At 30.2% G+C, this 144,179-nt stretch overlaps 3 protein-coding genes across 4 annotated transcripts in view; 1 reads left to right on the top strand and 2 right to left on the bottom strand.

Moving 5' to 3' along the window:
- Nucleotides 1–4,089, bottom strand: part of LOC123302191 (microtubule-associated serine/threonine-protein kinase 2) — a 27,173-nt gene extending 23,084 nt beyond the window's left edge. For both annotated transcript variants that reach the window (XM_044885023.1, XM_044885024.1), the window contains exons 1-3: nucleotides 3,326–4,089; nucleotides 2,324–2,394; nucleotides 70–404 (exon numbers count right to left, since the gene is read on the bottom strand). In XM_044885023.1, the coding sequence (XP_044740958.1) occupies nucleotides 70–404; nucleotides 2,324–2,394; nucleotides 3,326–4,085 (1,166 nt within the window). In that variant the 5' untranslated portion in view covers nucleotides 4,086–4,089. The remainder of the gene's footprint in view (nucleotides 1–69; nucleotides 405–2,323; nucleotides 2,395–3,325) is intronic.
- Nucleotides 4,090–49,346: 45,257 nt separating this feature from the next.
- On the bottom strand, nucleotides 49,347–134,738 carry LOC123302208 (xaa-Pro dipeptidase). Its single transcript, XM_044885049.1, has 10 exons — nucleotides 134,544–134,738; nucleotides 65,929–66,115; nucleotides 64,499–64,690; nucleotides 64,380–64,427; nucleotides 64,253–64,314; nucleotides 63,124–63,168; nucleotides 54,568–54,837; nucleotides 53,173–53,422; nucleotides 51,828–52,177; nucleotides 49,347–49,500 (listed from the first exon to the last, which is right to left on the bottom strand). Exons 1-10 carry the CDS (start codon nucleotides 134,573–134,575, stop codon nucleotides 49,452–49,454), a joined length of 1,485 nt encoding a protein of 494 aa, XP_044740984.1. The 5' UTR covers nucleotides 134,576–134,738; the 3' UTR covers nucleotides 49,347–49,451.
- LOC123302229 (bolA-like protein 3) lies at nucleotides 132,374–132,928 on the top strand. The gene is made up of 2 exons (XM_044885073.1): nucleotides 132,374–132,503; nucleotides 132,584–132,928. Exons 1-2 carry the CDS (start codon nucleotides 132,435–132,437, stop codon nucleotides 132,872–132,874), a joined length of 360 nt encoding a protein of 119 aa, XP_044741008.1. The 5' UTR covers nucleotides 132,374–132,434; the 3' UTR covers nucleotides 132,875–132,928.
- Nucleotides 134,739–144,179: the final 9,441 nt, after the last annotated feature.

Below are 144,179 nucleotides of genomic sequence, written 5' to 3'. Positions count from 1 at the left end.
GTGAACCTACAAAATACAACACATTCGTCCCAACACTAATCGACAGTAAACAAAATAAGTTTCACTTACCGTTTAAAAGATGGCACTAATATCATATTTGGTGAATATGTTCTAGCTGGTGGTGAATCAACTGGTGAGCCACTTGATACAGGTGAATGTGATCGATACGCATGACTATGATGGTAATGACTACCATGCTGCTGATGATGGTAATGATGATAATTCTGTTGTTGTTGTTGTTGAATTAAATTATTGTTATTGTTATTATGATGTTGCTGTTGCATTGCGGTATAGTTGGTGTTATTTGTTGTTGGACTTGCGTTTGATACGTAGCTTAAACGATGCTGGGTGGACATTGTACGGCTATTACGACGTGATACGTTATTTAAATCAATTCCTTGTTGCTACACAACCCAAAACACTAACATTAATATTCACATAAAAGAGCCTAAGTAGGCGAGCGGTCTAAAGCGGTAGACTTTAACCGTTTGTCTACTTAGAATTAGGTTGCGGGTTCGAATTCAGGCAGCGGCAGTATGACCATTTATAACTAATGGGGCGGTAGAATTGATCACATTGTCGTCGCTTGGATAAAAATGAAGTAACCGACTCCACCCACATCATAAATCTAATTGTATTAATGGATATAGTTTAATAAGTAAAGATTAATAAATAATGATGTGGGTGGCCTCTGTTATAGGCATATATATATCAGAGAAATGTAGATTAAACCCCATTATTAATATTCGCATTAGTTTTATGATAACAGTCAAACCTGGTTATATGATATGGCAACCGTTCTTCTCAAGTTTAAAAATTATCCAATGACCGTCATTAAGGATGTAATTGATTTTTTTGTTGGACTAAGTCTAAATCAATTCTGAAAATTTTAAGAGGGGTTGCTCGATTACTTAAATAAATAAATGACTTCAAAAGTAGGTATATTTAACATTGGTTTTATAGTAAAACGGTAAATGGATGATGTTTTCATAGATTTCTCCAAAAATAGTCGGTGGAAATTTAAAAAAGAAAACCCATTGTGCCCGACTAATTAAGGATGTATGAGCACAGTAGTAGAGGCAAAATTTAAAAAAAAATTTATTTTTTCAATTTTGATGAATTATGTTATAACTTGACAGTATAAGATGAAAAGTAAGAATACAATTTTTTTTGTATCTGGAGTAATTTTCATAATATCGAAAATTGAAAATTTCTTTTAAATTATTTAGCTTTTGATATTTCGATAACCAAGACAGATATCGAAAAATTGTATTCTTATTTTTCGCCTACATTCATGAAGCTATGACAAAATACATTATCAAAGTTGAAAATAAGATACAAATAATTTCAATATTAAGTTTAAAATTTCCTTGGCGCTCGTACTACCTTAAGTGGTGCAAATGATGCAATGAATAATAATAGATAATAGGGGTGGCGCAAATGGGTTTCTATGCTCTCCTTAATTACCACCTGTCACCCGAAGGCGAGGGTAAAAAGTACTATTTTAAACAGATAAAGCTATAGGATTCTGTCGAGACCAAACGCCGCACAGAAAGTCCACATCTTCCAAACCGATATTGCTTCCAGGATTGATATGTGCGAAGTTTCAGACTCAAATATTCTATACCTGACACCCAGCAGTATTCTGTAGGTGAAAATAACATATATGGAGGTTTCATCGTCCTCCATACAGGCTCTAGAAGTGGTATTATCGGAGATCCTCAAGTTATGAAGATGGGAGTTCAATCAAAAATATCCTGCCAAGAGTCCCACCGCCTTTCTCAACTGTGTTCTAGTGAATTTTAACCGAGCACAGTAAAATGACCTATGTGTGGTTATGTACAGCTTGGCCTGTCGCATGCTCTGCGCAAAGTACCGGGAATTACGGAACATCTTGCTATGGGAATGACAGGTTCATATGAAATGGATGTGTGAGACGAATCCCCCGGGTACCAACGAGTCCACTACTTCGTTCCCTTTGTGACCCGGTACCTAAATCAGTCTGATTGTGTTCTTCAGTGCCAGGCATTACAGTCCCTCGAAGCATTCATAGACTATCCTCGACTGAAATGTTGACGTCTCAAGGGCCCAAAGTGTGGCCTGACCAGCTGAGAAAATGTTAATATGAGCCCCATTACAACCTATCGTGTTACAGATCTGGGAACCTCTAAATAGAGCAAAAACTCATGTCTAAAACTCATTTTTTTAGAATATTCTAAAAAAAAAACTAGTTTTCCCTACTTCTATCCCAATAACACGTATTTTTGTGCTTACTTAAGTCATATTTAACCAGATTTAACTGTATTAAATATTAGAAAATTACCATATTGGCTGATAAAGATGGCGCGGATTTACCAAGTGCTGATTTTCTTAAACGTACTAAATTTGAGAAATCTGTAATATAAAAATAATAGATATTAGTAAATAATCAGACTTAAAACACAAATATGGATTTACTTATTTGATTAAGTGACAATTTCCCGAGGTATTTTTCCCATGACCTTTTTAAAAAATTTATTTACGACAATATTATCTCGTAATCACTTAGCGTACGTAGATCATTTGTTTATAAACAGTTTACTTCGAAAATATCTATTTTACAAAACTTTTCCTGAACTGTCACCAAATTAGTAAAGAGTAACAGACACAATAAGAGTAATTACGATTAGCTAATTCATACTGATGATGACTACATGGTAGTCGAAATACGTATTTATATAGTGAAAAAAGTGAAAACAAACAATTTACTGAATTAATTGTTGAAATACCCTGTATAAAAAGTGTTTAATATCAGTGCTTACATTATTTTTTTATAAGTTAGAAGAGTTTAAAAAGTCAACACAATTATGACAGCCTTTCGGCAACCGTTTATTTGGTTTTCGAAAATTACGAAAGTATTTTCTAGGATTTTATTTGTTTTTCGAGAATGTTACATAAGTCCACTAGATAAAGCTATCTGCAAATGTTCAACTACCTATCTTTTATAGTTTAGGAAAAAATGAATATCATAGTTTTGTCCTAATTTGCGCCCTCTCGGGTAAACAGTGATATTTACAAATAAATGTTTCAAACAAAAGTTGTTTATTTTTTTAAAAGGAGCATTTTTTACATTTAAACTTTTGTTCTATCTGTTACGGTTTACAAGATATATCCTACGGACCCAAGACCCAATTAACTTATGTATCCCATTTACGAAGGCAGACAGACGGACGAAACTTAATGCCGAAACCTTCCTTCTTTTTAGTTTTTTTTGGACTTTGAATAATATATCCATGAAATCGCTTTTTTCAGTTATTTTGAGCGGCTTTTTCAATCTGCTACTAACCTGGTATTGGAATTGGTATTGTTTGATGTTGATTCGGCTGTTGAGATAACGGCTGATTAATTTGTTCATTTGATGATGTGATTGATTCACGTTCAATTGATTCATTTGATTTGTTACTTGTTACTAATGTTACAACATTTGATGAGAGCGCTCCACCACTGGTTGATGTTGTAGTGGTTGCTGTTATATTATTATTATTATTTTTACTTGTTGCGGTTGAACCAAGACTAGTAGTATGTGTTGACATGTACGTGCAACTAGCAGGTTTACTAGTTGCAGTACCACCACTTATACTAGTTGTAATACTACTTGTACCAGTTGATGTATTTATATAACTAGTTGCAGTACTCCTTGTACTACTACTAGTTGCTGTATTAATATTACTAGTTGTAATATTAATATTACCAGTTGTAGTACTACTCATACTAGTTACAGTACTCTTTGCACTATTTATATTACTTGTTGCAGTACTTCTTGTACTAGTTGTAGTATTAATATTACTAGATGTACAACTCGTACCAGTTGCAGTATTCCTTGTACTAGTTGCTGTATTAATATTACTAGTTGTAGAAGGTTTACTAGTTGGACTAGTTATAACTGTATCGTTACTACCAGTACTAGTTGTACTACTACTGCTGCTCGTAGTACTTTTCCGTTGTTTTGTTTTCATTGTTGTGGATGTGATTGTTGGGGTATTTGTTGATGTTGTTGTTGTGCATGGTGGTATCACTTTATTTTTCGTATCTTTTGTATCTGCCATTTGAATATAAAATTTTTTATTCCTTTTATTTCACTGTAAAATATAAATAAAAACAAATGAAAACCAATCAATTGATTGAGTTAATTTTTAAAATACCCTGTATAAAAAGAGTTGAATGTCAGTGTTTGCATTATTTTTAATAAATTAGAAAAGTTTAAAAAAACCATCACAATTATAGGGGCCTTTCCCCCGTCACTTGCTTTGTTTTCGAAAGTAAATTTTAGAATTTTTATACCATGTATATATGAGTATATCAAGGTATACAAAGTTTAGTTCCAAGTTTGTAAAGCTTAACAATATTGATGCTATGCTATGCTATGCTATCGTTTCAGCTGAAGAAACGACATCTATGTAATAATAATTGAAGTTGTACAGTTAACTATTAACTAAGTGATTCTAATCTTTGCTAACTTCTTATTACTGTTCATAGACGGCGTTTGATACAAAATTTGAAGAAAAAAAACTAATTATAAAGTTATTTTCATATTCTTCGTAATTTAAAGTGACTAAAAATCAATAATTATATAAGATTTAATTCGGCATAATTTCAGTTACCCAACGGGATAACGCTAACACTGAGTGGTCAACACTCGCCACTATACTCAATAGCGCTTAGTTCACTTCATGTGTATCTGTATCGAAGCAAATGTTGAGCGTCATCACTGTCTTGTCCAGGAATGTAAAGAGGTGTGTGAAACCCCAGCTCTAGGGGACGTAAACCGATCGACTTATACACATACCATGCTTAATATGTTAGTTTTAAAAATTATCTAACAAATTTTCATAATAAGCCTAAAAAATATAGGCACAAATATTGTTTTGGCACACATTACAGATTAGACATTATTGAGGAAGTTCTATTTAATGAATTGGAATTGCTATCTCTTTTATTTATTACAATAATTTAACGTACTGTTTCCTAATTTTTCAACAACTTTACGTGTATATTTAACACTTCCTTAACGTCTTCTCCAAAGTTGAAAATAATAAATAAAAACAATCAACCATGAACCAAAATATATTGACTTTGGCCATAATAAGTATCAAATCGAAAGTAGATTTCAAAACAGATGATATCATTAAAAGGTTGTCAACAATTGACTTAGTTAATTGTTGAAATACCACGTTTAGACAATGTTGATTACGCAATCGTTTGTTCTTTTACGTCATGTAAGTAAAGAAAGATAGCCACACACACATAACTGATATTACCATAAAATACATATTATTTAATTTGCAATTAATTTCCACCCTCATGGATAAACAGTGATGTTTACGAAAAAATGTTTCAAACAAAATTTGTTTATTTTTTCATAGGGAAATTTTTTTACATTTAAACTTTTGCTTTATCCCTAACGGTTTGTAAGATGGGCCCGTAGATGGTTCCTACGGATCCAAGACCCAATTGACCTATGTTGCTCATTTCCGAACTTAGCCTCATTTTTTACGTCCTGAGCACGCTATAAATATTTCAGCTTGATATCTTTTTTTTCGTTTTTGAGTTATCGTGTTGATAGACGAACAACGCACGGACAGACAACCGAAAATGGACTAATTAGGTGATTATATGAACACCTGTACCAATAATTTGTAACATCAATATTTTTAAGCGTTACAAACTTGGGACTAAACTTAGTATACCTTGATATATTTCATATATACATGGTATAAAAATATATAAAGAAAGCGGAACATGAAAAATTAAGTTTCAGTCCTATATATAACAATAACACTAAAATATTTCATGTTTGAAAGCCTCAATAATCATTTAAAAAGTTATTTATTTTTAATTTTAGATCTATCAATATTTTTCACAAATAATGTAAAAATATTTCACATTTGTTAATCTCGATATTAAAATAAAAATCTTTTCAATTATTTTACAATTTAAACTTATCGAGATTCGATTGTTTATTATAAATAATAAAAACCTGAAAATATTAAAAACATTTGTCAGCTGTTTATTAAAAATATCACCCAAATATCTACTTATCTAGACCATTATTCACCTTAAAATATGTAAATATCATAATGCACTGAATTCCGAACTGTCATATTCTAATAACTTGTATATATTTAGATCAATCAAAATATTTTTAACATGGTTGTTGTAATAAACATAAATAATAAACGTTTATAAATTAATAAATACATACTGATTAAAAAAAAGTAATTTTTTTAATTACTATTGATGATTAATAATAATAACACATAACACACAAAACACCTTTAGATACATATTTTGATTCGAACTATAGAGTTGACTTTGATTACAAGTAGGTACATATATTTTTATTATATAAAATAAAATCAATTATTTTTTAATTTTGTTTTATTTTATGTAATAATTATAAATACTTGTAATTAAGTGGTCACAAAATGATCACTGTTTATTATTAATACGAACATGATAAATTCATAAGATTTGTTTCAAAATTTTGGTATTTCAATAACAAAACTTATGTGATGTATATGCTCTATACATAAAAAAAAGGCTTTCAAACACAAATCATATCACACTCATCGTATATAAATTGTGTTATTCATTCTGTGCTGAGCTACCACTGCTTTGAATGTACACTGTACATATACAGCACACACTCATAGGTTTTTATTTTATACAGTTGGTAATTCGTTCATCGTGATATTTTTATACCATGTATATATGAAATATATCAAGGTATACTAAGTTTAGTCCCAAGTTTGTAACGCTTAAAAATATTGATGCTATGAACAAAATTTTGGTATAGATGTTCATAAAATCACCTAATTATTTATTTGTCATCACGATAACTCAAAAACGAAAAGAGTTATCAAGCTGAAATTTGAATAGCGTGCTTAGGACGTAAAAAGTGAGGTCGAGTTCGTAAATGAGTAACATAGGTCAATTGGGTCTTGGGTCCGTAAATCGTTGGAGATAGAACAAAAGTTTTAATGTAAAAAATGTTCCTTATGTACCTACGAGGGCGCAAATTAGGTGCAAATTGTTTAGTATGTATTATATGGGAATATCAATTATGAATGTGTGGCTATCTAAGAGAGGATATCTTTCTTTACGTACGTGACGTCAAAAAACAGATAATTGCGTTATCAAAACTGTCTATACATGGTAATTCAACAGTTAACTCGTTCAATTGTTATGTTTTCACTTATTATTACACATTTGTGTGTATTGTAGGCTACATATGGAAAACTTTTTTATTAAAAATTTCGAAGGAAAGTGGTGAAAAAAATCAGAAGTTATGAAATTAAATTAATATTAGGAGAGCATGTTTAAAAAATAGTTTCATTTGGAATATTTTTACAGTTACTGATTCACTTCTTAATGATATCCTCAGTATTTGGAAAACATCTATAAAAACAGTTACATTCGAATCATGTTAGCCTGATACATTTATTATTTAACTCATTTAAATGATATAAGATAAATTTATTTTTCTTTCAAATTATTTATTATTTCTTGTCTAGCCTGTTTCTTCCTAAGTGGTACAATTTTAGTCCGCGAGTATATTTTTCGCCAGAAGCCAACATGATAAAAATGAATTTGATAAAGGATAGAATCAAATTTTAACATAGAAATTTTGGGTGTTGCAAAATCTAGTAGTAATGCTGCGACATATATCGAATTAAAGGAGCAACGCAAAAAGACATAATCTGCCTACAGAGATCCGTCAATTACCATATAAGGGTACTTGGGAGTGGAAAATACCTGCAAAAAAAATATGCAGCTAGCCGAAGTGGTTGGTTTGCTGACCAACTAACGAAAATCGAGCTGAGTGATGATAGCAGCAAATTTGTCGTCAAAAATAAATTAAAGAAGTATTCGCGGCTCAGGTCCGCCGTAAGCGGGCGTCACGCAACGAGAGATCTGTCGCTGACATATATTCATAAGCAGAGTCATAATACTTACAGGTTACAACATACGGAGAAATGTTTATTACATGCTATTAATATTTTATTTTGTATCATATAACTAGTACCATCTATTAGCATTCATCACAATCAAGTAGTAAATATTATGATACTTATTTACTCGAACCACGGTTCAAATAGCGTTCGTTGAAAACCGAAGAACGCCGTAACAAATACCAATGGTCATGAGTTATAAGAGATTACCGACATTATGGATTCCCATAGTTATTATAGTTTCAACTGGTATTTGGTAGCACCTCAGTACCTGCCGAATCAAAGGTTTTTAGCCGCAAGATTTTAGTAAAGAAAGATATATAGAAAGTCGTTATACAATCAAATCATAATTGTTTTATCGTTAAATTATAGAACATGAGACCAAGCATTAAATTCCTTAAAAAACAAGTGAAAACAAACAATTGAATGAGTTAATTGTTGAAATACCATGCATAAATAGTGTTGATTACTCTATCACATTGCACATACATATACAATTTATATAATTCATACTATACAATTTACGCATAATTTGCGCCCTCGCGGGTAAACAGTGATGTTTACGAAAAAATGTTTCAAACAAAAGTTGTTTATTTTTATATAAGGGACATTTTTTACATTTAAACTTTTGTTCTATCTCTAACGGTTTACAAGATGAGTCCTACTGACCCATAGGTCAGGACCCAATTGACATATGTTGCTCATTTACGAATTCGACCTCACTTTTTGCGGCCTGAGTACGCTGTAAAAATTTCAGCTTTTTATCTTTTTTCGTTTTTGAGTTATCGTGCCCATAGACGGACGGACGGACAACCGGAAATGGACTAACTAGGTGATTTTATGAACACCTATACCAAAATTTTGTTGGTAGCATCAATATTTTTAAGCGTTACAAACTTGGGACTAAACTTAGTATACCTTGCATATTACATATATGCATGGTATAAAAATATATTTGAAGAGTTAGATGCTTTTGCGGATGTATTTGGCTTTTTTTACAAATAGATTATTTAGTTATTCTAATGATGAATTAACGAAGCATTGTAAAGATTTGACAATGAAGCTTCAAGATAGTTCGAGTAGTGAAATTACATTTTGCAGAAAATCAGTTGGACCCACAAATTATTTTAGATTATCTTTTCATGATTTAATTTTAACATTTCCAAACACCATTGTTAGAATAAGAATATTACTAACATTGCGGATTTCAGACGGAAAGATTTAGTAACTTAGCTCTAGTTTCAATTGAACATAAAATATTAGATCGTTTGGATACTCGAAATTGTCGTTGGTCCAAAAGTGAATCGAACCGTGCTTTTGGCTGCCGCTTTTATGGCTTCCTCCACTTACAAAGTTAGTAAGGCCCATGTGGACTACTATTGGTGTCGGTTTTTTGTGTGGAGTTTCTGACGCAGCCAGAATAAACAATTTAATATCTCGTCCAGGTCCGTATTTATTGTGGACCCCAGTAGTCGATCTCTAAGCGGATGAACTCTCCTTCCAGAGGGGTTGATGTTGTAGGTGTTGTGTTGACCGGTCCTTATATAGAATACTAAATTATCAGCAAATATCGTGGGCTACATTTTATTTATTTATCTTTTAATAAGGGTTCTTTTAAGAAGATGCTAAATTTATAAAGCATACAGCTGTATTTACGTCTATTTTTAATGTTTAAATTAAATGGATAACAGAATGCCGCCCAAATTTCAAAACGCTGTAAATAAAAAAATTTATTAACAAATGCATATTAAAATTTCTTAACTTAACATTCGCTTTACATATGTAGAAAAAAAATGTGTAAAAGTTTAAAAATGTAGCAAAAGTTTTAAGAGAGATTTTTGGTGCAATTCATAATATTTCATTACTTAACCTAAAACCTAAAAATTTAACAGTTATTTAGTATTCAACCCCAATACATATAAATTTTCGTATTAAAGACTAATTATTGATATATATTATTAAAATATTAATACAATCAATCGATTTTAGAAATTGCATACATTTAAATTTTTATTTGATTGTCACGTTTAGGGAATCCCCTAAATTAATTGTCATATTTTTAAGTTACTTTAACATAAAATAAACTACTTTTGAAAATAAGAAATAAAATGTGTTTTGAAACAAATTTCTCTAAAGAATAATTAATAATAATGGCAAGTAGTGATAATTATGAAAACATAATTTTATCAAAAAAAGCTACTTAATTAAGCTCCGTATAGTTAGCAGGTAAAATTGTTATTTTTCACTCAAACTATTTCCATTCATTTGGGAATCGTTTGGGAGGATTTGGGAATATAATTTTAGAATTTGGGAATTATTAGTTTTCCTGTAATTAATGATTCTTTTTTCAGCGTATAGTTAGCAGGTAGGAAATTAAATCCACTTAATTTTTATGTTATTCGAAAGGAAATCATTTGGGAATTACGATAAACACGGTTTCAGAGTTTGGGAATGTATAATTAATTAATTACACCTATTTTTTAGTTAATTGATAGGTTATGTTAATTAACGGTACATTAATTGTTATATAGCAGTATGGCGCCAATATTCAAATATTACTGAATAATTTATTTTATAATTTATGTAAATGTTAATTTTTATTTTGCCTTAAAACTGTCCTTATTCAATTGGAAATCGTTTGGGAAGATTTAGGAATATATTTTTATTATTTAGGACTGATTAGTTTTCATTTAATTAATTAGTTCTTCAAAGCGTATACTTAGAAGATAAAAAATTAAATTTTCACCATTTTTACGTTATTTGATAATAATTTACATGGAGACTAATCTAATTAATTTGGGAATCATATTAATCACGGTTTCATCATTTGGGAAAGTATAATTAATTTATTAAATTTTTTATGGTTATATGAATGGCGGCAATATTCAAATGCTACTTCATTGACAATAATTTTGTTTTTTTAATTTATGTAAATGTTAACCTTTATTTTTCATTAAAACTATTCTTATTCAATTGGGAATCGTTTGGGAAGATTTAGGAATATAATTTTATTATTTAGGACTGATTAGTTTTCATGTAATTAATTAGTTTTTCAAAGCGTATACTTAGAAGGTAAAAAATTAAATTTTCACCATTTTTACGTTATTTGATAATAATTTAGATGGACACTAATCTAATTAATTTGGGAATCATAGTAATCACGGTTTCATCATTTGGGAAATTATAATTAATTTATTAATTACATTTATTTTTTAGTTGATTTTTTTGTGGTTATATTAATGGCGGCAATATTCAAATGTTACTTCATTGACAATAATTTTGTATTTTTAATTTATGTAAATGTTAAGCTTTATTTTTCATTAAAACTATTCTTATTCAATTGGAAATCGTTTGGGAAGATTTAGGAATATAATTTTATTATTTAGGACTGATTTTTTTTCATGTAATTAATAGTTTTTCAAAGCGTATACTTAGAAGGTAAAAAATTAAATTTTTTTTAATTTAAATAAAAATTCCCAAATGATGAAACCGTGTTTAATGTAATTCCCAAATAAATTAGATTAGTCTCCATGTAAATTATTATCAAATAACGTAAAAATGGTGAAAATTTAATTTTTAACCTTCTAAGTATACGCTTTGAAAAACTAATTAATTACATGAAAACTAATCAGTCCTAAATAATAAAATTATGTTCCTAAATCTTCCCAAACGATTCCCAATTGAATAAGAACAGTTTTAAGGCAAAATAAAACTTAACATTTACATAAATTATAAAATAAATTATTCAGTAATATTTGAATATTGGCGCCATACTGCTATATAACAATTAATGTACGGTTAATTAACATAACCTATCAATTAACTAAAAAATAGGTGTAATTAATTAATTATACATTCCCAAACTCTGAAACCGTGTTTATCGTAATTCCCAAATGATTTCCTTTCGAATAACATAAAAATTAAGTGGATTTAATTTCCTACCTGCTAACTATACGCTGAAAAAAGAATCATTAATTACAGGAAAACTAATAATTCCCAAATTCTAAAATTATATTCCCAAATCCTCCCAAACGATTCCCAAATGAATGGAAATAGTTTGAGTGAAAAATAACAATTTTACCTGCTAACTATACGGAACTACTTAATTACTTGATCACCAGTCAGTGTTCCCAACTCTCAAAAATTTTTCTCCTTAAAGCTTCAACCAAAAACTCCTAAAATCCCTACAATTACTGCGAGATTCCCCTAAAAAAAAAACATTATTATAAAAAAATATTATTAATAAAATAAACAAATATTATTACATTAATTAAATAATCATTTATAAATAATTAATCAATAATCAAATACCAAATTGAATTATTTAAAATATATAATTATTCGTTTGATTTTTTAATCTAAAAAAAGTGAATATTCGAAGTTGAAAAAAAAATTCTTAAAAATATAACACCCCTAAAAAAATCCCATTAGACTTTTTTAATCCCTAAATTTGGGGAAAAAACCCCTAAGGTGGTAACCCTGTCACCAGTAAACACGTGTAACATTCCGTTTTTTGATTTAAAATTCGGCACTGCACATTTAACTGCCATAATTACAACTCAACCAAAACCTACAAATAAAAAAATACACACTAAAAAATAATTTTTGTGATTTTACTGCTTTGAGATATTTAAATGAATTGGCCAAGTTTTAAGCTGTAATTCAATATAAAATAAAATGGATGGTAATAATTTTTTTAATTATGATTATTTATATAATATTTATTTTAATGATAATAAAAAAATAATAATAAATGAAAATTTTGTTTAGAATTGAGAGTCAAAGAAGAAGTTATTGAGAATGACGAAAATGAACGAATTAAAATCCAACAAGCATTGCACACAGAATTAATAATCAAGGAAGAAAATGATGATGATAGCCAACAAGAAAATGATTCTTGTAATGAGGAAACATTATTTGAAATGAATTCAGAAAATGATGGATTCTGTGACAACGTTATTGAAAATGAACGAATTAAAATCGAACAAGAATTTTCTGACAAAATTAATGAAAATGAAAGAGTTGAACAAGAGCTACATCCAGAATTAAACTATGAAAATTATGATGAAATGTTTAATGAAACTGAAACCGCTTCAAATAATCAACAAGTGTTCAACGAAAATTATTTTTGTGAAATTTGTGATAAAACATTTGAAACTAAAATTAAATTGTGTAAACATAAACAAATACATAATGTGTGTGATCGTTGTAATAAACAATTTAACAAAAAAGTAAATTTAATTCGACATAAACGCATTCATACAAGACAAAAAACACTACTATGCGATGTTCGTAAAAAAACATTTAGCTATCGGAGCAGTTTAGTTGAAAATAAACGATTACGCACTAGAAAAAGATCTGTTTCATGTGATGTTTCTAATAAAAAGTTTACCCGGAAATCTAAGTTAGTTGAACGTAAACAATTACGTACTAGAAAAAGTTCTGTATCATGTGATGTTTCTAATAAAAAGTTTACCCAGAAATCTCATTTAGTTCAACATAAACGAATACACACTGGAGAAAAGGCTTTTTCATGTGATAATTGTAATAAAAAGTTTAACTGGAAATCTAATTTAGTTCAACATAAACGAATACATAATGGAGAAAAGGCTTTTTCATGTGATAATTGTGACAAAAAGTTTACCAGGAAATTTAGTTTAGTTCAACATAAACGAATACATTCTGGAGAAAAGGCTTTTTCATGTGATGCATGTAATAAAAAGTTTGCCTGGAAATTTAATTTAGTTAGACATAAACGAATACATACTGGAGAAAAGGTCTTTTCATGTGATAATTGTAATAAGAAGTTTATCCGTAAATCTAACTTAGTTAAGCATGTTTGTAATAAAGCATACAAACTTAAAAAGAGTTTAATAAAGCATAGACTTGTAAACTTAGGTCCACCGTACGCATGTGAAGACTGTGACAGAGTTCTTCCCAATAAACAAAAATTAAATAATCATAAACATAAAAATATTATTATTTTAATAAACAAATAAATAATTATTAAAAATTAAGAAACAAGTCTTTTATTTTACAAAATCTTTTATTTACAGAGTTGCTACCTCTCCGACGATTCCCGATATCAACATAAATCCTAAAAAGTTCAGTAGACTGTAACTAAAGAGATATTTTGATTATTTGTAGATTGACATTGTGTATGAAAATACGCTATTTATGAATATACTACAACTACTCTAAAACATTAAAAAAATTGTTGCCTCTAGAATGCAAAATTGCCAGCAAATATCTTAGGTTACATTTTATTTTCGAACAATATGACTCGAGAACGGCTGTACTGATTTTCATGATTTTCGATTTTTTATATTTGTCTCCCCTGGTGGAAAAAATATTTGAAGAAAAATAAGAAATTCTGAAAAAGTCTTAGGAACTTTGAATTTCTCAACGTTTTCGGACTAGTCTAATTCAGAGTTATTCAGAGTTCTTAATACTTTTTTTAAGTTTCTAAGACTTTTTCATAGTTTCCTAAGACTTATTAAGACTTATTCTTTTTTCAAATATTTTTTCCACCAGGGAAGCGCTTTAGCCAATTTGGTCATACGAGCTCTAGACATAGAGTGTAAATTTTACATTTTACATTAATTGAAATGTTAAGGAAGGAAATAGGAAATAATTTTATTTTCTCGTGTCAAGCAGAAGTTGAATCAGAGTATTTAACATCTTTAACACCTCCTTAAGACAAGTATCAACTTTTCTTAAACCCACCAAAAAAAAATGTTTATTTTTTTATAAGGGTCATTTTTTCCATTTAAACTTTTGTTCTATTTCTAACAGTTTCAATTGACTCAATTGACCTACGTTGCTAATTTACGATCTCAAATTCACTTTTTACGTCCTGAGCAAGCTATAAAAATTTCAGCTTGATTTATCTTTCTCTTGAATTTTTTAAGTTATCGTGATCACCAACGAACAGACGGACGAACGGGCCACCGGAAATTGACTATCTAGGTGATTTTATGAACACCTTTATCAAAATTTTGTTCGGATTATCAATATTTCTAAGCGTTAAAACTTTGGGATTAGTATTAGTATACCTTAATAAATATATCATATACACAAGCTATGATAACATAAGCGGGAGGTTTCAATAGTTAAACTTTTTACTTATTAGTATAAGGAATTCAAAACATCCAGAAAATTCTGAATCCCTTCACTTTAACTGAGTTCCGTCATATTTTACTTTTAATGACTAATTGCATTCGACTATCGGTATGGGAGCGGAGGGTAATGCCGTACACCTAACTTTAAACGTGTATTTCTTCGAACCTACTTAATAGAATACAATGCATTATGTATCAAGCCATCATAAATTTAGTCTAGTTTTATATAAATAATCCATAATTGACAGTGTCCAATATGACAGTGTCAAAATCAAATTATTCTATAAAGTTATTTGTACGGAATTACCCGAGACTTGCGTCTTTCCGTACTTTGTTCGTCTAACTTCGTACATAATTTTAAGACCCTAAAAAGTCTGAAAAAAGGTATTTGTTCACAAATAAAAAAAGAATTTTAATTAACTGTGGGTAATCTTTTATTTATTCACAAAATACACAGATATGTATAATCGTCCGCAGAATTTGCGCCACTACACAAAACATGTGCCCATTTTCTTTATTCTTCTTACCATAATTCTTTATCCTTACCAAATTCATTACATATTACACACAATTCGTTAACTCCTGATTGCCCTTCGTCATAAAATTGGCCATCGGTTTCTTCATCATCGTCACATAATAACTTTAAATCAACATCTTCAGACGATGAAGTTGAATAATTTTTAGTTGGATGGAAAGTGAGAATTATTGAGTGCTGCTTAGATCTTTTATCTTGCCATTTCTCTTGCTTTGTCTTACTGTCTGGTAATGGAGAAATAACCCCGAAAGATATTTGTGTAGAATATTTCCGCATTTGAATGAATGCCTGATGAACTAAGTTGCAGGTTATCTGGATGAATCACTACTTTTTCTGGAGACACGAGTTCTTGTGATATTTCTGATTCTAAATTTACGACTTCTACTGGTGGAATGACTTCATGTGATATCTCTGATTCTACATTTACTGCTTCTTATGGAGAAATAATTTCATGTAATGGTTCATTGCGGGTAATACCGTACAGTGTACAGAAATTCCCGAAACCAAATTGAAATTTCAAGAATGAGTATTTACCTAAAAAAAAATCAATAAAGGAATTCTTTGATCATAATCTTAATATAAAGATATTTATAGTCCGAAATATAATAATTTCATTATAAAATTTAATAAAAATAGGTACTTACATCTTATTTTTTGATGTTTAAAAGTTGTAAAAACGAGCGCCAAATCACATAACATCTATTTATACCAAAATGATTATTGATTACCCTTAATAGCACAGTAACTTAAGAGGAGGCTACACTAACAATACTGCGCTAATGATTGAAACCAAGCAAACGCACGCAGCTCAATTCCTTCAGCATAAACCATATAAACAGTGATGTACGGAATTAGCCGCTTTACGGTATTAGCCTCCGCTCCCCTATATGATTACCAACACATATTCATTATTAATTTTTGATTAAATTTGTGCGCCCCATTATAAAAACAGGGCTTTTCCAAAAATTACGACATTAATGAAAGCTTGTATTTCATCAACGTACATTAAATAAAAAAATTAATAACAAAATCATAAATAATTCATTATTTATTTATCCAAATGATTTCAACATACTGCCATTGAGAGTTTGTATACTAAAGATAATTTTTACTATTTAACTTAAATTAATTTGTATAATGTTAGAAAAACGTTCATCAAAACTGTGGAAAATTAATTTTTGAATACAAATTCAATTCTAAATTTAATTAACAATCAAGTTTTCAATTTAAAAAAAAAATTTTTAAACAAACCTGAATATAAGACTTTGCATTATATGGAATATTTAAACCATTTTAACTTATATTTGCATTTTTTCAACAACAAAAAATATGAATAGAAGTTATAAGATATTATTAAGAAGTTATAAAATTATAAATAGAAGTTAGAAATCGAATCTAGATCAAAATAGTTTTAACTTTTCCTCAAATTTTTACATTTTACGTGGTGTCAACATACTGCCGGCGAGAGTTTGTATATAAAGGATAATTTATATGGATTAACTTAAATTAAATAGTATGATGTTAGAAAAACGTTCAACAAAACTGTGGAAAATTAATTTTTTAACTCAAATTCATTTCTAAATTTAACATACAAACAAATTTTCAATTTAAAAAAATATATTTTTAAACAAACCTGAATATAAAACTATGTATTACATGTATTTGTTTGTTTTTGTTTTTCAAAAAAAATAATAAATAGAAGTTAATGTAATCGAATCAAGATTAAAATAATAATAACTTCACAATCAATTTTCAGATTTTACCTTTCAGAGTATGTAGATTTCAAAAATGTAAAAAAAAATTTGTCGGCCGCACTGTGTAGTAAGGTTTCCAGAGCTTTTCTCTGAAACTATTAGAGATACAAAAAAAATTGAATATTTATTATTAATTTATAGTGCCCTAAACGGGGTAAATAATAATACCTACTAATAAGAGCAGTACCACAAATGTTTCCGTAGGGGCTTAATCAAAGGATCCTCTGTGCCCAATATTAAGAGGATAAAAGATGTGTACGAAACTTTTTATAATCACACCCCCCCCCCTCCCGTTTACCTCGATAACATTAACAGGAAAAATAAGAAATTAGGCACAATATACCAATAACTTGAACCTATCGATAACGCTTTATCTCTTAAAGTTAGGGAACAAATTTTTGTACTTTAGAAATCACGTAACTTTAAATGAGCGCAAGTTGGGGTGTTAAATTGAGGCATTACTGTACAAAAGTTCAGCAGGCTGCTTTTCGTTCATTAAAATTTGTTTTAGAAAAACTTTTGGTCTCAAAAGTCTAAGATAATATTTAAACAAGTGAAAACAAACAATTGACTAAGTTAATTGTTAAAATAACATGAATAGACAGTGATGATTACACCGCCACGTTACACATACATACATGTCACACATACATAACTGATAAACCCATATAATACCTACATACTATACAATATGCGGTAAAAGGTAAAATTAATATATGTTGACATCAGTATCGTAGCTGAAATTTGTACGGTTTTTATATGTATTGAAATCGGTCTAAAATGGAGGCAGCCAGAACAAATTTTACGCGATATTAAAAGCAATGAAGCTCGGGCTTCATTAATCGATAATGACTTTTTGCTAAAGCCCCTTCGAATAGAAATTCGCTTCACCTTTTGTAAATTAAATTAAATTCTTAAATAAGAACTAATCGCATGTATTGAAGAATAAAAAAAGCCTCTAACATTATTGCCATTTTGATACTGGGTGGTAAATATTTACTGAGTTAGTTTATCACTTAGTTCGAGCGCCAAGGCAAGTGAAATTATTATTATACCTTATTTTAGCAGTTAGCTTATGTCTCCACTACCGTGCTCATACATTCTTAATTAGTCGGGAACAACGGGTTTTTTTTTCAATAATTTATTAAGGTTTTTAACTTTTTTTAATTGTCACCGACCTAGTTTTGGAGAAATCTATGAAAATATATCATCCATTTACCGTTTTACCAAAAGATCAATGTTAAATATGCCTACTTTTGAAGTCATTTATTTGTATAATGTGAGACAGACAAATAGAAAACAATTATACAATCATAACAGTAATCATGTAATTTTTGTTGGACTACCGGCCCTCACCTTTCACAAGTCATCAAAGTGTTTTCATGTTTCAAAATTTCGATAGGGTTGGCCTACTGTACACAAGTCCCCACATTGGATTATTCACAATATTATGAATTAACAGGTTTTTTTTATGTTATTATATTAAGCTAAATTATGTACATATGTTTTATACATAAAAATATGGCTAGCAATCAAAGAAGATGTAAAAATCCACCAAATAATTTTTGTTCGGAGTGCGGATGTTATGTAGTGACAAATCTAATAATAATTACGAAAGTGGTAAAAGCAGCTTGATGTTCCTATTTTGGATTTAGGATTGGATATCTTGAAAAGTCGCGGACATCTCAAATGTGTTGTATTTCTTGTTACATAGGACTTTCGAAAGCCTCGAAGTGTATGAAATGTAAACAAATGAAAATGCTTTTTGCAGGTCCTATGTTGTGGCGAGAGCCTTCCGATCATGTAAATGATTGATATGTTTATATGATAAGTGTCTCCGTATACTCGAGAAGAATCAGTATAAACTAAAATATCCAAAGACATCAGGATCGCGACCGATATAATGTTTCTCAAAATCCATTTTGTACACTCTTATTTAAAATTTTTTCTTCATAATCTTGGTGCGGTTAGTGATGAACAATGGAGAGAGGATCATTCATCTAGATGTGCAAACAATAGAAATAAGATTCCAAGCGCGGTGGAATCCAGCTATGAGAGCATATTTATGTTGGTTCCTCAAAAACGCAAGATTCAACGCACAAAAATCAAAAGAAAGTCACTAATCAAATAAGACCTGTTTCTCTTAGTTCAAAATACTCTTTAATAGTGAAAGATTTAAAATTAATGCCATTATGTTAAAATTTGTTATACTTTTAAATTATATAAATTATTAAATTTAGACCTGTTATAATAAATTTATTTTCAGTTTCTAGTTATATCAGGCAATTGTAATCCAAAAGGAATAAAATTTTGTCAAGCAAGGGAAAAATTGTTCTCTTGTCTAATTCAAAAAATATTTTATTTATTTTAAATACTTAGACTGGATATTTGTTAGGATTGATCGATCACCGTGGACTCCAAAACCCACAGATACTATGTGTAATGATCATTTTATAGCAAAAAAAATCGGCAAATGAAAATGACAATTGGATTAACATTGTCTGCTTTGAGTGTCCTGTTTATTATTCACAGAACAATTGTGTCGAAAATTTTTCATAAAACATTACACATCGGGGATTAATCTTTTTTTATTTGAAGTTTGTGATAAAACATTTACAAACAGAAACGAATTCATATAATGGAGAAAAACCATTTTCATGTGAATTTTTTTAAAAGGTATTTACTTTGAAACGATATTTAATTGAACATAATCGAACCCATACTGGAGAATTCAAACGTTTTTACTGTGAAATTTGTGATAAAACATTTATCAATAAAATCATTTTTATTCGACATAAACCCTGGTGAAAAAAATATTTGAAGAAAGAATAAGTCTTAGTAAGTCTTAAAAACTCTTAAAAAGTTTTAGAAACTTTAAATTTATAACCCAAGATTTTGATTTTTCTGGATTTTTTGAATTCTTTATACTATATTAATAAGTAAAATTAAGTTTACCAGTTGAAACCTTCCCTAAATGTTTTAATGTCCTCTGTATATGATATATTTATCAAGGTAAACTAATTTTAATCCCAAGTTTGCAACGTCTAGAAATATTGATGATACGAACAAAATTTTGGTAAAGGTGTTCATAAAATCACCTAATTAGTCAATTTTCGGTTGACCGTCCGTCAACCGGAATTCAAAAACGAAAGGAGATATCAAGCTGAAATTATTATAGCGTGCTCAGGGCATAAAAAGTAAGTTTGAGTTCGCAAATTAGCAACACCCTGGTGGAATAAATATTTGAAGAAAGAATAAGAAATTCTGAAAAAGTCTTAGGAACTTTGAATTTCTCAACGTTTTCGGACTAGTCTAATTCAGAGTTATTCAGAGTTCTTAATACTTTTTTTAAGTTTCTTAGACTTTTTCATAGTTTCCTAAGACTTATTAAGACTTATTCTTTTTTCAAATATTTTTTCCACCAGGGAAGCGCTTTAGCCAATTTGGTCATACGAGCTCTAGGCATAGAGTGTAAATAGGAAATAATTTTATTTTCTAGTGTCAAGCAGAAGTTGAATCAGAGTATTTAACATCTTTAACACCTCCTTAAGACAAGTATTTTTCTTAAACCCACCAAAAAAAAAAATGTTTATTTTTTTATAAGGGTCATTTTTTCCATTTAAACTTTTGTTCTATTTCTAACAGTTTCAATTGACTCAATTGACCTACGTTGCTAATTTACGATCTCAAATTCACTTTTTACGTCCTGAGCAAGCTATAAAAATTTCAGCTTGATTTATCTTTCTCTTGAATTTTTTAAGTTATCGTGATCACCAACGAACAGACGGACGAACGGGCCACCGGAAATTGACTATCTAGGTGATTTTATGAACACCTTTATCAAAATTTTGTTCGGATTATCAATATTTCTAAGCTTTAAAACTTTGGGATTAGTATTAGTATACCTTAATAAATATATCATATACACAAGCTATGATAACATAAGCGGGAGGTTTCAATAGTTAAACTTTTTACTTATTAGTATAAGGAATTCAAAACATCCAGAAAATTCTGAATCCCTTCACTTTAACTGAGTTCTGTCATATTTTACTTTTAATGACTAACTGCATTCGACTATCGGCAGGTAATATTGAAAAATTTCCATTAATTCCTTATAATTTGTCATCCTAACATTGTCAACAATATTTTTCCTTTGAAATTTTGCCGCCCTAGTCGGTATGTTAAAAAAATCCAAACAAATCAAAACAAAAATATAAACAAGCTAAATCCCCAAATATACTTTTTTGGTCCATTTTGTTATATATTTACAGAATATTGCAATTTTGGACAAGCGGGGTGAATTATCCCAGGAGGGGGGGATATATCGAAATTCTGACTTCGGAATAGTGATCAGCGACCCCGGAAATCTACTCTAATACGTTTCTGGCCCATTTTGTGGCATATTTTATTGGGGGTTTTAAAGCACGATATAAAAATTTCAGCTTGATATCTTTTTTCGTTTTTTAGTTATCATGATTACGATCAGATAAACGGACATACAAACGGAAATGGACTAATTAGCTGATTTTATGAACACCTATACCAAAATTTTGTTCATAGCATCAATATTTTTAATCGTTACAAACTTGGGACTAAATTAGTATACCATGTATATTTCATATATACGTGGTATAACAAACTTGGGACTAAAATTAGTATACTTTTGTATATTTCATATACATGGTATAAAAACTGGCCCGATATGAAGAATTTGTATGAGGTACATACAAATTCTTCATTCGTATACATATTTTATATGTCTATAGGTACATATGTTTCTTGAATTGCAAGAATATAACAAGTATTAGCCTATGACTGTTGTATTCTTTTGAATATGTAAAAGCCGCTTATTTTTTGTAAATAATATTGAAATCTCCCTAGTCCCTGTTCGTCAAAAAAAAAAATTATTATTTAATTTTAGAGTGTTTTGAAGTAGAATAGTGAAAAGAAAGTGAGTGAAATAACATCAAGGTATGTATTTTCCTGTTTTTTATGGCAAATTTTTTATAGGTAGCATAATAAAGCGGTAATTTTCGTTTGATTTGCTTAGTTTTTACATTGAAAACTTTAAGTGAAGAAAATTGGATAATTTTTTAATAAAATGATTTAATATTCGAATTCAGAGCATACATACATGAATTTTTGATTTCCAATGAAACATACAAATTCTACGAAAAAATTTAAAAAAAAAATGGCTTCGTAATAAATGATTCTATATATCACTTTAGGCTTCGATTACTCTAAATTAAGCCGAAACTCTGACTGTATGAATAAATATGATCATTTTTATACCATGCATATATGTAATATGCAAGGTATACTAAGTTTAGTCCCATGTTTGTAACGCTTAAAAATATTGATACTTCGCACAAAATTTTGGTATACCTAGGCGTTCATAAAATTACCTAATTAGTCCATTTCCGGCTGTCTGTCCGTCTGCCCGTCTGTCTGTCAACACGATTACTCAAAAACGAAAAGAGATATAAAATGAAATTTTTACAGCGTACTCAAGTTCGCTTCGTAAATGAGCATCATAGGTCAATTGGGTCTTGGGTCCGTAGGACCCATCTTGTAATTCGTTAGAAATAGAACAAAAGTTTAAATGTAAAAAATGTTTCTTATAAAAAGCATGTTTGATACATTTTTTTATAAACATCACTGTTTACCCGTGAGGGCGAAAATTAGGCGTAAATTGTATAGTATGTATTATATAGAAATATCAGTTATATTAGTGATGTATGTGTGACATGTTTGTATATGTAATGTCATAGAGTAATCAATATTGTCAATGCATGGTATTTCAACAGTTAACTCAGTCAATTGTTTGTTTTCACTTGTTATAGCTAATATTAATAACCATGAAAGTACATGAATAATATTAATCGAAAAATTGTTACCCGATGAAATGTGACACCCAAAAAGCGTCGTGAATTCATCTCCGTCCCGCCCAAGGAGACTTTAAAAGAGGAGAGTTAATTTTTGGTCTTGAGGGAAATTTTATAATATGTACTATACTTGATTATCAGTTATGTATGTGTCACATGTTTGTATGTGTAATGTGATAAAGAAATGAAAACTGACTATGCATGGTATTTCAACAATTAACTCAGTCAATTGTTTGTTTTCACTTGTTAATACCAATTTTTTTACTGGCGACGGAATATTGTTAAATATAGTATAATAAAGCGGAAATTAAGAAAATTTTCGTTTGATTTGCTTGGTTTTCTCATTCAAGACTTAAAATAAAAATTGGATAATTTTTTAATAAAATAATAAAATATTCTAATACCAGAGCATATAAATTACATGTATTATGGATTTCCAATAATATCCATTTATCTCTTTTTCGAACCTTTCCCGCTGAGTTTGACCTGTACCTAACGAATTTTTTGGTTAAAACGCTTAGAATATTATATCTATATTTCATTTAATGTTTAATTACAAATATTCAACACACAGATACCGTTAAGGAGTGTATAATGTACGCTTTACGTTACAACTTTTTGAATCGAATTTTCTTAAAAACCGTTTCTTACCAAACAAGTAATTGTATGTTTTTTTGTACGAAATTTCCCGAAATATACAAATTTGCTAACTGCTATTTTTTCGATGACAGTGATCGTTAACGAAATGTTCGTAAAAAATTGTATTTTATGACTTTTGATCCCGGGCAACTTTTGTAGCAGCATAGGGATCGATGGGGACTTTTGGAATTTTATCTAGAACCACAAATAGATTTATGCAAATCCATCTTTCCGGGAATTTTTCCGAAGTATTTTTTTCACTCTGCATATAGGGGAGACCGGGTACAATCGTAACATTTTGTACTTTCACCTTGGTTGCTGGTTAGGTATTAGTATTTTAATGAAATTATTATATCCATATATATATTTCGTGCATGCTCTTATTAGTATCTTCATTTCCCTTATAATTATATATTTTGTATGAATCACATAGACAAAAAAAAATTCCGCTAACTTGGTCGAAAGTAACACGAAAGTTATAGGACTAACGGGTTTGAAATAAATATGCTATGATATAATAAATCCACAAATGACTTATTAGAAAAGTTTATATGAGCAAGAAAAATACACATTTACATTAAAAAATTATATATTTTATGAAAAGAAATGAATATATATTAACTCCTCGAAAGAAATTTTCTTACTTTATGTAATGAGATCTATTATTATGTGACAATCATAAATTCTAATCAAATTTTTTAATATCAGTCTTAAGTAATATTTTACTTGTGTATTTGTGTAAACACTTGTGTAAGTAAAATGTTACTTGTGTTCCCACAGAGCTATGTTACTTTTGTACTCTACCACATTTTTGGTAAAACAATAAAGATTACCTTAAAACGGATGGTGGTAGACAGAAACGAATTAAAACACTGTATACAATCAATGTAATCAAGAAATAATATGCAAACACTCAGATTTATATCAGGCTATTAATACGATGCAAATATAAAATAAGTAGGCTAAGAATTCTAGTTTTAATTTGTAAAATCACATATTGTCCTCTTACAAAACTTGACAGCACGGGGCGTGTGGGGCTATCATTTGACGGCAGTGAAGCGGTTTTTCGACTGTTAGATAAACCTACAGAGCATTTGTTACTTTCGACCCGTCGTTACTTTTGTACCCGGTGTCCTATGCTATGCAATATATGGAGTATATTACACCTGGGCATAGATAGGTCTCACATTACCATTTTCGAGGGGCAACATTTTCTAGTATGTAAAGCAGTAAAAGGGTGGCTTTTACGAGTGTTTTTTTTCCATTTTCAAGGGGGTAACGATAAAAAAACTAAATTCTATAGAGTGACTCCATTAATTTGAATCCTACATCAAACGCAAAAAACCTCATCTTTCTAGCTGGATAGTATAGCTTGGGGGTGTTTTTCCCATTTTGGAGAGGGTAATGATGAAAAATTTTATTATTGCATTTGCAGCAATTTAGAATGCAAACTTTTGCATTTTTTCCGATATAAGTAAATCAACTCTAAAAACTTATGACCAGTGCTGTCATAGATAATTTTAAAATGTATCTAGATACAGATACGGATACATTTTTTAAAAATGTATCTAGATATAGATACAGATATATTTTTTAAAAATGTATCTAGATACTGCTTTATCTAGTTAAATAATTATTTTTATAATTTACATTTTTTTGTTTATTCTTTATTCTTTTATTCTTTACACTGGAGAGTATAGCTTGGGGGTGCTTTTTCCCATTTTGGAGAGGGCAATGATGAAAAATTTTAAGATTTTCGAATGATTCTATTCTTTTGCAGTAATTTAGAATGAAAACTTTTGCATTTTTCCCGATATAAGTAAATCAACTCTAAAAAGTTATGACCAGTGCTGTCATAGATACTTTGAAAATGTATCTAGATATAGATACAGATACCTTTTTTTTTAATGTATCTAGATACTGCTGTATCTAGATACTGAATATTCAGATACATTTAAAGATACTTTTTAAATTTGGAAAATTAAAAACTGTTTTCAGTTAAATAATTATTTTTATTCTTTACATTTATTTAATTCATTTACACATATTTTTTTATAAATTATTGCACTTTGCAATTAAAATAAATTAAAATTAATTCAAAGATTCAGAATGTAATTGCTACATTCAATAATGATTATTGAGATAAGAAACGTACCTGAGAATTTTCGTAATACATCGTAACACAAGTATTTATTTTAACTACATGATAACTTTTGCCCCATACATGGGATAAAATATTTTACAACCGTTGAGCATAATTTACAGATTTGAAAAAAATTTATTTTTTCTTAAATTTTGAGTTGAATATTATAATAACCCGATAATTTGAAGTTTAAAAATAAAGTTAATTCAATAGATTTTCAAAATTTCCCCTACATGGCACATAAAATATCATTGTTTGCGATTTCTCGTCATTTAAAATGATAAATGAAAGTCCCATATTTAGGACAAAAGCTATCAAGTGATGTAAAAACGATGTAAAAGTGGCTGATTAACATGAGGCTAACCAACTATTATGCTTTAAAAATAACAAAGTTTCGAAGATTTGCTCTGATAAGGAATTTCTTCGCGTTAAAATTGTCAAATTGATATTCATTATTAATTTGAAAGTGAAACACAAATTATTTTAATAATAATTAAAAAAATTGTTTCTGTATCTGAAGTTCATTTATAGATACAAGATACATTTAAAATGTATCTAGATACAGATATAGATACTTAAAAAATAATAGTATATAGATATAGATACAAGATACTGTGTCTAGGTTCGTTACAGCAGTGCTTATTACTAATATTAAAATTGTTTTATCCATAGAGAATCGACGAATCGAAGAAAAATGACAATAGATGCATCAAAAATTAGAGACAGTATTGAATTACTAAGGGCTGGAAGGGCTATATCTGTTTCGAGTATAGAGTCCGAAGAAGAATTTTGCCATGAACTTGGTCCCACGGGCTATCAACCGCAATCGGCAGTCGATGCAATTAGATACATGCGTTCTTTAAAAAAATGTAATGAACGACATACGAATATTCAATGTAAATATTGCCAATTTTCAGACTATGATGAAAATATAGTCTCAAGACACGAAACAAAGGAGCACAATATTTTAACATGGTTTCCCTGCATCGAATGTGGAACAACATTCACAAACCAGTAAGTTTTCTGATGTGCTGGAACTTAGCAGGGTTATTTTCGAATTAAAAAAAAGAACAATTGTGCTACAATGTGCTAGAGTTGTGCCACAATGTGCCGTCCAGAAAATTGGAAAACTCAGAAAAATAGAGAAATGGCGCCAAAAATTAAATTTTTCGTCAGAAGGGTGATTTTGTATTTTCGGAAAAAAATTATTGGATAAAATTTTTCTAGGGTTGCGCTGCAATGTGCCGTCGAGAAAAGTGAAAAATTCGGAAAAATACAGAAATGGCAGCCAAAAATAGTTTTTATGTCAGCAGGGAGATTTCATTTTTTCGAAAAAAAAAATTGGATAAAATTGTGCTAGGGTTGTGCTACAATGTGCCGTCGAGGAAATTGGAAAATTCAGAAAAATACAGAAATGGCAGCCAAAAATTAAATTTTTTTGCGGAAGTAAGCAGGGTGATTTTCGAATTGAATAAAATCAAAAATTGTGCTAAAATGTGCTAAAGTCTTGCTGCAATGTGACGTCAAGAAAATTGGAAAATTCGAAAAAATACAGGAATGGGAGCCAAAAAAAAAATTTAGCTTTAGCAAAGTGATTTCGTTTTTTCGAAAAAATAAAAGTTTGGTAATATTGTGCTCTGGTTTTGCTATAATGTGCCTTTTAAAAAATTTAATTACTTTGAAAATTGCTAAAGTTATAAGCGAAAATTTATTTTGCTTAAATGCATTGTATTGTCAAATTATGTATTTATTGACACAGGCATTTGTTATATTAGCGTAAAATTACAAAGTTACTAGCACAATATTACCAAACTTTTATTTTTTCGAAAAAACGAAATCACTTTGCTAATGCAAAATTTGTTTTTGGCTACCCTTTCTGTATTTTTCCGAATTGTCCAATTTTCTCAACGGCACATTGTAGCACAACTTTAGAACATTATAAAACAACTTTTGATTTTTTTAAATTCGAAAATCACCCTGCTAATTTCCGCCAAAAAAATTTAATTTTTGGCTGCCATTTCTGTATTTTTCCGAATTTTCCAATTTTCTCGACGGCACATTGCAGTACAACAACCCTACCACAATTTTACACAATATTTTTTTTCCGAAAATACAAAATCACCCTGCTGACGAAAAATTTAATTTTTGGCCGCCATTTCTCTATTTTTCTGAATTTTTCAATTTTCTCGACGGCACATTGTAGCACAATTTTTCTTTTTTTTAAATTCGAAAATCACCCTGCTAAGTTCCAACACATAGTTTTCTGTTTAATTTTTAGTAGGTAATCAATTAATTAACTAAACCCTAATAAAGTAGCCCGATTCACAAGTAGGAAATTTCTGATTAAATCAATCGGAATGAATAGAAAATTCAGTTTCTTATTAATTCAGATGGAACCTCATTCAAAATTTTGAATCAGAATAAATAATGTTGAATAAAAAAGATTCCTAATTCATTTCGACTGAACCATTCAAATTTTGTTAATCGGATTTTTTATTAAGGAAACTAACCGTGACCACATTTTGTCAATTGATTCTTCTTCAGAAAAACTTATAGAATAGGTACTATTCCAAATGTTACCAGAAACCCTATTGGTCCCTTTTTGTATATCCACCCTCTTCCATACAAACAATCAAATGTCATTTTTTTGAAGCAAATAAAGCTACCTGATGTTTTTTTGGATAATTATACGTCAAAATGGCTCCTAAAGATTTCTTCCTAAAGTTCACCGTTTTTTGAGTTATTAACAGTTTAATGTTTGGAAAAAATCCACAGGAAAGGTTATTTAAAAAAGCTGAAAATTAATGTAAATAAATTAAATTTTTGAACTTTTCAAAATTCTAAAACCATCTTTGCACATCTTTTATAAAGTTCTGAAGAGTAATTATATATTTTTCGATTCTAAAACCTCAATTTTTTTAATTGTTTAACTGTTATAAGTTATTATTAATTCTTAAAAGTGTTATAATATAATAAACTAGCTGTGAACTACCCGCTTTGCTTGGCAACATCCCCACTTGCACCCCTCCCTCCACATTTCCTTGCGTGGGATAACAGTTTTGTAATGTACACGTCATGCTCTTTTATTTGATACCCCACTTAGGTATATTTGTAAATATTCGATAATTCCTTCCCTCTTTCTCGCTTCACCTTTCTACCCTCCGAAGGTTAAAAGTAGACAAAAACAATATATCTTTGAAGCTGGTTGTATATCGTGTCAATATTTGAGCTTAATCGATGCACAACTTTTTTAGTTTTTGAAGCATATCCCTTTCAACCCCTATTTCAACCCCTTACTCTACTATAATATGGATGTATTATACATAAAAACCTTCCTCTTGAATCACTCTATCTATTAAAAAAAACCTCATCAAAATCCGTTTCGTAGTTTCAAAGATTTAAGCGTACATAGGGACATAGGGACAGAAAAAGCGACTTTGTTTTATAATATGTAGTGATGATTAATAAATTAGAACACCTAGTTTATTTTTTACTTTATTATATTATAAATATAATAAAGTATTGCGATCGAAAAAAAAATCGATATCGGAGTTAATTTTTTACTTTATTATATTATAAATATAATAAAGTATTGCGATCGAAAAAAAAAAATCGATATCGGAGTTTCAACGGAAATACACGTTTTGAGGGTCCCTGATTCCAAAAAAGTGTGTTTTTTTTTTAATGTTGAGTCCATCGATATGTCGGTATGTTGGTGTGTCTGTCCTGTAACATGTGCGACGCCCTTATTATATTATACAACATTTTATGTTATAGGTACTCTTTTAGTACAATAAACGAACCTAGAATTTTTGTATTCCTTTGAAAAAATTGTTTGCTGGGTGTATCAACTTGCGTTTTCTTGCATTGGCTTCAGAAAATTATCTTAAAATAGTCTACAGATGGTTTAAACTGGAACTTTTATCTGGGTTTATATCTTTAAGTAAATCACATAGAATAAAATAACTTTTAAAAGATTTTAAAAAGGTCAAATCGCTAAAGTGACTTGAAATTTAAGAAATTTTTATTAATTAACTTTTTCAGGCACCTCCCCACCCCCTTTTGGGGATCTGAATGACTCTCAAAATGAAAAAGACCATTTTTTTGGCAAATTAAGACTTTTAATGACGTATAAGGGAGTTTTTGGGGTCGCTGATCTCGAATTTTCAGTTAAAATGATTAATTTGTCACCCCTCCCCTCTTTTAGCTTACAAAAGTGGGCTCTCGAAGTAATAATTACCATTTTTTTGCAAATTAGAACTTTTAATGACGTATAAAAGGACTTTTGGCTCCTCTCCCTCTTTTAGCTTACATAGGTGAAAACCCCCGAAATAAAAATTACTATTTTTTAGCAAATTAAGACTTTTAATGACGTTTAAAGGAGTTTTTGGGGTCGCTGATGATGAATTTTTTTAATTTTGGGGGTCCACTTATGTAAGCTTATAGGGGGAGGGGGTTGAAAATTGAATCAATTTGATCATAAATTCAAGATCAGCAATTTTAAAAACCCATTTACTTGCCTTAAAAAAATTGATAATTTTAATTTGGGGGACTGCTTATGTGGGCTAAAATGGGGGAAGGTCTTAATTTGCAAAAAAGTAGTCTTTTTCATTTTGAGAGTTTTTAAGAACCTTTCCTTAAACACCCTTCACCCCAATGGCTCGGAGGTTAAAACTAAAAAATCCGGTTTAAACCATATAGACTTTTTTTAGGATAATTTTCTGAAGCCAACGCTAAAAACCGCAAGTCAATACACCCAGCAAACCATGTTTTCGTTGGTTTCAAAGTTCGTTTATTATAATATTTAAGTATATTTTTTCAGTCTAATTTATGTGCGTTTTACATCCATACTAGGCAAGGATACCGCGACAGTAAAACTGGTTATTATAGGGATTTCAAAATTTCGCATATGAATCAATACTATTTAACCATAGATGCGATATGGACTAGGTGTGTCGGGGTTTATCCTGGCACAAATATTTTTTATAAATTTTTTAATAATCACAAGTATTTTGCACTTTCATGGAAATTAATTTGTATGAGACCATATTATTACAAATTTCATTCATTTTCAGGATAATTTGGTGTGACACCTCTTATCGTGGCAGAAAAGTCAAACCGATTTTTAATATATAAATTATATCCATTTATGCCCTTATGGCAGAATTACTAATTTTTATTCTACTTTCGAAACATCTACCAGTTTGTAATATAATTCCAACCCTCGAGAATCGTAAAAATGGAGTGTATTTAAATTGTTTTCGAACCAATTGCTTACTATACTAAATGGCCTGTTTTTAATTTTCGACCTACAATATAGTCTAATGTAAAATGCAATGAAACAGTGATCGACAAATTCTAATTCCACTTATTGCAATAATACAACTCCAGTAGATATGTACTTTTTACCTGGAAAGTAAATTTTTACAGGCTATTTGGGATACTCTAGAATGTCTATCCTAAGTTTTCGACCTCATAGACTATGTGCTAACTTGAGGCAAGGCTAAAAACATAAAAATTTTCGGATGTCTTCCAGTTTTGCGCTAATATCTCCTTACTTAAGTACATTTTGTGTTCCATAGTTCTTTACAAACATGTGTTCTATAGTTACTAAAATTTTGTATGTAAAACGAATTTCTAGATTCAATAATAACCGAGATACAGCCGATCAAAGTTAGACAAAGTTTCTCGAAATGTAAAGAAGTAGCCGATAAATGAAGATTTTGGCCCTATAACTATCTATTACTATCATTTCCATGTTAATTATGTTAACCGCACATCAATATCAACATTAAAGTGCAACTATGACCTCAGCACTACCCTCCAACCCAATTACCACCAACTTTTCCCCTTTCCTAAACGTGAAGGTGTCTCATTTTAATGTAAGAAGTGCATACTCACAACAAATACACTTACGTTGTGCCCACAATGTTATGTCAGGTGGGGGGGGGGGGGGTAGGTTTTCATGACCAAAATTATTGTTGTAATTTGCAGTTTCCATACTATCATTATTAATTTTTTTTTTCTTTAAATCCTATATAAGTGTCTGAACGAATAAAATAATATTGATTTGTGAATTTGCAACGTTTTTAATTATTTTAAAAACTATACATTTAAAAAAATATGTAAACGCTGAGAGCTATAGAATCCTCCTTCTCGTCGTCGGAGTCCATGGGCTTGTCTTCCTCATGTTCTTTTGTTGTAGGAGAAAAGGGGCCTCCTGATAAAAAAGTCCGATTGAATTCCGATTCAAATTTCAAATTCATTCCCATAGAATTCCAATTCAACCCAATATGAAATTTCCAATTCGATCCCATTCATCAATTGCAACCAATTGGAAATTTCCGATTAGTTGGATTGAATCGAAATTCAATTGGAATGAATTGGAATTTTTTTTTTTTTTTCAATTTAATTTCGATTCAAAATTTTAAATTAGTTTCAATTGGCATGAATCGAAACTTTTTTTACAATTGAATCCTATTCTTGCCGATTAGTTGAATTGGAAATTTCCGATTCCTGATCGGATTTTTCAGGGGGAGGTCGTTGGTAATAATTAGTACAGTAAGCAGTTGCATACGAAAACAATTTAAATACACTCCATTTTTATGATTTCCGAGGGTTGAAGTTATATTATAAACTGGCGTGGCAGATACTTTGGTCAAGCTTTGAGCTGTCACATCGAAATATTTCGAAAATAGAATTCAAAACAAACAAATTAAAAAAAAAAAACAAAAAAAAAAACAAAAACAAAAAAACCAAAAAACAAATAATTCTGCGATAAGGGCGTAATTGGATTGGATTTATATAATAAAAATCGATGTGACAGACTTTTCTGACACGATAAGTGTTGTCACACCATGAAAGTACAAAATACTTGTACTTCTTGTATTAAAAATAAAAAAATTTATAAAAAATATTTGTGCCAGGATAAACCCCGGCACATGTTGCACGTATGGTTAATTAGTATTGATTCATATGCGAAATTTCGAAATCCCTGTAAGTGCACGGGCTCCTAGACTATACGATTTTATATTGTCAAGACATGAACGATTTTGTAAGGAATGCTTATACAGTGTAATCATTTCAAAAGTATCCACCCTCAATAGTACTTGACCTGATGTGATCATTGTTTTGTGTGAAAACACGTCGATTTAGATAGATATCGAGGAGGAAATTCAATAGTCGAGTGCAATTAGTCATTATAAATTAAAAATAACGGAACCCAGTTATAGTGAATGGATTTTGATTTTTACGGATTATCTGAATTCCTTATACTAATAAGTAAAAAGTTTACCTATTGAAACCTTCCGCTAATGTTTTTATACCTTATGTATATGATATATTTGTCAAGGTATACTAATTTTAATCCTAAGTTTGTAACGCTTATAAATATTGATGAACATACGAACAAAATTTTGGTATATGTGTTCATAAAATCATCTAATTAATCAATTACTGGTTGTCCGTTCGCCCGGTTCGGTCTGTCCGTCGGTGATCATAGATAACTCAAAAACCAAAGGAGATATCAAGCTGAAATTTGTATAACGTGCTCAAGACGTTAAAAGTAATTTTTAGTTCGTCAATGAGCAACATAGGTCAATTGGGTCTTGGGTCCGTAGGACCCGTCCTGTAAACCGTTAGAGATAGAACAAAATTTTAAAAATAAACAACTTTTGTAAAGACCACTGTTTACCCGTAATGGGAGCACTTACACCCTTCCGTTTACAGGTATATATTTATTTTTCCTTAATTAAAGAGAATCGAAAAATAATTGTGCCATTATCTTACTGATGAAAATTTTTACGGCGCTGATGTTTTGAAATCGGGTAAAATATAAATTTCGATGCCATAATTCCTTTCTTGAGGCTACAAATAAAAATACCTCTGCCAACTTGGCTTCATTGATACCTACACAAGATTCTACTTTAGAATATATATAAAGAGTGTATTTACAACTAGAGTTGTGTAATTTCCCAAAAGAATGTGGATGGGAAGAAAAAAGAATGGGGAATGACAATTCATTTTAGTTGATACCCATTATTCTTTCTTTCCATTCCCATTCCTTGGCAACTTCTGATTTACCATACACAACTGTACTTGCAAATAAATTCTCTTTATATGTTTATATGTTCTAAAGAAGCATAAAAAGGATTGACATCGAAATTTATATTTTCTTCATTTTTAAGAGCATCATATAATGCTTAAATGCATAAAATACACGATTGCAAAACATCGACGTCAAAATTTTTATCAGTAGAGATAATGGCAGAATTTTATAAATCTATACGGCTGTCGAATAATTTAGCGATTTTATTTTTATCTTTTTTATAAAACGCTAAAATTGCATCACATTTAGTTAAGGTAGTACCAGCATGAAATCACTTTTCGACAGATTTGGCCGAATTTTTTTCCTCGGGTTTATAATAGCTTTATTTATGAATTCCTAAAATTTCATAATTTTTGACCGTTTAGATCGCGAGATATTTAAAGACAAAGTTCGCGATTTTGAGGGTCATGTCCCATTTAAAGCATGTAAAATGTCCGGTCTCTCCAACTATTTTTTATGATATTATTATATATTGAAGAAAAAGTAGAAAAAAATGTTTATACAATAAAATTCTAAAAAAAAAATTTAGAAATTAATTTTCACTTTCGAGATATTAATTTTGACGTAAATTGATCGAAATTGGGACGTTGGCATAATTATTTCCCATTTTAAACGGTCAAAATTTCTGAAACTTTGGGAATTAATAGTAAGCATTATTAAATTCTTAAATTTAATTTTTCGTTAAATTCTGTCGAAAAAAAAATTGTACCATTGCTTTAACATAGAAACTGCAAATACCATGCTGGAAATACCTTAATGCACGTAAAAACAAAATATACTTCTCATACATTGGTAGGTATAGTGTTTGTCCAAGTTTATTAGAATAAAGTATTGCGGATACCGTACCTTTGGCGGACTTAAGAAGAATGCTTCTCTATGAGAAGGTGTTAAAGCTGTTAATAAACACTCAATAATTTCAGAATTTTCTGATTCAATATTAATTGCAGTTTGTATATATACAAACATATACATTAATTATAATTAATGTATCAGCTTCGCCTTCTGCTTGACGCGAGAAATATTATTTATAATAATACTAGCTGTGAACTACCCGCTTTGCTTGGCAACATCCCCACTTGCACTCCTCCCTCCACATTTCCTTGCTTGGGATAACAGTTTCGCATATCGCATCCACTTACAGGTTAGCGTTCTCTATTTTCATATCTCTATGATTATAACCAATGTAACGGCAAGCCAGATATTGGTTAGTAGCTACCAACCAATATCTGGCAGTCAAAATTAATTTTGACGGAAGCCGCCTGCAGTCAATATCGATGGTGACAGATTTTTGTTAGTCCTTATCGAAAGCCTTCAGTCCATATCGAAATTGAATGCTTTTGTCAGTCAGAACCTTTTCTGGATTCTGGGTTTTGATAGTAATTTAAATGTACATATTTCAAGAAGCGCAGTGTAAGGATAAATTCTTGGGCTGTAAATTCACCTTGAGTTGGGATTCATAGATGATTGGGTGCATAAAAATCTTAGCACAGGGTTGCCCAACCTTTTTTTGTCCGTGGGCCGGATTCATCATGACATACGATTTCGCGGGCCGGATTCTTTATAATTGCATATCTTAGTAACACCTTTGAAAAAAATTCAACATTTTCAATGAATTCACGAATATGTTTGTGCTGATTCATTTTTTTTAAATATTTATAAATTTTATGAAAATGTTGCGTTTTTTAATTTATTTTTAGATAAACTTTCCTTGCAAACAAGGCATAAGCATTTTTCCCCTTGCGCCACAAAAAAGTACATGTTTGTCCATTTCTCTTGAAAAACGCGGCACTCACTATCCACTTTACGCTTTTTCGTCGACATTATTTGGGGTAAAAATATTCAATATTATAAAACTTTCACAAAATTAAATTTATATTTTTTAATAACTTATTTATCAAAAATTAACTTAAAGTTTTCACAAAAGTTAATGTAAACATATGTGAGCATCTCCTATGAAATAATTACCACAAGTAACTCCATGATTATTATATATATAAATTATTCAATCAAAATACATATAACAATATCAGAAATATTGTAGTTAATAAAATTCACAGAAAATACTTTAATAAATTTAAAAAATAGGCGGTATTTGGTCAATAATTTACGAATATCCGACTAGGAGCTCGCGGGCCGGATTGAGCTTCTTCGCGGGCCGGATCCGGCCCGCGGGCCGTAGGTTGGGCACCGCTGTCTTAGCAGGTACCTAATTAGTTTGTTTCTTTATTTTCAGAAAATTATTATACCTGCATAAAACAAGATTTCATTATGCGGGTCCATTTACTTGCCATGCATGTGGTCAAATATTCATAAATCTAAATGATCGACAACGCCATTTGGAAGATCATCGATTCATAGGAAACCATCTATGCGTTGTGTGTGGTAAAACTTTCATATTAGTAGAACAATTAGAAAATCATATCGAAAACGAGATAGATGAACGGCATGTTAATTTTAGATCATTTGTTCCCGAAGAATCTGATAATACGGATACAGAATTGATAAATTTATAGATATTGCGGATCACAGCAAATCGTCTCGTACTAAAATGTAATAAATCAGTACCTTTATTTTACTAATCATACAAATTGCGTGTAAACTCTTCGATTAAAGTACAAGGCTTTCTATGGCTAATGGGATCGAGTTAGAACGAATATGCGAGGCTTTTGTCCCTTACATTAAACCTGTAATTGAAACCTGTAAATTTTTCGGGTTGGTCATGCTTTGGTCGTGTTTTTGGAATCACGTTAGAACAGGATTGGGGGTTTTTGTTAAGCCCGTGATTTAAGTATCACCACTTATGAATTATAATCACCAAATTCTCTGACAAAAAAATTCGGATTAATGAATCATAAATTTGGGATTCGTCATGTTATTTCAAGTGCTTTTGTCTGTTAAACGGTAACAATATCTATAACAGTCTCCTTTTCATTGGCGAAAAACATTTATAAAGTGGATCCCTGAATTATTTTAAGGAAGAATATATTTATTTATTTTGAATCCGAAATTTACGATTCATAAAAATCCAGACTTTTATCAGGGTAAACCCAGCCACTAACCTCGCAGACCCGTGCTAACTTAACCCTGTTAAAAGCCTCGTGCTAATTCGACCCCATTAAATTGGAAAACTTGATTGTTTTCTGGGTTTTAACTTAGCAGAACAAAATAAAGCTGGAACATTAAAATAAAATTCGAAAAATTTCTCTTTTTCCGACTGGAAACTTGATTTTTGTCGTTTACTCTAAATTCATTTGAAGAAAATTTATCGATTTTTGATGAATTTTTTGCAAAAACCTGAAAAAATTCAATTTTCAAAACTTCGGACAGATAAAACTCGGAAAATTAATAATTTTTCCATGTCCAAACATTATTTCTTAAATCCACCGGAAGAAGAACAACTGCATCATTTTAACCGAACAAAATTTTTCTCCAAATATTAACCACTTTGACATATGCTTTATACTTTATATATTAAACTAAATTAAAAATACTCCTGATTTAAAAACTACGTATTATTAAGTTCAAAGTATTACATTATATTTTTTTTACATACACCTATTAAAGGTGTCACAGAATGTTCCTATTATCTCAGAATTAAATAAAATAAAATTATGATTAAAATATAAATAAATATAATTAACTCTAGTTTTAAAATACTGTTCATTTTTATATATATATATATATACAAGTTAATTTTTATATACAGAATGTTCGATTTACATTTAGGTTTATAAATATCACGAGTATGTCACAATACATGCGTTAAGCAATGTATCTAAGTGAAAGGTATTATATACATATGTTGAAGCTTCAGTATGCGTTGAGATAGTTGTAAGACGCTTGGAGAGTGGGAGTTTCTTAGTTGAATAGATGACCTATCACATATAAGCCACGATACAAGTAACTTTCACAATGTCATATAATAAACACCTATAATACCTCTTACTTAGATGCATTGCTTAACGCATGATACTCTGTCATACTCGTGATATTTATATGCTATATTATTAAGTTCAAAGTATTACATTATATTTTTTTTTACATACACCTATTAAAGGTTGTTGTCACAGAATGTTCCTATTATCTCAGAATTCTATAAAATAAAATTATGATTAAAATATAAATAAATATAATTAACTCTAGTTTTAAAATACTGTTAATTTTTATATGTATGTAATTAAGAAGAACGAAGATGATTATAATAAAAAAATTATTAATTGAATTTATATTAAGTTTTTGGTAGTACATACTATTTTATAATAAATAATTAAAATGATTAAAAATAATTTTATTATTAGTGTATGACTACAAGTTTTTTTTTTTTTTAACGCAAGTTTGAAAAATTTTTCAGATCAAATAAAAAAACTTGTAGTCATACACTAATAATAAAATTATTTTTTATAATTTTAATTATTTGTTTTAACAAAAATTATTTAAAAAATCAAAAAACCCGGCTGAGTTAAATATAAACTGAAAAGCTCATAGCATAAATTTGAGTAAGTGTTTTAGGCAAGTTAAAATAACAAAAAATAAAATTTTATTAATTGGTGAATCCAGAATTCTAAGTCGGGCAGGGGGTTTGCAGTTATTTCGCTATACTGCACAGCCTATGACATTTGCGACAAAACAATCCAAAAATAATATGTTTTAGGTAACTTGAAATTTGTTTAATATACGTAGTTTTAGCATCTATTTAAGCCAGAAATAATAATGACAGAATAGGTACAGGTTATTTGTTTCTATACGACTAGTCCTGGTTCCAAACTTTGGAAATTATTTTTTCTGCATCATAGTTACATAGTTCAAATTTTGGGAAATGGTAGTTTAAGCCATTCTGAATAAAAGTTCACATAGTCACAAGTCATGAAAATGACAGGATTTCAAGTTATCGCTAAATTAGAGTTGGAAAATGTACTCATTTGTATAAAAAAATTACTGTAATTGAATTGTCAAAAATCATGTACGTGTACATATGTAGATGAAAATATTGATCTTAACACTTCATATTATTGATCCACTGAACATTTAACACTGCTTCTTCTTTTAATTTCTAAACATATTCTTCAAAAAAACAAGAATTAAAAAACAACACCTTACATTAAAAAACATACGTATGCATGTAATTATACATATCTGTATATGTATTTGCCTATACACACATAGTCATATGTTATACAAACGAGTGCATTTTCCAACTTGAATTTATCTATAACATGAAATACAGCCATTTTCATGACTTGTTCATGCAAACTGTTCTTTAGAATGGCTTAAACTATCATTTGCCAAAATTTGAAAAAGTTTCACCGAAATGCACATTACATCTAATTTGTGCGAGGTTTTTTATGAGAGTCCACAAGGTCTCTTATGACCACCCTTATGCATTCGTTTAGAATACCCTCCAGCTCGTTTTCATTGTAAACTAAAAACAAGTGAAAACAAACAATTGAATGAGTTAATTGTTGTAATACCATGCATAAATAGTGTTGATTTACTCTATCACATTGCACATACATATACAATTTATATAATTCATACAATACAATTTACGCCTAATTTGCGCCCTCGTGGGTAAACAGTGATGTTTACGAAAAAATGTTTCAAACAAAAGTTGTTTATTTTTATATAACAGACATTTTTTACATTTAAACTTTTGTTCTATCTCTAACGGTTTACAAGATGGGTCCAACTGACCCATAGGTCAGGACCCAATTGACCTATGTTGCTCATTTACGAACTCGACCTCACTTTTTGCGGCCTGAGTACGCTGTAAAAATTTCAGCTTGATATCTTTTTTCGTTTTTGAGTTATCGTGCCCATAGACGGACGGACGGACAACCGGAAATGGACTAACTAGGTGATTTTATGAACACCTATACCAAAATTTTGTTGGTAGCATCAATATTTTTAAGCGTTACAAACTTGGGACTAAACTTAGTATACCTTGCATATTACATATATGCATGGTATAAAATATATTTGAAGAGTTAGAGGCTTTTGCGGATGTATTTGGCTTTTTTACAAATAGATTATTTAGTTATTCTAATGATGAATTAACGAAGCATTGTAAAGATTTGACAAAGAAGCTTCAAGATAGTTCGAGTAGTGAAATTATATTTTGCAGAAAATCAGTTGGACATCATGATTTAACTTTAACATTTCCAAACACCATTGTTAGAATAAGAATATTACTAACATTGCGGATTTCAGATGGAAAGATTTAGTAACTTAGCTCTAGTTTCAATTGAACATAAAATATTAGATCGTTTGGATACTCGAAATTGTCGTTGGTCCAAAAGTGAATCGAACCGTGCTTTTGGCTGCCGCTTTTATGGCTTCCTCCACTTTTACAAAGTTAGTAAGTCCCATGTGGACTACTATTGGTGTCGGTTTTTTGTGTGGAGTTGCTGACGCAGCAGCACTGTCTTTAATATATCGTCCAGGTCCGTATTTGTTGTGGACCCCAGTAGTCGATCTCTTAGCGGAGGAACTCTCCTTCCATAAGGTTGATGTTGTAGGTGTTGTGTTGACCGGTCCTTATATAGAATACTAAATTATCAGCAAATATCATGGGCTACATTTTATTTATTTATCTTTTAATAAGGGTTTCAGAAGATGCTAAATTTATAAAGCATACAGCTGTATTTACGTCTATTTTTAATGTCTAAATTAAATGGATTACAGAATGCGGCCCAAATATCAAAACGCTGTAAATAAAAAAATTTATTAACAAATGCATATTAAAATTTCTTAACTTAACATTCGCTTTACACATGTTAGTAAAAAAATGTGTAAATGTTTAAAAATGTAGTAAAAGTTTTAAGCATGGAGGTTATAAAGAAGGAGAACGATCGCAATAGAAAATATTGTCCCCAAAATATGGACAAAATAAGTGAGGCGCTGGGATCGCTAAGTTGTCTCATTAAATGCGAGCTGTTGTGCGCTAATATACTACTTACCGACGACAGCGCGGCTGGTGGCTGAAAAATGAACTATAAATTATACAAATTTTTAGGGACAGGTGCGCTAATGCTTTAGTACATAGCGATCGTTCTCGTTCTTTATAACCTCCATGATTTTAAGATAGATTTTTGGTGCAATTCATAGTATTTCATTACTTAACCTAAAACCTAAAAATTTAACAGTTATTTAGTATTCAACCCCAATACATATAAATTTTCGTATTAAAGACTAATTATTGATATATATTATTAAAAAATTAATACAATCAATCGATTTTAGAAATTGTATACATTTAAATTTTTATTTGATTGTCACGTTTAGGGAATCCCCTAAATTAATTGTCATATTTTCAAGTTACTTTAACATATAAAATAAACTACTTTTGAAAATATGAAATAAAATGTGTTTTGAAACAAATTTCTCTAAAGAATAATTAATAATAATGACAAGTAGTGATAATTATGAAAACCAAAGAGCATAGGATAGAGGAGAAGCAGCCCATATGAGCTAATGTAAAATCGTAGTATACGAGTTTCAGCGCCTCTACCGAGTCAGGCTTTCAAACTTAATAGTTAATAGTCACCCCCGCAAAGTAGTTAAACTTAATAGCCATACCCGCAAAGGCCTACAAACTTAATAGTTGATCGCCTCAGACTCCAGATGTCACTTATAATTATACTTCTGCTTCTTGTCTATCCTATAGTCTTTGATGAAAACATAATTTTATCAAAAAAGCTACTTAATTACTTGATCACCAGTCAGTGTTCCCAACTCTCAAAAATTTTTCTCCTTAAAGCTTCAACCAAAAACCCCTAAAATCCCTACAATTACTGCGAGATTCCCCTAAAAAAAAACATTATTATAAAAAAATATTATTAATAAAATAAACAAATATTATTACATTAATTACATAATCATTTATAAATAATTAATCAATAATCAAATACCAAATTGAATTATTTAAAATATATAATTATTCGTTTGATTTTTTAATAAAAAAAAAGTGAATATTCGAAGTTGAAAAAAAAAATTCCTAAAAATATAACACTCCTAAAAAAATCCCATTAGACTTTTTTAATCCCTAAATTTGGGGGGAAAAACCTTAAGTTGGTAACCCTGTCACCAGTAAACACGTGTAACATTCCGTTTTTTGATTTAAAATTCGGCATTGAACATTTAACTGTCATAATTACAACTCAACCAAAACCTACAAATAAAAAAATACACACTACAAAAAATAATTTTTGTGATTTTACTGCTTTGAGATATTTAAATGAATTGGCCAAGTTTTAAGCTGTAATTCAATATAAAATACAATGGATGGTAATAATTTTTTTAATTATGATTATTTATATAATATTTATTTTAATGATAATAAAAAAATTATAATAAATGAAAATTTTGTTTAGAATTGAGAGTCAAAGAAGAAGTTATTGAGAATGACGAAAATGAACGAATTAAAATCCAACAAGCATTGCACACAGAATTAATAATCAAGGAAGAAAATGATGATGATAGCCAACAAGAAAATGATTTTTGTAATGAGGAAACATTATTTGAAATGAATTCAAAAAATGATGGATTTTGTGACAACGTTATTGAAAATGAACGGATTAAAATCGAACAAGCGTTGCACACAGAATTAATAATCAAGGAAGAAAATGATGGTGATAGCCAACAAGAAAATGATTCTTGTAATGAGGAAACATTATTTGAAATGAATTCAAAAAATGATGGATTTTGTGACAACGTTATTGAAAATGAACGAATTAAAATCGAACAAGAATTTTCTGACAAAATTAATGAAAATGAAGGAGTTGAACAGGAGCTACACTCAGAACTAATCGTAAACTATGAAAATTATGATGAAATGTTTAATGGAACTGAAACCGCTTCAAATAATCAACAAGTGTTCAACGAAAATTATTTTTGTGAAATTTGTGATAAAACATTTGAAACTAAAATTAAATTGTGTAAACATAAACAAATACATAATGTGTGTGATCGTTGTAATAAACAATTTAACAAAAAAGTAAATTTAATTCGACATAAACGCATTCATACAAGGCAAAAAACACTACTATGCGATGTTCGTAAAAAAACATTTAGCTATCGAAGCAGTTTAGTTGAAAATAAACGATTACGTACTGGAAAAAGATCTGTTTCATGTGATGTTTCTAATAAAAAGTTAACCCGGAAATCTAAGTTAGTTGAACATAAACGAATACATTCTGGAGAAAAGGATTTTTCATGTGATAATTGTGACAAAAAGTTTACCCGGAAATCTCATTTAGTTGAACATAAACGAATACATAATAGAGAAAAGGCTTTTTCATGTGATAATTGTGATAAAAAGTTTACCAGGAAATCTCATTTAGTTGAACATAAACGAATGCATAATGGAGAAAAGGCTTTTTCATGTGATGATTGTAATAAAAAGTTTACCTGGAAATCTAATTTATTTCAACATAAACGAATACATAATAGAGAAAAGGCTTTTTCATGTGATAATTGTAACAAAAAGTTTACCTGGAAATCTAATTTATTTCAACATAAACGAATACATACTGGAGAAAAGGCTTTTTCATGTGATAATTGTGATAAAAAGTTTACCCAGAAATCTAATTTAGTTCAACATAAACGAATGCATAATGGAGAAAAGGCTTTTTCATGTGATAATTGTGATAAAAAGTTTACCCAGAAATCTAATTTAGTTCAACATAAACGAATGCATAATGGAGAAAAGGCTTTTTCATGTGATAATTGTAATAAAAAGTTTACCTGGAAATCTAATTTATTTCAACATAAACGAATACATAATGGAGAAAAGGCTTTTTCATGTGATAATTGTGATAAAAAGTTTACCAGCAAATCTAATTTAATTAGACATAAACGAATACATAATGGAGAAAAGGCTTTTTCATGTGATAATTGTAATAAAAAGTTTACCTGGAAATCTAATTTAGTTAGACATAAACGAATACATACTGGAGAAAAGGCCTTTTCATGCGATAATTGTGATAAAAAGTTTACCAGGAAATCTAACTTAGTTCAACATAAACGAATACATTCTGGAGAAAAGGATTTTTCATGTGATGCATGTAATAAAAAGTTTGCCTGGAAATTTAATTTAGTTAGACATGAACGAGTACATATTGGAGAAAAGGTCTTTTCATGCGATAATTGTAATAAGAAGTTTATCCGAAAATCTAACTTAGTTAAGCATGTTTGTAATAAAGCATACAAACTTAAAAAGAGTTTAATAAAGCATAGACTTGTAAACTTAGGTCCACCGTACGCATGTGAAGACTGTGACAGAGTTCTTCCCAATAAACAAAAATTAAATAATCATAAACATAAAAATATTATTATTTTAATAAACAAATAAATAATTATTAAAAATTAAGAAACACTGTGACAGAGTTCTTCCCAATGAACAAAAATTAAATAATCATAAACATAAAAATATTATTATTTTAATAAACAAATAAATAATTATTAAAAATTCAGAAACAAGTCTTTTATTTACAGAGTTGCTACTTCTCCGACGATTCCCGATATCATAAAGCATAAAGCCTACAAAGTCAAATTTGGTTGGGTTCTGAAGTTTTTAGCTCTTCCGTTAAGAAATTCTATTACAGAAAACGGAAATATTATTGAAATAATATTTCCTTTTTATAATAATAAAAAATTGAAAAATTTTACTTTCATTTAGTTAACTTGAATTTTTATATGTTATTACTGTAACATCTCCGTTTCCTGTAATAGTGTCCCATTTTTTAACGCAAGGACTAAAAACTTCAGATCCCAACCAACTCTTCTATAGGCAACAAATTATTAACTAAAACAATACAGAGTTATCGAGAAATAAAATAAGAAACGACCAAAAAAATCCAATGGTGTCACATATGATAACAAATTTAAAAAAATTATGTTACTTAAAATTATTTTTAATTCTATATTAAACTAGGCCAGACCTTAGTTACAAATAAATTTTTTATAAAAAATATTGATCGGATACCGACTTACATTTTTATATGATATGTAAGTTATAATTTGAGTCAATTTTTACTCAAATTGGGTCAGACTTGTAATTTTCATTTGATCATATACAATTTCATACGTGAAAACAGTAACCTGATTCATTTTCCCTAATGTAGGTAGCTTTATATTAAAAACTTGGTTTTTATGGGATTAGTTTTTTATAAAATAGAATTCTATTTTAAAATTTATGTTGAAATTTATTATTTATTTATTTAAAAATTTATTATAAGAGTAGATTATTCGATCGGATGTCGACTTACATTTTAATGTAAGTTATGATTTTAAATCAGACCAGATACAAATTTTGCATTTTGCACAAAATACTTTCAAAAAGGTTCGTTTCTATAATGTCAAAATGTAGGTAGCTTTAAATACATGTTTTCTTCTCGACGCTAGATGTCAGCAATAGAAAAAAAACATGGCCGCGCCCATATGAACAAGAAATTCGTTACCCCTTAATAACAAAAATAACAAGACACATGACTGAAGCTATAAACGATTCATATGAAAAAAATTCACTAATGAATATGTGCAGGAAGTGTTTCAATGGTTAGTTGATTACCTTTTAGTAGAGTCCAAAGAATTTTTTCATACAGCGAATAACCCTGGAAATAAACAAACTGATAAATCTAGAATACAAAATCTAGAAAAAAATTCAAAGATAGACAAGTGAAAACAAACAATTGACTGAGTTAATTGTTGAAATACCATGCATAGTCAGTGTTGATTTCTTTATCACATTACACATACAAACATGTGACACATACATAACTGATAATCAAGTATAGTACATATTATAAAATTTCCGCATAATTGGCGCCCTCACGGGTAAACAGTGATGTTTACGAAAAAATGTTTCAAACAAAAGTTGTTTAATTTTTGATAAGGAACATTTTTTACATTTAAACTTTTGTTCTATCTCTAACGGTTTACAAGATGGGCCGTACGGACCCAAGATCCAATTGACCTATGATGCTCATTTACGAACTTGACCTCACTTTTTACGTCCTAAGTACGGTGTAAGATATCTTTTTTCGTTTTTGAGTTATCGTGTCCACAGATGGACGGACGGACAACCGTAAATGGGATAATTAGGTGATCTTATTATGAACCACCTATGACAAAATTTTTTTCCTAGCATCATTATTTTTAAGCGTTACAAACTTGGGACTAAACTTAATATACTATGTATATTTCAATTATACATGGTATAATAATAAATAACTAATAAGGAAAAGGTTTAAATGTATAATTACTAACTGTATTATTGTATAATCTTACATGGTATAAAAAATATTTAAATAATTAAAGCTCTATGTTCCAAGGTAAAGTCGACTGTTACTGACCTTTTCACTAAAAGTTTATTTAATTCGAAAAGTGTTGAAATTTTATCAACTTTTACTAGTTAGAGTTAACTGTAGCTAGGTAAAGTATACTCTTCCTGTCTTGAGATAGGAAAAGTTGTCTTTTTTCAAGGAAACGGTCTACTAGGTAATAAAAACAAATAAGAATAAGGCAAAACAAAGCCTTTATCAATAAATGTTCATGGAAAACTTTTAAAAAAACTAATAAAAATTATTATATAATAAAAAAAAGGGTGACGTTATACGGATATTATCGTTTGGTTAGCCTGAGTCTCACGTTAACATACTTTCGAATAGATGGCTAGCGTGAACAGATTATTGCCTAAGTTTTTTGAGCTTTTCGCAGATTTTCTGAGAATCAGTGAATGAACGTAATCGCAGGGTTAACCATAAAATCAAAAAAACCGCAAACCCTTATTAGTCGACCCCATTATGTAGTTTGGTCAACCCGTAGGGAAAAACCATTACTTTTCTTCAAACACTTAGATAATATTCTGTTACCAGTAATTATCTACTACAAATTATCCTAACGTGAGACAAACGCTAAACATATGGTACTGTCCGTATATCCTTACCGCAATAAAAATTAAAAAACTAATAGAAATGTAGTCTTTTGTTTTTTATAACAAAGAATCTGACATAATTATTACACTTAAACTAAATTAATTTACGAGTAAAAGACGGGGTATCGATAAGACTTCATTTCTGCCCCAGAATAACGAAGAAAACAAAGTAATAAGATTTGATGTTTTCTTTATATATCCTGAAAGACGACTGTGTTCCCTAATGAAATATTTTTAGGAAAAAAAACACCAACTAATATTACTTGTAGGACGCCAAACTTTAGCTAAACTGTAATTTTTGCTCAAAATGTTTCATTTTCCGTAACATTTCAACTTTCAACAAATAAAATATCAATCAAAACAAACGCAGAATAACAAAACAAAAGTCTCTACCGAACTTCCCAGTGAATCAACTTTTGTTAATCCATTGCCAACTCTTCCTAGTATAAAGTGTGTTTACTTATTTTGAATCAACTGTTACTGATGTTTTTGTAAGAGTTTACTCTGTCTAGAAAGAGTCAACTCTTACTAACAATTGCAATTTTACTGTAACATGTATACTTAAAAAGATCACGTTAAAAGAGTTAAAAAAATTATAATACTTTGTTTATAATAATTTTTTAAACTCTTTTGACTTGTGATCTTGTTAAGTATATATATTAGAATGGCCACGTAGCTCCAAAATTTTACGCCAATTATTTAAACATTTTTTTAGTTTACAATGAAAACGAAAATTCCACACAATTTTCTGAATAAACAATTATCCAACTTGTTGAAAAATTAACTTTAAGATAAATTTCCAACTATAATAAATTCTTTAGAGTGTTCAGAATACACCATAATTTTTTCAAAATTTTTAAATTAATATTTAATTTATTTAGTGTGGGATACTTTAGTTTTTGACGATATAACAACAATATAAAAATGACACAAAAAGATCTATTTTCAGCGTTAAATTAAAATTATAAATAATATAGACAGACTTTCGGGAAAATTTTTTGGCTTCGTGAACCCCTATCGGGAGTGGGAATTTTTATTGTAAATTTCCTCTTCTCATTGTTATAACACTTCTCTTGTGTTCAACGATTCTATTCAAAATTCTTTCTACCTACTACGGTTCTACTGTTAGAATGATTTACTTAAAACCAAACTTACAATACCTTTTTTGCGTTTCCAATACATTCCAAAATCTCAAAGAAAACACCAGTCTACGAGCATTACCTGCATTGGAACTCCATAAAAGAACATATTTTCCATCAAGCTTTGACTTTAGCTGAAAACATATATTTTGATAGTCCATCTAAAAGTCAATTGCATTACAATTTAGTTTCGACAATTGAACATGCAGCACGTAAGGCAGAATTCGTTGTAAATAGGCCAACACTTGATACAAAGTACAGAAAAAATTTATGGTTTACGAGAGAATGATTGGAACTAAAACAAACTACCAGAAAAATATACAATGAATTTAAAAGAAAATGTTCCAGAAGAGCAGCTACTTGAAAAATATATTCAAAGTAAAACTCAATATATAGAACTTATTCAAAAAACTAAAGTAGAATTTAATTTACAGTTATTAAACCAATTGAGCAATGTGCGTAACTCAAAAGACTTTTGGATCGCGGCTAATAAATTCAATCCAGTCAACAAAAAAGCAATATTACTTTGATGTATTCCAAGTGGAACAATATTTTATGCATATTTATAAACCTAATCCGTACACCTATATCCATTTTATTAAAGCAACCCATCCTTTCCTGGACAACCCAATAACTTTGGAAGAACTTCAGATTAGCCTGCGATTGTGCTAAAATAATAAATCTGTTGTTAGTGATAAAATTCCGCATGAATGTTTAAAGCGCCTTACTCCGGAATGGGAACACTATCTCTTAAATTTATATAATGTTGTTTTTACTTCTGAGTGTGTTCCTGTTGCATGATTCGAAATTATTACAACCCTCCTTTATAAAAAAAGAAACAAACATGATGTTGCATTCTACAGGCACATATCGCTACTAAATACAATAGGTAAAGTGTTTTTTCAAATCTTGATTAAAATTATTTCTATATTTCACCAATTTTAACTTTTTAACTAGACTATTAGAAATATATAATTTTATGAGAAATAATAAACTTATTTTTATTATAGAAAATATACAATTATTTAATTTGTTGAATTTATTAATATAACTGTAACTGAAATATTTATTAGAAATATTTTGAATTATATAAATGAAAGCATATTTGTTTATATATTTATTTTATATAACTGGAATATTTAGTTGGCTAGTCGTTTTCAATACCACCCTTCGAACATATATGGAATATTGAAAGCGTATGTAGATTTAATTGCTTGCCAGCTTTGATTTCATGAAAGCTTCAATTTCTGCAACACTAAAAAAAAAAGTTTAAATAATTTATTGAACTTTATTTATTAAGAATCGATTTTCATTTAAGCCTGATCTCGTTATGTTTTTGATGCGCAACCTATCGGGCGCATCTTTCGCTTTTTAGTAATGCGTATGTATTACATCCATTGCTTGAAACTGACAATAACCTGACGGACACAGAACGAAATGTAGTTGTTATCCACCGGTACAAAATAATTACATAGCTGCTCAGCCAACGAATATCGTACGGCTTAAGGTTTTTTCGGGTTAACATATATAAATTATACAACATACTACGTATGACAGACAAAGCATCTATTGTTTGAAAATGAGAATAACATGAAGGACACAGCACACTATGCAACACTCAAGAAGTAACCTTCAGTCGTGGATCAGAGCAGAAACACACAACTTTTTTAAAAAATTTATGCTATGATCTCATTTAAATAGTTCGGATAAAAATTGGGTAGGCGGTAGTTATGAGCAAGCTGTACGGCTCTATTTATTTTTAGTCATAAAATATTCATCACCACAGAATTTCGTCACAATAAAATAATCAAAATAGTATGAAATGTTAGTTAGTTTTTTTGTTTTTGAAAATTGATGGACCGTCGCTGACAATTGAGGAGGTAAGCGATCAAAATGAACCCCCACAGGTCGAAGTATGGCTAAATCTACAAAATATAAAAAAAATTTTGTATTAACTTATCTGGCAGTAATTGCAGAATTAATATTTGGGGCATTTTTCAAAAATTAACTAAAATTACATTTTTAGATAATAATTAATTAAAAAAAAAAACGCCCAAAATGTTTTTTTAAAATTACACAAATGTTAATTTTGCATTTAGTGCCAGGCAAGTTAATAAAAATTTGATTTTTTCATATTTTGTAGATATTTAGTCATACTTCGATTTGAGGGGTTCATTTTGGTGGCTAAACCCCTCAACTGTCAGCGGCGGTCCATCAATTTTCAAAAACAAACAGGTATAGACCCGTTTCTATTATTAATACATGCATAGAAAAAAACATAAATAGTACATAAAAAGTATTATCTTTTCATACTATTATTATCCCACCACCCACGTCGTTTCCGAGAAAAAAATTTGTCTATTACAAAACTTCCATTTTTTGTAACTAGGGAACGGATAAAAATACAGGATGGAGTCTTGGCATACGGCGAGGTCGAAAAAAATACCTGATTTGACACATCGTTCATGTCCTTTACATGTTTAATTTATTTGAATTATTTGTGCAAAAGTACGATCTCATTTCAAAATAAACTCACTGGTCAACACAAATTTTCTCACAGAAGCATAGAGTTTACTTTTGGGCGTGCTGAAGGAATTGGAAAGGTTTTGGACGTGCTGAATCCGAATCTAAGCCCAAAATTGCTTTAGCAAGTCACATTTTCCAGAAATTTTCCAATTAATATGGAAAGACTTGTTTTTCTCCTAAATTCGAAGTATCTAATATTTTCTAAATACCATTCATTTATTTCCCTTCAAAATATATTTTGTTTTTTTCGAAATCAGTTTCCAGGAAATAGAATAAAAAGGTCATATATAAGTAGAATTAATTAATTATAGTTAATAGTATTCAGTGCCGGATTTAAGAGCTGGCAAAGGATCAGTTTTTCATTGGACCCTTGAAGTAGGGCATCACAAGGGAACCCGAAATGCATTTACGAACACTAAAAGAAAAGGGGGGGGGGGAGGTAAAATTTGTATAAGAAGGCACGAAGTTCATTAGGGAAGACTAAAAAAGGGGAAAAGGACAAAGGAACCCCCAAGATTAGATAGGAAAATGGGTTTCTGTAAAATTTTTTCAAACCTACCCTAAAATTTTCTTGGTTCATTCTGATCAAAAACTCTCAAGGCCACAAAATTTTTAACGAGTAGTTTTCGAGCTTTGCTATGTAATCTTGCGGTGTCCTTTGTAGGAAAGGACACAAGGGGGCACCAAGGTGATTAACGAAAAACGGCATTATTTATAGATTTTGCCCGCGGGGCCAAATCCGTCACTGGTAGTAATACAATGTGTATTTTAACAATAATAAATATCATATGATTTCTCGAAGAGCAAAAAGGATATCAGAAGGATTAAAAAAGCATTTTAATGAGAAAAACATTGCATAGTGGTATTACAGAATTTCGAATATAACCGAAAAACTGATTTTTCTCCGTTTTAGATAAAAATATTTCAAAAACTTTATGTGTTAGTGAAATTCTGAAGCCGAATTCGAATTCAGCATCCAAAAAACTATAAGAATTGTTCTGTGACAATGACCAAAAAAAATGAAATTTTATTGACCAGTGATTTAAAAAAACTTACGTTCTTGGCAGATTACAAGAAAATATTTCACATCCTTCTTCAGTTATCAAAATATCATCTTCAATACGAACTCCACCGAATCCACGGAAACGTTGTAATACTTCTTTATTAAAGAAAACTGAAAGTTTTTCGTTACTCAAAGCCTCATCGAGTAATGTATCTATGAAATAACAGCCTGGTTCGACAGTAACGTACATGCCTTTTTCTATAGTACGTGCTGTACGTAAACTTTTAAGACTGCGTTCAGTCGGACGTGGTGGATGTCCTGTTAAATAACCACCTACATCGTGTACATCAAGTCCAATAAAATGACCAAGACCATGTGGTTGGAAGAATGCTGCCAGTTCAGCCTGAAATAACATTTAACAAAGTTAGACCTTCCTTTTGTACATCGTAGCTCAAAAATCTCAAGATTCCTTAACATGATTAAGAGGTCGCCAGTCGAAGGCAAATAGGGGGGGGGCAATATTACAGGTTGTATAGAAGCTAGTAACTCTTGTATATAATGCACTAAATTACAGGAGTTATTTTATTACTTAAATAGGTTCAGTATCATATACTGAAAGTAAGTGTCCTTAAAAAAACCGTTTTAGGCTATATCTCCATAACCGTGCACTTAAGACCAAACATGATAATAACCTTTATTGTAGATAATTAAATTACCTATCTTTTTTGTAACAAAATTTTTTTTGTATCACTAACCGTTTATGACTTAAACTCATTTATGATAACAAATAAGAACTCTAGGATATTTCGAAATAAATTTCGATTTTTGCCCCAATTTCCTAGATCGGTTTTTGTATTTTATATAAACGTTTTTCGTATTTGCAAGTCCACCACCAAATTAGCAACGAGTAACATAAGACTAATTACGATTAGTTAATTCATACTGATGATGACATACAAAAATTTATAAAATTTTATTAATTTTATTTATAAAATACAAAAACTGATCTAGGAAATTGGGGCAAAAATCGAAATTTATATGGATAATAAGCTAAAATTTTTTGACTGGACTGTGGGACTAAACTCCTGATTATTATATAGGGTTCCGCACTCTTTTTTAGGGTTCCGCACTCGAACGGTAGCTAACGGGAACCCTCATAAGTCTCCGCTCTCCGTTCGACTGTCTGTTTTGCCTGTCAGCGAGCTGTACCTCAAAAACCGTAGTTACACAGCTGAAATTTTGACAGAGCGTATATTTCCCCAAAGGGTTTCATAATTTTTTTTTCTTTTACAAAAGTATTTAAAATACATAGTGTTATATTTTGTACGATAGCACGGAACCCTTCGCGTGTGAGTCTGATTCGCTATTGGCCGGCTTTTTTCTAATTATATTACTTACCTGTAACATATGTTCAACTTCACCAACTAAAATTCCAATTTCTTTCAATTTTGTGAGCATAACACGATTCGCTAATTTGTGCATGGCAACCCAACTTTGACCAGGTTTAAGTGCATTTATGACAGCCCTGGATGCATCAAGAACAGCATTGTAAATAGCTTTTTGATCTTCAGTAAATTTTCCATTAGCTGGATAAGAACAAGTTATATCCGCAGCATAGCCACAATAGTTGGCACCCATGTCAAATAAACTGAAAAATATTAGAAGTATGCGATTTTAATGCTAAGAAAGATTCTATATAGCGATACAAAAAGAACCAAAAAAAGTTGGGTCTATAGGCGAACATCTGACGCAGACTTTAACCTTGGCCCAGATTTTCAGGCTCAATGAAAAGCTCGCTCTATTCCATACCTCAATAGATGAACACTTTAAATTAGAAAGTTGTAATTGATTAAAAAGGTAACAAAAAAATTGCTCTCTCCGTATGTCTTCTGCGAAATGTAGGCATTCTTCGTAAAAAATTTCCCAATAAAAGTGGTTTGCTTTTCTTTAAAGACCATTTTTATCCAAATTGAATGAAGAAGCGCACCAAAAGCTATTATATGTAGTTTCTTATAAGGTCTTATTCGCCATGGGAACCGATTCTAGCGCTGTCTAGTGGTAGAAAATAGAAGCTGTCTATGACAAGTCAAATTTCAACAGAAATAAGAAATAAATCACAACACATATGGTGCGTTTGGCAGAAAAAAGCGCTTGAGAGCGCTTACTAGCGCTGAAAAATAAACTGTACAGTTTTCGGCCAGGACATGTTTGCTAACTAAAATATCTTCCATCTCTTCTTCATCATTCACAACATTATTTAATATATTATTCATTATTGGTAATTTTTTAATATGAATAATTTACAAACATATATTTAAATTAGGTTAGGTTTCCCGGTTAAAGCTAACTTAGCGTCCTAGAGGAATATAGCTATTTACTATTTGACAGCGCTTACCGCTTAACAATCGCCATTTTGCTTACAAGCGCTTCCTAGCGCTTTTTTCTGCTAAACGCACCCATAGTTTAAATAATTTTTTTTTTTTTTAATTTCACTCATTATCAAAATATAAATAAACAATTCAATCATAGCCATGGATAAATTTGACTTGTCATCGACAGCTTCTATTTTCTACCAATAGACAGCGCTAGAATCAGTTCCCATGGCGAATTTTTCAGGTTCAATTTAAACTCAACTCTGGTTCTTAACTGACAAACGTTAGATGAACGCTTTAAATTAGAAACGTTGTTCTTTATAATTAGGCAAACATTTTTTGTTTTAAACATTTTTTTGTTTCTCTGTAGTATGAAGTATTAATAAAAAAATTCTCTGTAGTCTGAAGTATTAATACATACCACATTTCACCATTTTCAATGGCTTTATTATTGGGGGCTCCTTCATGCCCATAATGTAAAATACTAGAATTGTGACCACTACCACAAATGCAAGTGTACGAAACATGACGACATCCTCCATTTTGATAACAGTAGTTTAAGAACTCGGATTCACATTGATATTCATATACGCCCGGCTTAACATAATGCATGACACGTTTATGGGCCTCGACTGATACTGCTGCTACGTAACGTAATACTTCAATTTCATATTTGTTCTTAATAACTCGACTGGAATCAAATAAATAAATTATATAAGTGTTCAACAAATTCATTTATTTTCAATAAATAATTAGGTTAGGTTAATGGAGCCCATTGTGATACCATATATGTGTTTTAACACCTTTCCGCTGATAATTCCATTTATCAGCTCCAATTTCAAAGGCTGAGTGCACCTCCTTCATGCATATGCCATGCATTAAACCAGCATATCACAACTATTAATTAAATTAATTTTTTTTACGACGGCGGGAATCGAACCCGCTACCCTAAGCATCCCGCGGACGGAATAGGTTACGCCTTAACCAATTGAGCTAATAGGGCGTCAATAAATAAGCTTCCCTTTCTTACATGTGTGTAAAATTTTGAATTTATCATCAAATTTATGAACATTTAGAATGCAATGACCTGAAAAAGCTCTTGCGCGTATGTTTTTTGTCGAATATGAATATGCACTATGTTCCTCTATTCTTTCTTATTCTACTAAAAAACATTGGCGCAACAATACCACAAGTCACAAGTGCACTTGTTGAAAGTGAACTAGTGACTTTTTAAAAGTTGGTTTTATACTTGTGGATAGTACACATTTAAAAAATAAGCTAGCGGAGCGCCACTTTCTCATAAATTGATTGTGAGCCATTCAGGCTTCCGTCCACACTATATAAAGATTACTTACAATTCTTTGAAAAACATAAGTATGCAAAAATTTTAATTTGTAAAATAATACAAAAGAAAAAACAAAATAAAAATATAAATACAAAAAACAAAAAACAAATTATGATCAAAAAGTTTTTGTAAACGGTAAATATTGATGATTGAAAATTTGGTCTTCAAAATACTGTAACATCTTTTCATGCGGATACTTCAAATCCATACAACGTGCATAATTAATAGTCGCTACACGAATACCCAAATGTCGTAAATGACGAATTCGCATCTGTTGTGGTCCAATCAAAACATTATCGTGGGTCAAATGCGTTGGTTTTTCAATTAACACTGCCAAAAATTGTTCTGGATTCGTTTTAATCGCTGCAGGAATTGATCTTTTTTTTATAATCAGATCTTTTGGATGTGCGATTATATCTAAAATATATATTGCACTATTTGGCAGCCATTTTAAACGAACTAATCGGCTGTAATCCATGTTTCGTTTATCGAAAACTAAATTAAAATATCGTTCCATTTGCAGAATAAAATGAATCACTCCAGTATCGTATAAAATGTTAGTTTTTCGTCCACTTTTCGATAATAACGGACCATTGTAATTTTTAGTCTCAAACGTTAATGCCATATCATAAACATACAAAGTATTTTTAGCTTTTTTAATTCCTTCGACGGATGTTTGCAAGAAATGCTCTAAATAATCGGGATTAAAAATTTTGGGTTTAAATTTCAGCGTATAATTTTCGAGGTAAATAAAATTCATTAAAATTTCCATTAAATCATCAGGACGTATTCGACTGAAATGTTTAACAACATATTCTTCGATAGTTTCCCAAAATATGGTTTCCGTATTTGGGTGGTAAGCTAAATATCCAAAAGGAGCAACAATATCTTTAACTACATACGGAGCAAAATAATTAATCCGTTTAATTATTACCTCAGATAATTGATCCAGAATAATCGGGTTACGTAATCGGAATAACATAAGATATTGAGAGACTCGCATAAAAAGTGACGCATCGTCGATATTTTGACTTCGTGCCTTTAAATATCGCTCAATTGATTTAACAATATTTTCATCATACCACTTAAAATCGATGAAACATTTCAGGATATCCTGAAAGGAATCCGAGCTGAGTGTGTAGACATTTCGATTACACCATTCTCCAGCGATTGCGCGTAACTTCATGGAATGTACACGATAATTGCGCATCACATACAACATTTGGATAATATGTCGAGCATGAAATGTCTTCCAATGATCTCGAATATGTTTATTCACCAAAGCGATTACGTACGGACGTGAATGTGGTAAATATTCGACACATTCGAATAAAAATAGAATGTTCGAACGATCAATAAATTGTTCATTCAATTCTAAGCCCACCCATAAAAGAGGTAATTTTTCTCGAAATGTTTGAATTGAATTGAATTTCGATAACAGTGCCATCGTTTCAAATATTAAACGTAACTTGAATATTCCTTCGAATATATCGACAATGATAGAATTTAACATCTTATCACGAAATATGTAACTTTGAGCATTTCGAAAATCCATCGTAAGTAATTGTAACGCTTCTAATTTTGCATGGGGTTCGCCAATTTCAATTAAACGATCGATTAATAAGTTAAATCCAACTAAGTGAGTTGTATCGACAAAATTTTTTCGTACAGCTGTGTCATGTATCATTTGATCCCGTTCTAATCGAATTATTGTTCGTAGAGCGTAAATTGCATCTTCGGATTTGATTAAATGTTTTGGGGTACCAGCAATTAGAAGTAATAATCCATGATAAGTCATATTTTTACGTATAATCGATTGCAAAAGTTCCAAAAATATTTGTTCGCCATTTCTTTTAATCGTTGATTGTTTTTCATCGAATTTCGGTGGTAATAACTGTTGATACTTCTTTAAACCACGATCCAATTTTTGTATCTCGATAATTCGAGTTAACATGTATGGTAATTGTATAATTAAATTTTCTTCTTCCACAAGCACATCAACTGTCACATATTTTGGTAATTTTGAGTAATAAAATTGATATTTTTTCTTTAAGGATTCATTTGATTTTACTGTACTTTGTAAATATTTTTGTGTCCGCATTACAGAAAACTTTAAAAGTGTATTAAAATTGTAAACGAATTTCGATATTCGATACATTATTACATTATATTTTTGTGTAAAGAAGAACGAAATATTCTATCAAAAATATTTATCAAAAAATATAAAAACAAATGTGAACGATTTTGTAAATATAACAATTAAAAATTTTTTCAAAAATGCCAACTTAGATTTTAAAAGTCTGTACACGTTTATAAAACGATCTTTAATAATTCATATGACGAAACCTGTTGAAATTTCAACTGTACAGTCTTGGTAGGATATGTGTATGTTCTTGAGTCAGTGGACTAAAAGTATGATTCCTATCCTGCGGCTGACGCAAGTATCTGATGCAGTATACTGTTATTGTGAAATCTAATGCAAGCGTTCTATACTACTCTTAGAGCAGTACTGACGCAGACGCAACAACACATATGTACAACACTTTGTATATATGTGTTACATCGCACAAAAATGACACTTCAGAAGAACAGTCAAGTATACGTCACCAGAGCGCGTCAGACACTTGCGTCGGCCGCAGCATAGGAAGCAGTCAAGGGATCATACCTTAAGTACGAATGATAGGTTTGTGTTTTTTTCAAAATTTAATATAATTTCACACGCTTGATGGAATCAAGATCTACTTCACAAAATTTTAGCATCCTTCAGAACATTTTCAGACAATCTTGATTTAAGAATATTCAAAAATATTCTGAAATATTTTACCAATTTCAAGGTCTGGAAAACTATCATACATGACGGTTACTCTCTGACACACTAAACGTTGCTCTTGAAAAAAGTGAGGGTACACAGAAAACAGTTTTGGGAACAACTGTGAATTAAAAAATATCGCAGACAAAATGTTACCAAAAACCTCTTTTACATTATGAAAAATAAAATTTTGGGGTTTTTTTGACAAGTTCACTCCGGAATAACCGCCTAATTTCTTCAATTTTGTTAGCGCGTCTCACGGCAGGAAGATATAGGTTTTAAACTGCAGACTTAGCCGTTAAGTTTGTTCATTCTGAAGTTTAAAGACCCTTGCGTTCAAAAATGAGACATTATTACAGAAAACAGAGATATTATCGTAAACAATATTCACCCAATATTTTCTTTGTGTAAAGATATTAAATAAATAGAGCCTTAGATATTATATAAATATTGAGTAATGTAAGATTAAATAATATTAAATTTAAATCTAGTAATATTTGATTATATCCTAGTTGATATCGGCAGCCTAATTCTTCCTGTCGCGAGACTGACGTAAATAGCTATCAAATGAAAATTTCAAAGAACCCGTAGATTATTACAATAAATTCGGAGATTATCCGTTTCATAAGTACATTTACATTTAAATAATAAATTAAATAAATATTTCCTTAAAATTAAACATAATAATTTTAGTTATGTAGAATAAATATGATTTATTCCACCAATATTAATGACATATCAGAAGCTGTAACGCATTAAGCAAGTGTCGTTCAAGAATAATTTGGTTTCTTCTGTATCCAGATATAAAAGATATAAAACCGTCCTTTATATTTCTATGATCCAGCTCGTACTCTAGATTAATTTGATACAAAATTTTAAATGTCAAGTCATCTTTGTATTAAAAAAATTTACCGCCAAAGGAATACAATTTTTATTTGAGGCTAGATTGGTAGTTTATAATTTTTGACTATCATGAAAAACGAATTATTTATTTATTTTCATATTCTACGCAATTTAAAGTGATTAAAATTTGATTCGGAAGAATTTCGGTGACCCAACTTAATAAAAAAGATTGACTCTACTGACAGCCCTGTTATATTTGCCTTCCTACCTGGTACAATTGGTACATTCGGTACATCCTAATCAAGTCGGTACATTTTTGGATACCGACTAGAATAATTTGTAAACAAAAAAATGTAACCAGATCTTAGATGCCTGGATTTAATAAACATTTAGTAAAAATATAATATTTATTTTATTTCTTTCTTATACCATTTTCTACTGGAAAAATGTTGTCAAGAATTACAAGACATGTAAAACATTCATTTTACACTTTAAAATTTGTATCCAATTTTACAAATGTACATCTCAACAAACCACCGAAAAATGTTCAAGAAAAAATACCGAAATTTGTATTATCCGAAGTATTTGTGGAAGAGGGTAAATCCATTTTAAATATGACAGTACGATTCTTACCAATATATAATTACGAACCGAATTTACATCTAAATTTTGGTGAAAATATTCAAATTTTACCCGAAACTCAATTACCAAAAACAAGTTCCGATGATAATTCAATTGTATCTAGAAATGAAAATTTTTTCTACGATATGTTAAACGAAGCTAGTCAACAATTTACAAATCGTGGAATAATCACGCTAATCGAAGCAAGTCCACGTGAAATGATGACATCGAAATTTTGTACCACAGCTTTAACAAATATTCTACGAATCCATGCGAATCGTATACAACGTGATCCATTTACAATATTCGATGTCGCAGATCAAAACCTCAGTCGAAATATTCACGTCAATCAACTAATCGATCGTCTTATCGAAATTGGTAAACCTGAAGACCTACTCACAACGATTAAAATGCTGGTAAAGAATCGAAAATTCTTAAAAGGAACATTTTTATGCGAAAAATTAATTGATCAAGTAATTACACAAATAATAAGTGGGAAATATTCGTTAAATCAGGTAATTGATGCAATTGTATTATTTACAAACTACATCGAAGAACCAGAATTTAAAAACAACGATATTCGATCTTTATGGATTGGAATTCGTTTCAGTACCTATCAAATTTCAGATAGCGCAACGATTCTAACACTATTTCAAAATGTCGATTCAATACCGGATGTTAGTGATTATATAATTGCGTTAATTGATCGAAGTATTTTAGATGTACCGATAAAATACACCTACACTGATATTCGAAAAATTATTGTTGCAATGAATAACATTCGATTATATTCGAGTAATATTAATCATGTGATTAGTAAATGGTTTTTATCGAATATATCGATCTTAAAAGAGAATCAATATCATGAATTTTTACGAGATTATTCGAGAAATCGACTACAGGAACACAATGAATATATCGAAAATGGTTTGGAAATTTTTATGGAAAAATACAATACAATAAATTCTCCCGTGATTTTTGTCCGAACTTCAAATTACATGAAACAACATCGCGTTGTAAACTCAAAAATTTTGAACATTTTAATAAAAATTTTGATGGGAAATATTAATAATTTCCAACCAAAAAGTATTTTGGAAATATTTTCGACATTAGGATATTTACGATATAAAATACCAACTGAACACGAATTTTGGGCTATTATGGAAGATTACCTTGATGTAAATTTATATAAATTGCGACCAGAGCTTTTTATTCGAATATTAGAAAATTTTCTTTATTTGAATAATTACACGTTGAAATTTGTACCAAAATTACAAGAGGCAGAATTTCAATCGATTGTGGAACAATTAGATCCAAGTGATTTGATTCAGTTGCAAATTTATGATGTATCGATGGCATTTGAAGTATCTCAGTATCCCGGTCCAATTTTTAAGATACAAGAGAAAATCCCTAATGTTCGAATTATTTCTGAACCGTATACTGTACAAGTGATTGATCGCGTCGAGGATAGTTTGAAGAAAGTTTTGAAAAAAAGAGGCTTTGCCTTTCAAAAATTTGTACACCTGGATTTTATGCCGCAATCGAATATTTACATAATTGATGTATTTGCGTATCCAAATGGAATTCAACATATGACAATTTCAGATTATTTACGTCAAAATCCTTTTCAAGCGTTGGCTGTATTAGTGCAAGCTCCAAATCATGTACAACATGGATCCAAACAGTTGATTGGACCACAACAAATGCGTCGACATCATTTTAATCGATTAGGTATTCGTACAGTGGACTTGGATGGTAATGAATGTCTGGCAATGTGTTTTCAACCATATTTGATCGAGGATTATTTAGATCGACTTATTTTACAAACAAATATTAAAATGAAATCTATTTAAAAGCTTTATTTGTTCCAAATTTGTGATTTTTTTTGTATTCAGTTTTTTGTTCAATTAAATTTTTTTGAATCTAATATAGTCTAATCAGTGGCGCAGCTCGCCTTGGAGGGGCCCTGTATCAAAATTAGTTTGGGTGGGGGGGGGGGCCAAAATACTTGCATTAAATTAATTTAAATATTTATTGATTATAAGTTATCACTTTCTTCTAGAAATTTAGCTAGCCAAACAATTCAAATTAAATATATACTTTTTTTATCTTTTTTTCAAAATTGATTTATTAAATCATAGCTGAAGATGATTTCAGTTTTTCTAAAATTTCTGCCTCTATAGACAATAGTGACAAGTCTGATAGCCTTTCCTATCCCATCGAAGTCCTTAGATAATTTTGTATCAGTTTTAATTTTGAAAAACTTCTTTCAGCCGGTGCGGTTGTATCTGGAAGGGTCAAGAATAGAAAGCATGCTGTTATTACCTCCGGAAAACCGAAGAGAACCGGAGAGAAGTACCCTAATTCCGGACACCCAATTCTCTTAATTTTAAATTAAAAAAAACTATTGTATTTTATATTATGGGGAATTTCCAGCATTTTTTTTATTCTTGACATTTTTTACCTAACCTCATCGTTTTCGAGACATAAGCATTTGAAAATAAAAAATGCAGATTTTCGCGTAAAAATAGTTATCGAGGAAAATAAAGATTATTTTGTGGTTCTAGTCAAAAATTCAATTTGAGAGTCATTAGATATTATATTTTGGACAATTCTAAGTATTTTTTAACTCGGGGCAATTTTCACCTCAGGTGAAAATTATCAGCTTCTTAGGCGCGTAAATAATATAATAGATACACAAACGATTTTCCAACAATTTACAAAAAAAAGAAAAGTTTGTCAGGATTTATGAAAGTTAAAAGTCCCTCGTATAAAGTAGACTTTGATGTTCAAAAGTCCCAGGACACAATACATTGACTACATTTTTCATTTCGGTTAAAATGTTTTGAAACTATGGATTAAGATAGTTTCGATCATGCTGATCAAAAGTTCTTATGGGCTCAACTCTCAAAAACCTTTCCCTTTTGAGCTACAGCTCTTCAAAGATTATGCCTACACGAGATATTGATTTTTGGTTTCGGTTAAAATTTTTTGAAAACTATGGATTAAGGTAATTTTGATCATGCTGATCAAAAGTTCTTATGGACTCAAGCCTCAAAAACCCTTATCTTCCGAGCTATGCCTATATGACGGGCTCGGAAGTGAAGTGTTTTTTTAGGGTTGAGTCTATAAGAACTTTTAATCAGCATGATTAAAACTATCTTAATCCATATTTTTCAAAAAATTTTAACCGAAACCAAAAATCCGAAGTCCTTTATACACAAACAAAAAGTTATAGACATTTCAAGATTAAAAATACTTTTTTTTTCTTCTCGATAGCACAATGATTATAAACGAAGATTCTGGCTATCAAAATTCACCAAAAAGGTTTTACAAATATAAGGTTTTAAAATACTCACCATTGAGTTATTTCGTAGTAAAGTAAATCATCCTTGATTTTATATCTAAAATTAAAAAAAAGTTATTAATATATACGCTTCCATAGATCTTTAGTTTCGGAATTACTGCTTTCCAAATGACAACAAATTTGTCCTTATATTACTTCATTTAAAAAATTTCCGAATTTTCTGGCCGATGATATCGAACTTATGGTTTATCCAACTGGAAATGTCTTTTACAATTGTAAATATTCTTGACTAACTAAACAAATACTGTGGAACCTCGATAACTCTAACCTCGTTTAATCCTAATCCTTATTAAGTCGAAAAAAAATGCCATTCTCTTCCGCCGAATCTCCAAATAAGCGGTATCTCGATTTATTTAGACTTTGTAACTCGAACAAAATTTTATTTCCATGCGAGATATTGATCTTGTACACAATTATATTCTGTTACTCGAATTTCAAAAAGTAGACTCCGTAAGTGGTAGTTGGTAAAATATAATCACACCTTTCTGAGTCGAAATTTTAGCAAATAAATCCTCTGTATTTCGAACTTGCTTGTTAACTCGAAAACTTGTTAATTCGAATTTTTTTGCATTTGTCTTGAGGTTCGAGTTATCGAGATTTCAAAAGATTATTTTCACACTAGCAATGGGCCAAAAAAATTCGATTAATCCAACATCGTTGTTTTTCATTTGATAATCGATTATTTTTCCTCGACGTTTTTGAAAGTCGAAGAATAGATTATTTAAGGATTCGATTCGATCGAAGGCAGTGAACTTCATTTTCATGTAATACCATAAAATATATATAGGGTATGTTCCGAAATATTCACCAGTATACTGGCCAGTGATAATGATGCCATAAACCGACGTCATACTGGTGAATTGTTCCGAAATATACTGGCCAATGCGTGTATATATATTCTTATTGTATTCGTCAATGACGAGTGAGTCATTTTCAGACGCCATTATTCCTTCTTAATGAACAATAAATAAATAAATTTCTTGCACAAACACTCGGTGAACACATGTACACTATCATGCCCGTTTTACCAGTACAATATGGCGTCGATTTCTGACGTCATAAGCACTGGCCAGTATACTGGTAAATATTATGGAACACACTCATATAATACAATGAAATACCTTAATAGTTTATCCCAAGTAATTTTCGGTGTCGTCAATCCACTATCGCTATTTTTTCCATTCTACAAAAAAAAATTTTTTTTTATATTAATATATATTGAGTAAAAAAAATGCTTCAATATATTACCAAAGTTAGCAAAGTAACCGATGGTAGTTTATCCAAAAATGCTTCTAACTGTAATTGAAAGAAAAAATAATTAATTTGTGATAAGATCACTTGAAAGAAACAACAGAAAAGATAAATACCTCATCCATGTAATAAACATTGTCTATTCCAAAAGCATCTTTAAAATCCTCAGCTTTTGGTGGGGAACCCATCCAAATTCCATATTCTTCAGGGTACCTTGGTACAAATAAATATGGATTACCACTTGCAACTTCAACAAGTCCAATGCAATCTGGCAATGGAACACCAAAGGTCCACATGAAATATGGTTCCTAAAAATAAAATTGAGCGAATTAAAATACCTATATTGCAGATTAGAGTTGTCCTGAAGAAAGCAAAAAAGGTTACAAATAGCCCTCGTTTTGATTCTTCTAATATTTTCACTTTAATGGTGTACGTATTTAGTTTTCTTTCGGCTATGAGAGAACTGTTCTTTAAGATAGGAGCCTATTTGCTATTGTTTATCTGTTTTTTCTAGGCTTCTAAACTGCTTATTCTGTGTAGGCAGTGCCCGATCCAGGAGGGGCGAGTCGAGCAACTACCCGGAGCGGCAAATCCTTAAAATATGATATACAATAATCTCGATATTCGGAAGTCAATAAGGGATACTCCGAAAACGGGAATTGTATGGAAAAATTCATTATACTTTATAAATAAAATAAAACACCATTGGAATATATGTATTTTAAGCTAAACTGTGCCTACATATAATACATAGGTATCCCCTGTATAGAGGGTGTCTTTTTTAAGTTGACATCACGCAATCCCATTTAGGCACGCAACGAAGATTTTAATCCGTTAACTGTAGAAAACGATCTCCCTGCGGTAAATATGCTGGCCAGAAGAGTTACACTACAAATCTTAGTCGCATGCTTCAATGAGATGAACTACCGATTTTGGTATGGCGGAATTATTTTCACATTTTGTTTTCCATTTGGCCATCCAGAGTCATTATTCACTTAAAATAGTTGATACACTATCATTAATGAATCGCCGGTACATCTGAACCACTTTTTTCACTACCTGGATATCGATATTCAAGTCCTTAACACCAACATTTGGTTCATTGATAACAGAATCTAATATAGGGGTATGTAAATTGAATTCCAAAAGTACCCTTCTCCCGATTACGTTTGGTTTTTTTTTCGATTTTTGGAATCTACATGCTTTGAAACGAATTTAAAAAAAAAATGTTCCCCCAAAAACTATCAGATGGGAGTTTAGTATGAAATTAGGAACAATAGACTAACTATTTAAAGCGATTCATTTTTGAGATGTCTATTTAGGTGATGGGCAAAGCCCATCATACCCATATGGGTGGATCAGCCACTGAAAGAAAATTTTGCAATTTTTCTTAAATAATATAATTTTGCAACTATAAAGTTTCGTTCCAATCAAAAATTTGTACATAACCGCCTTAATATCATTAGTTAACTTCGAGCAAAAGGAAATAAACTTCTGAATGGGTTTCTTAGTCGAATAATAATTATATTTATAATATAAATTTTACCTGACGAAAAACGTTGTAATCAACGTCAGTATCATAAAGTGAAACGTTCTTGCCACCTTCCAAAAATATGTATGCATCGGCGGGTGTTCTCAAATTTCCTTTTAATCGTTGAACAAGTCGTTGGCGATTTTCACTGTACAAAGCCATTGGTACTTTATGAGTCTCATTTCCCATCCAGTAAAAGGATCTAAACAAAAAGAAATATTAATTATTGATGATTTTGTAAAGGTTGCATGATATATGTTCGATAAAGTGAGGAAAATTGGGTGCGTCACCAAACAATCATCTACAAAAAAATTTGATAGCCACTGATACTAACGCAATATTATGGATACAGCCTACAATGATTAATCGAGGAAATAAAACCGAAAAAACAGTTTAACCTAGGAATTGCCTCCTCGTCATTCTTAAACAACTGTCTTGGAAAAATACTAAACATCTTTTGACCAAATACGATATCCAATGTTAACCTGTGGAAGAAAACTAATTACACCCATAGCAGACGTCATCAAGCATAGGAAGTTTGGCTGGATCGGCCATACGCTAAGAAAACCTCCTGAAGACATCAGCCGCCAGGCACTTGATTGGAATCCACAAGGAAGGAGAAAACCGGTAAGACTTCGCACCACCTAGCGAAGAACCGTAGAAAAAGAAAACAAAAAATGGCAAAACCTGGAGTGAAGTCAAGAGTCTGGCCAGCAATCGTGTTCGCTGGAGATCCCTTGTTGCGGCTCCGTGCCCCCCTAGAGATTAAATGAATTAAGTCATTGCCTCCTCGGCAGTTAATTTTTATGGGAGTTGGTGGAAAATGTTTGTCTAAGTGTATAATAAACAATATCATAAACATGCGCACTTGTGCTTTTTCAGTTAAAAAAAATAACGGATTTGGAAAAATTTGCTTATTGACGAAATAAAGATTATTTTGTGGTTCTGGTCAAAAATTTGATGTGAAAACCATATGACTTTACATTTTGAACAATTTTACAGACGTTTTAACTCAAGGCATTTTTTACCTTTCATCAACGTTTTCGAAATATCATCGTTTAAAAAAAATAGGGGTTTCTTCAAAAATTGGATGTGAAAACTATATGATATTATATTTTGTACTACTTTAACCACTTTTTCGCTCTTGGCATTTTTTATCTTACCTTACTATGCTTGTTCGCACTCTGTTTTTAATCAAATTTAGTTTTATAAAAGATATTTCCCCTCTGCAATTTTCAACCATTCTTTAAATTATACAGGATGATTTTTTAAAAAGTGTTCTCCCTTAAATTAGGTAATCAGGAAAAATAGACCGAAAATTTTATAGACCAGGAGTATTTTTGTAATTACGAGTTGGTTGAGACTAAACGTAGTATATCTTAATATATTTCATATACATGGTATAAAAATTCCAGTGATTTGAATCAACTGGGCAACGAACGCCAACTCTTGGAAAAGTGTACAAACGACGGAGAATGTGCGCGTTTTCTCTTTTTCGGGAAACATTAACACTAAAATAAGAAAGCGCCGACTAGATGATGCTGTCTTTCTTGTATTTCTGAGAGCCTATTTTATAAGGAAAAGAAAATGAATTAAAAATTGATATCTTTGTTGATTATTTTGCGGGCTACTGGTTTAGTTTTAGTTGGAATACTATGCTCAAACAAAAAATTATTGAAAGTTAATTATGATTTGTTTAATCGAAATATGTTTAGTCTAAGTTGGTATCAAAATGTTTGCTTTGTTTACCAAGTGTTCATAGCATAGAAGTGTTATATAACGTCTTTGGTTTGTAGTTATCAAAATGTGAACTAGTAATTTTGTTTATTTATTTTAGATAACTATTATTTTTTATTTAAAGTAGTACCAGCGCCAGGCAAGTTTAGACTTGTAGTTGAAATTATATGTACCTTATTTTCAACTTTGATGATGAATTTTGTTATAACTTCATTAATGTAAACGAAAAATAAGAATAAAATTTTTCGATATCTACCTTAGTTTTCGAAATATCAAAAGCTAATTATTTAAACAAAATTTGCAATTTTCTATATTTTGAAAATTACTCCAGATATCGAACAATTTTATTCTTATTTTTCGCATTATATCGTCAAGTCATAACATAATTCACCATCAAAATTGAAAAAATATATTTTTTTAATTTGTTTCCCCACTACCGTGCTCATACATTCTTAATTAGTCGGTCAAAACGGATGTTTTTTGTTTTCAATAATTTATTAAGGCTTTTAACTTTGTATTAGTTTTTTTTATATTTCCTTCGACTAGTTTTGGAGCAATCTATGAAAGCATATCATCCATCCACCGTTTTCCCATAAGACCAATGTTAAATATGCCTACTTTTGAAGTCATTTATTTATTTAAATAATCGGACAACCCTTCATAAAATTTTCAGGATTGATTTAGACTTAGTCCAACCACATATAACAAAAATAAGCTTTTTATCCAACGTTGCCTGGGCGCTCATACATCCTTAATTGAAGACTGTTGTAAATTTGGGAACTGATAGGTACCTGATAATAATCAAAAAGTTAAATACTTTCGTCCTCTTTACTTTTTATATAGACCAGTCGAGTACAGCTTGTTTAATTTATTGTTTATTGCTTTGTTGATAAATAAAATCAATTTTAAATTTCTCGAGATAATCGAGAATATCTAACCAAGAATTATTGTGTCTCGAGAAATAAAAAAGGTCGAGTAACCAAAAACCCTAGTATTTTCATATTTTATGAACGACATAATATTCTTCTAATGCAAGTGCTTCAGAAAAAAACTACGTTCCACCCGAGGGGGAATCATACTTAAGGCTAGGATAGGCGACATAGAAGGGGGGAAGGAGGAATTCAAAAGATGTTGGAATTGAGACTCATAGTATATGGACGCTCTCCAACTACAAATTTATAAGTTGTTAAATATATATTTTTTTTCAATTTGTGTCCTCACTACCGTGCTCATACATCCTTAATTATTCGGGCACAACAGGGTTTTTTTGCTTTCAATAATTAATTAAGGTTTTAATTTTAATTTAAACAGTTTTTTTTTTAATTTCCACCGACTAGTTTTGGAAAAATCTATGAAAACATATAATTCATCAACCGTTTTACAAAAAAACCAATGTTAAATATGCCTACTTTTAAAGTAATTTATTTATTTAAATAATTGGACAACCCGTCCTAAAATTTTCAGGATTGATTTAGACTTAGCCCAACTTAAAAAAACTTATGTTTTATTATTCAAGTAACGGAATGCTAAATACTTTAATAAGTTCACCTTTCATAAACCATATGCCAACAATACACAGATTACATTGACTTATTGCCAATCCCCTAACGTCGTTATACACCTTACCAATTTAACCACATTTTATTAACAAACATATAACTGTAGTAGGGATACCTATGAACACATGAGCGTGTTTTTAGATTTTTAGATGAAATTTACATGATTGTATTAAAATATGATTCACATACCACGCGAAGCGAAGTCTCTACTACAATATAAAAATAGTTTCTTAGTTAAAAAAATTAATTTAAAAAATCGAAAAACTCGACTGCGTTAAATAAAAACTGAAAAGAAAAAAACAAGTCTAGTGGTTTAATCAAATCTTCCCAATAATGGTGACTTGTTTTTGCTCAGTTCAGTTTTTATTTAACGCAATCATGTTTTTGATTATTTGTATACTCTGTATATATGAAATATATATCAAGGTATACTAAAATTAGATTTAAGTTTGTAACGCTTAAAAATATTGATGCTACGAACAAATTTTTGGTATAGGTGTTCATAAAATCAGCTAATTATTTCATTTTTGGGGTGAAAAATCGATCAAGCAAGGTTTCATTTTTAGAAAATGTTGTTTTGTCCGTGTTTTCAGGTAAACTGAAACAAACTGAAAAATGTGAGTTTTACTGCCATCTGTTGGCGAGTAGTAATACTATTATTATTTTTAATTGGGATGAACTAACTGCCTTACCAGCACCGAAAGACTAAAGCCAGGTTTCGGTAGATGGAATAGTGACACACGTTTAATATACAGGGGTTTTAGCGGCGTCGTTTTCTCTCGGGATCTTTAGTCTTGGAAACGGCTGCAAATATTTTCATGAAATTTAATATGCAAGGGGTTTCGGGTGCAAAAAATCGATCTAGTTAGGTTTTATTTAAAATAAATAACGAGCAAAGCTCGGTCATCCAGGTACTACGTACTAAAGTAGTTCGACTGTTTGAGCAAGTACGAAATATGTTCATTTTTTGTTTATTAAATATATTTATATATATTATGTTTATTGTTGTGGTAAATGATAGTTCAAAGTTCCTTGATCACAATAAACACAGTTTTGGGGCCTCTTACGAGATAAAATTGTGAATTGAGCTTAAAAAAAGCTTTCATCATGAAGACAATTTATCATAGATTTTGTTTATTGATTGATTGATTTATTTATTGACAATTTATCACAGATGCAAAAAAAAACATTACTTTTCAGCGCTTTCCAAAAAGAAAACATAAAAATACTTTTTTACGTTTAAAAGTCAACTTGACGAATAAATTTTATCTTTTACGATATTTTTAAAGCATTAAAAAACATTTACGTGATACAAATATTATTTTTATTCATAACATTAATTTTATTCATAACTTTGATTTAAATTCAATGAATATAAAATAGTTGCTAATTGGACTAGTCATGTGATGGCTGAACTACTTTAATATACAAAAACCTCCCACATATTCCGCACATGTTAGAAGGTAAAAAATCATTGACCAGCTTAGCGTTGTGTGTGTTCATGCTACAACTGCTACAAGCACTTTGTTTTGGGAAATTTTTTATGATTCGTCTTTTGTTTATATACAATATGTACTTATTTTCTTACTCTAACACAATAAATATACTATTATACTTACATTACATCAGATTTTATACATTTATAGTTAGTTGATGTTATTTATTTACGTTTTTTTTATTTTTATTTTTATTTGTAAATAATAACGTGGAAATATTGTGTGATGATGTGGTGAATGAAACTGAAGTTCATGACTTATGAGTCATGGAATAAAAACAAATCTATTGAGAACATAGTAGACTTAATTACATGCCTAAATGGGCTATAGCCTGACATTTTTAAAATTTGAGTAGGCTTTTACATTTCTTAAATCGCCCTGGTAGCTCAGTTGGTTAAGGCGGTATGCCCAGGGTAGCGGGTTCGATTCCCGCCGTCGCAACAAAAATTAATTTAATTAATAGTTGTGATGGGCTGGTGTACTGCATGGTATATGCATGAAGAAGGTGCAATCAGCTTCTGAAATTGAGGATCTGATAAATGAAATTATCAGCGGAAAGGTGGTAAAACACATATATGGTATCATAATGGGCTCTATAGCCTAAGTATGTCCTTCGTGGACAGCCAATATATAACCTAACCTACATTTTTTACCATTTCCACCCTCCGTACAAAGCGGCAAGATATGATAACAATTTATATCAAAACTAGAAAGTACAAGTTTTCCAATAAGCATGCAAAGATTTTAGATAATGCCTTTTTTTTATTAAATGACGAATAGATGAAAAAATGCTTTAAATATGAAAAAATTCTGCTTTTTTGCATGTTTTAAAAACGAAAATTAGGAGTTTTTACAAAACAATATGCCAGGGCTTAAAAGGAGGTAGTTTAAGTTGTCGAACGATATGAAAAAAAATTCAGTGCGATGAATATTTCAAAAATGGAGGATTTTAAACCCAGAAGTGTCAATTTTGTTTGGATAAGCAAATATCTTGATCCAAAAAGCTTGTACGGGAATTTTTTTAAAGCTCATTTACAAGAAAATAAACAAGCTTTCCAGAGGTTAAGACAAATTTGTTGTGAAATATTTTTTAAAATTTTGATTTGACGCTTCTAAACTTTATATAAAATTTAGAAACTTTTCTCACCTTTTCAACTCTCCGTGCAAAGCGACAAGGGTTGATACAAATTTTTGACCAATAGATGCCAAAACTAGAAGGTACAAGTTTTAAATGACCTGTTGAAGTGTCGAATTTGATGATTTTTCGCAGAGATGCATAAACATAAATTCACCTAATTAGTCCATTTCCGGTTGTCTACCCGTCCATCGGCATGATAACTCAAAAACGAACATTGTAATCAAGCTGAAAAGACCCCACAAGATTAGATAGGAAAATGCTTTTCTGTGAAACTTTTTCTAACCCACCCTGCTCTTTGGATCATTCTGATCAAAAACTCTTACGGTCACAAACATTTTTAACGAGTGGTTTTCGAGCTACTGGAAAAACATGTATCCTAGCCGAATAAAATCAATGTGCTATGTTCTTGTTACATCATGTACTTTTATGGAAAAATAGTGGCAGACACCGCAGACTGGCATTATGACGGTAATTTGATATCAAGAATAAGTTTTTTGGGGAGGCAAATTCTCAGTCTTTCTTCCTCTTTTTTCATCCAACAAAATCAGCACTTATTTATATGAAGACGTTTTATGTTTTTGGAAAAAAGACAAAAATTTTATTTCAATAAAAGGCATCTAACATGAGAAACATTAAATAAGGGGGAAATATGACTTTGGTGATGGAACTCTGCGGCTTACGAATTTTTTAACATTTACATTATATCAGAATTGAAAACATTTATTTATTTATTTATTTATTTTTTTATATAAACAAGAAAGAATAACGTGGAAATATTGTTTGATGATGTGTTGAATGAAATTCAAGTTCATGACTCATGGGGTAAAGAAACACGTATTACTTATTACTTATCTGCTAGTATTACTTGCAAATTTTATTACTCTTGATTCATTTTGTAATGAACATTCATAATGATCAAATTTTTGAAAATTAAATAAATGAATTTAAAATTTTATGAAATAGGGTATTCTACTATATTTGAAAAAAGTACTTTAAAATGTTGATTTTGTTAATAAAAAGCCATCAAAAATTTATTTCGGAAAAATACACACTCTTTCTTGCCAAAAACTTAAATTAAATTTTAAACCTTTTTTATCAAACTGTCAAAAACGCGGGCATACAATTTGGTGACGTAATATCGGTATCATTATACGAGATAACACAGAAAAGTTTGACAGATATATTCATAGACAACTAATTATAATAAATATAAATATTTATTATCTATGGATACATTATACCCAGCTGTCTACACTAAACTAACTGATGGTCTATGGTTCATACCGATATGACATCACATCAAGCCTTGCCCGCGTTTTAGGTCACGTGATATACAGTTTAAAAATTACGATTCTTAGTATTATAAAAGAAAAATGTGCTTTTATGACTCAAAATCAGAATATTTAAGTATATTTTTACATAAATTTTAACTTTTTTCAATTTTCATAATTTATTTTTCACTACCGAAAGTACCCTATTATGAATTTATGTGCTTTATTTTTGATAATAACCTCACAAAATAATCTAATCTTTAATGTTTCTTCATCAATCTGTAATTCGCCTGATAGTATACTCATCTGGTAGATTTACCTGGAAAGTTTTCCGGGAGTTTTGAAAATGAATGATTTTGTAGATTTTGCGGTGCTTTTTTCGAATTTCCACTTTGCTACTTCGTATCTCTGCCGCTTGGGCCGCCATATTAGAAAAATGACGTCAAAAAGCAGTTTTTTGACAGTATTTCCTTTCCGAGTTATTTTACGAGGAAAATATATATATATACAAAATTAAACTAGAAAAATATCTAACAATTGGTGTCTTAAATTTTTGTTTCGTAAAATTGAATAACTCATTTTCACACCAACTTGAGGTAGAGTAAACGGCGCGTATTTTAATGTGGTTTTAATCCTTTTCCCTTAACTTCAGCTACTTCACCATTAGTTAGTAGAACCAATTCAAATTTTTTGCTTTATCAAACAGCTTTATTCTCTATACTAGCGCTGGGAGAGCAAGTTTACAAAACGTTTTTTTTCGAAATCGAAATATCTGTATAACTTTAATGATCAAAATATAATTGTACCGTTGATGTTTTAACATGTTTCAACTATTTATATTTAACAGTTCGCCCAAAATGCAATACTAAAAATTTATATAATACATATTATATGTAATATCCCATAAAAAAATTATATGACTTTTTTTGCAATTAAAACTTGAATCAGTGGCGTATTGGAAAACTACAGGTTTAAACGTTCTTGCCATCTATGAATACTAAAAAGCCTAACTTAATAAAGTAATTGATAAAAAACACTAAATAAAATAGTCTCGAAATTCAGCTTTCAGTATCATTTTATTCATAATTTTTTCGAAAATAATTTGCTCAGATTTCACAATTATAAAGAATGTGAGTTTCGGATTAGCTTTTAAGAAATTTTCAGATAGTCTGACCGAAAGGCCCTTTTATATTGATATGTCGCAGAAACGATCCAATGAAGTTCGAAAATTTTTTACAATAAGTCAGATTTGAATGTGGTTATTGGCATTCAATTCGTTAGGACGTCAGGATATTTTGTGACCTATAATGATTTATAACAAATTAAAAAAATGCAATTTGTATACATAATATGCATTTTATAATGACATTTAAAATAGAGATATGCAAGGATTGAATAATACTAGGAATTTTAATAAAACTTTATAAATACATTTTTTGATTAACAAGTTTCAAAAAATCACAAAAAATTCCTAGGTCATCGGGCTTTTTTTTATTATCGTTCAAACTTGGCTGAAAAAATGATGAATCATATAGGTTATCCTTTTCAATTGGATATTTCTACATCAAAAAATCTAGAGAGTGTGATAAAAAAACTATTTTAAATATTAAGACAATTTTGTAGTTCATAATAATACCATAAAAATATAAGGTTGTCGATGATTTAAAAACAAAATTTTAAATTAATTATGAATTCATCGAAGATCCATTATTTAATGAACAGAGACGACTATAGTTAGAGTATTGATTATTGAAGAGAGATATCTATATTATCAAATTTATAAGCAGCACTTACACACAATATATTATATACTTTTGTAGTCGCGTATTATTATAAAGCTAAAAATAAGTAATTTCTTGACTACAAAGCATGTGTTTGGTTTATATGTATGTACCGTGCAATAAACCAAAACCTTTTTACAATATTGCAGTAGGTTTACAATCACCTTAATAGTGATGAAAATGATTCCAAACTCGTTACTCAGAAGTTTCTGGGGTCGCTGAACACGAATACTTTGACCGTTTTTAGTATTTCGTTTCTGTAACTAGGCCAGTCAGATCCGCCGCTGAATTAAAAATTTTGATCATTTTTGAGACATGATATGATTCATAATCATATACAATAATTGTATTATGAATGCCCTTGAACATCGATAACAACGTTTATGATACCAAAATACAACATGCAGTGGTGAAGTTGCTGTTTTTTCACTCATAAATTTTGTGTAAATATTATTGTTATATTTATATATGGAATTAATTATACTGTTTACTGATTTTTATTTTTTGATAGTCATTGTGATTCATAGATAATTTTTTTCTTTAGAAAGTAGTTTGAGTGTGGGTTTTGTTAAACCCAAAGTAGAGGAGCGCTTACGGGCGAAACTACTCGGTAAAGCCGACTGTCCGGCCACTTGCGTAATTGATGACTAGTCGGAGAATAGTCGGCAAAAATCACCAACTATCCGGTTTCTGCCTCCACATAGGTGGAGTTATTTAATTTTATTTAATTTTGCTTTTTTTTCTATAAATCTTAACGATCTTGATGAACAATAACAGTATTGTACTATTGTCATTATTTTTTACATAAAAACATTACTCTGACTCGTGGAGAAGCGATTTTCAAGAGAGAAAATCCGTAAAGAAATCATAACCAGCTTTTCGGGATAGTCGGCCGAACAGTCTTTTTACAACCGACTAATCGGCAAGTCGGCTAGTCAACCAAAGTCGTAGTCAGAACATCACGAAGTAGGTTGTAGAAAATTGCTTTATTGGAATTCTAATGAACTAAATTGAGCAAAATATAAATCTCCAACCAATAAAGTCACAAGCGTAAGAAAAGGCCAAAAATTCTTTTATTAAGCAATCAGGAACTTTCTTATAAATCACATTTTGTATCTTTTAGGTTTCCCCCCTCTAGCCCAGTGGCTACCAATGCTCCTGATATGCCCTTTTTGAAATGACCACTGTTCTGTAAGAATTGGCCGATCCGGTACTTGTTGATGGCCTGTGTATTATATTTTTGTTTTTCGCCCTATTAGGTCAGTTGGTTAAGGCGTAACCAACGTAATAACGTAACTTAATTAATAGTTGTGATGGGCTGGTGTAGTGCATGGTATATGAATGAAGGAGGTGCACTCAGCCTCTGAAATCGAGGAGCTGATAAATGAAATTATCAACGGGAAGGTGGTAAAACACATATATGGTATCACAATGGGCTCTATAGCCTAAGTGTGCTCTTCGTGGACAGCCAATATAACCTAACCTAACCTATAATATTTTTTGTTTACATAATATTTTTTCATTATATAATATTTTTTGTGTGTGTATTATTAATTTCATGTTATAAATGTATCCCATCAATTACCATTCAATTGCATTGTTAAAATACAAAGCTCTGTGAAATTTAACGTCATTCATTAATGGAGGGCTTCATACCATAAGGCCGTATTAGAAAAACACAACTTTTCAGGACAGTCGATAAAAAATTCACCTATTTTTAAATTGTGCTTGTTTAAATACCCGCATAAGGAAGCGTTCATAAAATACGTGGCTCAATTCCAGTCTATTTGGAACTCCTCTCTCCCTCAATGTACTCCGTAGCCTATACTATTTTCTCCTCACTCCCCGGATGGAAAGTAGTTTTTTTATTATCAAGTCAAGAAGACATTTTGTATTTTTTTAAACAGTGGCATTGTAAGAATATGGCTTTTATAAAATATAATAACTGAAAAAAATTCTTATTCTAAACCGATATGAGATTGTCTCAACCTCATATCGAGAGCAAATAAGAGGTGAAGTTGACACAAGCGCATGAGTTCTTTGTATGAAAGTAATATACCTACTGTCTAACAAATTTCAAATATTGTTGTTTTGAAATGTAACATAGTTTTAAACAATATTTTTTTTATTCGTTTTACCACTTAAAAATATTATAACAAAATAGTGATGTGATTGGCTCAACCGCATGAGCAGATGCCACTCTGTAATAATACTCTGTTGTAAATACAGGATCCAAATACCAGATGGTATTCGTACCTGTATACGCAACCTTCTTATCTACTTATATTCATTGATGAAAACATTTTACTTCAATCCAAGAGGGCCAAATGTGCCACTAGTTCGCTACTAATATAATTACCTACATATATGGTTATCTTAAGAATTTCTAAACCTCAAGAAATATTTTAGTTACATGCATAAAAGCTTGAAACAATTTACTGCTGTTTGACCAAGTCCGGCTGTTTGAGCAACAAACACAAAAATTAATCGGTGATTGAGCTTCACAAAAGTTTTCATCGTGAAGAAAATTTATCACAGATTCTGTTTATCCAAAAAAAAAACTTTACCTACGACGCTTTCCAAAAAGAAAACAGAAAAACTTCGGTTTTTGACGTTTTTACGATATTTTTAGAGCATTTTATTCCATTTACGTCATACCTGTTGACTAATTGACTAGTCACTTGGCGGCCGGACTTCTTTAACAATTGGAATGGCGCTAATAAAATTGGTAAATTGACGGATACATGGCATGAAACCATGTGGCACCTTATGGCATGAAACCTCGAATTATGAAAAATTGTAAATATAACAACTCAAAGACGAAATATTCAATACCTGTTCAAATTTTAATAAAATGAGGTTTTCAAAAATTACAAATATTTAAATAAAATTGTATTTGACGTATTGACATTGAAAATAACCACGGCTTGCAAAAGGATATTTGTTGTAATAATGAGTTTATACCGGGGGTCAAAACCACCCATACAGCCCATCTAAAATCGAAACAATTCATTGAATGTGAAACTAGAAATTGCTTGTATGGGTCATGCCGTTTCATTTGTATGTATTTTCAAATTTCATTTTCAATCGGAAATAATAAATTAAGATTCGTTCTTGTAACTTGAAAGAGATACAAAAATTTATAAAATCTGTCGTATATTTTTGTTTTATCGATTTCTGCCAAATGTATTCGCTTTTCTAAAACATGTTTACACCAAAATACTGTAGGAAATAAATTATTTGACCAAGGAATAGATTCCTCGTCTGTAGAATTTTATGAGAGCCGGTGGAAAATGTTTACCACCCCCATAGAGTGGTACAGAAGTACCCTACTTCCAGACACCACATTCTCTTTACTTTACATTTAAAAAAACTATTGTATTTTATATTACGAACAATTCCCAGCATTTTTGTATTATTGTATTATTGGCATTTTTGGCCTAGCCTCACCGTATATTCTAGGATATGGCGCGTCACAAAATCCAGAAACTCTAACTTTCTGCTGGGTGGTAAATAAGCTCCTGAGCCGATGTGGAGCATTTTCTCTCATAGGATATATATGTAACAGAACGGTCATTTTCGAGATAGAACGGGTGTAGAAATCTGGAGGAAAAAGTAGACCCTAATAGTCTGCAAGCAACGGTAAGTCAAAGTAGGTGGGGTTAACGTAAATCGGAAAAAGTGGCTCCTAAACGGATAAACTCAAGTGTAACTTTCTTGTCCCAACATCTATTTTTATGGCAAAATAGCGGCAGACATCGCAGACTGGCAGTATGACGGTAATTTGAAATCAAGCGTAGGAGAATTCCCGAAAATTGCTGTATAACAAAGTAAGTAAAAACTGAAAAAACTGGCAAACATTTCACTCCTGTCACTGCAGACTACCAAACGAACCACTTTTACTACTTTGGGAGTTGTTTTTGGGGGAGAGGTGGATTGGAGAAATGTCTGCCAGTATTGCATAACGTTCAAATTTTTTATGTACTGATAAACGCTTCCGGCCCATCTTTCTAGATATCATTACGAATCGATTGAGCTATCACACATATTCTTAAGAACATTGTCTCTATATTTCTTCATTTTCTTGTCGACTAGACTATATCTGAGAGGTTTCAAGATCGTTAAATACGAAATTGAAAAAGAAAATTGCTTCTAAAGGTCCTAAAAAGATGATCAAAACATGAGTCTCATTAGAACGACATTTAAATGGCGTGAATATAATTAATCAATAATGAATTCTTATTTAATCCTTAAATTATCTGGAAATTTTAATTCCATACCCCCAAGGTCTTCATATCTTATCTTCAATAAATTTATAAAAGATGAAATTGTTGTTTTGATTTATGCAAACTTTGAATCCAGTAAATTTGCGTGTCGTTAAATATGAATAAGCAAGCTGTTATCTAATCTGTTAGTAATAATTATCCCAAAAATAATTACATAGGTAGGAATTAGTGATATAACGTTGTATTTTTAACATTGTATATCTCAAATATTCGCGAATGGGAATTGCGAATGCGAAAGCGATCATGCTTAAATCAAGCATATCTGAGCTGATAGAGATTGATTGATATTATTAGAAAAATATTTACTTTTTTTTCTAAGTTTGTATTTAAAATTGGATCTCAATAAGGAACTTGTACATTATAATCTTAAATTCGAGTTTATATGTAGAAAAATACTGAAAAAATCATAGTGAAATGAACAAATTACATATCCGCAGGAAATCGTCCCTTCCTACGATTTTATAATGTGAAGTTATATTTATTTTTACATTTTGAATTTTTTATTTTCACGTACTTTCCACAGAAAACCGGTAGTTGATAAAATCTATATTGCTTTGAATTATTTGACCACAGTCAAAATATATTCATAAACTAACCGCAAAAAAATAATTTTAATTTGGTTTTTCCCTACCAGTCTTCTGAGCAGAGACGGATTTATGTGTCTTTTTTTATTGATAATTTTTCATTTTCATACTTAATAATCCGGCTCACATACTTAGTAACTCGTTCAAAAACACGACTCGATAATTTATCAGAAAATTATCATAAATTTTAATTAGTGACGAATGAAACTAATTTCTGCAAGAATGTCCGACATCAAGCACTTCAAGTCTTCAATCTTCGAATGATGGATTTGATCTTGATTTTTACACACATAAAGTCTTGGTACAAGAGTCTCCAATGTTACTAAATCATAAATAATTAATCATAAATCATAATAATGTCCATTGACATGAAATTTTTTTATTTTTCATAAACTAACGGGAAACCAATTAAGGTAGTACGAGCGCCTAGGCATGCTTAAACTTGTGGTAGAAATTATTTGTACTTTATTTTTAACTTTGATGATGAATTTTGTTATAACTTCATGAATGTAGACGAAAAATAAGAGAAAATTTTTCGACATCTGCCTTGGTTTTCAAAATATCGAAAGCTAAATATTTGAACAAAGATTGAAAGAGACAAATATCGAAAAATTTTATTCTTACTTTTCGGCTTATATTGTCAAGTTATAACATAATTCACCATCAAAATTGAAAATATGTGTTTCTTTTAAATTTGTGTCCCCACTAACGGGCTCATACATCCTTAATTAATTGGACACGACGGTTTTTTTTTTTTTTTTTTCAATAATTTATTAAGGTTTTAACTTTAATTTAAATAGTTTTTTTAATTTCCACCAAATAGTTTTGGAGAAATGTATGAAAACATGCCATCCATCTACCGTGTTCCCATAAGACCAATGTTAAATATGGCCTACTTTTGAAGTCATTTATTTATTTAAATAATCTGACAACCCCCCTTAAAATTTCCAGAATTTATTTAGACCTAATCCAATTTGGAGGCTCTCACATTCCACCATTATATGGGGACTACTTATGTGGGCTAAAAGAAAGGGGTAACAAATGAAACAGTTTGACTGAAAATTCGGCATCCCAAAAATTCACTTATACGTCATCAAAAATCTTAATTTGCAAGAAAATGGTCTTTTTCATTTTGAGAGTCTTTCCGAACCCCGAAAGGAAGGAGGGGGAGAGCTGCATAAACTAGTTTATTAATAAAAATATCTTAAATTTCGGATTACTTTTCTTTTAAAAGTTATTTTATTCTATCTGGTTGAATTTATGGTTTTGAACCCCTTTTTGAACCCCAATGGCACGGAGGTTAAAACTAATACCTCCGCTTTAAACGATATAGACTTTTTTTTTAGGAATATCTGAAGCCAATTTATGACCGCAAGTCAATACACCCACCAAACAATTTTTTCCGTAAGAAAAAGGTTCGTTTACTATATACTATGCATGGAAGATTGATCTCTTGATTTTATTTTACCAAAAAATATTTTAAATCTCTATATATTATAAAAGCGAAAGTAAGCATGTTTGTTTGTTTGTTACGCTTTCACGCTAAAACTAGCGAATGGTTTTTAATGAAACTGTACAGCAATATAGCTAATACTTCAGAATAACACATGAGATATAATTTACAAAGACATATTAATAAAAAAAAAAAAAAATTAATTTAATTTGACATTACCATAAATTACAGATTTCTGTAAAAGTAGTCATTTGATATTACCATAAATTACAGATTTCTGTAAAAATAGTCAAAATAAAATATTTCACAGCCATCTTCTCTGATATACTCAATGAATAATTATGACTATTATACATTTAAAAAAATAGAAAACCATACATATATTTTACCTGTGTAAAACAATCCTTACCATTATTTCGAGTGTTATAGAAAGGGAATAAGCGAGAGCAATCTTTATCAATCTTTACTTTTAAACCCATCGAAGCAGGTGAGTATCACTCTAGAAATAGTATAAGTGGTGAAAATGAATTAATTAAAGACAGGTCTGTATGGTTCGTTCATAATAATTTCGATATGTAGAATGTTATGGTCAAAGAGCATAGGATAGAGGAGAAGCAGCCCATATGAGCTAATGTAAAATCGTAGTATACGAGTTTCAGCGCCTCTACCGAGTCAGGCTTTCAAACTTAATAGTTAATAGTCACCCCCGCAAAGTAGTTAAACTTAATAGTCATACCCGCAAAGGCCTACAAACTTAATAGTTGATCGCCTCAGACTCCAGATGTCACTTATAATTATACTTCTGCTTCTTGTCTATCCTATAGTCTTTGGTTATGGTTATAAACTCATATTATGTTACTTTTTCTTTACTTTTTGATAACAATAAAACGTTACGTTGACATTATTTAATTTATATAACTGAATACAATAATATCTCTTATCAAATAAAAATTCAATATGTATGCCACACAACCATTTTCAACATACTGGAGTAGATTCAGGGGCGTAGCTACCTCCGTATCAGCCGTATCAATGATACGGGGCTCCCGGGTACAGAGGCCCCGAACGTGTGAGCATAAGCAACTTGTGACCTGAGTTATATGTTTGAAGTATTACAATCGGAAAAAATCCTATATTCTTCAAACAAAGGGATAAAATACGCTTCCGGAAAATTGTCGGCTAAATACAGTTAAGATATCTCGGTTGATCTTTATGAACAATTAATTGATCTGAAAACATGCTTAAAATCTTACAACCGCACCAGCTAAAAGAAATTTTTCAAAATTAAAACTGATAAAAAATTACCTAAGAACTTCGAGGGGACAGAAACGGTTTTCAGATTTGTCACTATTGTCTATAGAGGCAGAAATTTTAGGAAAACTTATATCGTCTTCAGCTGTAGATGATTTAATAAATCAATTTGCCGAAAAAAAGGCAAGAAAAGTATATACTTATATTATTAATTTCTAAGAGGAAGTTATAAGCGTTTTTTGTTTCTTTTGTCAGAAATATTTTTCCGTCATTTGGACTCCCAACTAATTATGATACAGGGCTCCTCCAAAGCGAGCTACGCCACTGAGTAGATTTATAGAGGAGAGTAACCTATTGTGTATCGGTACTTCAATTGTGCTTCGCGTTTTTCTCATAACTAATCTAATCCTCGGCCAATTAAAGTGAAATTATTATCAAAGAAATCTAAAGAGAATATTATAAAGAAACGCGCAATGCTAAATGGTATCAAGATATACATAAACTATGATTTCCCAAAACCATTGTGAATTCGGGAAACAGAAAAAAAGAAAGAAAAAATTTGAACAGAAAGAGAAAATAAATAATAAGAGACCAATATAACAATTATCTGAAGAAGAAAAGAATGTACAAATAAATAAGTGAAAACAAACAACTGACTGAGTTAATTGTTAAAATACCATGTATAGAAAGTGTTGATTACTCTCTCACACATATACAACTGATATTCCCATATAATACATACTATTCAATTTGCGCTCTCACGGGTAAACAGTGAAGTTTACGAAAAAATGTTTCAAACAAAAGTTGTTTATTTTTTTATAAGAAACATTTTTTACATTTAAACTTTTGTTCTATCTCTAATGGTTTACAAGATAGCTCCTACGGACCCAAGACCCAATTGACCTATGTTGCTCATTTACGAACTTGACCTCACTTTTTATGTCCTTAGCACGCTGTAAAAATTTCAACTTGATATCTCTTTTCGTTTTTGAGTAATTGTGATGACAAACGAACAGACGGTAGACGACAGACAGACAGACAGACAACCGGAAATGGACTAATTAGGTGATTTTATGACCACCTATACCAAAATTTTGTTCATAGCATCAATAGTTTTAAGCGTTACAAACTTGATACTTTTAGTATACCTAGGTACATTTCATATTCATGGTATAAAAAAACGCAAGAAGCGAAATTAACGCCAAATGAAAGAAACTTAACACCAGACCATATTTAACATCTAATACAAAAAAAAAATTATCTTTATGATTTTTCTCGAAGTACAACTTCTGAACTTATATTGCATCGAGTTCCTCAATTGCGAAGAACTGACTTTGTATATCATTGTGAAAATTAATAATTTTTATTATCAAAATATGTAATTGTATAAAAATAACATGGATTATGCAACACGTAATCATTGCATCATTTTTTTGTTTCAATTTGACATTTAAGTTATCAATTACGTAATAAAACTCAATAAGCAATACAGTTTTATTATACCATGTATATATGAAATATACATAGTATATTAAGTTCAGTCCCATGTTTGTATGATTCATGTCAAGCGCCCTACCAATTAGGATATTTGAGTTCTAGACACGAATGCATTTTTTTCAATTCAATGAATTTTTTTAATTTGTTTACCCACTTATTTATTATTATTACTTATTGTTGTTGTTTACTTATAATCATGCATACGACTACCATATAATGTTTCTAAGCTAATTTGCCCCCTCACGGGTAAACAGTGATGTTTATGAAAATCGTTTCAAACAAAAATTTGAAGTTTATATTTTGATAAGCAACATTTTTTACATTTAAACTTTTGATCTATCTCTAACGGTTTACAAGATGGGTCCTACGGACCCAAGACCCAATTGACCCATATTGCTCATTTACGAACTTGACCTCACTTTTTACGTCCTAAGTACGCTATAAAAATTTCAGCTCGATATGTCTTTTCGTTTCTGAGTTATCGTGCTTATGGACAGACAGACGAACAGACAATCGGAAATGAATTAATTAGGTAATTCTATGAACACCTATACCAAAATTTTGTTGGTAGCATCAATATTTTTAAACGTTAAGAACTTGGGACTAAACTTAATATACTTTGTATATTTCATATAAACATGGTATAAAAATAGAACAAATGAAATTTTAATTCATTTAATTTTTTGTTTAAGACTAAAGTTACGAAGATATTCGGTTTGTGAAAAAAATATTATATTTTCGAGCACTTTTAATTCGTATTACACAGTTAATAAAATTAAATTTGGAAGATATCTTGAGCCAATAAGACACTTTGTTATCTTAACACAAATATAAACACTTTTATCAGCTTGTGTTTATACTTGACTGATTTTTATCTTATTTTATATAAATATTTTTATTTGAATGAATAATAATTTTTTGTTAAATCAATATTGATTAAATTCATCATCGATATATTTAAATCCTTAGGTAGATCGTTTACCAATAACACATCTACGACATATATTTGTTTTGGAGTATATTTACTCAGATATCTTATCTTATCTATTACACTAGACTGTAATCCCACTTGTAGAAATGGTACAGGATTTCACTGTTCCGATTTACCGTTTTAATCGCAAATTTAAGGTAATCTTTCCTTCCCGTGAGCAGTGCTGGATTAAGCCAGCGCGGGGCCTGTAGCAAATTCTGTCAAGGGGTCCTTGGTTTACTTTAGGTTCTCAAGTTTAGGATATTAAATAAAACAAATCTGTTTAAATAAAACAAATAAACTTTTCTGGATTTAATATGGGCAAATTTAAAGATAACACTTTCAATATCGGCTTCTTTAAGCAAATCATGCTGTATATTCAACAAAGTGAGATAATTAAGACCTTCTTGGCTCATCGTGTTTCTTTATTCATTTTTAATACGTTTAAATGTTGAAAAAGAACGCCACTGCAGTTAGTGATCATGAGCGACAAGTTAATGCGCAAGGTAATTTCTAAGTTTGCGAAACACGATTCTAAAGAATTTTTTAATAAAAGTTTATAAAATTACTGTTCCAGAGGCTCCTGTTTCTTGCTTTCAATAATAGTAGCCACATCTATATTTTAAAATAAATCAAACAACTACAGTAGATTGGATCATGACTGAGTTTATAAAATTTAAATAGTTCGCCTGTTTTCTCGAAATAATTATAATCGATATCATATTAAAATCGATTTAAAAAGTACAATCTCGGCTACATAAACTCGCAAAGTAAATGTATACCTATATAGAAAAATTAAAATCTGGCCGCTAGAAATGTAGAAATGTGGTATAGATGCTCGTCATATATCGACTATAATGAAACATTAGAAATTAACGTTAAAAGTTCGTAAAATACCTACTTATTTTTACGATTTAACATGACGAATTCGAGTTTTAGATTTTCAAGTGGAAGTGAAGCATAGCCTAAGTGCTTCGCGTTCAAAGCATGCAAAGTATTTTACGTTCCTTAGCGTGAGGCCCCCAAATTCGCGGGGCCTGTAGCATTTGCTACTCTTTCTACGTGACTAATCTGGCATTGCCAGCTTATTACTCCTCCTGGATCATATTTTTATACGAATGGATCCTCTTGATTTTTCAATTAGGAAACTTCACCAAGCTTAAAGGTGTCTTCTCAGACAGTCAGGGCGCACTCTGGGCTCTTTAGGAGTCAAGATTCAAATCGAGGATTAGTCTGTGAATGTTTCGAAGAACTGAATCATCTACCACTGAATAACACAGTTCAACTGATCTGGGTATTAAAACAAACGAAGCAATGTACTCGTTGTCACGAAAGGGATCGTCTCAAACGGTCCTTTCACTAGAGCCTGTCATTCCTATAGCAAGATGCTCCGTAATTTACCGAATGAAGGATTGGTTACGACAATCCAATCTTGATTACTGGAATTTTGGGCATGGCATGCGACAGTCCAAGATGTGCAAACTACAGCTTGGTTATTCAACTGCGCAGAGCATGGCTGAAACTCCATGTAGAATCCAATTGAGAAGGGTGGTGAAATTCTTGACAGGACTTCATAACTTGAAGTACAAACTACCTTAAATTTTGTTTGTAATTAATGGCGATAATGATTAATTGATGCCTCGTGTAAACACAATCATTAAAAAATTATTATCATAAAATACACTCGTCATTCTACTTAGAATTACTGAAAATAAAATTTTGCTAAGTTTATTATGTTTAATATAAAAACCAAAGAAAATAAAGATTTTTCTGTTTAAAAAAGCCAAGTGAAATTTTTTTCACCGGTATTATTTTTATTCGGATGCAAGAAATAATCTATGAAAAGTCTAAAAATTTTTTTAAAATGTCTCGTAAACTATTAAGTTTATGACAGTTTTAGTTATTATAAAATGTATTCGTAATTTAATTTTACACAAAAAAGGTTATTTACGAAATTTCCGAGGAAGCAATTGTTTTCTAAATATTTAACTGAGAAAAGTTAGAATAAGTAGCTTACACTACACTTACATTTTGATTGTGAATTATGTTATAACTTAACGATATAAGACGAATACTAAGAATACTTTCGATATCTGGCGTATTTTTCAAAATATCGAAAATTGAAAATTTTGTTTAATAATTCACCTTCCGATATTTGGTAATCTAAGGCAGGTGTCGAAAAATTTTATTCTTATTTTTCGTCTACATTTATAAAAATATACTAAAATTATCATCAAAGTTGAAAAAGATAAAAATAATTTCAACCCTAAATCTACTCTGCTCGTACATCCCTTATATGGATGGAGACACTTGGTTTTTTCTTTTCAATAGCTTTGCTCATGTGTTAACTTTCTATTAAGAAGTTTTTTTAGCTTTGTTTTCATTCATTGAAGTGAAAATTATCAAAAACTTTCATAAAATGTTTTTTTTTTTTGAGATTTCTCCATAACAGCAATGTATTTTAAATCGCTTTTTAATGATATTTTTCTTAAAAATTTGCATGGGAAATTTTAACCACATATTCTTTGAGTAAAAGTCTACCTAAAAATTTTGAGCCTTTAAATCAATTATTTTTTTTGCCATGCTCATACATCCTTAATGAAAAAATGTTCCATAATAAAAGTTGTTAATTTTTTTATAAGGACTTTGACATGAAAAATTTTGTTCAATCTATAACAATTTACAAGATGGATACTTTTTCATTTATTGAGCATATCTCGTATATTGAGCATTTATCTAATTGAATGAGCAAAAAATACACCATTTTAAATTGGCAGATCTCGGTTAATTTCGAGGCTAACAAGTCGAAAAATGGACACAATTTAATCAGGTGGAAGTTTCATTTGAACTTTTTTTATTTGCTGGATGGCCGATTTTCATACCATGTATATGAAATATACCAAGGTATACTAAGTTAAGTCCCAAGTTTGTAACGCTTAAAAATATTGATGCTATGAAAAAAATTTTGGTATAGGTGTTCATAAAAGTCCATTTCCGGTTGTCAGTCTGTCTCTCGTCAAACGATTACTCAAAAACGAATAGAGATATCAAGCTGAAATTCTTATAGCATGCTGAGGACGTAAGAAGTGAGGTCGAGTTCCTAAATGAGCAACATTGGTCAAATGGGTCTTGGATCCGCAGGATCCATCTTGTAAACCGTTTGAGATAGAACAAAAGTTTAAATGTAAAAAATGTTCCTTATATACGAAATAAATAACTTTTGTTTGAAACATTTTTTCTTAAACATCACTGTTTAACCGTGAGAGCGCATATTATGTGCAAATTGTAGTATCATATGGGTATATCAGTTATAAGTGTGTGACATGCATGTATGTATAATGTGAGTAATCAACACTGTCTATACATGGTATACATGGTATTTCAATAATTGACTTAGTCAGTTGTTTGTTTTCACTTGTTTGAAACGAAATTTTTACAACCTATACTAATATAAAACTGTGGAAAATTTATTGACGTTAGAGTTATATAGACTGAGTATCAAACGATTTTAATCCTGCCAACATCTGAGGTAATTGCGTAGGTCCAACCATTGTAGATTCGTTAGAAAAATCTAAAGTGATTCGTGATAAGTATTCGTTTTAAGTCAAAAAGCGAAAAAGTTCAGTGAAATCACGATGTTTTATGTAAAACATTTTGTGATAATTTAACATTCAATGTATGTGTTTTTGATAAATGGCCCTATATTAAATCTGTATTTTTTTGATAAATATCCCTAGCTGACCTAAGCAATTACCTCAGTTGCCGGCACACTTCTCACTGTACGAAAAGATAGGCGATGCTTAGTCTATATAAAACTATAAAGTCAATTCACTATAAAGTCAAGGAAAATTCCACTTCTTTAGGAAAATTCCACTTCTTTTCTTTTAGATATTAAGTTTCATTGTTCTATATATTATAATAAAGTTTCTAGATGTTTCTAGACACACTAGTCCCGGCAAAATCCGTCATTGAGCATGCTACTATTATTTTCGCATGGAAAATTTTTGCAGAATCCCGTTCAAAACATGTTCATAAAACATGCAGGGTGCCGATGGATAACTCGATAGGATATTGTAAACAAATAAGTAACGCAACTCCGCAGAAATTGCAAATTCCGTTTTTCTAATGTTCCAGGTTGTTGTCAAAAAAGAAATTTTTCGAACATTCCTGTTAATTTGACTTTATTTCGAATCGATCGGTGAAAATCTCATCTTTCTAGCATGTATATAATAGAAAATCGTTATTGTTGGGTGGTTTTTCGCGCGCTCTTTTAAAAATTAATAATTAGGCCAAAAATTTTGGCGGGATGTTGTTGAGTAAGCTTTACACAACAAATAAAAATTTTATAAATATTAAAAATCTGATTCTGAAATCTATGAAAAGAGTTTTTGAGGAATGAAAATCGTAAAAATCCCATTTTTTCAAATTTTACGAATTTTTTACTCAAAAATTGGAGGGTTAGAGAAAAATGTCTAATAACATTTGAATATGTTACCGGGTAACCCATCGGCAACCTGCACTTTTACGTCCAGCAACATATTTTAAACGGGATGTTGCAAAAATTTTGCATGTGAAAATTAATCATGCTCAATGACGGATTTTGCCGGGACTATACAGTTAACGATGTAAAGGTATTTGCTATTTTATTTATCAAATTATTTTGAATTTTATTAATACATATTTGTAATTTAATTCTTAAATATTTATGATTTCATGTTAATTATTGATAATAATATACTATAATTATCATTTAAGTTCTCCGATGTATTCAAAATAATTACGTTGCAAAATTTTACTATAAGTTCATGTGTTGAATTTTGTCCAAATAATGGATAATTATACCATGCACATATGTAATATGCAAGGTATACTAAGTCCCAAGCTTGTAACGCTTAAAAGTATTGATGCGATGCTAATTTTGGTATAGGAGTTCATAAAATCACCTAATTAGTCCGATTCCGGTTGTCCGTCTATCAACTCGATAACTCAAAAACGAAAAAAAATATCAAGCTGAAATTTTTACAGCGTACTCAGGATGGAAAAAGTGAGGTCGAGTTCGTAAATGAACAACATAGGTCAATTGGGTCTTGAGCCCGTATGATCCATTTTGTAAATCGTTAGAGATACAACAAAAGTTTAAATGTAAAAAATATTTCTTATAAAAAAATAACGAACTTTTGCAAGAAATATTTTTTCGTAAACATCATTGTTTACCAGTGAGGACGCAAATTAGGCGTAAATTGTATAGTGTGTATTATATGGGAATATCAGTTACATATGTGTAACATGTATGTATTTTTAATAATGTGATAGAGTAATCAACACTGTCTTTGCATGGTATTTCAACAATTAATTCAATCAATTGTTTGTTTTCACTTGTTTTTTAATAACTTTCTAACGCAATTAAGCATCGAATGACACCTTGGTCATAGTTTTCTGAGGAGTTGAATTGGAATTTTCAAAAACGGCTCATGTGAACTAGACTAGATATCGAATTGATAATTTTATTAGGTATGTTATAATCGAGTTAATAAGCTGGATAACGTAGAAAACTTGACAAAAACACTAATTAACGTAATTTAATTAAAAAAATTATTCTTTTTCTACATGTTCCTTAGATCTTTAGAAACATTTATCACCACTAACCTTTGCCTGCACTTGGAAAATGGAGAGCTTCAACCTAACCCTTCAAGCCATAAGGGATAAGCCATAAGGGATAAGCCATAAGCCATCGCGTAAAGTACCCAAAAACCCAACCAACTCCTCTATAGTCGACAAACTCAACCCAACCAACTCGTAATTAAAACAATACAGAAGTTTTTCATTAAGCGCTTAATTAGTACTTTATTTTGATTGTTTATGTGATAGTTTACGAGTATTTTAAGACTTTATTGTATATTGTTTATTCTTTCTATCAAATCAGGTATCGAGAATTTTTTTCCGCTTATTTATGATCGTTTTCATCTTAATTTTTTGCAAGCACCTAATTAGCACTTAATTACCGCGCTAAGTTTATATCTGTCTAAGCATTTGTCCTAGTTTTAGAGACACATGATTTTTGGATCCATTGTTTTACAAAATCCGAGGCGATCCTGATCGTTTAAAGCTTAATAAGCACCTAATTTTGTTTCCTTAATATTAAATATTTCATTATTATTTCCATTACGTTGCTAACAACGCAACTTTAAAAATTGAGTAGCGGTACAAATTACAGAGCACCAAATTTTTGATTCTAGACCTAATTAGCACCTAAAAAGTACCTAATTAAGGCATTTTTAAAATACGATTTTCGTGCTTCGCTGGCGTAACAGACCTCAAAAATTTAAATATAAACATTTCCTACGAGAATTGAAATTCTTCCATAAATTCTTCCTTCTTCATTAACACACTTCAATTGGAGATTCGTGCCATTTTTGTACAAAAAAACTGCTTCTTTGGAGCTAAAATTTAAATATAGACATTTTGTTGCGAGGATCTTTCGTAGGGTTTATTTCTGGTCGCTGATCACGAATTCGTCATCTAAATTCAACAATCTCACCCAATGGCAAAAAAAAAAACTATTATTTTTGAGTGATAATTGAAATAAAAACATTTTACTGCGAGCATTTTTCAGGGGAATTTTAGATAAAAAATAAATTCAATGATACACACACAAGAACGGAATTCGAGCCATTTTTAAACTCACTTGTTTTAATCAAAATGTTTAGATCTTTTTTTGGCTATAAAATCGTTTTTTTGGCTTTAAATCGCATAAACCCCCTTTTGGGAGAAATTTTAGCAGCAAAATAATTTATTTTTTACATAATAATATTTTATTTTAACCCAAAATTGTGAGTTTTTAGGCCAAAGTGTTATGAGATTCAAAATAAAAGTAACAAGTGGAAACAAACAATTGACTGAGTTAATTGTTCAAATACCATGTATAGGACAGTGTTGATTACACTGTCACATTACACTTACATAATAATCATACATACATAACTGATATTCCCATGTAATACATACTATACATTTTACGCCTAATTTGCGCCTTCGCAAGTAAACAGTGAATATCACAAAAAAAATGTTTCAAACAAAAATTGTTAATTTTTTTATAAGGAACGTTTTTTATATTTAAACTTTTGTTCTATCTCTAACGGTTTACAAGAAGGGTCCTACGGATCCAAGACCCAATTGACCTATGTTGATAATTTACGAACTGGACCTCACTTTTTACGCCTTAAGCACGCTATAAAAATTTCAGCATCATATTTTTTTTCGTTTTTGAGTTATAGTGTACTCAGACGGACAGACAGACAACCGGAAATGGATTTTTTAGATGGTTTCATGAGCACCTATACCAAAATTTTGTTTGTAGCATCAATATTTTTAAACGTTACAAACTTGGGACTAAACTTAGTACACCTTGATATATATTTCATATATATCTGGTATGAAAATGATAGTTGATAAAGGCGTATCAAAATAGTCAATCATAAAAGAATAAATGACGATTATTTTTTATAGATAGAACGAAAATCTACCTAATAATATACATAACTAATTTGCTCGGTCTAATTCTACTATAAGCTATTAATGAACTTAAAAAATTAACGGAATCCACGATACGTGAAAGTGATTCGCACTTGTTTTCTTGTTTAAAACGCAAATACTTAACGCGTATTAACAGTCAATTATTCATAATTGCTGAATTATCAAAACACACATAAATTCAACTTATTGATTAGTTAGTAAAGTAAATTTTATCATTTGCATATAATTATAATAATTTTTTTAATGATGAGAATTTTAGTTCAAAAGCCAACAATATTTTATCATATTATATTAACTTTGCCATAAAAGTATAATTCAGTTAGTATGATTCGATGCCCATTAGTCTAAAAGCTATCGTACGGTTTTCGAAACCGTCAAGTGTCAACCGTCAAGTTAGACTGGCAAGTTGTGAGTTCGAATCCAGGCATCGACAGTCTGATCAGTTATAATTAATGGGGCGATAAAATTGATCACACTATCATCGCTTGGATACAAACGAAGTAACCGACTTTACTGTGCCCAAAAAATAAGGTGACATTGTATTTATTTTGAAAATTCTTTATTTATTCTTCCAAATCAATTTCATCCCCTTCAAAGTAATTCCCTCCTGATGCAATGCACTTATGCCAACGGATTTTCCAATCTTGGAAAGACTGGTTGTAGTCACTTTCCGTCTTCGCTGCGGCTTGAATTTCTTCTATCGTATCAAAACGGTGTCTCCGAAGCGGTCTTTTGAGCTTACTGAACAGCTAGAAGTCGCACGGCGCCAGATCAGGTGAATACGGTGGTTGCGGAACGATATGGGTTGAGTTTTTGACGAAATGATCACGAATTATGAGTGCAGTATGGGATGGTGCATTATCGTTCTGTAAAAACCACGAATTGTTTTTCCACAATTCCGACCTTTTTAGTCGGATAGCATTAAGAAAACGACGCATAACGTTCAAATAATATTCCTTGTTGACTGTTTGGCCGGGCGGAAGGAATTCATAATGCACAACAAACTCGCGCAGTTTAAATTCAAATGTCACTTTATTTTTTGGACACAGTATTATTTTCATAGGTCTTTCTCTTCCAAATTAAGATAATCTCGATGAAAAAACTTCATTTAGATTTTTTAAGGAGAAAAACCTTTATTTTCCTGGACTAAAAGGTTCGCTACCCCAGTGCATTAAAAAGTTAATACAACTTCGAATATGAGGAAAATTTTAATTTATGTAGCAATTTCAGTGATCATATGTTTCTGTTTTAAATATATTTTTTTCTTAAACTTGATGAAAAATACGACATAATCACATGTCTGTCATACGCAGACATTTGGTTATTTGTATACGCAAATAGTCAGACAATAAATACAGATATATCACTTCAGTTCTACTCAAAGTATGCCAAAACGACAGTAACACATATTTTCTAGTATAGTGAAAAATTACGTTTATACTGATACAGCGTACATCATCAATATTACTCCAACCAAATAAGAAATAGGGTATTCTACTATAACAGGTTGGCTGATAAGTCCCCGGTCTGACACATAAATGGCGTCGCTAGTATTAAATGCATATTATTTTTATATAGTACCAACCTTCAAATGATTCGTGTCAAAATTTGACGTCTGTAAGTCAATTAGTTTGTGAGATAGAGCGTCTTTTGTGAAGCAACTTTTGTTATTGTGAAAAAAATGGAAAAAATGGAATTTCGTGTTTTGATAAAATACTGTTTTCTGAAGGGAAAAAATACAGAGTCCGGAAACTCATTATCAAGCCAAGTTTTTGCTTCCACTGTATTTTTTCCCTCCAGAAAACAGTATTTTATCAAAACACGAAATTCCTTTTTTTCCATTTTTTTCACAATAACAAAAGTTGCTTCACAAAAGACGCTCTATCTCACAAACTAATTGACTTACAGACGTCAAATTTTGACACGAATCATTTGAAGGTTGGTACTATATAAAAATAATATGCATTTAATACTAGCGACGCCATTTATGTGTCAGACCGGGGACTTATCAGCCAACCTATTATTTGAAAAAGTACTTCAAAATGTTGATTTTGCTAATAAAAAGACACCAAAAATTTATTTCGGAAAAATACACACGCTTTCTTGCCAAAAACTTAAATTAAATTTTAAACCTTTTTTAAACTGTCAAAAACGCGGGCATCCAATTTGGTGATGTAATATCGGTATCATTATACGAAATAACACAAATAACTTTGACAGATATATTCATAGACAACTAATTATAATAAACATAAATATTGCTTATCTATGGATTTATTATACCCAGCTATCTACACTGAACTAACTGATGGTCTATGGTTCATACCGATATGACATCACATCAGGGCTTGCCCGCGTTTTAGGTCACGTGATATACAATTTAAAAATTACGATTTTTAATTTTAATATTATAAAAGAAAAATGTGCTTTTATGACTCGAAATCAGAATATTTAAGTATATTTTTACATAAATTTTAACTTTTTTCAAATTTCATAATTTATTTTTCACTAGTGAAAGTACCCTATTGATTAATGGTTTAGGTATTTCCTTTTAACTCTGAAACAAGTTTTCTCAACGTAAAGTTGTAGATTTTTAAGTTTTAATAAGGATTTTCGGAATCTGTACTCTCCCAGAGCCCTGCAAACAGGTACATAAAATAATCTCTCACCAAATAAAAAAGTATATTTAAATGGATCCAATAAGAATATTGTTTCAGCTACTTTGATATTGTATTGGTAAATGTGGCTAGTCCTCTTAAAACGCCCCATATGGGCTAGCTTTGACGTAGATTTTTCAGAAAATATTAAAGATAAAAAAAGTTTTTATGTAGAAATTGTTCGGAAATCTTACGCCCGATAACTTTGAACTGATTTTTTTTTGTCTAAAATATATACTTTTCGAGTAAATTTCAAAAAGTTGTGGAAAAACGTAGCAAATCGTTAATTTTTTAGAAATAACCCTTTTTTTCCTGCGCATTTGGAAATTTTTATTCTGTCAAAAGCTAAAGTTGGCATTGGTGGAAATGCCGTATCCAAAACTTCAATCAATTTCACCTTACTTGATGGGGCATGTATTAAATAGCTCAAAAAACAGGTGTTAATTCTTCAATATGAAAATTGTGATGGTATGAGTATAATACAAAAGAGAATGAAAACAAACAATTGACTGAGTTAGTTGTGAAAATGCTCTGTATACAAGGAGTTGAATATCAGTGTCTGCATTATTTTTATAATGCAGACACCTTTAAGCTACCTTTCATTTTCAATTCTCTATCTTTTATACTTTTGGAGAAAATAGACACTAAAATTTTGTTTAAGCTTGCGGCCCCATCGGAAAATAATGATATTAACAAAAAAATGTTCAAACAAAAGTTGTTTATTTATTTTATAAGAAACAACTATTATATTTTAACTTTTAAGATAGCTCCACGAACCTAAGACCCAATTGTTCCATGTTGCTCATTTACGAACCTAAAATCACTTTTTATGTTCGTAGCACGCTACAAAATTTCAGTCCGAAGTTATCTTGATGGCGATACATGGCAGATGGCTATACATGGATAAGACGGACAAACGGAAATGGATTAATTAGGTGATTTAATAAACACCCATACCAAAATTTCGTGCGTATCATCACTATTTTCTAAGTATTACAAATTGGGACTAAAATTATTATACCTTGATAAATATTTCGTATATACAGGGTATAAAAGATTATTATACCATGTACATATGAAATATACATAGTATATTAAGTTTAGTCCCAAGTTTGTAACGCTTAAAAATATTGATGCTACGAAAAAAATTTTAGTGTAGGTGTTCATAGGGTCACCTAATAAGTCCATTTCCGGCTGTCTGTCTGCGTCTGTCTACCCGTCTGTCATCACGATTATTCAAAACGAAAAGAGATATCAAGCTGAAATTTTTGAAGCGTGCTGAGGACGTAAAAAATGAGGACAAGTTTGTAAATGAGTACCATAGGTCAATTGGGACTTGGGTCCGTATGACCCATCTTGTAAACCGTTACAGATATTATATGGGTATATCAGTTATGGATGTGTGACATGTATGTATGTGTATTGTTACAGAGTAATCAACACTGTCTATACATGGCATTTCAACAATTAACTCAGTCAATTGTTTGTTTTCACTTGTTTTGTATAAATTCATTAATTTATTGTTATTTTTGAATAAAATATTAGTGATTTAAATAAATAAACATAACATACATGGTAAATTGTTAAAATTAAAAAGCATTCATCATGTTAATACTTCCGTCTTTCATTAAAATAAAAGTATTGCTAGGGGAAGGTGGTCTAAAATGATCCCCCAAAGAAAACATGTAATTTATAGCCAAACTATTCGACATATGTGCAACGTCGAAATATTTTCGAGTTCTTTTGATTTGTTCAAATTTTAAGAACTATTCGATATTTCTCAAAAGGGATTGTTTTGTCCGACCTTGTAAGGATAGTAGGTAAAATGATTCCATTACATTTTTATCAAACAGTTCACATAAAATATTAACTGTTATTTTACATTACATCAACGATTAGTATGAAAACAAAAATCACTGGTAAATTCATCTCTTGTTAATCAACACATTCAAGACCCAGTTACATGATGGGGGATCATTTTATCTATTATAATTTTCAAAATAGGGATCATTTTATCCTGTATAAAGGGGATCATTTTACCCGTAACGACATATTTGAATTTCGTTATAAAAACTTACCTTAAAACCAAACCTTTTTCCTACGCCTATGAAAATGTGTTATAATATTATTAAAAGTAAAGCCAAGAGTAAAAACAGCCAGCCGGCAAAAACTAATACAAAAAAGAAAATATTACGTTGAAATTTGTCTTACCATGAATCATAAGCAGTAAAATTAATATTTTTGCAACGAAATACAAATTAGATTATACATCACCATAAGTCCTTTGTTGAAAGATTAATGTGATAGGGTGGAAACCATCTATCGATAAATATACCATATATCGATAAAACAACGAGGGATCATTCTATCTCGAGGGATCATTATAGACTACTTTCCCTTATATTGTTGAAGTTTGACCTTGGAATGTATTTCAAATGACAAATATAAAGTGTGATGTTTGTTAGATTAATAAACAATTATGGAAGTCACAAAATAAAAAACATAATCATTCATCTAATACGTATAAAATATTGATAAATATAAGAGTTTATTATCCTTAATGACGTCATCAAATCAAGGTCAATAAATTTTTTTTTTGTTTTTAGAAGGCGTATGTTTAGTTATTTTTAACATCGATTTTTATAATATCATGTTTACTATTCAAATAATATATTTTTGTATGTGTACACACAAAAACATTTCCTATATAGATGTTTGACACAAATTTCTTTATAAATTTCTGTTTTTCCTATAAATAGTATTGATTCATGTTAAGTTTTTAATATGTTTAGAAAAACCTAGGTCAAAAGCGTATTATAGTATATAGTTTACTGCAGGGATGGGCGATGTTTAGAAAATTAAATCGATGTTGAAATCTAAAAAATTCGAAAAAATTTAAAACAAGTGAAAACAACCAATTGAATGAGTTAATTGTTGAAATATCCTGTACAAAAAGTTTTGAATGTCAGTGCTTGCACTATTTATACCATGTATATATGAAATATATCATAGTATATTAAGTTTAGTCCCGAGTTTGTAACGCTTAAAAATATTGATGCTACGAAAAAAATTTTTGTATGGGTGATCAGAGAATACCCTAATTAGTCCATTTTCAGGTTGTCCATTCGTCTGGGAATACGATAACTCAAACGAAAACTTCAAGCTAAAATTTTTTACAGCGCACGTAAAGGGTGAGATCGGGTTCGTAAATGAGCAACATAGGTCAATTGAGTCTTGAGTTCGTAAGACCCATCTTCTAAACCGTTAGAATAAAAGTTTAAATTAAAAAAATATTCCTTATAAAAAAATAAACAACTTTTGTTTGAAACATTTTTTTGTAAACATCACTGTTTACTCACGAGGGCACACATTAGATGCCAATTTTATAGTATGTATTAATATGGGATTATCAGTTATGTACGTATAGCATGTACAGATTATATGTGTAATGTGATAGAGTAATCAACACAGTCTCTTCATGGTATTTCAATAATTAACTCAGTCAATTGTTTGTTTTCACTTGTTTTATTATATTTTTAAAATGTCAATAAATATCATATGAAAAAATGGTTACAAAAATGTTTATCATTTTTTTATAATCTTAGTTTGAAAACTGCCTTAAATTTAGGCTTCTAGACCAGAATACCCCCTTAAGAACGTTCTCCTTTTTGGTCGGTTAAAAAATTAAATCGAAAGTCAAGACCTATGTATGAAATTGAAAGAAAAAATCAAAATTATTAGGATAACAATTTTCCTTGTTTACTCAAATAACCTTTAATCTCTTAGATTAAAACAAAAATTGACCACACACAGTTAAAAATAAATAAATTATAAATTATTTTAAAAATAAATTAATTAATAATAATGTAATTTAAAATTGTTATAAAAATAAAGTATCAAATGAACTAATTATTTCGACGAATTCGATAAATTCAAGCTAATCAATGAAATTGATAGTGGATTTAATTTAACTGATAATTTTATCAGCATTTATATAGGTATTGCCTCAAAACAAAATAAAATATTTTATATTTACTCCAGGCGCTAGCTAGTCTAGTTATTGAAATAAATACCACGATACTCGAAATAAAATAGCTAGCTAGTCTGTTTTTCATAGCTATAGAGATAATATCTAGTTGTCCGCCCGCTTCACTGGATAATTGCTCTATAAACAATGCTAAATAAACTAATACCTATTATACTGCTATAGTCCTAATCCTTACTACTCTTTACTTACATTATAAATGCGAAAATAACTCAGTCTATCTGTATATTACGCAATCACTCCTAAACTACTGAACGGATTTAAATGAAATTTAGTACAGCGATTTTCTAGAGTCTAAGATAGGCTTTAAATGTGGAAAAAGAGGGCTGTAAAGGTTTGGAATAGGGGATACAAGTTTGTATGGAAATTACGCAATTTTTAAAGCTAGAAGCATGAATCATATTTTTAGGCTTTTGATTAGATATTAATAAATACGACATTCAAAGTTTGTGAAAATTTTAACCTAAAAGGAGTAAAAATAGGAGACGAAAGTTTTTATGTGATGATGTCGGCAAAAAAGCTTACGCCCCAGAAAATTTCGGAGTCATTACAAAATGTGAAACTAAAATTAACGCACACTAGTGTTCATTTAGAGAGATGAAAGCAACAGAGGATATCAGAATGTACCTTAAAAGCTTTCGCTTCTAATTCAAAGCTAGCAACGGTTCCTTAAAAAGTTTTTATATCGTTGCAAAAGTAAACAGTTTTAATTAAACACATTTCTTCAATTGAACCAAATATTTATTTTTTGGAATCACTAATAATAATAAACAAACTGAATTCATAATTATTAGGATGAACTGCTAATGACGTATCTCAATTCCTTACGGAATTAACAATATTGAACTGCCAACTGCATCAGGAAATTGAGTAAGCGTCTATGCGGGCTTCTCCGTATTTAATTCTGCCGCGCAGTTAAGGCAAAAGAAAATTATTTGACTCAAAATATCTTTTTTCTCAGTGTATAGATCGTTTAGTTTTGTTAAGGTTAAGGCGTAACCAGTTCCGTTCGCGGTATGCTTAGGATAGCGGATTCTATTCCCGCCGTCGCAACAAAATTAATTAAATTAATAGTTGTGATGGGCTGGTGTAGTGCATGCTATATGCATGAAGGAGGTGCAATCAGCCTCTGAAATTGAGGAGCTAATTAATAAAATTACCAGTGGAAAGGTGGTAAAACACATATATGGTATCACAATGGGCTCTATAGCCTAAGTGTGTCCTTCGTGGACAGCCAATACAACCCAACCTAGCCTAACCTAACCTAACCTAGCTTTCTGAAACGCAGGGTCATGATGCAGAAATAAACGTTGAGGTTCATTACTTTACTTATCAACAAATGTAATACCATCAGAGAAATAATGGATGAATTTACCGAAGACCTAATATTCATAACATTTAATAAAAATATTCTAGGAAATATTAGTGACATACGTACGACTTTACGACTTTAAAAGAAAATTATTTACCATTTAAAATTCGTTGCAAATGTAATTAGTATTATTATTCGATAAGTATTATATTATGATATAATACTTCGAATTAATATAATAAATAATTAATATTATGTGATTCGATAAGCATATCATATTCAAAATTTTTGATTGCGAATACAAAAGGAATTTCAATTAATTTATAATTTAAATCGATAACAATAATAGCTTTGTTTAAATAATAAAAATAAATATAATCAGTCCATAGAGCAAGAGCTCGCTGCAAAAAACAAACCTGACTTATCGAGTACCGGATGAAGTATTTTTATACCATGTACATATGAAATATATATAGTATATTAAGTTTAGTCCCAAGTTTGTAACGTTTAAAAATATTGATACTACGAAAAAAAATTTGGTATAGGTGTTCATAGAATCATCTTATTAGTCCATTTTCGGTTGTTCGTCCGCCCGTCCGTCCGTCTGTCAACACGATAACTTAAAAAACGAAAAAAGATATCAAGCTGAAATTTTTACAGCGTACTCAGGACGTAAAAAGTAAGATCGCGTTCGTAAATGACCAAAATAGGTCAATTGGGTCTTGGGTCCGTAGGAACTATCTTGTAAACCGTTAAAGATAGAACAAAAGTTTAAATGTAAAAAATGTTCCGTATAAAAAAATAAACAACTTTTGTTTGAAACATTTTTTTGTAAACATCACTGTTTACTCACGAAGGCACACATTAGATGCCAATTTTATAGTATGTATTAATATGGGATTATCAGTTATGTATGTGTGACATGTATAGGTATATGTGTATTGTGATAGAGTAATCAACACTGTCTATACATGGTATTTCAACAATTAACCCAGTCAATTGTTTGTTTTCACCTGTTTTAAATGATACTACTAACTGTAACTATTAAAAAATGATTTAGAGCCAGGGCAAAAACCAATCGAGTTACCGCTTCAAACAATAATCAAATTAAAGTTTAAACACTTTTTATTTGGAAGTGCTAAAATCGTTAAGAAAACAAAAGAGAAAATGAGAAATAACGCATGTAAAAAGTGTTGAATATCAATGCTATATATTTTTATAAATTAGAAGAGCTTGAAAAACCAACACAATTAGGGCGACCGGAAGGTTTTTTACTTTTCGAAAATTTTCGAAAATATTTTCTAGAATTTTGTTTTCCGTGTTACGAGAATATTTCACAAGACCACTGGTTGAAGCTACCTGTAAATAAACTCTTGATCTTTTTTAGTTTTGGTGTAAATAGACACCAAAGTTTTGTCCTAATTTGCACCGTCACTGGTAAACGAAAAAAGTTTTCAAACAAAACTTGTTTATTTTTTAATCTTTTGTTCAATCTCTAATGGTTTACAAGATGGGTCCTACGGACCTAAGACCCAATTGACTTATGTTACTCCTTTACGAACTCATTTTTTTGTGCTTAGTACGCTATAAAACTTTTAGCTTGATATTTGTTTATTCTTACATAAAGAACATTTTTTATATTTAAACTTTTGCTCTGTCTCTTACGTTTTAGAGGATGTATTCTACAGACCCAAAACCCATTTGAGCTGTAATGCTGATTTACGAACTCACTTTTTACATCCTGAGCATACTTTTAAAATTACAGCTCGAAATCTCTTTTCGTGTTTGAGTTATTGTGCTGACAGGTAGACGGACAGACAGAAAACCGGAAATTTACTAATTAGGCGATTTAATGAACACCTATTCGATTTCAACGCTAAGATATCAGCGCCACAAGTAAATAAAAATGTAAAGCATACTTAAGAACTAAGATAATTGTTTCATTGAATGAAAACGCATAAGATAACTACTTTATTATACATTTTAATGTGCTGTACTCTTCTATATGTGTCTGGTATGTATCTCAATGTCACAAAAAATGCTCGTTTTAAAACATTCTAAGTGTTACTATTATAACATAACATATGATGCGTACGCTTAGAATGTTTTAACTGTGGCACTTTTTCTGACAGTGAGTGTACGTATGGTTTACAAGATCGTAAACAAACAAGATTGTAAACAAATAAACTTTTAAGTATTATGTAACTATGGGCGTTGTAGTCTTCCTTAGTATTAAAATCCAATACTAAAATTTTGTTCGTATCATCAATATTTTTAGATTACAAACTTGGTACTAAAGACTACATACTTTGATATATTTCATATATACAGGGTATACAAATCCTAGAGTTCTTTTTTATTCTCTTTGAAAATACTTACATAAATAATAATTAGACCACGTGGCTAAAGTGCGGACATTACTAATTCTTACCTATTAATATTATATTAACAGAGAATAGAAACTAAAACAATGATGCTGTATGCCACGCGTCGAGTAAGGGGCCAAGCTTATATAAAATAAGGAAAAAGAAAATTTTTTAATGATAAATTGATATTCAATGTTTTTACAAAAGTATAAAACAATGACTAAAAATAACTAAAATATTTATGTTAATAACATATATCACTCCACTATTTGTTATTTACAGTGGAGTGACACTGGACGCACATTATGTTTAACAAAATACGACATAATACAGTGGAACTTGGTTAAGTGGGACCTGGATAAATGAGAGACCTCCATAACTGGAACTCACGCTGAGGTGCCTATACTTTGGCACTGAATTACCTCTGTTAGTGGGACGAAGCAAACCTCTATATCTGGGATTCGTTCTTTCGAATTTATTACCATAGTTAACCCTACAACTGGGACAGCGAGTAAATTTTATATACATTAACCTCTGTAACTGCGAACTGAGATAACATCGTTTTGTTTGTTTACTTACTTATTCTTATTCTACCCGCAAATTCCGCATTTAACTGATTTTGAGCCTTACTAATCTTCAGTTTTAGTTTTGCTTTACTATCATACGGATGTTTATTTGAAATATGCCGAAACGAAGGCTAAAATCGTTATCAGTACGTGAAAAACTGAAGTTAATAACCAATTATGAAAATGGGAAGACACGCGATGAAGTCTGTGTCGAATTTAATGTGCCAAATTCTACTCTTTGTAGAATAATTCAGAATAAAGATAAAATTCAATCGCAATGTTCTGAAGGACAAGCAAAACTAAAACGTATACGATTATCAGAATATCCTGAACTTGAAGAGTTTTTGCTAATATGGGTCCGGCAACTTTGTAACAAAAACGTTCCGGTAACTGGACCGATAATTAAAGGCACATAATTTCGCGGGAATACTCGAAATTCATAATTTTTGTAGCAGCAATGATATTGATGATACGTTATTTTATTTAATAATCGCACATTTATAACAGAAATAATCTGTATTCTAAGTGAGACAAATTTGCAAATCCCTTGATGTCTCACTGAACCAGGTTCCACTGTATTATGATTATGTTTATGTATATGTATTTAGGTTTTATTCTTATTTCTAAAAATATGATAAAAGAGAAGCTCTTGTAATTGAGTCAAGAAAAAAACTCTAGCCCTGAATTCTTGGTCAGCTATCAAAATAACTCCTTTGAGCCAATTCCGACGGCCACATGTGGATTATCTACAAGGCAAAGTAGGCACGTGTCTTCAGGTACAACGTTACCAAGAGCCGCGCGCGTTGAAATTTGCATTACGGCGGCCTTTCAGGCACCATTTATTTGGTTTTCAAAAGTTTCCGAAAGTTTTTATGGGACCTATTTTGCGTTTTTCGAGAATGACTCATAAGATCATTAGTTCAAGCTACTTGCAAATTTTCAATTGTCTGTCTTTTATAGTTTTGGCGAAAATAGAAAAATAGACAAGAAAGTTTTGTCCTAATTTCCGCCCTCACTGGTTAAAAGTAATGTTTACGAAAAACTATTTCTAATAAAAGTGGTTTATCTTTTTATAAAGATCATTTTTAAAATTTTTGTTAAATCTCTAATAATTTACAATAGGCTCTACGAACCCAAGACACAATTGACCTATGTTGCACATTTACGAACTCAACTTTACTTTTTACGCTCTGAGTACCTACGCTATAAATATTTCGGAATGGAAATGGACTAAAGTCATTATTTATGAACACTTAAAATTATTATACTTTCATAAATATTTTATACTAGCTTGATACCCGCTTGCTTCACTGGCCCAAAAAGTACAAACCAACGCTTAATAACCTCCACCTCTCACTTACAACTCTTCCATAACACTTGAAGGGATTGTTTTACGCAGCTAAAAGATACGCACAATTTTCAATTTTTTACAAAAGTAGTCATTTTTGATTGAGTATATCAGAAAATGTGGCCATGGTTTGACATTTACTAATTTAAATTTTTACACAAATCTTTAATTTATGGTTCAAAATCATGATCATAGATCCGCTCCATCTATGATCTTAAATTTGAACCATAAATTATAGATTTCTGTAAAAATTTAAAATAGTAAATGTCAGATTAAATTTAATTAATTTAATTTTTTTTAAATATATATCTATATAAATTATGTCTCATGTCTTATTCTGATATATCAGCTATATTGCTGTACAGTTTCATTAAAAACCATTCGCTAGTTTTAGCGTGAAAGCGTAACAAACAAACATACAAACAAACAAACATGCTTACATTCACATTTATAATATACTAGCTGACCCGGCAAACGTTGTTTTGCCATATAAATAATTTCCTAGTAATTTCTAGTGTAGACAAAAAATAGCTTACTTATTGTAAGTATGTATGTATGTTAGAATGTGTATATTGTATGTATGTAAGAATGTGGTATATGCGTGAAATAAGCATGAAGCGCTGTGAACGATGAGGGAATATAAAAATAACAAAAGGCAAACATTATTTTTAAGGTATTATAATTTATTCCTTAAAATTATATATCATTAATAATTAAACAATTACGACAGTAACACTATTAAACAATATCAATCTCTTAATGCTATAGCGTGAACAATATTTTTTGTTTTGTTTTGTTTTGATACGCTATTAAAAAATAAGGGTTGATCGTAGAAGGGTGAAAATTGAGGATTGTATGTATTTTTGTATGTTGTATCATAAAAAAAGAGAAATTAAAAATTTTGTCTAAAAAATAAAAAAAAAAATTTAGGGGTGGACTACCCCTAACATTTAGGGGGATGAAAAATAGATGTTGGCCGATTCTCAGGCCTACCCAATATGCACACAAAATTTCATCAAAATCGGTCAAGCCGTTTCGGAGGAGTATGGCAACGAAAACTGTGACACGTGAATTTTATATATTAGATAGGGATAGGGATATACACAAGGTATACTATCTGAGAAAAAGTCACACACAAAAATAAAAGATGTTGTGGAATCATTTGAAGATTTATTATTTATCAACAAAGATCTAGCAGCAAATTAATTAACATTTCTCTACATTTCTACAACACTGTTGTATTCGTATTGTATTTATTGTGTTTTGTGTATAGTATTAGTATTATTAATATTTGAAGTATTATTGTCAAGGTTAACTTTATTTACGTGTTACACAGTAAAATTTTATATATTCTAATCTATAAAATATTATTTAAAAAAATTATTATGTAATATTCATGAATGTAGCGCGCAATTCAATATCATTTTGTGATTAAAAATATTATAATACATATTTTGATGACTTTTCTGCCTGACTGACGCCTATACGCTATTCATTTACGTCTACGTATCGAATATAGAGGTTGTTTGGCAAGTTCACAATCGATTATATCAACAATTTTGATTCACGTCACAGACAGATTCCAATTACTGTAAGAAATAATGACGGGAAAAGGTCATAAGGTTGCAATTCTATGGAACAATATGACTTTTTATGGGACCCGGCTCAAAATATTTGTATGAGTGTGTGTAACAAAGTCACATTGGCTAGAAAGTGTGCTTTTATTACGCACACGCCCGCACGCGCTTAAAATTTCGCCCAAGCTCATTCTGCTGAAAAATCATTAAATTTGAGATAATAGTTTGAAACTTATATTTTGGGGTATTCTAAGCAATTTTTGTCTCATGACATTTTTTTCTAAAATTCACCGTTTTTGAGATACAAGTAATTGAAAAAAAAACAAAACCTAATTTTGTTTGTCGAAACTAACGAGTATTGTGTGGTTTCGATCAAATATCAAACTAGTTGTTTTGGCTTTTGGATCTTTTCACCTCTCCTTACCGTTTTTATACCATATATATAAAATATACCAAGGTATACTAAGTGTAGTCCCAAGTTTGTAACGCTTAAAAATATTGATGCTTTGAAAAAAAGGTGTTCATAAAATCAACTCAAATAAAAAAAAAAAACGATAACTCAAAAAGGAAAATAGATATCAAGTTGAAATTTTTATAGCGTGCTAAGGACGAAAAAAGTGAGACCAATACGTAAATGAGCAACATAGGTCAATTGAGTCTTGGGTCCGTAGGACCAATCTTGTAAATCGTTAGAGATAGAACAAAAGTTTAAATGTAAAAATGTTCCTTATAAAAAAGTAAACAACTTATGTTTTTTTCTTAAATATCACTGTTTAACCATTAGAGCGCAAATTATTCGCAAATTGTACAGTATGTATTATACGGGAATATTAGTTATATATGTGTGACATGTATGTATGTGTAATGTGACAGAGTAATCAACACTGTCTATACATGGTATTTCAACAATCAACTCAGTCAATTTTTGGTTTTCACTTGTTAAAATATAATTTTTATAAACAAAAATTTGCATTCTTAATATAAGTTAAAGTTTCCTTATCAACAAAATTGACGATTATCGTATGATTGTGATCAACTTTGATTTAAAAACGATTGAAATTCGTATTTTGGACTATTCTAAGAACTTTTTAGCGTGAAAAAATATGCGAAGCGCTTAAATCTCGAAAAAAAACGCGGAAACGGTTAGGTAAAGAAGAAGTTAAAAAAAACAATTGACTGATTGACCGTTTTATTGCAAAAAGTCAACTTTGTCTATCTCAAAACAGTGAGAGATACTTTACCTAGCTATAGTTAACTCTGGCTAGTACATGTTGATCAAATTTCAACATTTTTCGGTTTTAATAAGCTTTTACTGAAGAGACACGTAACAGTCGACTTTGTCTAAGAATAGTCAACTCTTACTGGATTATCAACTTTACCTGTAAATATACACTCTATGTAAAACCGTGCCTTTTTTTACGAATTGTGTGTACAGCATACCTCAAAATAAGTCGATTTAACTAAACTTACCTTAGGAAGCATCCTTAAACCTTGTGGTCCGGTCAAGAGGGAGAGGGTATTAGTTCAAAAGACATCCTAAACTACGCCATAGGAGGTGTGGTAATCCAACAGATCTTCAACATTTTCCGACTTATTAATTCGACTAAAGTTAACAATTTGTACACTTCCAGCATTGATATTCAAGCATATGCAGGATACTTAAACAATTAACTCAACTAATTGCTAATTAAACTTGCTTCATTTAATTTTACAGTTTTAAATAATACACATCTCCACGCAAGTTTAAAAATAGTATACTTTGATAAACTCAAGAAACAAAAAAAAAATTAGTTTTTTGCACGTTTCAAAATGTTTTTAATTGAAGCTATATGCAAAATTAAAATACACAATCTCTTATCAAGTAGTTGTTCTTATCAACTAGTTCTATTCAATTTGACCGGAAATTGATAATTTGTGAAAAACATTGGTGTATGATTGACCCTTAGAAAAAAAAAACCTATTCAATACTTTAAAGGATGTTATGACGTATAAGGTTAAATAAAATAAACTGTGCAGATTTGTTTTCAAATAATTTTTGAGAAAGCGATTTGAAAATTTATTAAATATTATCTTATGCAAATCAGCAGAGTTCAAAATCATCTAAGGAAAACTACTAAAAAAAAGGAAAAAAACTAAAACAAAATCTTATTCATCGTATCAACTTACAACTTCAACACAATATACATAATGTGGTTTGTCCGTGAGTACACGGTTTGTTTCGATCAACTACATGCTTCCCGTTTCAATCAACTACAAGGTATGTGATATGCGCACGATATGTTGGGTCAAAATATCAAAAATTGATATAAAAATAAAAAATTCGTAATCCTTGCCTTCGAAAAATTTTTTTTAAGGCCTCAGGTGATTCAAGAATTAGGAGGACTAAAACATAATTGAAAAAAAAAGTGGACAAATAGAAGGAAAGCGATAGTGGAACGAAATAAATATATTTTTCGACTAACGGCTCTCGTAGATTTACGAAGGCTAACAAAAATCGGTAATGTCAAGCGTAAGCTTCCATCAAAAATCCGTCTACAGTAATCCAGCCACAAAAGTTGTAAATGCAGCACTGGTTAAAGATGTATGAGCATGACAACAATGTTTGATTTTAATGCTCAAAATTTTTTTATGGATAGACTTTTACTCAAAGAATATGTGGTTAAAATTTCAGCTTGGGTATCCATGCAAATTTTTAAGAAAAAGATCATTGAAAATCGATATAAAATACATTGCTCTTATGAAGAAATCTCCAAAAATCGACATATTTTGAAAGTTTTTGATAATTTTCACTTGGAACGAACGAATTTAAAAAAAACTTGTAAATAGAAAGTAAACATATTAGCAATAACATAGAAAAGAAAAGAACCAAGTGTTTCCATTCATATAAAGGATGTACGAACAGGGTAGTATTATCATTGAAATCATTTTTATCGTATTTTCAACTTTGATGATGAATTTTGTTATAAGTACATGAATATAGACGAAAATTAAGAATAAAGTTTTTTGGTATCTGTCTTGGTTTTCGAAATATTGAAAGATGAATACTTGTAAATTTTCAATTTATTAAAAATTACGTCAGATATCAAAAATTTTTTTTCTTTTATCGTCAAGGTATAACATAATTCACAATCAAAATTTAAAAAATATATTTTTTTTGTGCCCCCTCTACCGTGCTCATACATCCTTAACTATGAACCTCATCAATGCTATACTACCTTAAAATGATTTGATAATATTTTTGATTTCTGCATATTATTATGTAAGCTAACATAAGAATTGACTGACGCCCATGTTGTATTCATTTTAAAATGTATATATACAAAGGCGTAGTTGCCATTTTTTGTTTATAGCAAACATAAGATTTTTCACCGGAAATATGATGAGCACGTGGTGAGAAATATGGGCCCCTCACAATTGAACAAGTAACCTTGAATCATGTTAAAGGGCATCGTCCTATGATATTTTAACATTTATATTATGTTATTAATATAAAACTTAAATAAAGTATAAATTAATTTTTTTTTAAGTAAAAGTGTAGATTTTGTGGTATTCAGAAGGTCGTTAAAACTTGAATTCGAATATTTTTTTTGTATATTTAAAAAAAAACAAATGCGTAGTGTAAATATTAGACGAAATGATTTTACCTAAGAAAATCAATCTTTAGTTTAAAACAAGGAAAAACAAACAATTGTCTGAGTTAATTGTCGAAATACCATGTATACACAGTGTTGGTTAGATAGTGTTGGTTACTCACATTACACATGCATACATGTAACACATATATAACTGATATTCCCACATAATAGATAATATACAATTTGCGCATAATTAGCGCTCTCACCTGTAAACATTTTTTTGTAAACATCACTGTTTACCCGTGAAGGCTATTATATGCGATTATCAGTTATGTATGTGTGACATGTATGTATGTATAATGTGATAGAGTAATCAACACTGTCTATGCATAGTATTTCAACACTTAACTCAATCATTAATTGTTTGTTTTCACTTGTTTCAATTAATATGCATAGTTTTCAAATTGTTGGAGGAAAACGGTTTTTTTTTTTAATTTTCTTTGGCCATTTTCCAATTATACTCAAGCTTCAAGCTCTGTGACACCGTGGCAAGTTAATTTTTAGATTTATCAGTACATAAGGCCAAATTTTTAACAAAACCTGATTTTATTTGATTTAACAAAAGCTGATTTTTGAGCTCAGAGTTAGTTTTTTACTATATTGCATGTGTTGTTCCATGCACTTGACCGACATTTTGTCAATGTATATTTCCGTTAATGTATTTTGTAACTTCTTGTTTTAAGTTATTTAAATAAAGAGAATTCGAGTTATTGTTGCTATTATTTTATAAATTGTTTTATAATCAAATTATATTTTTCATAAAACAAATTTGTCATTGATTAATTATTGATTATTACTAATCGTAAATATTTAAAATTATTTATTTTACTTAACTTCTTGTTTTATGTTACTGAAATGAATTCGAGGTATTGTTGCTATTTTATCAATTGTTTTAAAATCAAATTATATTTTTGATAAAACAAATTTAGTTTTGATTAGTGATTATTTATAATGGTAAACATTCATTGGAAATTATTTATTTGACAATTATAAATTAATAACAATACCTAGAATTCATTTAATTTCTTTCAACAAAAGTCTTTAAATGGAGAAAATATTTATGATTTATTAGCGATTATTACTAATTGTAAATATTCATTGCAAATTATTTATTTGATAATTAGAAATTAATAAAATAATATTAATGTCTCGAATTCAATGCATTTCTTTCAATAAGACTATAAATGGAGCAAAAGATTATGGTACAGGAGCTCGCAACATCGGCAAAACAAGAATTATTAAACAATTATTATGGCTGATTTTATGATATGCTGTTCTTCTTGCTCTTTCAGTTAGAGCTTGGGACATCTGGCTGGCGGTAGTGGTTGCGTTTAGCTCTAGCTGAAAGAGCAAGAAGAACAACATATCATAAAACCAGCCATAATAAAATTCTCTCTCGAAAACGTTGCGAGCTCTTATACTATTACATCAAACATTATTTGCATCCTTAACATAATCGTTTTTAAATAGAAAAGAAAAGTCATCTTTAGTTTAAGTTGGTAGCAAAATGTTTGTTTTGTAAACCAAATTTTATAGTTATATGAACTAGTAATTTCTTTTATTTATTTTAAGTAATTATTTTTTATTTAATAAAAAACTGTTGTACATTTGGAAACTGATAGGGAGCCAATAATTATTAAAAAAACAGTAAAGTTAAGTACTACTAGGCTTGCCACCTGCTCGGGTCTGGCACGGTAGTGACAGGCTTAGAACGTTTTGCAGGACGGCCGAGCATTATGATTGCTGAATCGTCACCACGATGCCGCGATGGATTGGAACTCAACAACTAGAGTAATGAGAATTGATTGTGTTGATGATTTTACCGTTTATAGGGCTTTTCAGCTTATTTTTTTGGTATCACGATAAGAAGTTAGTTGTAAAACTTTTATATTCGTTCTATTTGAGTCACGTTCGTACAGAATTTTCATGTTTGTTCGTTTTGTTCGAGTCATGCTTGTGCAAATTTTTTATATTTGTCCTATCTATATCCTTGTGATTAAAAGTTGATAGATACTTAAGGATGAATGCCAAAACAAACCGACTGATAGTTTACGTGCAAATTAATCGACAAAATGTGCAAATTTGTAATATATTTATATTACTTCATACTTATATTTTTGATGTAGTTGAAATAAATTAAATACGACGAAAATGGATTTTTTTTAATTACCTGCTTCTTACTGCAACCTCCTCACCCTCAACACTGACTTCGAAATGTGCCGGGCGAGAGTCATGACCGAGGTGACAACCCTAAGTACTACCCTACTCCTTGCTTTTTATATAGACCAGACGAGTACAGTTTGTTTAATCTATTGTTTATTTTTGATTTGGTAATTAATAAGGGCAATTTATGACAAATAAAAATTTCCCATTTGTTTTCATTGTCTAATTTATAATCAAGCAAAAATTTGAAAATAACATCAGTTTTATTATGAATTTCAAAATTTCTCAAGATACTCGAGAAACTGGAGAAATCGTGGTCGAGAATTATTTTGCCTCGAGAAATAAAAAAGGTTGCCTCGAGAAAGCAGCTCTATTGTTTTCTGAGGAATATGAAACTGATTTAAAACATACCCCACCCCGACACAAATGTGAAAGTAAGGATGCTTGTTTGTTTGTTTGTTTGTTACGCTTTCACGCAAAAACTAGCGAATGGTTTTTAATGAAACTATACAGCAATATAGCTCATACATGAGAATAACTCATGAGCTATAAATTAAAAAGGTATAAATACAATAAAAAAATTTTTTTTAATAAATTTAATTTGACATTTACTATTTTAAATTTTTACAGAAATCTTTAATTTATGGTTCAAAATGATGATCACAGATGGAGCAGTGTTATGATCATCATTTTGAACCATAAATTAATGATTTCTGTAAAAATTTTAAATAGAAAATGTCATAATTCATGGCTATCTTTTCTGATAAAATAAATTAAAAACTGTGCATATCTTGTAGCTGCGTAAAAAAATTCCTTCAAATGTTGTGGAACGTTGATAAGTGAGATCAAAAGATGTGGAGGCTATAAAGCGGTGGTTTTTACTTTTAAGCCCAGTGAAGCGGGTGGGTATCAAGCTAGTAGTCTATATTTTCGGTGAAAATATGAGTAAAAAGAGTACACAAATATGTTTATGGTGATTAAGGTTTTAGACAATATACGATTTGTTTATGTTGATACTACAAATAAGGAATTAGTCTCATCGGAAATGTGATTTATTATTATTCAAACCTCATGCACATTTTACAACGATTATCGGAAATGATTTCTAATAAAACATGAGTAATAATCATATTGTCTGTAGGCACTGATCATAAGTCTAGTCAATTATTGTTTAGTACTTGATCACCACTCATGCGCGTTTTTTGTAGAAATTTTTTTGGCAATACTGTTCACATTTAATATGAGTACCTAGTTCTATAAAGTAAAGAATTTTTGGCGTCCCAGCTAAAATAATATGAAAAATGATTCTAGATATTTACTTGCAAAATAAATAAATAATACAGATAATTTACAGTTTTAATATGTTGCTTCCATGAAGGCTTTGATATTTGCTCGAAGGTTCTATAATAATGTTTTTAAAAAAATATTTAAAAATTCTCAAGATCCTGTCAAACTATATATAATGATAATGAAGAACCATCCAGGATCCTGAGAAGTTTATATTAAAATCAGATTTCGAGCTAGATCAAATTTCGGAAATATAATGTGAGGAATAGTTAAATTTCTATAAAAGAAAGAAACATAGTATTTCTTTTCATTTTTTCACAGTATAGTAGAGTAAAATTACGCCTTGTGTATGGATTAAAAGTTCGGGCAGCGAAACTTTGGGGTTTTTCTTTTCACATCAAAATAAGTATTTTTAAATTTTTTTCTTTCGCGGAGTGGTGGGTCTAACCAACAAAATGGCGTCAAAAATGGAATTTTTTTCAGAAATTTTATCATTTTTATTTTATATTCGCAAGAGGAGACATCGGTGCATATCCAAATTTGGTAGGTTTGTAGTCAATGTTAAGAACTTCTCCTCATATTTTTTTGGGAGGTTTCATCCCTTCCCCTCCCAGTTATATATATATATATATGTATACATACATATGGTAAAACAGTTCATTTGACTGTAACTTGAAAAATATTTGATTGACTTTAATGAAACTAATACCAATAGCAGGTTTTATTACTTAAAACCTTCGGTTAAAATTTTAACAAAATCCGTTCAATAGCTCGACCATAATTTCCAATTTAGTGAATTGTTTCAAATGGCTGCCATTTTATGCCATTTTCTCCTACGGGATTAAATTTTTTAAATTGTAGCATTTTTAATTATCTTTCGATTTTATAATAAGTAGCTTACCCGTAAAATGACTCCTTGATCCATATTTTTGCGAAAAACGGAAAATTTAACACTTTCTGGAAATAAATGTTTGGGGGGTGTATGGACTGACTTTGGTAGGTGTTTTTTGCTTTGGGTTCAGAAAAATATTTTAAAAAGAGGTCTATATGGTTTAAAGGAAAAGTTTTAAGTTTTGACCACCGCGCTATTAGGGGCAAGGGGTGTATGGAATAAATGTATTTTAAAAAATTTTAAAAAAGGGTCAAAATAGTTTAAAATGCTTAAGTAACCCAAAACTTTAGATGTTTTTATTAATTTAGCCCTTTTTACAACATCCACTCCCCTCCCCCACCCGCTTTCATATTTTTTTGCAAATTCAGAATTTTTATGACGTATAAAGGGGTTTTTAGAGTCGCTGATCTCCCCAATATGAGGAGTAGTTCTTAACATTGACTACAAACCTACCAAATTTGGATATGCACCGATGTCTCCTCTTGCGAATATAAAATAAAAATGATAAAATTTCTGAAAAAAATTCCATTTTTGACGCCATTTTATTGGTTAGACATGTTGCACCAGTCCACGAAAGTAAAAAATTTCAAAATTACTTATTTTGATGTGAAAAGAAAAACCCCAAAGTTTCGCTGCCCGAACTTAATCCATATAACAGCCATTTTTTGCTTAGTTTTACTCCAGTAGTAAGTGAAAAAATAAAATCAGTATGTTTACTTTTGGTTAGAAGTGGAATAATAACCTTGATTATAAAAACAAAAATATTAAACATATGAAATAGAGTTCGTACAAAACGAAGTGGCACCGAGCAAGAGAGAGTGTAGATACGAGTGCACATACATATACATCATACACTCTCTCTTGCTCGGTGCCACTTCGTTTTGTACGAACTCTATCAACAGGTTGGTAAGTAAGGGTGACAATTTGACAAAATCAATTCTAAGCAATAATAAATATTTCAAATTACAAAATATTATAAACAATTTAAAAAAAATTCAAATACAAATATTTCTTTTTACTTTTGTAAACATTGTGAAATATTGATAGCAAAAATTTTCGTATACACAATCATAATTTTTGTGTATAACAAACAATAATATTGCTTACCTCATTTGTAACGAGGTGGTTATTGACTTCAAAAAAAAATATTACACGTTGTGTTTCTGTTTTGAATAAATCATTGTTTTGTGTACATAGACCAGGAGCTTCACTATCAAAAATTACACCAAAAACAGCCAATTGGAAAAAAACGATGGAGCTGCGTCCATGGCCTGATCCAAGGGGGGGGGGGCGAGCCGGGCAGCAAAAATTTGGAACGGCAAATCGTTAAAATATGATATAGAGTAATCTCGATAATCGGGACTCAAGAAAACCGAAAACTGAGATTTTTTGGAAAAATTCATAATAATTTATAATTAAAATAAATCACTGAAAAAACATCATTGGAATCTATGTATTTAAGCGAAACTGTACCTATTCGCACCGTGCGTGAGTATTTTTGGAGGCGTTTCCATGGTAACGATACACTACTTTAATTATAGAATTGTATGGATGCATATATAATTGTATGGATTGCATTTATGAATTACATTGAAAATTTAATATTATTGTCTCACAAATTTAAATAAATAATTATGATAATTTACATTTGAAAAATAATATTTGAACAATTTGATTTCTCATTTTCACAATTTTTAATGCATTAAGTTAAATTAATAAGTGTTTTTCAATTTTTATAACATTAACATTTAAAGAATTGCAAATTAGTCATAACAGCCTCCTTTAACGCCAAAATTTTTCACTGGAAGCGCTGGCATCGATTTTATTGTCCCTACCATGACTACGCACACAACGAATAATACATAATCCCTGTATACAAGATGCATTTTAAAATTGACTAATGCTTGAAAATAAAAAAATAACTTTTATCGATAAAAATACTTCGAGTGAAAAATGTTTCTAATCGATGGATGACATTTTAAATTAGAAAGTTGTTATTGGTTAAAAAAGTAACATTTTTCTGTCAAGCGTAAAGTTTAGGCAAAACTTGACTGAAAACTTTTCACAAAATTGTTATTTCGTATAATTGTTTCTGCGCAATTCGGGCACTCTTCGAAAAAAATTTTCCAATAATTCCAATCAAAGTGGATCGTTTTTCTATAAAGACCATTTTAGTACAAATTGAATAAACAAACGCACAAAAAGCTTGATTTTTGTTATCAATTACTGTCTAAACTATTCGATTTACAAAAAAAGTTTAAAACAAAAAATGTTTGCATATTTATAAAGAACAACTTACTTATTCTTATTTAAAGCGTTCACCTAATGTATGTCATTTATGAGTCAGTGTGAGGTTTTAATTGAACCTGGAAACTTAGACCGAATTCGATGCCGGTATAAGATGTGTACTTATATTCTTATATTTTCCGTTTAAAGAATTTTTCTCGATTATTTACTGATTTTCGGAATCGTCCTCAGTGACCCCAAAAACCTCTGAGTATACTTTTTTAGCTCATTTTGTTGAACATTTAGAGAATATTGCAATTTTGGAACAGCGAGGTAAATTAACCCAAGAGGGGGAGATTATATCGAAATTCTGATTTAGGAAAAGTGATCAGAGACCCCGAAAACCCCTGAATATACGTTTCTGGCCCATATTTTCAAGGTTTTAAAATTTTCAAAAACCACCTCATAAATGCATTCTAATGATTAGCCGAGCTTGTTGGGCCCATAGCAATGGACCTTCCTGATCATTTAAAAAAAAAACTGGCTCGATAGGCTGAGGCACAAAAAAATTTCTATGAAATGCTATAAATATCTTCTATGCTATATAAGTGTCTCATCACACTGTAAGACAGTGCAAAATTTCAAATCGATCTTCCTACGAAAATATGAGGGTGTGTCTTCATCTTAAATGCGACACACTGTAGATCAGCGTTCGGGGAACCGGGGTAAATTACCCCAAATGGGGTAAAAATGGAATTTTTGGGGGTAAAAATGAAACTTTTGTGAGTAAAAAGTATATATTTTTAATTTTATATTTTATAAACCTGTTAGTATTTTTTTCAACTTCGCTCTGTATTCAAATCGCTCTTACGTCAAAAAGTCCCAATTTTGAAGCAATTGTATCGAACATGAAACAACATCATTTCTCCAAAACGTGAAGGAAGATAATGTTTTCAATTATTCTTTTTTTCTAATTTTTGTTTGTACCACCATTATTATTATTATAATAATTGTTACAGTACCCCAAATTGTCAACCCTCAATTGTACCCCAATGGGTTTCAATTTGTTATATATACTACTATTATTATCGTTATGTTTTACTAGGTATTACATTGAAAAATTGAATAAATGATGTTTAAATTAAATTTTTAGTTATTGTTTTCTTTTCAAATTATCATAGGGCGCTATAATATGAAAAATGCTATTAAGAGGCGATTTCTTTTTTGCTCTTCGCCATGGGGTAATATCAACTTACACAAAAATATTTTGGGGTAACGATTAAAAAAGTTCCTCGGCCGCTGCTGTAGATGCTCCCTAATCAATCCATACTAATATTATAAATGCGAAAGTAACTCTGTCTGTCTGTCTGTTACTCTTTCACGCCTAAACGGCTGAACGGATTTTGATGAAATTTGGTATGGTGATAGATGATAACCTAGAAATGGTCACAGGCTATAAATAATCACGCCATCGTTCTTAGGGGGTAGGCAGTAGGCAGATAACTAAATTGAGTTAGTGATTTTTAGTCGTTTTTGTTGGGACTTTTGCTCTTTCACGTCTAAACGGCTGAACAGATTTTGATGAAATTTAGTAAGGTAATAGATGGTTACCTAAAAACGGATATAAGATCAAAATGATCACGTCATCGTACTTAGGGGGTAGGAAGTAGGCAGAAAACTGAATTGAGTTAGTGATTTTTTATAGTTTTTGCTGGGAGTTTTGCTCTATCATGCCTAAACGGCTGAACGGATTTTGATGAAATTTAGTTAGGTGATAGATAGTAACCTAGAAAAGGGTATGGAATATGGGGGGAGGGGTGAAAGTGGGAATGTTGCCCAGCAAAGCGGGTAGTTCACAGCTAGTCTGAAATATTTTGAATAACAAAAAACCTCTTGAAATTATTCGGAAAATCATTTATTAATCCATGTAAGAAATACTATTTGGTATACAGATTTTATAAACAAAACTTTATTCTTGAATCAAATAAATACAAATTAAGTATTAAGATTTTTTTTTTTTTTTAATAACTGAATAACAGATTATTTAATTTTATTAATTATTACTTCTTTTTATTATTAAAAATATCACAAAATTAGAAAAAAAAATACAAATTCTTTCGAAACAAACAAACATAATTATTCATACGTCCAAAAAATAAACATTTTTCACTAAATAAACAAAAAAAAAAATATAGTCAAAATCGATTATGCCGACTAACATCGATTATAACGAATCGGTTCTTACGGCGAATTAGAAAGGTTCAAACTGAAACGGCATATCGTTTATAGCGACCAACCAACATTAGAATTAGTCGTCTATAAAGATCAATACACAGGGTTTTCAAAAAGAATCAGATCTACTCTTGGCGGGGAAATCAAAGTAGGAAATCGAGGAAAATTTGAACACTTTAAATTAGAAAGTTGTTATTAAGGTATTTCCAGCATGGTATCTGCAGTTCCTATGCTAAAGCTATGGTTAAAATTTTTTTCGACATAATTTAATGAAAAATTAAATTTAAGAATTTAATAATGCTTACTATTAATTCCCAAAGTTTCAGAAATTTTGACCGTTTAAAATGGGAAATAATTATGCCAACGTCCCAATTTCGATCAATTTACGTCAAAATTAATATCTCGAAAGTGAAAATTAATTTCTAAATTTTTTTTTAGAATTTTATTGTATAAACATTTTTTTCTACTTTTTCTTCAATATATAATCATATCATAAAAAATAGTTGGAGAGACCGGACATTTTACATGCTTTAAATGGGACATGACCCTCAAAATCGCGAACTTTGTCTTTAAATATCTCGCGATGTAAACGGCCAAAAATTATGAAATTTTAGGAATTCATAAATAAAGCTATTATAAACCCGAGAAAAAAAATTCGGCCAAATCTGTCGAAAAGTGATTTCATGCTGGAACTACCTTAATTAAAAAAGTAACATTTTTTGTTGGAAACATTTTTTCATAAACCGTACAGTTTAGGCCAATAAAAGTGGTTTGTTTTTCTTTAAGGACCATTTTGGTTGAAATTGAATGAACAAACGCACAAAAAGCTAGAATCTATTACTGTCTAAACTTTTCGCTTTACAAAAAAATGTCTCAAACAAAAAAATGTTTGCATATTTATAAAGAACAACTTTCTAATTTAAAATTTTCTTTTAGCTCTTAATTTTGAACTTGATTTCTAAATAACCCCGATTTTAAATTCAATTCTAGAATCATTTACTCAATTCAATTCTAACAACTTTTATGAGAAAGGGTTCCAATACTTTTTAAACATCCTGTATATTATTTTAAACAATTTAAATTTGAATTTTCAGCCTATTTCAACTAATGGGCTAAATGCATCAGTCAGCCTGTTTGGGGACCGAATTTTTGTTTCTCGATGACGAGTTGTAATTTATCTTCGAAGTAGAATGATTTTTAGTGAGAGTTACCAAATTAGCTAATAGTAAAATTTTTCTATATCGCCTATTACGATTATCGTGTTTAACGACCATTTATTAAGATCCCTTCAAAATCGTAACCGATTTTGACTAAATTCATGCCTTCAAAAAAAAATCATAATTCACTAAATCAAGTCACACATCCCGAAAACTAAATTTAATAAAAAAAAAATATATATATTTTAACAAACTGAAAAAAAAAAAGTTTGTGGCTTACAATTTGACTATTTGATTTCGGACGGAAAACAGAAAATTATTTCGGAACAAATTTTGGATAGTTTTTTTGTTTTTAACAGATAAGCACCGTGGATTTATTTACTTTTTTGGTAATTGTAAGCTCTAAGGATTTTTTTTTTTCATTAAGAGTGACCATTTATTTCTTCCCAGTTTTTTGTTGGGATAATTCTAAGTTTGACTAATTATAACAGAAAATTTAGAAATAATTCTTAACAGTCATCGAAGAAGAATACCGAATCTGTGGCTTAGGGTACACGAACGTCGATTTAAACGTATAATCGTATTAGGAAGAGCGTATCTTAGACTCGCAATTCGAAGATTCTACAAATTTTAAACTATTTCTTCGCTTTTTCCCTCAATATTAGTAGTAAATTACTAGCTGATACGATCTGCTTTGCATGCTTCGCCATAATCCCAAAAATATCCTCCCCTACTCCCTTGCCTATATTTACACAGATATCCTTCTTAGATATCTATTAAAAGGAAATGTCCTCGAGATGATTTTTGTAATATTTCGCCTTTTTTGAGCCCGGACAGTTGATGTTTAGATTTCTGATGCAAAAGTCACGCCAGTCACATCCCAAGAACGCTGCAAATTCCACGCGCGAAACTCCGGATAGGATAAACTAGTAAAACTTGAGTTCCTCACGAAAAAATCAAAAACCATGAAGTGAGCGCCGAAGTGTTAGCGAAAATGACATTCATTGATTATTAGGCGGCACGAAATTTGTCGGGTCAGTTAGTATTTACTAAAATACGATACATGTAAGACTGTGCGCACACGAACTTTGGATGAAACGGAAGTTTGTCGTTCTATTTAGTATAACTGTTAGTTTTGCGAAGAAAATGCGAAGTCCGTGTGACCCAAGCCTAGTTCTGAATTTTAACGGAATAACGTTAATCGAACTCAGGCTCCGAAAGTGTTTTATCTCGTAATTCTTTTTCGATGACATCTTTTTTAAATAGGAATTTGAAAATATCGTATACATTTTTTAGACCCGTCAATCTTCGAACGGTAAATTTTGATATATTCTTTAGGAAAGACAAAACTGCCAGGAAAATCCAAGTCAATCGTCCTTCATTAAACAATCTCACTACATTTATACTAAATCTGTTCACCATCTGATATCCTGGATTGATCTATCCGAGGAAAATGGTCACCCTATATTTTTTTTCACTAAATTTCTTAAATCTAAAAGAATTATTTTTTTTTAGAAGAAAAACTATAATTTCTCTCCAGTGTAATAAGCGTACAATTTTTTTTTTTTAATTTTTTTACAATTAATTTTTCTCAGGTTTTTTTCATCTACGATTTGAAAAATAAATTAAGAATGTAAAATATTCTGGATTCCGTGTTTTCATTTTAAATGCAAAATGGCAGTGGATTTTGTTTTACCAAATTTTCACATTATCAAGTGCGCATATGCAGCGCAGAATATTTTACAAAATATTATAAACAAATAATTAAATAGTTCTAATTTAAACAAGTTGCCACCGTCCATTTTTTTGAGAGGGCATCGAACCTCCGACAACTGATGTTTTAGATGGTGCCTTTTCACACACGATTATTCGCATCACAAAGTTTTTTTTTGTTTTGTTTTGTGAAGATGACTAGCAACTGGCAACCCAAATTATAACGAAACACATTTATACACCAGTTTAATGGGACAGGTGCACAAAAAGTTGTGTCCAAATTTTATTTGCTAGAAATTTTAGCTCATTTCTAGAGTGGCGATCGAAGTGGTTTCATGAAAAAACTTGAAAACCGGTTATATTTAGGCAGTCTCGTTATTAGTCTTGGTCGTGAGCGAACTAGTTCAGTCATTGATTCCGAAAAGAGTTCAGAGTTCAATCTTCAAGATTTTTTTGATCAAGACAAAAATTTCAGAATTCCTAAACTTCAGGTTTTCAAAATTTTTCATTCGTTACAGGTTGAATGAGATTTATACAATTTTCTTATTAATATATACAATTTTCACACTTAATCAAAGTCTACGCTCCGAAAAAGTGCATTTTCTTAAAGTTAATTTCAATTTTAGAAACCATTTTTAAAATAAAAATTAACCCAGCTATAAAAGTTCAAATCTGGCGAAATCCAACCTAATTTTCAAGATTAACAATAATATCTAAACAATAATCCCTTCCCCAGAATACAATTACATATACCGGATTTTAAAAAAATCCTGGAATTGGCGGAAGTTCAGATTAGCGCCATATTATTGTAATTAAAAATTCTGTTCGATTTTACCAAATTTGAGAATAGGCTTTGGATTATCGTCCAAGTGCTGGGAAATATGTTTTAGAATGTACAATTAGAATTATTTTTTGACATTGTTGAGTCAAAATCGTTGACAAATAAAATTTTCTTTTATAGGTCAAATTATTACTATAAAAAATGTTTTCCCAATTTGATAAATTGAAGCTCTAATTTAAAAAATGAGAAACGAAATAAAATGTTCTACATTTGAGCGCCAAATTGAAAATATTTGGATACAACTTTTTGAGCACCTACAGATATTGAACATTTATTAAATCGGGACAACTAGCCTCATGATGGGGGGACAAAAAGGAACGAATTTCAATATAAGTCTCATCTTTTTTTACACACACACAAATTTAAATAATCTCCACACCAATCTGTTGCAAAACCGTTGAGTTTGCTGGTGGCGTTCGGCATTCATCATCTGAATCATACAGGTACTGTTTTTTGGTAGTTGTAGTCGATGTAGACGCTAAACCAAATTGTAAACGTCTGACCGCTTCCTTAATTAACGATTGACTTTTAATCAACGCTTGTAACATTTCATATGGATCATCACTCTGCTCTTGTGTATTCTGACATTGTGTCTTATGACGTATTGAGCAATGTTGACAATTTGTTATATTTCTATTAAATTTCATACAATTATCACATACAGCCGGTTCACTCCAGCTCCGGCATGGTACTCGATATGGAGATGGTCTCGATTGTCTTCCATACGATGGTCGTGCTTTTAATGATACTGAATTTAAACGTAAATTTTCCTTTAATTCACTCACTAATTGTTCAACATCATGTGCAATTATTGTACGATTCGTTGATTGCTCTAACACTGTACATAACTCATCTTTCGACGGCATTTTTACTTTGGATTCACTGATACAACCAATGTTTATATAATATTTATTTTTTGTTATTGTCTGCTGTTGTAGCTGCAAGATCTGATACCTTGTATTTAAATAAAGATAGCAATTATTGTTAGAAAGAGACACTTATATACACACTCCAATATTCAGTGTAAACAATAACACTAGATAAAAAATGTCTGATATAATTTTTTATTTTTGTTCCAAGAATTAAAAAAGTAACTCAACAATTATTTCACGAACAAAACTTATTCAATTGGAATGCAAATTAATAATAAATAAATAATTAATCAAGTTGATTTAAAAGTTTTATTTGCACTTTTCACGAACACTTTCAATAAAAATTGAAATAACTCAACTAATCTCACAGTTTAAATTTACTTCACAGTTTTAAATTATTTTTTCAATGTTTTTAAATGAGAAAATTTTTGATTTTTCCTCTAAGCGAAAACACTTGCACAGTGTTGTGAACTCTTCTGTTATTAATAATAAATAAAACACAGTCACACACTTCGACTCAATATTACACACTCACAACACTTTTACTACACGTTTCATGTTTTTATTAAATATGCGCATGCGTCAAATAGTTCTAGTAAAAATATCAATATTTTATAGAAAAATTTATGGTTTTTCGTTTAAAATGTTTGATTTTTGCTTGTTTATATTTGTTTTTCAATTGATTTTTGATTGAGTTTGATGAAATTTTTTTTGATAATTTCAACGATTTTTAACACTCGATGTAAGTAAACAAAGATGTCTGGTTGTGTTGTTTAGAGTACAGTTGTGTGTTGTTAAATGAGGACATTGATGACCCGGCCGCGTATGAATACATCAGTTTATTTATTTCAAATTAAATAATAAAATCACATAACTGTATGGTTGTGTTACAAATCTATTTATTTTGAATGATCATGTCTGTCTCGGAGAGTGTATCAAATATACACTTTTTACTAATAATACAGAAACTTAGTCGTTTGAAAGTATGGGGTAGTGTGCATCAAATCCGGTAGTTCTGATTGTTTGCAGACTTGTTTATGATGTTATTCCGATGAATAATCTAAGCTTGTGAGACCCCTAGCGCCGAACGCAACCTTGTTAAAATATGGCGATTATAACCTTAAAGGACTAGTTTTTCTTTTCAGAACGTTTTTAAAGAAGACTAAATTTGCTACAATATGCGCTTAGAACGGACTCTGTAGACCCAATACTTTTCGAGATAAAGCCTTTCAAAATTTATCGACGTAAGTTTATACATCAGAGCTAACGTCAAATCCGGTAGTTATGATTTTTAGCAGACTTGTTTATGATGTTGTCCCAATGAATAATCCAAGTTTGTGACCTCGAGCAAAGAGCGCAACTTTTTCAAAAATCGAAAAAACACGTGAAAATTTCAGTTTTTTTTCTGATTTTGGCAATTATAACCCTAAACGAGTAGTTTTTGAAGTACCCTTTCAAGGTTTTTTTAAAGTAGACTAAATTTGCTTAAATACGAAACTAGAATCGTCTCTGTAGACCAAGCTAAATATGTCTTTTCCTTTTTAAGTTATTCTGTGTACGAAAATGATTTTAGTAGTCTCAACATTTTTAAGCGTTACAAACTTGGGCTAAATTTGGTATACCTTGGTATATTTCAAATATTCATGGTATAAAAATGAAGCTTAAATGTTTAAACAGACACTTTTAGAGGGTAAATTTTCCTTAGTTTGATAGAAATTATCTGAGATAGATATATTATTTTGATGTTTCAAAACACAATCTCATTTTATGAATAGCTGAAGTTATCTCGAAAAAATTGTAAACAGTCTACTAATCGCTTTGGTTTTCGAGCTTACGAATGCCTGTAATTCGAACAGATGACATCATATCAATGCTCAGTTATACATCGAGTGTTTAGATGAAATAATTCTGTTTTATATTTTTATACCCTGTATAAATGAAATATATATATCAAGGTATACTAAATTTAGTCCCAACTTTGTAACGCTTAAATATATTGATGCTACGTCTGCCTGTGATCACGATAACTCAAAAACGAAAAAAAATCAATATTTTTATATACATATAATGCTAATGTTAGTGCGTGAAGACAGGGTTTTCTCTATGACCACCAACTCCAATCAACTTCCCATTGGGGCGGTAAATACCCCTTGGTCTCCTGGTGAAAGTAAAGGAGTTTTGTTGCAGTGGGTGGAAAAAATGTGAAAAGATATATATGTGTACTTTTCTTACTCATGTGAACTTTCGGAAATTTTCAGAACAAATTTCTGGAATGATCTAGAAAGTTCCAAAATGTGTGTAACGGTCAAAATCTATTCGAAATTTTCTACAAAATTCTATAAAGTTCTAGAAATGAGCTAGAAAGTTTGTTTCAACTATCAAGCCAGATCCAGATATATATACCATTAAACATGTAATTTATTTTCACCCTGGCAACGCCGGACTTGGCTGCTAGTTCCTTATACAAAAATAACAACTTTTGTTTGAAACATTTTTTCGTAAACGTTACAGTTTACCCCGGAGGGCGCGAATTAGGACACAAATTTGGTTTCCATTGACACCATTGAGTTTACAATTTTCAGGTAGCTTTAACTACCTGCAAAAAGTATTGTGCAAAATTCTCGAAAAAATAAAAACACTTTAGAAAATTGTCGAAACTTTCGAAATCCAGATAAAAGCCCCCATAATTGTGTTTGTTTTTTAAACTCTTCTAATTTATAAAAAAAAAAAAAATTATGCTAGCACTGATATTCAACACTTTCTATACATAGTATTTCAACAATTAACTCAGTCAATTGTTTGTTTTCACTTGTTTATTTATAATTTATTGCAATTAATTCTAATAAAAACAACCTCATACCCTTGACACGTATATATTATTCTGAATTCTAAGAAAACACTTCGCTATAATAATTTTAAACCTCAAACCACCAATCAATATTAACCCCCTATTAATAGTTTTAGCTAATGAATAAATAAATACACGTGGTGTTTATGTACACAGCCATCGAATGTTAATCCAAATAGTTGGAAAATTTAACAGGAGACAAAACAATACAACGTCATCTAATAGCTCGGGCGCCAGAATGGATTCTTGTCGTTGAATGAGATCCGCTGTCAAATATATTTTTATACCCTGTATATATAAAATATATGATAAGGTATAATAATTTTAGTCCCAAGATTGTAACGAGTAGAAATATTGATGATACGAACAAAATTTTTGCATAGATGTTCATAAAATTACTTAATTAGCCCATATCTGTGTGTTTCTATGTCCGTCCGTGTTCAAGAGAACTCAAAAAAAAGACATATTAAGCTGAAATTTTTATAACGTGCTCAGTTAGAGATAGAACAAAAGTCTAAACGTAAAAAAGATAATTTTTAGTGAAAGTGTTGTCAAATTAGCTCCAGTAGCAAAGGTGGTCGTCAATACATTCGATTACTTATTAAACCCTGAAATATTTGGAACTTTATTTAGACACAACTTTTTGTACTTATAAAGGCCAGTCATCTGGTAGGTTTTGTTGATTTTTCTTGCGAATGGCTGAAAATAATTTTCTAAGGGGTAATTTGTGCGGGAATTTTTGGATCATTTTGCTTCCTGGGGTGGGGAAAAAAAGATATGGCCATTTTTAAGCACGAAATTTGAATTTATCATGGAAATTTCTGTTTTCTTGGGTCCAACTTTGAACAGAGGGGTCAGATCAAAAAAGTTTTCAGGCAAAAGTTTAGTAGAATTATCAAGTCAGAACCGAACACGAACTTTCTGGGCCTTCTTCCGAAATTTAAATTTTTTAATTTCAACCAAGTTTAGCGTTTTTTCAAGGGTTTTATTGGATATAAATTTTATTAAATTAAACGACTTTCTAACAAGAAAAAGGACAATAAAAGCTTATAGAATAGAATAAAACCCTTCTCCCGAACATTCTTTTAATCAGAAGCCTCTAGAACAAGCTCAGGGTATAAAAGGAGGCTCTCTCGGTGACTTGAGTCAGTCTTTCTTGAGAAACCACAGAGTTCGGATCTAAAAAGAAACCAAAGCGAGAATAAATGGAAAGCATATTAATCAAATTAAAGTTTTGAAAATCTTTATTAACTTTGAAAGACAACTTAATATTCTAGAGTGATATCAACTAAAATCCAGTGACTTTCAGTCAGTCTGATCGTGTTTACAGCCAAGAGAAGATTAATTGAAATTAAGAGTGAACAGTAATGAAACAAATCCAAGTAATTTTGGACAAGTGAAAAAGAACGAACTATTTGAATATTCTAGAGTGTTCTGATACTAGAAATTAAGCACTAATTTGATATACTCTATATACACAGTATGTTTAATGGTCGAATAAGTCTCTCAATATCTAAGATAGAAATCTATAATATTTACGTTAAAAAATGGATCCTTAAATATTGTTTATACTATTCATGAAGGTTATGAAGAAGGAGAAAGATCGCTATGTACTAAAGCATTAGCGCACCTGTCCCTGAAAATTTGTAGAATTTATAGTTCATTTTTAAGCCACCAGCCGCGCTGTCATCAACAAGTTAGTTGCATAATGTACAAATTGATATATCATTTCAAATTAGCGCACAACAGCCCGCTTTTATTGATACTACTTAGCGGTCGCAGCGCCTCACTTATTTTATCCATATTTCGAGGACAATATTTTCTATAGCGATCGTTCTCCTTCTTATAAGCTTCATGATACTATTAAACATGCGATGTATTTTAACCCGAGCAACGCCGGGTTTAGTTGCTAGTAAATACGTATTTTGTACACAGCCATCGTATGTTTATACTACTATATCCAAATAGGGAAAATTAAACAGGAGACAAAACAGTACACAATTAATTTCCTAAATATGTTTTTCATTTCATTATAACATGTGTAGTGTATTAAACACATAATAGATAGAATATTATTTAAATTTCCACACAAAATGTAAAATGTTTTATAGATATTGCATCATCTTTATCCAAATTGAAAATTTTTGTATGCTTATATTAAATTTTATTTGATTATAAATGTATACAAACACAGCAGAATGTTTGTATATAATATTTTAATCTCAATACTTCATGAAGGTCATGAGTCTCTTATAGTGTTGTAGTACAGACAATACGGACGCAATGTGCATGTACAGTTTTACGAACCATTTATTCACCTGTTAGTGTATGTTTGGGTCAAATTTTGTATTTAAACTCTGCCAATTACACATGTCATAAAAATTTTTGCATTCTATTTTTATAAATTTATCAAACTGATATTATATCGAGGACTTTATGCCGTAAGGGTATTCTTTAGACTGTCAGATAATTTGTCAGTCCTTTCCATTCAAGGGCAGACTGGCAATACGGGAATTTGGGTTAAATCCCAGTAGGCCGGTGGCCTCAAAAATGAAAAACTCAAAAATTCGAAAAAAAACTTCTATGTTTAAATTTAATTATATCAAGTATATATGTAACTAGCTTGATACTCGCCCGCTTCACTGGGCTTAAAAGTAAAAACAATCGCTTTATACCCTCCACCTCTCTTGATCTCACTTATTCCCCTTCCATAACACTCGAAGGAACAAAAATATTTGAACAATTATCAATTTTTTTGAGTGTATAGTAAAGTGTAAAATAGTCATAATTCATTGAGTATATCAGAAAAGAAGGTCATGAATTGTTTGATATTTACAGTTATAAATTTTTGCAGAAATCTTTAATTTATGGTTTAAAATATTATCATAGATGGAGCAGTAAAATGTCAGAATAAATTTAATTTTTTAACTGAATTTATATTAGGTTTTTGGTAGTACATACTATATTATAATAAATAATTAAAATAATAAAATTTTTTTTATGTATAATTATTATTTTTTAATAAATTTGTAATATATATCAAGATATACTAAGTTTAGTCCCAAGTTTGTAACGCTTAAAAATATTGATGCTAGGAACAAAATTTTGGTATAGATGTACATAAAATCACCTAATTAGTCCATTTTCGGTTGTCCGTCCCTCGGTCCGTCCTAGAACACGATAACTCAAAAACGAAAAAAGATATCAATTTTTACAGCGTACTCAGGGCGTAAAAAGTGAGATCGAGTACGTAAATGAGCAACATAGGTCAATTGAATCTTGGGTCCGTAGGGTCCATCTTGTAAACCGTTAGAGATAGAACAAGTTTAAGTGTAAAAAATGTTCCTTATAAAAAAATAAACAACTTTTGTTTGAAGCATTTTTTTGTAAATATCACTGTTTACCCGTGAGGGCGGATATTTTATTATATAGGTATATCAGTTATATATGTGTGACTTGTATGTATGTGTAATGTGACAGTGTAATCAACACTGTCTATACATGGTATTTCAACAATTAACTCAGTCAATTGTTTGTTTTCACTTGTTTTTTATTTAATTTTTTGTGCTAAGGGTAGAGTTTTATAATGCGTGCCTACCTGTTGGTTTTTTCATTACCTGTAAATACGGTAAATACGATAAATACATGAACTACATGATAAATAAGTAACATAGACACAAACTTGGCTAATTTTTTGGCGATTGTATCAAAAATGTAGATGTTTAGAAATCAGCTCATTTGGTGTAAAATTTTAACGAATTTATTTAACAGTGAGGAATAACCTTAGACCATTAAGTACACAGACTGAGCATCGCCTATCTTTTCGTACAGTGAAAGGTGCGCCAACATCTGAGGTAATTGCTTGGGTCAGTTACATTTAATATAGGGTCATTTATAAAAAAAAAAAAACATACATTTAATGTCAAATTTTCATATCACAAACTGAACTTTTTCGCTTTTTGACTTAAAAAAATAATTATCATATATCATTTTACATTTTTTCTTACGAATCTACAATGACAAGTATGACAACAACACATTGTTTTGACATTTCTACACCACCGACATTTAAAAAAATAGCAAACTGTACATATATTTTGCTGTGTAAAACAATCTGTTCGAGTGTTATGGAAGGGGGATATCTGAGATCAGGAGAGGTGGAGGCTATAAAGGGGTGGTTTTTACTTTTAAGTCCAGTGAAGCGAGCGGATATTAAGCTAGTTAAAGGCAAAGTATGCACGTGCCTACAAGCGCGAGGTTATATTGAACTTCAAAAGAGGCGAGCATTTTACAGTAAATTTCCGTTTTTAAGTAATTTGATCAGTTGGACTATTGAAGAAGTTCAAAAGAGACCAAGTATGTTAGTAAAGATGTATTCTGGTGATTTAGAAAAGAGTTTCTTTAACGAATGCATCAATCTTCGTTCTTATTTAACAATGATAGCTCGAGCCGGAGAACTGTACCGAACAACCAACGCGATTTTACAGATTCTAAAAAATAAAGAACTTGAAACTAAAGACCTAAAAAGGTTTTTATTAATAGATTTTCTCAGTCAGTAGCCGAACGTTTTAAAGACGATTTAGATCGCACGAACACTGAGCCGATGAGTCATATTTTCTTCTCTTTCTAAGCTATTGCGTTCTTTCTAACTCCGGTAGAAATACCTTAAGTGAATATAGGAAATTGAACTTCCTATTAATTCCGACTAAAAACTAAAAATTAGAATACGAATGAATAGAATTAAATAAAAAATTTAATAAAAAATACTTTTTAAGGGACAAGCTTTTATTGTACTAAAAAGTAGAAAATAATTTTATCTATAAGTCACATTTAGTTTTTAAGACTAAAAAAATGTATTTATATAAAATATGGTGGAAGCGATGGGAAAATCAGGACGGCTCAACCTTTCCGTGTATTGTCATCCAAACTAAATGTGCATGCAAAATATCTACTTCAAAATTGAGTTAAAAGAATCCACCGTAACATACATACATACATTGCTTTATTGCAAGTTAAATAAAAGCTTAAAAAGAAATTGAATCCATTCATTCCGATTAGTTCAATGGGATTTTTTTATTTGTAAATTGCCAATTTTATTATTAGTGCAGCATTGCCCTCGTGTGTTCTAGGCATAATTTCAGTTAATTTTATAAACATTATTTTTGTTTGTTTAAATAATAAACATTTGTAACAAGTTTTGGGAATGGAAAAATAAATATTAGCCACCTGACTATTTTTGTAACACAATTACATATTTTGCACGCGCTTTTTATTTTTAAAAGATCAAGGTGAAAAATGAAAATACAATTACATGCGTTTCATTACATAAGTAAAACTTTATCGATTTTTAAATTTATTCAAATAACTGTAGCTTTTAAAGTGTTTTCGATAATAAAATAACGCATTTGTTCATATATTTTTTACAATAAAATTACAATAAAAATAAATTTTATGTCGTAATTTCACAATATTTTGTAATGTTTCATAATAATATTATTATCAGCAAACTGGAAATATTTAGATCATTTGAACACAGCCAACACCATCTCGTGTTAGTCATTTGAAGTTTACTACAAATACATTCAAGAATTCGATAAAGCTATTATGCCGGGTGTTTTAAAATAAGAAATACTGAATAATTTTTTATTTTAATACAAAATATACAGTTGTTTGTTTTCTACACTTGCTAACCATTTTTTGATCAAACCCAAGATAAAAAGGTTATTGAAAGTTTTGAATAATTCAACATTTTGGTATCAAAAGATTTTCAAAACGATCGAATTATAAGGAAAGGGTGGAGTAGATTTAAAACTCTTTGCAGCAAAAAACAAAAAAAAATTTTGGGGAAAATTTATTGCGAAGGGAATTTGGAGTGCATTCCGAATTTCAGTTACAGAAAAAATATTTTTGTTTTCTATGATTATTTTTTATTTTAAGCTCCCGTCAAGGTTCAAGAGAGTAAACATTCAAAGAAATAATGATTTTTATTTCTGCTAATTAAAATTTTTCTTCTTGAAACTATTATTAGAACAGAATCCAGGCTCAAAAACCAACTTTTCTAAATTATGAATTCTGATCCTATCAACGCCATCTATTATTAAATTGTTAAAATTTAAGTCAAATTCAATCAAAAGTGCCATCTATTACAAGTATTTAAACTTACATCAGTACTAATTATCGTCTATTAACATTTACTAGTGAATTAAATAAAATAATATATAAATAAAAATGAATTTAGTAAAATTTATAACACAAAAAATGTTCCCTAACGTACAAACCGTTCGTTTTCCAATAAATGTAAGTATTGCATTAATATATCAATTTTTTTATCCTATTTTAGAAATATCTAACCTCAATAATTAACTAAATTGTTACAGACCCTTTCAAAAGTTTGGTACGGTTCGAATAATCATAATATTAGTACTGGTGGTGCAGCATTAGATAAAAGTATTTTAGATAAATTAAAAGAACGTTTCCCGAAAGCCAGTGATATTAAAGTGACCGACATTTCGGGAGGTTGTGGTGCAATGTTTGATATTTATGTGGAATCCAGTGATTTCAAAGGGTTATCAATTGTTAAACAACATAGAATTGTTAATGATTGTTTAAAAGATCAAATTAAAGATATGCATGGTATACGAATTGTTACATCATCACCCAAGAAGTAAAATTAATATACATTATATAATTTTTAATTTATTTAAAGTAACAATTTTTGTTGAAGACACAAATTTAAATGTGATATTTTTTTTAATAAGGAAAAAATTATGACACTGTTATCAATACTTAAAAATTTATTGTAAATAAAAATAATTTTTCCCACTACTATTTAATTTTGTTGTTTTATTTATATTAACACAGGTGGCACTATTGCGATGGTTGAAATACCTATTATGTCTAGTCACACGCTAGCGATGTAAGGAAATTTTTACAAAGTACCTACACTAATTATATAGAGAAAATAGTTTTTTGTTTGTAATGGATAAACTCGAAAACTACTCTGCAGATTCTAAAAATTCGTTCACCTATAGAATTTACGTTATCAGCGAGTAACATGGGCCGTATTTTATTTTCCGTGATAGTTTTTTTTTTTTCATTCTAAAGTTGAAATTTCATAGCGAAACTGGTTGGAAACTGCTAGTGTAACAATATCCGCAAGAATTTTATATCAAGTACTATGAAATCATTTAACTAAGGCTAATTTTGTCAATAGTAAAAATAGGAATTTCATTTGATGTTAAATTTATGGTTTAAAAAACACATTAGAAAGAATAATTTCATATAATAACGACTAACGTTCTCCCAGAAGTGATTTATGGTGAATTCACATACAAAGCTACGTGTCACAAGTATTCAGATACAAATCATGGCAACGAAATTTCAGAAAGTTTAATTTCTTTGAGAGAGGTTGAGGCAAGTTAGAAACCTTGGTGGCCAAGTATTAAAAAATTTTAGTTGCAAAAATGCTGTGAATACGTGTCGCAAAAATAGATGTGCTTGTTTTAAAAATAAAATTATTTGGACATCCAAATGCCATGGAAATTTCACTCGAATTTGATCTCATCATATTTTATATTTGTAAATGAACAATTTCTAATGTCAGATATTTCTTTTTTTTTTTTTGTCATATGGTCATCTTATTTTATGAATGGCCTACGCATTAGCCAGCCAATACATTAAATGTTAAACTAGACACTAGGGCTGAATATCATTCAGGCCGCTAATTGAACGGCGCCGTTTCATAAAAAGGCTAGGCTGTTAAGTGAATGGTTAATTAAGTTAATAAATTTAATAATATATTAGTTCATTTTCATGAAATTATCATGCAGATGCGTATTTGAAGAAAGTTTTTTCGACTAGCATCAGTTAAAGCTATAATCCCAAAAAATTCGTAATTTTTGGTAAAATTACACAGACTTATGAAAGATAACAAAGTAACAGGGGGCTTTGGGCAGTTCAAGAATGCAAAGGGAAAATATTGTTAATATATAGTAAAAATATAAATCATTACTATTACTTTCTACTTCTTAAAATTAGCACCCTATTCGGTTCTATTAAATTCACTTGATTCTTAACATGATTAGTTATGATTACGTTAGCGTGTAAATACACATACTGCATAAAGGTAAAAGTATTACAAATAAAAGAGCGCGATTATATGATTTATTCAATGGATATATATGCCATCTTTGTTTTTTAAATACATATCTATGATTAATATCATAAATTATATTTGTTTACGAAATATCTAGATGTCAGTTGGAAACAGAAAAACGGCAATAACAACTTCAAAAAATATATTTTTATAAAAGTGATTTTGATATTTGATTTACTTACTTTCCATTAGCACGAAACATATTTGTAGCCATTTTTTATAATCCACACAAGAGATTTAACACAAAATAATCAAATGAAAAATAAAATCAAACAAAAATTCACTAATTTGTAATAAAAAAAAGAATAAATGTACTTATTCAAGAGGAGGTGTAAACTGTATTGTAAAGTGTTCAGATAAGTGTAAGTAGATTAAATAATAATGATAATTACAGTTATTAAAAAACAATAAAAAAATCCACTAAAATTTTTGGGACAATTTTATAATATTTACTTATCATAAAATCAAATGAATTGTCATTTTAATTTGAAACAAAAATATATAAACAATAATTTTATTCATAAATAGTAACTAGTGGCATGATACGTAGGCATAGGTATGGCATTGTGTATAAATGACGTTTGAGAGAGATAATGGAGCACATGAAGTCATTAACTCATTATTGGTATTAAAATAAATTATCGTGCTTCTCTGTGGGATATCAACTCAACATTGTAAAGTACTTAAGGAATGGGATCGTCGACAAAACAATCGAATTTTTTGAAAATATAAAACAGTGTCAGTTATTGGTACACATATTGATGGTGAAAACATTTTCCTGGTGGTCGTTTTGGAACTAACATATAATAGATACCTCAGAGGCAGAATACATATGGACTAATAGTGACCCGTTATTTTCCTATACATAGCAGGGTTGCCTGATTGTCCTACTTTTTCCGAATTAGCCTTTTTTTATATGCTTGGGCTACTTTAAAAAAATCTTTGTGCTACAGAAATTTGGTCACCATTGTAATATATGATTATTGGTTGAAAATAATGAGGCGCTTTGGGTACTACATTAGGTATTTTTTCATCACAGATGGGGTTACTTGATAGAAGTTTTTCTGATAACCTTGATACAACATAGTTCAGGAAAAAAAAAATAGTTCAAAGGTCATGATATACGTATTTTGTCTGAGGTATCTATATTAGTTTCGAAATGGGTACTAGAAAATTTTAACTAATCGATAAAAAAAACGAAAAATCTAGTTTTTTGTACTTAACTTTTTTATAGATTGATGTATTTGCTTTCTAGCGGAGGCGCGTAGTAATTGTTCCTTAAAATTAATTTTAAATTTTTTGTATTTTTGAATTATTTAACTCTGTAATTTGCTCAAATATTACCAGCATTACTCTCTTCGTGATAATCGAGCTAGTTTTTTTAAATATTTCTTTTAATAGATCGATCATTATTTTAAGCAGTATTTAATAACAGTATAACGATAAGGTAGAGAGTAGAACTGAATTAATTATTGTATCATAAGATTCGATTATTAAATGTTAGCCAATTGAATAAAAGTTTGTTTTATTTGTTTTTGTCGATACTTTTAATTTCAAAATATACCTTTAAAGAAGTTACGCGTGGCTAAGGAGGGCCAAAGAGGCGTTAAAGAAATTCAAGTGTGGTGATATTTCTGTATAAATTAGTATTTCTAGAGATTTAATAAACGAGAAGGGGTTTATATTTAAATTTTATATTACCCTACCGTTTATTCACAATTCCAAAAATATGTAGTAAATATAACAAATCGGAAATAAATTAAGTCACTGCTTATAACTTTCCGATCTTTTAGGCTGGAATCATAGAGATAATACAGATAGAGAACGCTAGCCTATAAGTGGATGCGATATGCGTAGCAAGAAAGGAAACTGCCAGTGCGTTCTCCTGTGTTCTTGTTATAATCATATGTATATTGTATACTTATTATATACGATAGTCAGTATATTACGTATACGTATTAGACAAGGACACATTGGAACTCACTTGCAGTCTTCTCTCTCGCTACTCATATAGCATCTACTTATAGGCTAACAGACCCCTGACGTTCTCTATCTGTATAATCTCTATGGCTGGAACTCATTGACATTATCATATCATAGTTACTGCCATATCTATGTATTAGTATCGTGACCTAGTGACATTTTATGTTACAATTATGGTATTCCATAAAAATTTTCCATGCTTATCTTCGAATGTATTCAATTAATTTCGAATTAAATTCGATTAAATTGAAATACAATTTAATTAAAACAAAATATTTTTTTTAATGGAATATATTTTTTTTATACAATTTTTCGTACAAAAAAACATTTACCAACCCTGTCAAGTTAGATAATTGTGTGTGATAAAGATAAATAATATTTTTGATAATTATGTGTATTACAAATGCAATAGAGTGAGATGTGTATAGTAAATGTCACTTAGGTAGAGAAAACTTTATGATTTTTAAGATTATTGAGAAGCCAAGCTGTTTTTTTTTCTGTAAATGAATTTGTTGAGTTAACAGTTATTTAAGAATTTTGTAATTGTAAATTACGTTTATTAAACATATTTTCGATTACCTTAGACAATTTTTTTCCCATTCATAAGGTTAGTTTTTCGCTTATACTTAAAAAGTGTTTGTAGTTTTGAATTAAAAAAATTTTTTTTATTAAAATGCTTAGAAGTTCGTAATTTTACACCGAGAAAAGTGTTAAGTTTTTTAACTTAATAAACATTTTTTTGTTACAATAATTTAAATACAGTTTCGTTTGATTTTTTAGTCGTGGTTTTGATGTATACGAGTTTTAATAAAAATAATTTTAAGTCAAAAAAATGGCGAATTAAAAAACTTAAGTGTTAAAACAAACAAAAATAAAAGTACAAAAAAAAAAAAACATGGATATTAATCCTTAAATCAAAGTAATAATTGTGGTGGCTTGGAGACAAACAAATTTTTTACTCAAGGATATTTCGTAAGAAATAATGGATACGGATTTGATAACGAAATTTATGTATAGATATTGTAAAAAAGTACATAATTTTTCGCCTCAATATTTACATAGCAATATTTTATTTGTGCCAATTTCGTCTTCATGCAATGGAACAAGAATATGCTTTATATAAAGCGCTCCAAACATATAATCCATCATCGCAGTCACAGAGTGAGCAAACATTGTTATCATTTCAAAAAGATGATATTTTTGAAGTAGTTGTACATCCGTATGTAAATGTACATAATCGTCATGAAAATAAGACACGATTAGGTCTTATTTATGGATATAATCGACGTACGGGTGCTGAAGGGTACATTCCAGGTATGTTCGCTATTTATACCATGTATATGAAATAGGATACTAAGTCAAGGTGTACTAAGTTTAGTCCCAAGTTTGTAACGCTTAAAAATATTGATGCTATGAACAAACTTTTGGTAAAGGTGTTCATAGAGTCATCTAATTAGTCCATTTCCGGTTGTCCGCTTGTCTGTCCGTCTGTCATCAAGATAACTCAAAAACGAAAAAAGATATCATGTTGAAATTTTTACAGCGTGCTCAGGACGTAAAAAGTGAGGACGAGTTCATAAATGAGCAACATAGGTCAATTGGGGCCGTAGGACTCATCTTGTAAAACGTTACAGATAGAACAAAAGTTTAAAATATAAGAAATGTTCCTTATAAAAAAATAAACAACTTTTGTTTGAAACAATTTTTCGTAAACATCACTGTGTACCTTTGAGAGCACAAATCATTCACATAGTATGTATTATATGGGAATATCAGTCATGAGTGTGTGTTTGTTTATAACTTTTGCAATTTTTAATGTGCTAAAAAGCGCTTCTGGCACGTTTTTCTAGGCATCATTCCGAGTGAAATGAACTATCACACGCATTTTTACGACCGTTATTTCTATATTAACCAATTTGAACTTGTCGACTAGACTAGACTAGATGAGTTTCGCCTTGGTTTATTCTTATCTCATTGGAGAAAAATTTTTAGGTGGCACATTGAAGTTTCAATAGATTGCTTTTTTCCTTGACAACGGCGGTGAAATCCATTGAAACTGGGTGATAAATTCCGCTACGGCCTTTGAGATCGATAGTGTTAAATCAGTAACAATTTTCTCCATAAATTTTTACAGTGATAAACTGGATATGATAACTTTGATATTAATCGAGGAAATAAAACTGAAAAAATATTTTCCATCGGCTGTCATAAAAATCTAGTGGCGAGGAGTCGATTCATGGGTTAGATTGTTTTTTTCAGTTTTATTTCTTCGATTAATATCAAAGTTAACATATCCTGTTTATCACTGTAAAATTTATGGAGAAAATTGTTACTGGTTTAACACTACCGATCTCGGAAGCTGTAAAGGAATTAACCACCCAGTTTCAATCGATTTCACCGCCGTTGTCAAGGAAGAGAGCAACCTATTGAAACTTCAATGTGCCACCTAAAATTTTTCTCCAAGAACTATTTCTCAAAATTTATTCCGCGATGAGTACAGGATATTTGGTTTGTTGATAAACAACAACGTTGTTTAGGTAATATTTGTTTTCAAAGCAAAGTCGTATCTATCGAATGTACATTCCATAGAAACGCAATTACAATGTCGTTACAAGTTCGAGCAGTTTGGCGGATCATTTTTATTTGATAAGAAAGAACGAAAGATGTCATGGGTACCTGGTAACAACTATGTTCCTTTCGTACAAATAACAGTAAATAATTACAAATATTAGCTTCTGTGCATTGGTAATTAGCATCTGCTAATTACCAATCTGTGCGTTGGTAATTCTGTAAATTTATTGTATTAATTTAAGAAATGAAATAATTGTTTAATCGTTTAAAGAATTAAACATTATAGGTACTTTAACTCTATACTTTATGTATTCATTGTAATATTAGTTTAAAGAAGACATACTTCTGATTTAGTAGTCTACCCAATATGTGGATAAATTACCCACAATTTAATTGATCAGAATATTTAATATGACATAACATAAAATTTCCTTGTACTTACTTTAAATTATCTCTATTGTGTTAAATTGAAACTCTTTTGATAACTCACAGCTAATTTTTTTTAACGAAAAAACATAAATTTTGGACAAAAAATACAAATTGACAGATTGTAAAATGTTTTTGCATATTCTCAAAATTCATGACAAGCTGAATCAAGTAAACAAGTTTTAGTTTTTTAGGTGCCTTAAATGTCGGATTTTGGGGTCTTTTGCTTATTTGTGGTTTTACCTTCCAACCAGCTAACAAATCATAACGTGCGATAAGGAACGTGGTTCCAATAATTAGTAGTTTTTATTTATAATTGTTAAATAGATCCTAAGTATTGAGAGCATCCCATGCAACTTTATTATAGTTAGAATTTTTACCACCAGACGTCCTGACCAAAATGGTCAGCTGTCATTATCTAAAATTTAAAAAAATCATATTGATATCATCCTATACCGTTTTGTTAAAAAATGTATAACTTTTATCTGATCACCTTTTATCACTTATAATTTTTAATGGAAATGTAATAATCGAATATTCATTTATTTTTCAGTTGAATACGTAAAATTATTAGGATCAGAAGTGAATAAAACAATTCATCACCCATCTGCACCCGGACTAGAAGAAATTAGTACAAGTAATATTTATAACGGTAATAATTTTAAATTTTAATATAATTAGTATCTAATTATAAGCAATAAATTTATAAATATAATTAAAATAGTCTAAATTATGTTATAATTTAATAAAAAGTCTAAAATTTACATGTGCACTAAAGAATGCGTTTAATGAGAACGTGCATACATTGTCTTTTGTTAAAAAATGTATGCAAAAATACAACTTAAAAATTTATTATTTAAAAATTATAATTTACGCGAGTTTAATCTTTTTTAACATTTTTTAATGTAGATAAAAAATTATTCTACGATAAGAGGTAACATTTGTGGCAATTAGAGATGTTCCTATTAGTCGGTAAAGCCGACTATCCGGCTTCTTACTTTGTATGTACTTGTCGATAAAATATATATTGAAGGAATTATATCTAAAAAACCTTGATTGTTAATTAATATTTTTATTGTAGAACAGTTACATATTGGGTTGGATGTCGGTATTTGAAATGATTGTTCATATTCATAGTATTTGCTGCTTCTCTGTTTCCCTGCCGACCACAAGAAATTATAATTTGGCACTGATTATACTTTACGGGAATACAGGATCGAAATCAACGTACTCCAGCGCCTTAGTGGAGTACGTTGAAAAAGTTCTCAAAGCAATTGATGACAAATTATTGGCTACCACTGTGTTTTGCGATTTAAGTAAGGTATTTGACTGTGTCAATCATGATATTCTTTTGGGAAAACTTGAAAGGTATGGGTTAGAGATATAACCCTTACATACTTAACTGAGCGACGTTAATCAGTATCTGTGGCTAACAACACCAAATCCAACATGAAGCTGTCAAACATTGGAGTCCCCACAGGGAGGGTATTGGGTCCTCTTTTATTTTTGTTCTACGTAAATGACCTGCCAAACTAATGGTCATACTGATCTCATTCTATACGCAGATGACATTTCTGTCACCGTCACAAAACAATCTCAAAGACCTAGAGGTTAAAGCAAACGCACTGGCTTACAGACTGGCCATACCAATCGGTTATTGGAATGGATGCATGCCAAAACTTGCTTATATCAGTTTAAAATTTTTCAAGAAAACATTTGAACAGTCCAGGGGAGAGACTCTACTCCATTTAAACCCTGCAATCTTTTCCTTGGTCTCTTATAAAAGGATAAATGAATAAAAAATAAAGTTGCGACTTTGCAGATATCCATAAATGAGTTGTTTCAGTAATATTTTTTCAGGTAATGAATGTTCCTGAAGGTCTAAGGAACACATAGAAAAAAATAATTTTAATGACCCAAGTCGCCCGTAGGGGTCCGCAAATTTCTTTATGGAATATTCTCTCCCCAGGAGGGTGATTGAAAACTGTCACTAAGTGGTGGGGTTGGAAACTGTCTGCTTATTTGATAGTTCATTAGATGTGATTCTGAACAGTCATCCTGAAATTAAGTCACCGAAAATTTCGATTTTTCGGGGGAAGTGGATATCCGACGTAAAAATTCGCGTACCCTTAAAGGACGACATGGGTTATTACCTGCTATCATGTTTAAGGCTCTACATTCTGTAACCATGACCATCTCTATAACTATTTAAAATAGGTGCTGCCCGACAGGTCTTCAATATTTTCCAGCTTATTAATTCGACTAATTGCTTGCAGCTTATCAATTATTACTAGCTATATAACACACGCGCTTTGTATATAATGACTTCCAGTAGCATTAAAGGTCGCACGTGGTTTTAATTTCCGCCAAAATATACTACAATTTTTTATATCAAATACTGATATAAAAAAATGTTAGAAAAGATAAAAGTCGCGTAAATTAGAATTTTTATATAGAAAATTTCTAAGTTGTATTGTTGTTATTTACCTCATTATATGTCATTAAAGTCATTTAAGGTAATATAGCAGTATCGAAAGTTATTACTATTGTTAAACAGGTGAAAATAAAAAATTGATTGATTGAGTTAATTGTTAAAATACCCTGTATTGAATATCCTTATGTATTATAAATGGGAAAGTAAGGATGTTTGTTTGTTTATTTGTTTGTTACGCTTTATCGCAAAAACTAGCAAATGGATTTGAATAAAACTGCAAAGCACAAAATTTTGAATTTTTTCAGAATAAAAAATATTTTTGTATTTTTTGATTAGTTCTAAGCAAAAAAGTACTCTTATGATTTTTTCTCTTGGCGCTTTTTCGGAATATAAATTATTTAAAAATTTAAAATATGCAATATTCGATTTTAAGAAAAATGTGTTATTTTTCCAATCTCTGCGGGTTAGCTAACGCAGCTCCTGCTTGACGAATTTTTTTAACTTCGAATTTCTTCATAAAATTTTAGGAGAGTATTTCTTCAATAAATAATACTTAAACGAACATTTTGGTGTAAAAAAAAATCCTTTTATGGAAATTCTAAATGAGGAAATTTCCTTAATAATTCGTACAGAGTGCTTTATTTGGTAATAATTGTATGTTTTTGTATTTTTTAGGTATTGATAATCAACACACGTTTCAAGACGTATTTTTTGTACGACCAATTCTATGTACACATTGTAAGTATATCATTTTTATAACTTTTACTAAATAATTAGTTTATTTTTACCCTATTGCGCCAGAAGGAGGGTTGTTTTTTTGGAGTCTATGTATTAGTGATGTGACGAATATTCGCATTCGGAAGAAACAATGTTATCGAGGAAATTAAACCGAAAAAAACAGTCTAAATGAGGAATTGACTCCTCGTCCGCAGATTTATATGGAAGCCAAAAAAAAAATGTTTGTCTGTGTGTACTTAACAAAGTCATATACATGTGAACTTGTGCGATTTACTCCAATAAAGTGGGACAGAAGTACCCTACTTCCGGACACCTCATTCTCTTTACTTTACTTTTAAAAAAACAATTGTATTTTATGTTATGAACAATTCCCAGCATATTTGATTCTTGGCATTTTTTATCTAGCCTCACTGTTTTCGAAATATAAGCATTAGAAAAATAAAATACGAATTTTTACCGAAAACTCGTTACTGTGGAAAATAAAGATTATTTTGTGGTTCCGGTCAAAAATTTAATTTGAAAGCCATTAGATATTTTATTTTCGACGGTTCAAAGTATTTTTGATTCGTGAAAATTTTCATGAAACCTCACTGTTTTTGATATACAAGCGTTTAAAAAAAATAAAGTACACATTTTTGTCGAAAATTCGTTATTAACGAAAATAAAGATTATTTTGTAGTTGTGGTCAAAAAATTTGATGTGAAAACTATATGACTTTTTATTTTGAACAATTCTAAACATTTTTTGACTATTAATATTTTTTACTTAATCTCACCGTTTTCGATATATAAGCGTTTGAAGAAAAACAACGTGTTTTTGCAGGAAATTTGTGTTTGACGAATATAAAGATTATTTTGTAATTCTGGTCAAAAATTTGATTTGAAAATCACTTGACTTTATATTTTGGACAATTATAAAGACTTTTTGACTTTTGACAATTTTCATCTTACCTCACCGTTTTCGATATATCGAAAACGATGAGGTAAGGTAAAAAATGTGAAGAGTCAAAAAATCTTTATAATTGTCCAAAGTATAATATCATATAGTTTTCAAATAAAATCTAGGACCAGAATCACAAAATAATCTTTTACGTCAATAACAAATTTTCGGCAAAAATACGTTTTTTTTTTCAAACGCTTATATATCGAAAACGGTGAGATTAGGTAAAAAATATCAAATCAAAAAGTGTTTAGATATTTGTTCAAAATAAAAAGCCATATAGTTTCACATCAAAATTTTGCTCAGAATCTCAAAATAATCTTCATTTTCGTCAATAACGAATTTTCCACAAAAATTTGAACTTTATTTTTTAACGCTTAAATATCGAAAACGGTGAGGTTTGGTAAAAATTGTTACGAGTCAAAAAATACTTGCCCAATAATTGTCCAAAATACAATTTCTAATTGATTTTAAATTAAATTTTTAACAAGAACCACAAAATAATCTTTCTCAAGAACGAGTTTTGGGTGAAAATTCGTATTTTAGTTTTTCGAATATTTATATTTCGATAACGGCGAGGCTAGGTAAAAAATGTCAAGTACCAAAAAATGCTGGGAATTAATCTTTAAATAAAATACAACAGTTTTTTCAACTTTAAACTAAAGAGAATGTGCTATCCGGAAGTAGAATACTGATATCCCGACCTATTGGAGTAAACTGAAATAGC

Source organism: Chrysoperla carnea, chromosome X, assembly GCF_905475395.1.
Source record: "Chrysoperla carnea chromosome X, inChrCarn1.1, whole genome shotgun sequence".
NCBI lineage: Eukaryota > Metazoa > Arthropoda > Insecta > Neuroptera > Chrysopidae > Chrysoperla > Chrysoperla carnea.
Note: the sequence above shows the minus strand (reverse complement) of the source record. Positions and strands in the feature narration are given on the sequence as shown.

Excerpts from the sequence above, each read along its gene's own strand:
- LOC123302229 (XM_044885073.1), top strand. The coding sequence starts at position 132,435 with ATGAATTTAGTAAAATTTATAACACAAAAAATGTTCCCTAACGTACAA. Across the intron at positions 132,504-132,583 it reads CCGTTCGTTTTCCAATAAAT|ACCCTTTCAAAAGTTTGGTA; the intron begins GTAAGTATTGCA and ends AAATTGTTACAG.
- LOC123302208 (XM_044885049.1), bottom strand. The coding sequence starts at position 134,575 with ATGGCTACAAATATGTTTCGTGCTAATGGAAA. Across the intron at positions 64,315-64,379 it reads CGGTTACTTTGCTAACTTTG|AATGGAAAAAATAGCGATAG; the intron begins GTAATATATTGA and ends TTTTTTTTGTAG. Across the intron at positions 54,838-63,123 it reads TACTACGAAATAACTCAATG|TCGAGTTATTAAGAACAAAT; the intron begins GTGAGTATTTTA and ends ATTTGATTCCAG.